Source organism: Pongo abelii, chromosome 8 (genome assembly GCF_028885655.2).
Source record: "Pongo abelii isolate AG06213 chromosome 8, NHGRI_mPonAbe1-v2.0_pri, whole genome shotgun sequence".
NCBI classification, from domain to species: Eukaryota; Metazoa; Chordata; class Mammalia; order Primates; family Hominidae; genus Pongo; species Pongo abelii.
In genome coordinates this window covers 47,499,248-47,643,426 of record NC_071993.2, presented here as the reverse complement: position 1 = coordinate 47,643,426, position 144,179 = coordinate 47,499,248, and the positions used below count along the sequence as shown (strand labels likewise).

Here is a 144,179-nt window from a genome sequence, read left to right as displayed (position 1 = left end):
TTTAGCTGCTAGAGAAAAAAGAAAAACTTGTGGCAGTTAGACCATAGTTAATGTTTAAGTTTAGAGTGCTTGACCTAACCCTTGCCTGGCATGGCCTTAGGTCTTGTTTATAATTTGGTATCTCATTGCCACAAAAATCCGCTCTGCCAGTCTTATGATCTCTATTTTAACATTAATGCTGGTCAGTTGCTGTGTCTAAACCACAAACATGAGAGGGTATAACGAGACATGTCTGACCTCCCATCTCATCATGGCCAGGAACTCAGTTGTAAGATTTTTCTGGGGTCCCCTTGGCTAAGGGGAGTGTCCTTCAGTTGGTGGGGGCTTAGGATTTCATTTTTAGTTTACAATTTCCACAAGGGAAAGGCTGCTGATAAACCTTAAACATCCTGCACTTGTGTTTCAAAGCAATAAATCAGACCTCTTAAGTACTAATGCAGTTGTATACCATTTGTATGGTGGCCAGTTTCCCTTCTAGCCTGAAAGACCTGTGAGGACAGAGGTCTTGGCTTTTTTATTCCTTAACAGTTTTCTTACCTCCAAATTAGCACGTAGCAGCAGCTACACAGATGAGAATCTCTCTCTTTGTTCCCCACAGTTTCTACCTTGAACAATTCTCCCTGCCAACATGCAGCGTCACCCTGTAGCCTTATAGTTTCCCCAACATCTAATATATGTTCTTCCAGTAACTGGAGACTGAGATGCTGCAGGGTCAGACAGCTGTGTTCTTAGCCAAGTGACAAGCAAGGCTTTGGTGGGCCCTTTTTACATTATTCACCTTAGAGTCCAAGCTGACCAACTCAAAACTATACACATGGGGCCAGAAAATCATCAGCTTCTGAGGGTCAGCTATATGATCTTACAAGAGCTCATTAGAGATGAAAAACTGCTTGGTAAATTCCAAAGCCTATCTCTAGCTCAAGATTGCCTCTCTTCATATTGTCTCCTTTTTTCCAGTGGCTCCAATAGGCAAAAACTATAGCAAAAATTGTTAATTTTGGGGACTTGTTCTATTTCCAGTATTGAGAATTTAAATTCCAAGCTGCCCACTAGCTGCAAAAAGCAAGGAAGTTGTGTCACACGCACTTTCCTCTGCAGCTATTCCTAATAAGTATGTTCCCTCTAGAATTTATGAAATTGTAAGCATTTAACATTTTATATCAATTTTATAATATTAATACATCTAGATGTAATAGCCACAAAACACAAAGCCATTAAACTTTTTTTTTTTCTTTTGCAAACTAAATCCACAGCAGTAAATCCAGCAGTTGCAGTTAGGTTAGCATTACTGCTGTGGGAAAGATTCAGGTTGGAAAGCAGATGGGGGATGGTACAGGGGGTGGCAAAGAAGGAGGCAGCTCTTGCAACAGGGCAGCAGCTGGGCTGAAGAAGAGACTGGATGAAGTCTTGGTGCCCTCCCCACCCTCCCACCCTCCCACCCCAGCTTTGCTCTAGCCCTGAGAACTTCTAACATTTTTGTGGTCACCTAACACTCACCTTTATAATTTGTCACTGTTGGTTTTTTTTTTCCTCCTACCTGGAGAAGAGAACAAAAAACAAAGCCAATCCCCAGATGTATATTTTCTCCCTCACTTCATCCAGCACAGCTCAAAGAAGCCAGGGTTGGATCCATTTCTAACCCCAAAGGTCACTGTGGCTTCTAATAGCAGGTGGCAGTTCAGCTGCTGCTCTCAAACCATGGAGGGATCGATAGACACCCAGTTATAAAAGGCTTATCACCGTTCCCCTTCATTCTTCCTTTTCCCAAACAGTGATGGAGCCAAATCTTAGTGAATCAGGGTTGTTCTAGCAAATTCCACCTCTGGGCGAGGTGCAATGACTCACACCTGTAATCTCAGCACATAGAGAGGCTGAGGCAGGAGGATCACTTGAGGCCAGGAGCTCAAGATAACCTGGGCAGCATAGCAAGACCCCATCTTTTCAGAAAAAAAAAAAAAGAGCCCGGGATGGTGGCACGTGCTTGTAGTCCCAGCTATTCAGGAGGATACATACCTGTAGTCCCAGCTGAGGCAGGAGGATCACTCGTGCCCAGGAGCTCAAGGCTGCAGTGAGCTATGATTGTGCCACTGCACTCCAGCCTGGGTGACAGAGTCAGAATTAAAAAAAATTTGCTTCTGATGCCAACTGTATTGGGGATTCCCAAGAACACTTCTGGGCTAAACAAATTGCTAGGAGGACTGACAGGACTTGGCATACAGTCACAGTATGGCTACAACTTATTACAGCAAGGTCAGCAAAGGAGAGAGGTCACAGGGCCATGTCCAGAGGAAACCTGGTACCAGCTTCCAAGCATCCTCTCCTAGTGGAGCCACATAGGATGTGCTGAATTCCTCCAGCAACATGCTGTGACAACAAATGCAAAATGTTGTCACAGAAGCTCCTTAGAGACTCGGTGCCTGGGCTTTTTATTGGGGGGCTGCTCATGTAGACACTGTCTATTGTGCACAAGTCAAGATCCAGATTCCCAGAAAAAAAGCAGGTGTTCCACAGAAACCATATTGTTTAGGTACAGTGAGCCATTTGATCAGTGAGGGTGGAGGGAACCCTTCTGAAATCCAGGTACCCAAACCTTCCCAAAATTCACATTCCCAGATACCAGCCAAGGATAGGATAGCCATCTCAGGCCACTTCAATGGCAACTCTACTTCAATTGATTTTTTTTTTTTTTGAGAAGGAATCTCACTCTGTCGCCAGGCTGGAGTGCAGTGGCGCAATTTTGGCTCACTGCAACCTCCAGCTCTCAGGTTCAAGTGATTCTCCTGCCTCAGCCTCCAGAGTAGCTAGGGTTACAAGCACGTGACACCACGTCCAGCTAATTTTTGTATTTTTTTTAGTACAGACAGAGTGTCACCGTGTTGGCCAGGATGGTCTCAATCTCCTGACCTTGTGATCCGCCAGCCTCAGCCTTCCAAAATGCTGGGATTACAGGTGTGAGCCACCATGCCCGGCCACTTCAATTGATTATTAGTTTGCAAGTTTGTAATGCTTTCAATGGTTCAACCCCTGTTTGATGTTAGTTCTGAGTTCAGACTTATGAGTGACAGACACACTAAGGCAGCTGTGAGATTATCAAATTCACTCAGCTCAATTTTTGTGATGGTTGCTATTATCTATTTTTATTTGTGTACATTTGAATGCCAAATACCAAATTTCAAGCATAAACTTTGTGATGAATTGTTTGAAAAGCAGAGATTTATTAAATGAGGAAAGATTCCTTTTGAAGCTTTTTGTGCAGTATGCAAAAATAGAGAAAGGCACCAGCACATAGTAACAGCTAAACATGGAAGATGTATGATTTCCTCAACTAATACTATATAAAGTGGTAAACAAATTTTTTTATTAAAAATAATTCAAGGCCAGGTGCGTTGACTCACACTTTTAATCCTTGCACTTTGGGAGGCCTAGGTGGGTGGATTGCCTGAGCTCAGTAGTTCAAGACCAGCCTAGGCATCATGGTGAAACCTTGTCTCTACTAAAATTACAAAAAATTAGCATGGCATGGTGGCGAGCACCTGTAATTCCAGCTACTCGGGAGGCTGAGGCAAGAGAATTGCTTGAACCTGGGAGGTGGAGGTTGCAGTGAACTGAGATTGCACCACTGCATGATGGTGTCACCTGGGCGACAGAGGGAGACTGTCTCAAAAAAAAAAAAAAATGAAAAGAATTCAGATTGAGATATAGTAATTGCAGTGGAAGTTGTAACTATCTGCCACACTATATAACAGCAGCAGTCTTTCAGCTCAAATGACAATTTGAAAGTACTACTGCTAGAAGTATTTTCTGATTCCAAAGATGCAATCAAATTTTGAAGAGCCAGAATGAAATCTACTGCAACAACAACAAAAGTAATAGCCTCACTATGATCACAGAGATTATCAATGATCTAAATGCCTCACCTATTTACAGCAGAGCCATGGATACAAGTAATCTCAAGGCAGAAGATATTTTCCCTTTGCTTCTGAACTGCTTTTGGTGGTGATAACACAAATACAAATTGTGGTTGATGTCTGCATAAAGGCACAGACATGCTTGGTCCAAGCTGAAGTACAGCATGAATGATTCCAAGTTGTGGGCCGTCCTGCCCACATTCTGCATCATGAGGTCCAAATAGCATCTGATGTTCTTTGCATTTTCATTGAAGTAACTGTCATAAAATTGTTCTCTTACTTCAGCATTTATACTATTAGAATTGAGTGATTAAAGGATTGTTTGTTTTTTTTTTGGCATTCGATATTCTTCATTTCCTTTGTAGTTAGAAACTCATTGGCTCCTGTAACTAACACAGTTGAGAAAGTTGTTAGTTTATGTAAAGTCTTGAAATAATATTTTAATTCTCAAGAAAAGATTCCAAAATTTTTGTTTACTTTAAAAATAATCCATTGATTGAAGTTTACTTGTTTTTTGTTCATGGTTTTTTTTCACTAGGAAACAAATATTTTATTCCTTTTTTCTGTTGTTCAGACAGATCATGATACAGAAAACAGCAGTCTGGCACAGAGGCTCGGTTGGTTGATTTCCACAGGCACATGGAGGACAGGAAGGGCGGGATCTCGTTTGAGCTCCCGCTGTCATTATGACCTTTGACCTCTTCCTGTACCCTCTGCAGCAGCACTGCATGGAGCCTACTGGGTCTCTAACCTACCTCATTCACCTCTCTGACCACTGACAGGCAGCACAAAGGATGCGGGAGTTTGCTGACCAAGGGGACATGGGCAGAGAAGCAAAGGCCCCTTACTCTCCCTCTGTCCGTTCCAGTGTGCTGGCGGCAACAGAATGGGAATCTTTCAGTCATCACCTGCTGGAGACTCAACTTCAAGGATGGAAGCCTGTGTCCATAAAAACTGGGCTGTAGGTTGAAGTATTGGAAGCAGGAAGGTTGGAGATGGGTGGGGTACCAGAGCCCCTGTGGTTATTGCTGATAAGATATGTAACGGCTACATTCCCCAAGGGCAGATTAGAAGCCCTGGGCCTGGGCTGGGCATGGTGGCTGACACCTGTAATCCCAGAATTTTGGGAGGCCAAGGTAGGTGGATTGCTTGAGGCCAGGGAAAACCCCATCTCTACTAAAAATACAAAAATTAGCTGGGTGTGGTGCTGCGTGCCTATAATCCCAGCTACTCGGGAGACCCAGGCATGAGAATCCCTTGAACCCAGGATGCAGTGAGCTGAGATCGTGCCACTGCATTCTGGTTTGGGTGACAGAGTGGGACTCTGAAAGAAAAAGAAAAAAAGCAGCAGCCCTGAGCCTGGAATCCCTGGGTGCTATGTGAAGGGCAGGGCAGACGGAGCTCCCTGGCGCTTCCCCAGGGAGAAAAATAACCATGGAAGGGTATAATAGCCTCCTGAAGGCAATTCTGGGCTCACAAACTCCTTGCTTTGCTTTGTATCTCTAATTGCTGATCTTCAGAACAGACTGGGGTTGGAGTGGGATAAGGAAGCGAGGTTCTTGTAAAAGGAGTGAAGAGACTCCATAAAGAAAGATGATGAAAGTGGTGCAAACCTTCCCAGGTCCCAAGACAACTGGAGACTCCTGCCCATGCTCTAAAGGGAAGGAGCTAGACTCTCCAGGGAAAAAAGCAGACTCCCAAGAGTGAGAGGTGATGGGGGGCAGAGAGGAGCAGATGGCCACATGGCTCAGCCTCTGCCCAGGAAAGTGAATCCACAGTTCACTAACAGTAATAACCATGAACAAGTAGCCATGAACACTACAGTCAGCAAACACACACACAGACACATCACAGGAGTTGGAGGAGCCTGCAGGCTGCAGTGGTGAGGCAGGAGATTAGTTGGATCATCAGGTGGAGGAATGGTGTTTAGAAGGGACAGGGAAGGGCGTGGGGGGACACACAAGTTATTGGCTTCTCTTGGGGAAAGATTTGTTGCTGAGGTGGCTGTTTTCTTAAGCATCAACATTTGCATCTAAAAGTTCAAGCAGCTGCCTTCAGGTTCCAGAGGCTTCCCACTGGAGGGCTGCACTTCATTCAGCTCTCTGCTTTCTGGAGCTTTGTTGCATTTGCAGTGATGAGGTTCTCCACCTGGGCTTCTTCCTCTCCTGGGGTCCCGGACTTCTGATTGAAACTGCACTTGCATCTGCAACCTAGGATAAGGAGGATCCCAATGGAGAAGAGGACCACAGCACATACCAACCCCCTAATCCTCAGGGTCTGGTAGTCATAACGAAAAGGGTCAATTTCCTTCTCCCTCTCAACTGCACCGGCCAGGACAATGTGGGCCAACAGGCTGCATAGAAAGATCAGCACTACCTCCATGGTGCCGGCACAGTCAGTCCCCTCTGAGGTGATCCCAGGAGGATGTGTCAAGTCCCAAGGAGCCTGGGAGTGGCATGTTCATAGTTTTCAATCTCTTTAGGGATAGGATTATGCAAATTGAAAGAGCAAACAATGTTACTGAAATAATCCATGACATAATGGAACCTGAATCATTAAACCAATAATGGAGGCCGGGTGAGGTGGCTCACACCTGTAATCCCAGCACTTTGGGAGGCTGAGGCGGGTAGATCACTTGAGGTCAGGAATTCGAGACCAGCCTGGTCAATATGGTGAAACCTTGTCTCTACTAAAAATATGAAAAATTACCCAGACGTGGTGACATGTGCCTGTAATCCCAGCTACTGGGGAGGCTGAGGCAGGAGAATCATTTGAATCTAGGAGGCAGAGGTTGCGGTGACCCGAGATCATGCCACTGCACTCCAGCCTGGGAGACAGAATGAGACCCAGTCTAAAAAAAAAAAAATGGAATATTCACAAGTGTCAAGACTGTTCTTAAAATGGAAAAACATTAGGCCGGGTGCCGTGGCTCATGCCTGTAATCCCAGCACTTTGGGAGGCCAAGGCAGGCAGATCACGAGGTCAGGAGTTCAAAACCAGCCTGGCCAACATAGTGAAGCCCCGTCTCTAGTAAACTTACAAAAATTAGCCGGGTGTGGTTGTACAAGCCTGTAGTACCAGCTACTTGGGACGCTGAGGCAGGAGAATCGCTTGAACCCAGGAGGTGGAGGTTGCAGTGAGCCAAGATCATGCTACTGCACTCCAGCCTGTGTGACAGCGAGACTCCCTCAAAAAAAAAAAGAAAAAGAAAAAAAAATTATGAGCAGGAAAATAAATTGTGACTTGAAGTGATACTTCAAGTATCTGTACTTGCCATGATGTCTTCTGAAATACATCTCATCCCTTGAATAATCTGATTCTTTTACGTGGATGGTACGGTACTAAATGCTTTTCCAGCATGGGAACAAGTGGGATTATCATCAGTGGTGGTAAAGAAGGGAATAGAAGTCGGGCACGGTGGCTCACGCCTGTAATCCCAGCACTTTGGGAGGCCAAGGCGGGCGGATCACGGGGTCAAGAGATCGAGACCATTCTGGCCAACATGGTGAAACCCCGTTTCTACTAAAAATACAAAAAAATTAGCAGGCTTGGTGGTGCACGTCTGTAGTCCCAGCTACTCGGGATACTGAGGCAGAAGATTCGCTTGAACCCAGGAGGCAGAGGTTGCAGGGAGTTGAGACTGTGCCACTGCACTCCAGCCTGGGTGACAGAGCGAGACTCCATCTCAAAAAAAAAAAAAAAGGAATAGAAATGGAGAAAAATGCTTCTGTTTTGGTCAGTGGACATTTATTTTATTTTTAACTTAAACTTCAATAGCTGTTGGAGTACAATTGGTTTTTGGTTATGGATGAATTATAAAATGGTGAATTTTGAGATCTTAGTGCACCTGTCACCTGAGTAGTGTACACTGTACCTAATGTGCAGTTTTCTGTTTTGTTTTGTTTTTTGAGACTGAGTTTCGCTCTTGTTGCCCAGGCTGGAGAGCAATGACACGATTTCGGCTCACTGCAACCTCCACCTCTCGGGTTCAAGCAATTCCCCTGCCTCAGCCTCCCAAATAGCTGGGACTGCAGGTGTGTGCCACCACGCCCAGCTAATTTTGTATTTTTAGTAGAGACGTGGTTTCACCGTGTTGGCTAGGCTGGTCTTGAACTCCTGACTCCCGCCTCCGCCTCCCGAAGTGCTGAGATTACAGGCGTGAGCCACCTCACCTGGCCATGTGTAGTTTTTTAAATCTCCCGCCTCCTTCCCACCAGCCCCCTTCTGAGTCTCTAAAGTCCATTTTATCACTCTGTAGGCCTCTGTGTACTCATAGCTTAGCTCCCACTTATAAGTGAGAACCTACGGTTTTTGGATTTCCACTCCTGTGTTACCTCTGTCAGTGAACATTTTAAAAAGTTATTGTGATCAAGAGATCCAACATACTCCTGAAGAATGGAAAATGCAGGTTTGCCATGAAAGATGGTATTATGTGGTTTAACAAATAAAATTTGAAGAGCAATTCCGAGTTACCTTTACAACAGTGTACAGGCTGGTAATGCTCATGTCCAGCGTGTTTTCTCACGGTGAGCGTCCGGTGGACCAGAACCAAGCAAGTGGAGCCACAGGCACAAGTGGAGGTAGTGCTGAGGCAGCGCAGCGGGGCCGCAGGAACCGACCATGTCTGGAGAAATTCCACTCCTGAATTCTGCCAAAAAAGGAAGTGTTGAGGACAGCCAAATCATCAGGGAGATGTAATTCATAAGAAACCTGTGTAATTTAAATACTCATAATTTATTTCAGCTAACGAATAAAACTGCAGTACTGCACTCTGTGCCTCTGGGAACTAACTACCCAATGTGGCTGAAATCTCATGCCATTTTTTAAAGGAGCGGCACGAGGGCCTTTGGGAAATGTAGTCTTCACTTTCTCAGGGAGTGGCACGAAGGCTTGTGGGAAATGTGGCTTGCACTTTCTAAGGGAGCGGCGCGAGGACTTGTGGGAAATGTAGTGTGCACTTTTTGGCCCCAGTCGCGGGAGCTGCTTCGGGCCTTCTGCGCATGTGCGCGGTGTGGCTCCAAGTTTGTTTTTCTCCGGTGCAGCCTGGAAGGGAGGGCTCCCGGCATCTCCCTGCCTGGGGGCAGAGGATGCGGAGGGTAGAGTACGGGAGGGCTGGAGCGAGGGTGGACTGGAGGTGCTGCTTGGCCTGGAGGTGGGAGAGAGGGAGCAGCTTTGCCGCCTGGCCTGGGTCCTAATCCTGCCCTGGTTCTTCTGCTCCAGAAGGAAACGCAGGTCCCGCGCCTGTGACAAGTGAGGTTGGATTTTCTCTTCCCTGAGATGAAGGATGCCCGGAGGCCTCGGCAGGACCGCGCGGAAACGGGCCTTCTGCCCAAAAGATGCGTGCTTCTCTCCTTATTCTTTCCCCTCAGAATCTCGCTGTCTCCTTCCAACCACCTGTAGTCGGCATCCCCGCATTGTCACTGCCACGCAGAGGCAAGCGGGGTGGCGGATAGCACCCGCGGGGCGGGGAGGGACCCTGCGGGTGCGGACTCCATACCCAGCCTCTGCCCAGCGTCACCCCGCTTGCTATGTCCTCGCAGGTCGCAGCTTCATGGCCTGACGCCTTCAGGAAGTATTTTGAAGTGATCATGGCTGTGGATTGGGGGATTTCTTGTTTCCACTGACCTGTGAGGCCGCGCACGTGGAGGGAGGCACCCCGGGCCCTCCCGCACTTTCCGGCCTCGCCTGTGTCCCTAGTAGCAGTGGGCATTTCCAGACGGTCCAGCTTGTGGCTCAAGTGACAGGAAGATGTAGGAGCTTTCAGTCTTGGATGAGGATTCGAACTGAAGGGCTTAGGCCCAGCTGTCTTGGAGCAAAACTTCTGTTGTGGGGTGAGAAGGGAAGGTGGGGGCGGTGAGGGTGCAGGGGCCCTCCGAGGAGGACACCAGACCAGTTGGGCCGAGACGTCATTAGAGATCTAGAGCATGGGTGGGAGGAGCAGAGGTTCGATTTGTGTCCTGTCCAGACTCCCACAGGCTGGGTGATGGTGGGAGCTTTGTGCCCATTCAGATGTGGCGGCAGAGGAGGGCAAGGCCGAAGGAGCAGACAGCACCGCTTCTTGGGGAGTTGTGAAGGCATCATGCGGAGGGCCGAGCTTAGCAGCCAAGTGGAGGACAGCACCCTCCATGCCTGGATTCGTTACTCGCTCGTTCTAGATGTTGAGCTGCTGGCGCATTGCAGCACAACTAGAGATGTACGGATGCCCCCATCTTGATCTTACAGAATCAGAGGTGCAGCCGCAAGAAAGGTCTGTAAGTTATCTATTTTGGCTTTATTTAAAAGGTGGGATGGGGTGGAGTGGACAGGAAACAAGCTTAACATGTTAAGTGACTGTTGACATTGACACATTTTGTTGTGGCAGAGTCAAGAACAGACACTGAGTCGCTTGAGGACTCAGGCGGGTGTTTGCTGCATTGACAACAGAGTAAGTAAAAATCCGTTTGCTTTTTAAAATCCAAAGATGGTTTTGAGAACCTGAAACCAAGTTAGAGCAAGTTCGTTTTCCTTCCAAAAAAACTGGGCTCTGCCTGGCGCAGTGGCTCACGCCTGTAATCCCAGCACTTTGGGAGGCTGAGGCCGGCAGATCATGAGGTCAGGAGTTCGAGACCAGCCTGGCCAACATGGTGAAACCCCGTCTTTACTAAAAATACAAAAAATTAGCCAGATGTGGTGGTGTGCACCTGTAGTCCCAGCTACTTGGGAGGCTGAGGCAGGAGAATCACCTGAACACAGGAGGCAAAGGTTGCAGTGAGCCAAGATCGTGCCATTGCACTCCAGCCTGGGTGACAGGGCAGGACTCTGTCTCAAAAAAGCAAACAAAAAAAACTGGGCTGAAAAATACCACATCACTTTTTTCAAAACCTTGTTGGGAGTCTCTGGTTTATAATAAAGATTAAAACCTGAGTATTTTTGTTTAGCATCAGTTTTAATGAAAGTATTATGTTCCATTCTTTGGCTTTTCCTAACTTGCTTAATTAGTTTAATATATTGGTTTGTATACTCGGTTAGAGTACAGCATAAGTTGTTTATAAGTCAGTAGAAAACCAAACGTTTTTACATTTGAAAACTAATGTGTCCAAGCAGTACATAACCATGCCAGAGTCATGCATGGACGTGTGAGTATCTCCCTTTTAGAGATGTTTTGCCAGCTGGGAAGTGGACATTTTTAGGCAAGTGACATTTCTCTTGATCTTTTCTTATTTCTCAGCTACCCCCTGTCGGCTTTCTCTGCTCTGCCAACACTAGTGGAAGATGATCACATCCCAGGTAAGTTGTTTATTTTTTCACAGTTTTGCTTAAAAGTAATTATTGAGGTTTAAAAAATGTCTATACATTCATATGAAAGTAGAAATAACATCCCGGAAAATATAGAGGAGAGGTCACATTACAGTTCATGGGTCAAATGCAGCCTACTGTCTGATTTTTTATGGTCCACAAATGAAGTTTGGTTTTTATATTTTTAGGTGGCTGAGGGAAAAAAACCAAGAGTATTATTTTGCTTGGAAATTATGTGAAATTCAGACTTCACTGTCTATGAAGTTTTATTGGGACTCAGCTATACTCACGTATTTAGGTATTGTCTGTTGGTACTTTCACACTACAAAGGCAGAGTTGACTGGTTGCAGCAGAGACTGTAATGGCCCACAAGCCTAAAATATTTACTGTGTGACCCTTTACAGAAAATGTTTGCTGATTTCTGATAGAGGGTTGATGAAGAGTAAGACAAAAATGTCATATAGGTGAATGCAGATCTTGTGATCTTACAGTTGTGAAACTGGAACATAAAACAGTTTATCAGTGGGCTTTATTAGGTAACATTGTGAAACTTCCGATGACAGTCTTGCAGTTACATAAAAAAGTAGTACAACAAAGTGAATAATTCATGTACAGTCCAGGGGAAAACTTAAGAGATCACAAAAGAAAGTATATGATTAAAAAATTCAAATAGGCTGGGCACATTGGCTCATGCCTGTAATCCCAGCACTTTGGAAGGCCGAGGCGGGTGGATCATGAGGTCAGGAGTTCGAGACCAGCCTGACCAACATGGTGAAACCCTGTCTCTACTAAAATTACAAAAATTAGCTGGGCATGGTGGCACGTGCCTGTAATCCCAGCTAGTCAGGAGGCTGAGGCAGGAGTATCACTTGAACCTGGGAGTTGGAGGTTGCAGTGAGCCAAGATCGTGCCACTGCACTCCAGCCTGGGCAACAGAGTGAGACTCCATCTCAAAAAAAAAAAAAAAAAAAAAAATCCAATGAATTGTGTAGCATTAGGACTCATGGTTTTTTAAAGAAACAGTCCTGGTAGGCTAGGGTGATCATGGGTTGTTAGGATGTGGCAGGCTTTGTGACAGCCTTAGAGACTGGGCAGAAATGGAATATTTGCAATAACTTTCGAGGGATTCTACCTAAAAAAAATAATTATGGTAAAACACACATCACATGAAATTCACAAGCCATTTTAAAGTATAGAATTCAATGACTTTAGTACATTCACAATGTTGTACAACCATAACCACCATTTATTTCTGGAATATTTTCATCACACCAAAAGGAAACAGCACCCTTAATAAGCAGTATTGTAACTTAATAAGGAGTTGCTCCCTTTTCCCCTCTCTGCTCCCAGCCGCTAGCAACCAATAATCTCCTTTCTGTCTTTATAGATTTGCCTATTTTGGATATGGCATATGAATGGAATCATACAATTTGTGTCTGATCTCTCACTTAGAATAATGTTTTCAAGACCCATTTATGTTGTAGCTGTATATCAGTACTTTGTCCCTTTTTATGATGGAACAATATTCTATTATATGGATATACCACCTTTTGTTTATCCATTCATCTGTTGATGGACATTGGGGGTCATCCTGTGTTTCGCTGTTGTGGATAGTGCTCCTACGAGCATTCATGTACAAATATTTGTTTGAATACATGCTTTCAATTGTTATGGGTATACATCTATGAGTGAAATTGCTGGGTGATATGGTAATTTTACATTTAATTTATTGTGAAACCGACAGTTTTCCACAGCAGGGTGCTTTGCAATCCATAGGAATTTTTAGTTAGCTTTTCTATTTCTGCAAAAAAGTATGTTGAGTTTTCGATAAGTATTGCATTGGGTATGTATTAGAGTGGGTGATAACACTTTGGGGAGTGTTATCTTAATATTAAATCTAATAATCAATGAACATAAGATTTTTTTCCCCTAGATCTTCTCTCCTTCATTAATGTTTTGTAGTTTTCAGTGTACAAGTGTTGCATATCCTTGCTTAAATTTATTAAATAGTTTTTCATTTAAATGCTATTGTAAATTATATGAAATTCAGACTTCAGTGTCTATAAAGTTTTATCGGGACTCAGCCATACTCATGTATTTATGTATAGCCTGTGGGTACTTTCACACTACAAGGGCAGAGTTGACTGGTTGCAGTAGAGACTGTGATGTCCCACAAGCCTAAAATTTCTTTTGTTTCAATGCTATTGTAAGTGGAATTGTTAATTTGCTTTTTGACTGCTCATTGTAATGAGTACACAACTAATTTTTGAGTGTTGATCTTGTATCTTGTAATTTTGCTGAATTTGTTTCCTACTTCTGGTAGTTTCTTTGTGGATTCTTTAGTATTTTCTGCATATAAGATCATGTCATCTGCAAACAAAACTATTTTCTTTCTTTCTTTCCAATTTGGGTTTATTTATTTATTTACTTAGCCTAATTGCTCTGGCTGGAATTTTTAGTACAATGTTGAATATATGTGGCCAAAGCAGGCATCTTTATTTATTGTTAGTTTTGTGTTTTAGCAATCTTAACTATTTTTGGATGTACAGTTCAGAAGCAGTGTTAAGTATATTCATATTGTACATCTAATCACCAGAACTTTTTCATTGTGGGAAATTGAAATTCTCTACCCATTAAACAATAACTCCCCATTTTCCCCTCCTCCTTGCCCCTGGCAACCACCATCCTACTTTCTGTTTCTATGAGTTTCACTATTTTTGCTATATCTCATATAAGTGAAATCATACAGTATTTGTCTTATTGTGACTGGCTTATTTCACCTAGCATAATGTCCTCAAGCTTCCTCAGTGTTGTAGCATGTGTCAGAATTTATCTCCTTTCTAATGTTGAATGATATTTCATTGTACCCATGTTTTGTTTATTCATTCATCTGTCAGTGGACATTTGGGTTCCTTCCTCCTTTTAACTGTTGTGTATAATGCTACTGTGAACATGGGGTACAACTATTCTTTGAGATCCTTCTTTCAGTTATTTTGGTTATATACTCAGAAGTGGTATGGATAGAACCTATGGTAATTCTATTTTTAATTTCTTGAGGAAACACCGACCTGTTTTCTACAGAAGGTGCACCATTTTACAGTCCCATCCTCAGTGTACAGGATTCTGATTTCTCCATATCCTTGCCAACACTCGTTATTTTCTTTTGTTGTTTTGATAGCAGCCATTGTAATGGGTGTATGGTAATTTTTCACTGTGGTTTTGATTTATATTTCCCTAATGATAAGTGATGTTGAGCATATTTTCATAAGCTTGCTGACCATTTATATATCTTTTATGGAGAAATGTCTCTTCAAGTCCTTTGTCCATCTTTGAATCAGGTTATTTTGTTTGTTTTGAGTTGTAGGGGTTCTTTATATATTTTTTATATTAATTCCTCATCAGATACATGAATTGCAAATATTTCCTCCTGTTGTGTTGGTTGTCTTTTCATTCAGTTAACTGTGTCCTTTGATGCACAATTTTTAAGTTTGATGTAGTCCAATTTATTTTTACTTTTGTTGCCTGTGGTTTTTGATATTATAGCCAAGAAAACATTGCCACACGAATCCATTCTCCTATGTGTTCTGCCATGAGTTTTGTAACTTTAGTTCTTAGATTTAGGTCTTTGATTCATTTTGAGTTAATTTTTTTGTTTTTGTTTTGTTTTGCTTGTGGCTATCCAGTTTTACCAACATTATTTGTTAGAAAAACTGTCCTTTCCCTATTGACTGTTCTTGACAACTTTGTTGAAAATCATTTTACCATACATGCATGGCTTTTCAAGATTATTTTGGCTAGTTGAGATCCCTTGAAATTCCATGTAAACTTCAGGATGATTTATTTCTCTTTCTGTTACTATGTCTCTTTTGTAGACTTGACTTTCTTTTTTAATTAATATGTAGTGTTTTTCTCTTGTAACAATTTTTGATTTAAACTCTCTTTTGTCTCAGTATAGCCATCCTGGCATTTTTTAGTTTACTATCCTCTTCTGTCACTTCAATTTCAACCTATTGTGTTGTGTGTTTGTATCTAAAGAGAGTGTCTTGTAGACAATATGTACCTGGATCATATATTTGTATTTATTTTGCCAATTTATTTTTATTTTTTTATTTTATTTTATTTTTGAGACAGAGTCTTACTGTGTCACCCAGGCTGGAGTGCAGTGGTGCGATCTTAACTCTCTGCAACCTCTGCCTCCAGTGTTCAGGCAGTTCTTCTGCCTCAGCCTCCTGAGTAGCTGGGATTACAGGTGCACACCACTACACCTGTCTAATTTTTGTATTTTTTTTTTTTTTTTTTTTTTTTTAGTAGAGACAGGGTTTCACCGTATTGGTCAGGCTGGTCTCAAACTCCTGACCTCGTGATCTGCCTGCCTTGGCCTCCCAAAGTGCTGGGATTACAGGTGTGAGCCACTGTGCCCAGCCTATTTTGCCAATTTCTGTCTTTTAGTTGGGAGTTTAGTTTATTTACATTTAGAGTAAATGATAAACTGAGAAAGGACTTATGCCATTTTGCTATTTGTTTTCCATACATATTACATCTTTTTTGTTTTCAGTTTTTCTGTGTATGCCTTCTTTTGTGTTCGTTTTTTTCTACTGTGTCATTTTAATTCCTTTTGTATTTCTTTGTAGTCATTATTTACCTGGTGTTAATACTTGGAATTGCAATTAGCATATTGAATTTATAACAGTCTAGCTTGCATTAATACTAACTAAGCCTTAATATTATATAAAAACTCTGCTCCTATACAGCTTTGTCCCTGTCCTTTGTCTTCTTATTGTCACATGTTATGCCTTCATAAATAGTGTGCACATTACCATAGATTTATAATTATTGTTTTATGTATTTGTCTTTTAAATCGTATAGAAAAAAGAGAGAACATAAAAGCCAAGAATACAATAAGACTGGCTTTTGCATTTACTTACAGTAGTTATTTTACCATTTGAATTTTTTTGTGTGTTTGGATTGGAGTTACTGTCTAATGTCCTTTTGTTTCAACCTTAAGGACTTCCTTTTGCATTTCTTGTAGGACAGATCTAGTACTAATAAATTCTCTCAGATTCTGTTGATCTAGGAATGTTTTCATTTCTCCTTCATTTTTGAAAGGCAGTTTTGCCAAATGTAGAATTTTTGATATTTTGTTTTCTTTTGGCACTTGAAAGGTGCCATTATCCTACTGCCTCTGGCCTTCATGGTTCCTAATAAAAGGCTGGCTGTTAATCTTATTTCAGATCCTTTGTACATGGTTAGTCCCTTATCTCTTGCTACTTTCGAGATTCTTTGTTTTGTGACAATTTATTATTTCTCTCAGTTTGAAGTTCTTTGAGCTTATCCTAATTATAGTTTCTGAGTGTCCTGGACATAGAAATTCATGTCTTTCATCAATTTGGAAGGTCTTCAGACATTATTTCTTCAGATATTTTTTGGTTCCCTTTTCTTCTCTTCATCAGCAACTCTTCTTATTAACTTGTTGGTATGCTTGATGTTGTCTCATGGATCTCTTAGGCACTGTCCATTTTTCACCATTCTTTTTCTCTGCTCCACAGAATGAGTAATCTCCATTAGTGTCTTCAATTTTGCTGATTCTTTGTTCTCTTTGAGCTCCATTCTGTTATTAAATCCTTTCACTGATTTTTAAAAAAATTATTTTTTGTACTTGTCAGCTCCAGACAGTCCTAATTACATTTTTGTAATTTTGTTCTGTATATTAATATTTCGTATTTGGCATGGCATCGTTCACCTGGTTTCTGTTAGTTCTTTGTCTGGTTTCATTTAGCTGTTTGCGCACATTTAGAACAGTTGATTTAAATTCTTTATCTAGTAAGACCAATAACAAAGGTGTCTTTGAGGACTGGTTTTATTCATTTCTTTTTTCTGTGTGTCCGTGGGTCATATTATCTTCTTTGCATTCCTCATAATTTTTCATTGAAAACTGAACATTTTGAATATTAAAATGTGTTAATTCTAGAAATCAGATTCTTTTCCCCAGAATTTGTTGTTGCTGTTTATTTTGCATTGTTTGTTTATTTTGTGACTTTTCAAAACTATTTTTGTAAAGTTCTTTGTTGTACGTGGTCACTGAAACCTCTGTTCTGTTAGTTTAGTGGTCAGTTTGTGATCTGACAGAGATTTCTTTAAATGCCCAAAGCCAAAACAAAACAAAAAACTCTTCTGGTCTTCGCATATTGGCCCTGTTTTAGGGTGCTCTTGTAATGGTTTGCCAGGCCATTTACATCTGTGTGTAAAACTTCACTTCCTGCTTACACTGAGCCTGAAGGTCAACCAGACTGAAAGCTTAGGTTCCTCTCAGGATTTTTTTGAGCGTGCATATTGCCCTGGCCTTGCACATGACCTCAATTGCCTGGTTTATGCAGGAGCTTTTCAGACCCCTTATCCCCACCCCGGCCCCCATGTATTTCCTTCCCAGTTTTTCCACTCCCAGTTTTATCATTCCATCTGCTGCTTTTCTCATCTGGCTGCTGAGGCCAGATAATTGCCTTTAAATGTTTTCAACTAGCACTTCCTGGAAGACTAGCCCTGAGAAAGTTCCAAGGCAGGCAAAACAAAGACAGGCCTGTGAGCCACTTCTTCAGAGAGCCCGCATAGACAGATCAAAATACACAACTACAGTTCTCTGAAAACAAAGTGCATACTGTCCACTTTGGCACAGGCATCAGCAAGCCACACCAGGAATGTTCTGGGTGTACTAGGTTTTTAATTAGATTGGAGAATTCTGAAAAGCTTGATGCTGAGAGGGTTTTTTTTGTTTTTCCAGCTTAATTGTTGCTTTAGTTTGGGATGGAGTTTTGGAGTTACCTATTCCATTTTCAGCCTGCTTCCCACATCAATTTTTGAGTAATTACTCTGTGGCACAACAGATATACCTGGCCCATCTTGTCCTTTTCCTGCACTACCTCTGCCATCAGCCATTTCTCCAAAGGACGTTGTTCTTTCTAGTGGAGGATGGAATTTAAAAACCAAGAACTGGGTGCTCATTGCTAGAGGCTGTCACTGCCTCAGACCCTCTCAATTGACAGAGTTAGGAAATATATGTATGTATGTGTACATACACACACACAGAAATACATGTGTACACTTATTTTTGTATTGGTCTGTCTATACGTATTTTTTAAACAATGAGTTTACATAGACATTTCCCAGTTTCAATCTTAACCCCATAGCCTTTCTGTTTTCCATCTTTATAACTTCTTTCTCCAACAGTGAGGAACCAGGCTATGTCATTATCCACAATATTTATTTGCTCCTTCCTGTTTGTATCCAATCTTTTTTTTTTTTTGAGATGGAGTTTCACTGTTGGTGCCCAGGCCAGAGTGCAATGGCACGATCTCAGCTCACTGCAACCTCCACCTTCTGGGTTCAAGTGATTCTCCTACCTCAGCCTCCGAAGTAGCTGGGATTAGAGGCATGTGCCACCATGCCTGGATACTTTTGTATTTTTCGTAGAGATGGGGTTTCTCCATGTTGGTCAGGCTGGTCTCGAACTCCCAACCTTAGGTGATCTGCCCGCCTTGGCCTCCCAAAGTTTTGGGATTACAGGCGTGAGCCACTGCGCCCGGCCTGTATCTAATCTCTTAAACCTGCCAGTGCTACCTGTCTCCTCAGCTCTGATTTGATCCCTTAGATCACCATCTTCCTGGAATTATCCATACTTGCTATATTAAATATTCAGATCAGATTTGATGTATTAAAACATTTTAGAAGTTAAAAGGGGCCATTTGACTAAGTCTTATTTTTGGAAAAACATTATTACTTTATGTAAGCTTATCAAAGATAAAATTTCTGCTTATTGGCAGCACAGTATCTAAACCTGTCTCTCCAGGTTGTCAAGCCACTACTTTGTCCATTAAGTTATAAGGACACTTATCTCATTCATGAAGGAAGGCAGAGCTTCCTAATCACCTCCTAAAGGCCATGCCTCTTCATACTATTGCAATGGTATTAGATTTCAACATGTGAAGTTGTGAAGGGCACAAACATTCAGACCATAACACTAAATATTTTATTCTACTGGATACTACCATAAATGGGATTATTTTCTGAATTTCCTTTTGGATGGTTCATTGTTGGAGTATTTTTTTTACAGAAAACCTAACTGTTATGTGTTGATTTTGTACTCTGCAACTTCGCAAAAACCATTTGTTAGCTCATAGATTTTTTGTGGATTATTTGCTAAATAATGTTATCTGCAAATAGAGTAGTTTTACTTCTGCCTTTCAATTTGAATGTCTTTTATTTCTTTTTCTTGCCTATTTGCTCTGGCTAGAACTTTTAATACAGTGTTGAATTGCAGTGGTGAAAGCACTATCCTTTGTCTGTTCATGATCTTAGTGGGGAATATTTCAGTCTCTCACTGTGGAGTATGTTACCTGTGAGTTTTTTATATATGTGCTTTATTATGTTGAGGAACTTTGCTTCCTTTCCTCTGTTTTCTGAGTTTTATTATCCTTGAATGGTATTGGGTTTTGTATTTTTTTCCTGCATCATTGATATGATCATGTATTTATTCATTTGTTTTATTAATGCGGTGTCTTACACTGATTAATTTTCTTATATCGAACCACTCTTGCATTCCTGGGATAGATCCAACTTGGTCATAGTATGTAATGTTTTTAATATGCTGCCAAATTTGGTTTGCTAGTATTTTATTGATAATTTTTTGCATCTGTATTCATAAGGGATATTAGCCTGTAATTTTATTTTCCTGTGAAGTCTTTTTTTGGCTTTGGTATCAAGATAATGCTGGCTGACATTATAAAACTCATGGGAATTAGTTAGGAAGTATTCTCTTCTAATTTTTGGAAATGTTTGAGGAAGATTAGTATTACTTCTTTAATTTGATAGAATTGACCAGTGAAGCCATCTTACCCTGGATTTTTTGCCCTTGGGCAGTTTTTAAAAAAATTACTGATATATCTCTTTACTTGTTATAAGTATGTTGAGATTTTCTGTTTCTTCTTGAGTCAGTTTTAGTAATGTGTGTGCTTTTAGGAAATGTGTCTATTTCATTGAGTTACTTAATTTATTAGTGTACAGTTGTTCATAGTATTCTCTTATAACCCATTTTTTTGTCATGTTACTTTCATTGCTGATTTTAGTTCTTTGTATTTTTTTTCTTTACTCAAACTAGCTAAAAGCTTATGAATTTTGTTCTATTTAAGGAATCAGCTTTTGGATTTTTTGGTTCTTTGTAGTTTTCTATTTTCTGTTCACTTATCTTTGCTCTAATATGTATTATATCCTTCCTTCTGCTAGCTTTGGGTTTAGTTTGATCCTTCTTTGCTAGTTGCTGAAGGTGTAAAGTTATTGATTTCTTTCTTTTTGAAAATAGGCATTTATTGCTATAAATCTCCCTATAGGCATACTCTTGGCTGCATCCCATAAGTTGTGATACAGTCTCTTTACTTTTTCACCCATTTCTAAGTATTTTTAAATTTCCTTTTTGCTTTCTCATTTGATCCATTAAACGTTAATATCCATGTTAAAAATTTTTTTTCTGTTACTGATTTCTAGCTTTATCCTATTATGGTCAGAATTTTTTTTTTATTATTTCAGTCTTTTTAAATTTACTGAGATTTATTTTGTGCCCTAATCTGTGGGCTTCCCTGTAGAATGTTTCTTCTGCACTTGAGAATAATGCATATTCTGCTATTGGTAGGTGGAGTAGTCCACATACTTCTCTTAGGCCTATTTGGCTTATACCATTATTCAAATACTCTGTTTTCTTACTGATCTTCTGTCTGGATATTCTATCCATTAATGAAAGCAGAGCAATGAAGTGTCCAACTATTATTACCGAACTCTGCATTTTTTCATTTAAATCTGTCAGTGTTTGCTTTATATATTTGGTTCTATTTTCTTTGATCCACATATGTTTGCAATTGATTTTTTTTATTAACACTTTTCCAGTTGTATAATGTCCTTCTTTGTCTCTTGTAACAGTTTTTTACGTAAAGTCTGTTTTTTTTGTTATTGTTGTTTTTTGTTTTTCTGGTATTAGTGTACCTACCCAGCAATCTTTTGGTTATTATTTGCATAAATATCTTTCTTCATCCTTTCACATTCAGCTTACTGGTTTTGGATCTACAGTGAGTTTCTTGGAGACAGCTTATGGTTAGATCTTCTTCTTTTGTTCCCCTTATTTTCTGTTTTTAATTTTTATGGATACATAGTGAGTATATATATTTATGTGATTTATATACATGAGATATTTTGATATAGGCCTACAATGTGTAAAATCACATCAGAGTGAGTGGGGTATCCATCACCTCCAGCACTTATCCTTTCTTTGTGTTACAATCAAATTATACTCAATTATTTTAAAATGTACAATAAATTATTGTTGGGATTTGCTGGCAAGATGGCCGAATAGGAACAGCTCTGGTCTGCAGCTCCCAGAGAGATTGACGCAGAATGTGGGTGATTTCTGCATTTTCAACTAAGGTACCTGGGTCATCTCACTGGGACTGGTGGGACAGTCAGTGCAGCCCATGGAGGGTGAGCTGAAGCAGGATGGGCATCGTCTCACCCAGAAAGTGCAACGGGTCTGGAAACTCCTTCTCCTAGCCAAGGGAAGCCATTAGGGACTGAGCCATGAGGAATGGTGCACTCTGGCCCAGATACTGCACTTTTCACACAGTCTTCACAACCTGCAGACCAGGAGATTCCCTCTGGTGCCTATGCCACCAGGGCCTGGGTTTCAAGCACAAAACTGAGTGGCCGTTTGGGCAGACACCAAGCTAGCTTCAGGAGTTTTTTTTTTTTCATACCCAAGTGGTGCCTTGGAAAACCAGTGAGACAGAACCATTCACTCCCCTGGAAAGGGGGCTGAAGCCAGGGAGGCAGTGGCCTGGCTCGGCATGTTCTACCCCCATGGAGCCCAGCAAGCTAAGATCCACTGGCTTGAAATTCTCACTGCCAGCCCAGCAGTCTGAGCTCAACGTGGGATACTCAAACCTGGTGGGAGGAGGGGCATCTGCCATTGCTGAGGCTTGAGTAGGCAGTTTTACCCTCACAGTGTAAACAAAGCTGCCTGGAAGATCATACTAGGTGGAACGCAACACAGCTCAGCAAGGCTGAGACTGCCTCTCTAGATTCCTCCTCTCTGGGCAGGGCATCTCTGACAAAAAAGGCAGCATCCCCCATCAGGGGCTTATAGATAAAACCCCCATCTCCCTGGGGTAGAGCACCTGGGGGAAGGGGTGGCTGTGGGCACAGTTTCAGCAGACTTAAAGGTTCCTTCCTGATGGGTCTGAAGAGAGCAGCAGATCTCCCAGCACAGCATTCAAGCTCTGCTAAAGGTCAGACTGCCTCCTCAAATGGGTCACTGACCCCCGTGTCTCCTGACTGGGAGACACCTTCCAGTAGGGGCCGACAGACACCTCATACAGGAGAGCTCCAGCTGGCCTCTGGCAGGTGACCCTCTGGGACAAAGCTTCCAGAGGAAGGAACAGGCAGCAATCTTTGCTGTTTGGCAGCCTCCGCTGGTGATACCCAGCAAACAGGGTCTGGAGTGGAACTCCAGCAAACTCCAGCAGACCTGCAGCAGAGGGGCCTGACTGTTAGAAGGAAAACTAACAAACAAAAAGGAATAACATCAACATCAACAAAAAGGACATCCACTCAGAGACTGCATCTGAAGGTCACCAACATCAAACACCAAAGGTAAGGAAATCCATGAAGATGGGGAGAAACCAGTGCAAAAGGCTGAAAATTCCAAAAACCAGAATGCCTCTTCTCTTCCAAAGGATGGCAACTCCTTGCCAGCAAGAGAAGAAAACTGGATGGAGAATGAGTTTGACAAATTGACAGAAGTAGGCTTCAGAAGGTGGGTAATAACTAACTACTCCAAGCTAAAGGAGCATGTTGTATCCCAATGCAAGGAAGCTAAGAACATTGAAAAAAGATTAGATGTATTGCTAACTGGAATAACCAGTTTAGAGAAGAACATAAATAACCTGATAGAGCTGAAAAACACAGCATGAGAACTTCGTGAAGCATACACAAGTATCAACAGCTGACTCGATCAAGCAGAAGAAAGGATATAAGAGATTGAAGATCAGATTAATGAAATAAAGTGAGAAGACAAGATTACAGAAGAAAGAACAAAAAGGAATGAACAAAGCTTCCAAGAAAAATGGAACTATGTGAAAAGACCAAATCTATGTTTGATTGGTGTACCTGAAAGTGACGGGGAGAATGGAACCAAGTTGGAAAACACCCTTCAGGATATTAGCGAGGAGAACTTTCCCAACCTAGCAAGAGAGGCCAACATTCAAATTCAGGAAATACAAAGAATACCACAAAGATACTCCTTGAAAAGAGCAACCCCAAGGCACATAATCGTCAGATTCAACAAGGTTGAAATGAAGGAAAAAATTTTAAGGGCAGCAAGAGAGAAAGGTCAGGTCACCCACAAAGGGAAGCCCAACAGACTAACAGCAGATCTCCCTGCAGAAACCCTACAAGCCAGAAAAGAGTGGGTGCCAATATTGAACATTCTTAAAGAAAAGAATTTTCAACCCAGAATTTCATATCCAGCCAAATTAAGCTTCAGAAGCGAAGGAGAAATAAAATCCTTTACAGACAAGCAAATTCTGAGAGATTTTGTCACCACCAGGCCTGCCTTACAAGAGTTCCTGAAGGAAGCACTAAACGTGGAAAGGAACAACCAGTGCCAGCCACTGCAACAACATACCAAATTGTAAAGACCATTGACACTATGAAAAAACTGCATCAATTAATGGGCAGAATAACCAGCTAGCATCATAATGACAGGATCAAATTCACATATAACAATATTAATCTTAAATGTAAACGGGCTAAATGCTTCAATTAAATGACACAGACTAGCAAATTGGATAAAGAGTCAACACCCATCAGTGTGCTGTATTCAGGAGACCCATCTCATGTGCAAAGACACACATCAAAATAAAGGGATGGAGGAATATTTACCAAGCAAATGGAAAGCAAAAAAAGCAGGGGTTACAATCTTAGTCTCTGATAAAACAGGCTTTAAATCAATGAAGATCAAAAGAGACAAAGAAGGGCATTACATAATGGTAAAGGGATCAATGCAACAAGAAGAGCTAACTATCCTATATATATATGCACTCAATACAGGAGCACCCAGATTCATAAAGCAAGGTCTTAGAGACCTACAAAGACACTTAGACTCCCACACAATAATAGTGAGAGACTTTAACATCCCACTGTCAATATTAGACAGTTCAACAAGACAGAAAATTAACAAGGATATTCAGAACGTTAACTCAGCTCTGGACCAAGCAGACCTAATAGACATCTACAGAACTCTCCCACCCAAATCAACAGAGTGTATATTATTCTCAGCACTACAACACATTTATTCTAAAATTGACCACATAATTGGAAGTAAAACACTCCTCAGCAAATACAAAAGAATGGAAATCATAACAGTCTCTCAGAACACAGTGCAATCAAATTAGAAATCAGGATTAAGAATCTCACTCAAAACTGCACAATTACATGAAAACTGAACTACCTGCTCCTGAATGACTGCTGGGTAAATAATGAAATTAAGGCAGAAATAAAGAAGTTATTTGAAACCAATGAGAACAAAGACACAACGTACCAGAATCTCTGGGACACATTTAAAGTAGTGTCTAGAGGAAAATTTGTAGCACTAAATGCCCACAACAGAAAGCAGGAAGGACGTAAAATAGATACCCTAACATCATAATTAAAAGAACTAGATAAAATAGATACCCTAACATCATAATTAAAAGAACTAGAGAAGCAAGAGCAAACAAATTCGAAAGCTAACAGAAGACAAGAAATAACTAAGATCAGAGCAGAACTGATGGAGATAGAGATATGAAAACCCTTCAAAAAATCAATGAATCCAGGAGCTGGTTTTTTGAAAAGAACAAAATAGAAGAGCCAGAAGAATAAAGAAAAGAGAGAAGAATCAAATAGATGCAATAAAAAATGATAAAGGGGCTGTCACTACTGATCCCACAGAAATACAAACTACCATCGGATAATACTGTAAACACCTCTATGCAAATAAACTAGAAAATCTAGAAGAAATGGATAGATTCCTGGACACATACACCCTCCCAAGTCTAAAGCAGGAAGAAGTCAAATCCCTGAATAGACCAATAACAAGTTCTGAAATTGAGGCAGTAATAGCCTACCAACCAAAAAAAGGTCTAGGACCAGATGGATTCACAGCCAGATACTACCAGAGGTACAAAGAGGAGCTGATACCATTCCCTCTGAAACTATTCCAAGTAATAGAAAAAGAGGGAATCCTCTCTAACTCATTTTATGAGGCCAGCATTGTCCTGATACCAAAACCTTGAAGGGGCACAACAAAAAAAGAAAATTTCAGGCCAATATCCCTGATGAACATCTATGCAAAAATCCTCAATAAAATACTGTCAAACCAAATCCAGCAGCACATCAAAAAGCTTATCCACCACAATCAAGTCGGCTTCATCCCTGGGATGCAAGGCTGGTTCAATATAGGCAAATCAATAAACATAATCCATCACATACACAGAACCAATGAAAAAAACCACATGATTATCTCAATAGGTGCAGAAAAGGCCTTTGACAAAATTCAACACCGCTTCATGCTAAAAACTCTCAAAAAACTAGGTATTGATGGAATGTATCTCAAAATAATAAGAGGTATTTATGACAACCCCACAGCCAATATACTGAATGGGCAAAAACTGGAAGCATTCCCTTTGAAAACCAGCACAAGACAAGGATGCTCTCTCTTACCACTCCTATTCAATGTAATATTGGAAGTTCTGGCCAGGGCATTCAGGCAAGAGAAAGAAATAAAGGGTATTCAGATAGGAAAAGAGAAGTCAAATTGTCTCTGTTTGCAGATGACATGATTGTATATTTAGAAAACTCCATTGTATCAGCCGAAAATCTCCTAAAGCTGATAAGCAACTTCAGAAAAGTCTCAGGATACAAAATCATTCTGCAAGAATCACAACCATTCCTATACACCAATAATAGACAAACAGAGAGCCAAATCATGAGTGAACTCCCATTCACAATTTCTACAAACAAAATTAAATACCTTGAAATACAACTTACATGGGATGTGAAGGACCTCTTCAAGGAGAACTACAAACCACTGCTTAAGGAAATAAGAGAGGACACAAACAAATGGAAAAACATTCCATGCTTATGGATAGGAAGAATCAGTATCATGAAAATGGGTATACTGCAAAGTAATGTATAGGTTCAATGCTATCCCCATCAAGTTACCATTAACATCCTTCACAGGATTAGAAAAAACTACTTTAAATTTCATATGGAACCAAAAAAGAGCCCAGATAGCCAAGACAATTCTAAGCAAAAAGAACAAAGCTGGAGGCATCACACTACCTGACTTCTATACTACAATGCTACAGTAACCAAAACAGCATGGTACTGGTACCAAAACAGATATATAGATCAATGGAACAGAACAGAGGCCTCAGAAATAACACCACACGTCTACAACCATTTGCTCTTTGACAGACCTGACAAAAACAAGCAATGGGAAATGGATTCCCTATTTAATAAATTGTGTTGGGAAAACTGGCTAGCCATATGCAGAAAACTGAAACTGGACCCTTTCCATACACTGGATACAAAAATTAACTCAAGATGGATTAAAGACTTAAATGTAAGACCTAAAACCATAAAAACCCTAGAAGAAAACCTAGGCAATACCATTCAGGACATAGGCGTGGGCAAAGACTTCATGACTAAAACACCAAAAGCAATGGCAACAAGAGCCAAAATTGACAAATGGGATCTAATTAAACTAAAGAGCTTCTGCACAGCAAAAGAAACAATCATCAGAGTGAACAGGCAACCTACAGAACGAGAGAAACTTTGTGCGATCTATCCATCTGACATAGGGTTAATACCCAGAATCTACAAAGAACTTAAACAAATTTACAAGAAGAAAACAACCCCATCAAAAAGTGGGTGAAGGATATGAACAAATACTTCACAAAAGAAGACATTTATGTGGCCAACAAACATATGAAAAAAAGCTCATTGTCACTGGTCATTAGAGAAAGTCAAATCAAAACCACAATGAGATACCACCTCACATCATTTAGAATGGTAAGCATTAAAAAGTCAGGAAACAACAGATGCTGGAGAGGATGTGGAGAAATAGGAACGATTTTATACTGTTGGTGGGAGTGTAAATTAGTTCAATCATTGTGGAAGACAGTGTGGTGATTCCTCAAGGATCTAGAACCAGAAATACCATTTGACCCAGCAATCCCATCACTAGGTATATACCCAAAGGATTATAAATCATTCTACTGTAAAGACACTTGCATATGTATGTTTTTTGTGGCACTATTCACAATAGCAAAGACTTGGAACAAACGTAAATGCCCAACAATGATAGACTGGATAAAGAAATGTGGTACATATACACCATGGAATACTATGCAGCCATAAAAAAGGATGAGTTCATGTCCTTTGCCAGGACATGGATGAAGGTGGAAACCGTCATTCTCAGCAAAATAACACAAGAACAGAAAACCAAACATGGCATGTCTCACTCATAAGTAGGAGTTGGACAATGAGAACACATGGACACAGGGAGGGGAACATCTCACACCAGGGCCTGTTGGAGGGTGGTGGCGTAGGGGAGAGATAACATTAGGAGAAATACCTTATGTAGGTGATGGGTTGATGGGTGCAGCAAACCACCATGGCACATGTATACCTATGTAACAAACCTGCATGGTCTGCAACTGTACCCCAGAACTTAAAATATAATAAAAAATATTGTTGACTATAGTCACCCTGTTGTACTATCAAATACTCGATCTTATTCATTCTAATTACATTTTTGTATGCATTATTTGAAGAAATTTATCCACTCTGCCAATCTCTGCCATTTTTCTTATTTATTTAATCCTAATTTCTCTTTTAACACCAAATCCAGATGAAAACTTGGCTTATAATCTTTTAACAGTTCCCTTGTTTGTCGTGAATCACATTTCAAACCAAAGCATTCCCGTCAGCATTCCTTGAAGAGTAGATCTAGTAAAAACATACTCCCTTAGTTTGTGTTCATCTGGGAATGTCCTCATTATTGACAGGCATGTTTGCCATGCATAGAATTCTCAGCTGACAGCTTTTTCTTTCAGCACTTTGAATATATCAATCCAGTGACTTCTAACCTCCAAGGTTTCTGCTGATGACCTTTTTGAGGTTCTTTTGCATATGACAAATTGCTTCTCCTTTGCATTTGATTCTCTGTCATTTTTTTTTTTTTTCTGACTGTTTGCTTATAACATGTCTTGGTGGATGTATTTGAGTTTATTTTGAGTTTACTGTGCTTCCTGGATGTGTAGATTTGTGTCTTTCACCAAATTTATGAAGTTTAATTTTGGCTTTTCTGCAAATACTCTATTTCCTTCTCTTTCTTCTATTCTTCTACATTTCCCATAATGTTTTTGCTGGTCAGCTTGATGGTGTCCCATAGGTCTTTTGGGTTCCGTTTATTTTTCTTAATTCTTTTTTGCTCTGATTCTCAAACTTGATAATTTCAATAGTCTTATACTTAAATTCACAGATTCTTTTTGGCATTCCCAAATCTGCTGTTGAACTCCTCTGGTGAATTCATTATTTCAATTATGGTACTTTTTAGTTTTAGAATGTCTATTTGGTGCTTTTTTATAATTTCAATCTCTTTATTGATATTTGGTTTGTAAGTTGTTTCATGGTTCTCTCTGGTACTCGTATGTTTTCTTTTAGCTTTTGAGCATATTTAAGACAGTTGATTTAAAGTCTTTGTTTAAGAAGTGTTATGTTTGGTTTGCCTCTGGGATATATCTGTCAATTTCTATTTTTCCTTTGATTGGAGAACACTTCCAGTTTCTTTGTATGCTTTGTGATTTTCTTGTTCCTGTTGAAACTGGGTATTATAATATTATAATTTGGTAACTTTAGAAATCACTTTCTCATTCTTCTCTAGACTTTGCTGTTCTTAATTACTGAAGTCTTCAGTATCCATTTGTTTTTATGAATTTTTCAAACTTTTTTTTGCAGTCTTATGTGTGGTCTCTCTCTTTAGCTTGTGTTCAGGTAGTGTTTTAACAGGCATTTTTCCTGGAAGGCCAGGTTTCAAACAACCACCACCAAACAAAAAAGAAAAAGAAAAAGAAAAACAAAAAACTAAAAAAAAAACAACAACAAAACCCCTTTCTTATTATTTGCAAATTGGCTCTGTCCTGGGGCACTTTTTAAACACATAGCCTGGTCCATTTAGAACTTCATCTTAGTCTTCACTGCTTGCTTGAACTGAGCATAGAGATTAGCCAGAAGTAAAACCTTATGGTCTTTTCAGGTCTTTGCCAAGCTTCTCCTGTCCTGAGTATGTGCTTGGCATTCTGAATTCCCTAACCTATTTATGGCTAGTGTGCCATTATTGGAACGCTAAGCATGCGGGAGTTATTTATATCCTACTGCTTAAGGTCATTTGAAGGTCTGATTGCAAAAATTAAAAAAAATTGTAACCTCAGGCATAAATGGGCTATAAAGTACACAGTGCTCTTGATTGCCCTCATTTCCCCCCGAAAAAAGTCTCTCTTTAGCTTTTTTTTCTTCTGGAATTCATTATAGAATGGAATTTATCTCCTAGATTTACAAACTATTCTTTTATTATCTCTTCTTCCAGTTTTTATTTTGTGATAATTTGTGCAATTTTATACATTTAGATTTGTACAATTCTGCATTTTACATCCATTTTGTTTTCTTTTTTTCTTTCTTTTTCTTTCTTTTTTTTTTTTTTTTTTTTGACAGAGTTTCACTCTTTTTGCCCAGGCTGGAGTACAGTGGTGCGATCTTGGCTCACTGCAACATCTGCCTCCTGGATTTTCAAGTGATTCTCCTGTCTCAGCCTCCTGAGTAGCTGGGATTACAGGCACCTGCCACCACGCCTGACTAATTTTTGTATTTTTAGTAAAGAAGGGGTTTCACCATGTTGACCAGGCTGGTCTTGAACTCCTGACCTCGTGATCCTCCCGCCTTGGCCTACCAAAGTACTGGGATTACAGGCATGAGCCACCACACCTGGCCTATTTTGTTTTGTAGTAGTGTTCACAGAGTATTTGTTGTGTTTTCACAGTTAGGCAAATATTAACATTTAATTTTGGAATGCTGTTTTTTTTTTCTCTGACATATATATTTTTTTGAGATGGAGTCTCACGCTGTTACCCAGGCTGGAGTTCAGTGGTACGATCTTGGCTCACTGCAACCTCCACCTCCCGGATTCAAGAGATTCTCCTGCCTCAGCCTCCTGAGTAGATGGGATTACAGGCATCCACTGCCACGCATGGCTATTTTTTGTATCTTTAGTAGAGATGGGGTTTCACCACGTTGGCCAGGCTGGTCTTGACCTCCAGACCTTAGGTCTCTCCCAAGCTTCAGAATCATCTCTGTAACCTTCCACTGGACATGCTCACTTGCATGACATGAAGACATTCCAAGAGCTGCATGGCCTGCATGTGTCTTATTGTCACTCTGCACCCTTACCTCCCCCAACACCCAACCTCCTGGTACTAATTTCCAGACCTTCTAAGGCCCCTATACAGGCCCTCTGGAAGTAGCCCTTCCTCTCTTCCTTTGCTTAGTGAATTCCCTCTTTCACATCTCCACTGCTGCCCCTTAATATAGACAACTTACCTCTAATGCTGCTCTCCAGCAGTCTCCACTCTACTTTGGTGGCATTGCTTCCTGAGTGAAAACTGAATTATGTTACAGGGATTCAGGTGTGTATTTTCAGTTCACCATCTTCTGCTATTTGCATCAATGACTTGGAGTCGGGGGAGCAGGGAGCCTATGGCCTAAAGGAAGTGTGCATGATAATTGTATTTATGTCATATACTGCCAGTCCTTTAGGGCATGGGAGGAAACTATCAGCATGCCTATTTATATATTTATCTAAAAAATAAGAACAAAATTAAGCTTTCCTTATATGTGGATTGTATTTTATTTACTTTATAAATAAATATAAACAAAACTATTAGTTGCTAAACATTTTTATGGATTAGATGAGTGATAAATATCTGGAGAACACTAACAGGATTAAAGCCAAAAGTATTTCCTAGTCTCCCTCATCTCCCGTGCCTCTGCAACCATTATCTCATCACAGGTAAGACATGCTCTTAACCTGTTAAGCAATTCCATTGACTTGCCACATATTTTTTCAGGTTTTTAACCTTTTCTTAAGTTTTTGTTATATGTTTGCAAAGGAACTAAAGTTTTATCATCTCAGTGAAGTCTAATATGTTGACACACTCTCACATGAATTTGCACAGGACACTTTTATGATCCATCTGTGTTGCACATATCTGTGGTGTGAGTCCTTTAAGTCCTGTGGTAGATATGTCTCTGTATGTATGTTTCCTTATGAGGAGATAATGTTCCTCTGTTACAAGGAAGACTCTTGTATTCAAATTGGAATACTCTGAAACTAAGAAAGCTCTAGGCACATGTGGGTACTAAATACTTTTGCATTAAGTAATTAATGCACCAACAGGATATTTCTGCTATGATTTCTTACCCACAGTGTGTAACATAAAACAACATATATCATAGAGGCCCTTTATAACATTTTCTATTTAATTTTCAACAACAAAAATGGTAAGAATTAGTCCCTAAACATCTTTTCTCACATCAGCTGATTCTTATCGTGTCAGACTGAGCAGAACTGTGATTTTCCAGGGATCAGTGTCATTTAGGGATGTGACTATGGGCTTCACTCAAGAGGAGTGGCAGCATCTGGACCCTGCTCAGAGGACCCTGTACAGGAATGTGATGCTGGAGAACTACAGCCACCTTGTCTCAGTAGGTAGGTAGGAATTGTTTCCCATGTAGGAGGCCAGAATGCATGTCCTTTCTTATCAATAGAAACTTGTGGAAATTTTGTAAAATATAATATTAGGTTTGAAATTTAGAGGTCAAGGACAATGTATCCCTTTTGGATAACAGAAAGAATATTTTCCTCTGCCTCATGACAGGATTAAATGAGGTGTGTGTGTGTGTGTGTGTGTGTGTGTATACTGTTTGGGATATACTGTCTTCCTCCTTCAGGGAAACCCACCCAGTTTGTCAGAGGTAATATAATTCTCATTCACAGGATATTGCATTTCTAAACCAGAAGTGATCCTCAAGTTGGAGAAAGGTAAGGAGCCATGGATATTAGAGGAAAAATTTTGAAGCCAGAGTCATCTGGCTGAGTTAGTGCCAGATGGAATTTAAAGGTAGGCAGATCACAAAGGGTAAGTTCAGATAATAAGACCATTGAAATGTTCTTCAGGAATCATATTTTAAAATGACCCAAATATCCAGTGGCTCTGAATCACCCAGCATCTCCCAGTATCACTTCCATACACATATCTTGTGTTTTTTTTTTAAATTGTGGTATAAATTATATAGTTAAGTCACAGCTAAATACAATTATATATATATATGTATATATATATGTATGAGAGACACTCATGTATCCATCATTGAGATGAATATATAGAGTGTTTTTCAGCACCCCTGGAAAGCTCCCTGGTGTAGTCTTCCCATTAAAGAGCATCCCTCCTTCTATAAAATATTAAATATATTTGTCTATACATGCTTTTTTGAGTTGCTCATTCATTAGCATTCTACCATATTCACATTTTTTTACAGAATTATTTTAAAATAGCCTGGGCCCAGTGGTGCATGCCTGCAATCCCAGCAACTTGGGAGGCTAAGGTGGAAGGATCACTTGAGCCCAGGAATTTGAAACCAGCTTGGGCAACACAGGGAGACCCTATCTCTATGAAAACTTAAAAAATTAGGCAGGCATGGTGGCACACACCTGCGGTCCCATGCCTGGCTAATTTTTGTGATCTCAGCTACTGGGGAGCTGAGCTGAGAGTCTTGCTTTAGCCTAGGAAGAGGCTGCAGTGAGCTGTGTTTGTGCCATTGCACTGCAGCCTGGGTGACAGAGCAAGATTCTGTCTCTAAAATATAAAAAGCAATTAAAATTAAAATTAAACATTCAAACACTAATGATTTCAGCATGAAGCCTGAAAAAATTTGTGTTTGAAAAAGCTCTCTGGGTAATTCTGATAAACATTATTTATTAGGTACCATTGATATAAATATCTATGTAGGGCACTGAGAGAAAATCATAGGTAGAGTAATGGCTGCCAGGAACATAGTTGGTGAACGAAAACAGAAATGCATGAAATATTTTAAAATTCAGTGTTTAACAAAGAATATTGTTATGGCAATCCAGCTGATGTCTGTGCTTAAATGAATTATACAAACGGTTCTTTCACATTTTTTAGTAAATGAACCTGGAAGTGGTGGGAAAATTTGGGAAGGCAACTTTTTAAAAACATTGTTAGACTGTAAGCTGACAATGAAAAAACAATCAGTATAAAATTATGATGGGAATGAGCAATTTATGAGGGACAAACAGATGAACTTACCTAGAGTGAAATATATTCATTCTAGACTTGTAAAACAATGGCTTGGTTCTAATCTGAATCTAAACATAAAGATATGTCTACTTCAGTGATACCTTGTTAAAAAAAATGTGTTTCTTCTTGGAACATTGGTCTCAGTATAATATAGTACAGTTGATGGAATAAAGGGCAAATCCCATAGCCAGAATAGAACCATAAGCCTGATCCTGTGGCAACGATGACTTGTTCACTCATTGATTTCACTCTTATTGTTGCATACTTTTATTCCTAGTGAATCAGAGCTAGAAAAACAAGCCAGATGCAGTGGCTCATGTCTGTAATCCTAGCCCTTTCGAAGGCCAATGTGGGTGAACTGCTTGAGGCCAGGAGTTTGAGACCAGTCTGGCTAACATGGCAAAATCCTGTCTCTACTAAAAACATAAAAACTAGCTGAGCATGTTGGTGCATGCCTGTAGTCCCAGCTACTTGGGAGGTTGAGGCATGAGAATTGCTTGAACCCAGGAAGCAGAGGTTGCAGTGAGCTGAGATCACGTCACTACACTCCAGCCTGGGTGACAGAGGAAGACTCTGTCTCAAAAACAACAACAACACACAGAATTGGAGCATGGATTATAGGACTATCTATGAATTAGAACTTTTAGAAATTTGATTTGTTGCTGCTGTGTTGAGTTGAAAAGAGGTATAAGACTGGAAGTTTGCACGTTATTGTCATAATGTAGATGTGAGGAGATAATGGCCTAAACTGAGCCTTCAAACATAAGGCCAGCTTTATTTCTCTTACATATCCTTGTCAACTAATCTTTCTTGTCACTCTATATTTCAGAATTAATTAATACCAGTAGAAACTATTCAAGAATGAAGTTCAATGAGTTTAACAAAGGTGGAAAATGTTTCTGTGATGAAAGCATGAAATAATTCATTTTGAAGAGGAACCTTCTAAATATAATAAAAATGGGAATGGCTTCTGGCTGAATGAAGACCTCATTTGGCATCAGAAGATTACAAATTGGGAGCAACCTTTTGAATACAATGAATGTGGGAAAGCTTTCCCTGAGAATTCACTCTTCCTTGTACATAGGAGAGCATACACAGGACAGAAAACATGCAAATATACTGAACATGGGAAAACCTGTGATATGTCGTTTTTTATTAGTCATCAGCAAACACATCCAAGAGAGAACCACTATGAATGTAATGAATGTGGAGAAAGTATCTTTGAGGAATCCATTCTCCTTGAACATCAGAGTGTTTACCCATTCAGCCAGAAGTTAAATCCCACTCCAATTCAGAGAACCCACTCAATTAACAATATTATTGAATATAATGAATGTGGAACCTTTTTCAGTGAAAAATTAGTCCTTATTTACAACAGAGAACACATCCAGGGGAAAAACCTTATGAATGTCAAGAATGTCGAAAAACCTTCACCCAGAAGTCAGCCCACACAAGACATCAGAGAACACACACAGGGAAAACCCTATGAATGTCATAGATGTGGGAAGACCTTCTATAAGAATTCAGACCTCATTAGAAATCAAAGAATTCACACAGCGGAGAGACCTTACAGATGTCATGAATGGAGAAATCTTTCAGTGAAAAGTCATCCCTTACTCAACATCAGAGAACACACATGGGGAGAAACCATATGTATGTCATGAATGTGGGAAAACCTCGTTTAAGTCAGTTCTTACTGTGCATCAGAAAACACACGGGAGAATCCCTATGAATGCTATGCATGTGGGAACACCTTTCTTGGAAAATCAGACCTCATTAAACATCAAAGAATTCACAGAGGAGAAAAACCTTATGAATGTAATGAGTGTGGGAAGTCATTCTCTGAGAAGTCAACCCTTAATAAACATCTAAGAACACACAGATGGGAAATCTTATGAATGTATTCAATGTGGAAAATTTTTCTGCTGCTACTACAGTTTCACAACATCTGAGAAGACACATGGGGAGAAACCTTTTGGATGTAATGAATGTGGGAAAACCTTCTGTCAGAAGTCGGCCCTAATTGTTTACCAGAGAACTCACAGAAGACAGAAATCCTATGGATGTAATGAATGTGAAAAATCATTCTGTGTGAAGTGAAAACTCATTGCACATCATAGAACATACACAGGGGAGAAACCCTGTGAATGTAATGTTTGTGGAAAATTATTATGAAGTCAAAACTAACTGTACATCAGAGAACACACTTGAGGTGAAATCCTATAAATGTAGTAAGTGAGGAAAATTACTCTGGGTGAAGTCAGAACTTTGTAGAACAGAGAACATAAAGGGTGAGAGAAATCTGTTAATATAATGATAATGAGAAAACCTTTGCCCTGAAGTCAGTTCTCACAGTATAGAAGAGAACTTAAAGAGGGAAAAAAACAATATGAAGATATGGAATGCAGGAAAACATTATTCTGGAATTTGGGCCATAGATTATGTTTAAAAACTAAAAGTGGAAAATACTTATTGGTGAATGACTATAGGAAACATTTTGCTCAATGCCACACCTCAGTAAACATCAGAGAGTTCACACAGGGTGAAACCTGACTCAGCATCCCTAGGTTGAGAAGGGATGCATTTTTCTGCTACTACTACAGTTTCACAGAATATCTGAGAAGACACAAAGGCGAGAAACTTTTTGGGTGTAGTGAATGTGGGAAAACCTTTCATCAGAAGTCAGCCCTACTTGTTCACTACAGAACTCATATAAGACAGAAACCCTATGGATGTAATGAATGTGGAAAATCATTCTGTGTGAAGTCAAGAGGCCACAGAAACTGCGCAAACTATAGGAAAGCATTTACTATGAGGTTATATTTTATAGAGTATATGTAATAGGAAGTACCTTCTCAGTGAACATCAGATAGTAGAGAAAGTATTTTTAACTGTATCCAATGTGTGGACGTTTTAGGTTAAAATCTAAATTTAATATAGACCAGAGGTGTTGAATTACAGGATATCTAGCAATTTAAGAAAACGCAGAGAAAAGGTTTTTTTGGTTTTTTGTTTTTTTTTTTTGAGACGGAGTCTCGCTCTGCCACCCAGGCTGGAGTGCAGTGGCATTATCTCGGCCCACTGCAAGCTCTGCCTCCTGGGTTCATGCCATTCTCCTGCCTCAGCCTCCTGAGTAGCTGGGACTACAGGCACCTGCCACCACACCTGGCTAATTTTTTGTATTTTTAGTGGAGACAGGGTTTCACCATGGTCTCGATCTCCTGATCTCGTGATCTGCCTGCCTTGGCCTCCTAAAGTGCTGGGATTACAGGTGTGAGCCACCATGCAAAAAAAAGGTTTTTATTGAGAAATAGCATTTTACTTTGCTAATATCCAGTTCAGTTCATTGTCAAGACTGCTGTTTTCTGAGACTTGAAAAGATGCCACTCTGGAGTCAATGACTATAACTAGTTCAAAGGTTTATTGCTTAGCCATATGTAAAATAAGGGAAGACTTTTTAGCAAAGGGAACCATAAGCGAGAGTGCTCTTGTATGTCCAGGAGGAAAGAGACCCTTAATCTGGGGCCATAGGACAGGAGCCCACCAGCAGGATTTTTGAGTAATCCTGGGGCAGACTAATTTCGGGCGACCCATCTCAGAATGGTGGATCAAAGGGGTAAGTCAGCTTGCCTTGTAAGCAGCTTATGAGGATTAGTAGAAGAGAGTGCATCCAGATTTCTGGTGGTTTCTGCTCTAGCAGACGTCCAACACATAAGCCAGGACATTCTGTTGTGAGTGACTTATTGTACCCAACTCTTATTTCTCTCCAAACTGAAACACGTTTTTCATAGGTGATATAACTTTTAAAAATGTATATAGTGATACAACTTAAATATGGGGCTTTGAAAAAGCACAAATAGGCTGGGCATGGTGGCTTGCACCTGTAATCCCAGTACTTTGGGAGGCTGAGGTGGGCAAGACCTGAGGTCAGGAGTTCCAGACCAGCCTGGCCAACATGATGAAACCCTGTCTCTACTAAAAATACAAAAATTAGCCAGGCATGATGGTGCACACCTGTAGTCCCGGCTACTAGAGAGGCTGAGGTGGGAGGATCACTTTAACCTGGGAGGTGGAGGTTTCAGTGAGCTGAGATCATGCCACTGCACTCCAGCCTGAGCGACAGACACTTTCAAAAAAAAAATAGATTTTGCTATTGGGTAAGGTATAGTAGTCAGCAGCAGAATACACTGATTGAGGACAACTATAAAATTACAAAAAATATTTAAATGCAACTCATTGCTATAGAAGCAAATAGAACTAAAGGGGCAAAATTCTAGAGAGTGGTAAATCCCAGAAAGCACATGCACAGAATGCAGCTCTTTGCTCTGGGGACCCTTTCCAATTCTGGCTATAGGAAAGAACCGGAATACTGAACTTGGTTCAGGCAGAGGGCCATACCCTGGGGGTCAGGGGAAGGCATGGGGGGACCAGAAACCAGGAGAACAATCAAGATTGCAATGAAAAGGAAAATGGATACATTAGGGGCTTCAAACACATATAATTTCTCAGGAAATTTCTAAATGTCTCATTCTTCATAGGGCAGGAGGCTGAAAAGCTAATTTAAGAAGAAAACAGGTAGGATTTTTGTTTTGTTTTGCATTTTGCAATATGCAGGAGAAATGATTAGAACTTAGGAAGTGCCAGCGAGTTGGTCCTTTCATGAACATGCCATCAGTAAAAGCCCTGGAAACAAGGTCATACCAGAGATTCATTGTGCCTTGTCACAACTGCAAACAATACCTGAGTGGAATATTCAAAAACGTGCTTAGAAAGAAAACTCTAGGACAGATGGCTTCACTGAAGTTATTCCAAATATTTAATAAATAAAGCATACCAGCCTTTTATAAACTCTTCTAGAAGAAAAAAGTTGGAGCTTTTCCAATTCAGTTTTTGAGGCCAGTGCAACCTTGATACCAAAACCAAAAAAACAAACAAACAAACAAAAAACATAAAACTATAGACCAAAGTCTCATAGATTTAGATGCAAAATCCTAAAATTGAAAAAAAAAAGTCTAGTCATATCCATAAACTGTATCATCACCAAGAGATGTTTATTAGGGCAATCAAAAGATGATTTATTATTTTTAAAAAATCAATGTGGCCTTCCATTCCTCTTTCTTTTGATTCCCCTCTTTGACTCTTTATGTGTCTCTTTTGCCTTCCCTCCCCAGAGTGGAGGAGTTAGACCTGCATGATGGGATGTGAGGAGTTGTGGCTATGTGTCTGCTGGCACCAAGAGGGCTGAGGGTGAGGTGTGGAAGGGACAGGGGGAGGAGATGGGTAGCATTGTTGAGAGATTGGTACCACTGAGCAAATAAATATGTTGAGAATGATGATGGCAACATTTCTCCCTGTTAGAGAAGGTTTTTATAAAAATAGGAATGAAGAGAACTAGAAAACCTGGAGTGTGGGATTAGAATAGAACTCATATCTTTTAAATATATAGGAACAATAGAGAAATTGTTGTGTGTGCCCATATACATATATTTTGTGATTCATTCTACTAAGAGAACATAAATGCAGTGACACCTCAGTAACAGTAAGCACACCAACTGCCAAGTTATTAGTTCCTAAATACTATCCACAAAAATGGGGACCAGGGATGATTCCTAGTCAGAGATTGGGAGAAAAAGAAGATGAGCCTGAATCATTTCATGTACCTAACAGTAAGAAAATACTCTGGCTGGGCTCAGTGGCTCATGCCTGTAATTCTAGCATGTTAGAAGGTCGAGGTGGGTGGGTTGCTTGAGCCCAGGAGTTTGAGACCAGCCCGGGCAACATGGCAAAACTGTCTCTACAAAAAATATGAAAATTAGCCAGGCATGATGGTGTGCACCTGTTGTCCAAGATACTCAGGAGGCAGCGAGGTGGAAGGATCACTTGAGCCTGGGATATTGAGACTGCATTGAGCTGTGGTCATGCCACTGCACTCCAGCCTGGAAGACAGAGTGAAACCCTGTCTCAGGAAAAAAGAAAAAAAAAAGATGTCACTCAGCAAGTTAATGGACAAACTGTGCAACATCCAGAAAACTTTAACGTTCTTCAAAGAAATAGAAAACACAATCCTAAAATTTATATGGAAACCACAAAAGACCTAGAATAGAGCTATCCTGAGCAAAAGGAATCAAACTGGAGGAATCATATTAACTGACTTCAAATTATTCTACAGAGCTACAGTAACCAAAAGAGCATGATACTGGCATAAAAACAGACACGTAGGAACAGAATAGACAACCCAGAAACAAATTCATACATCTACAGTGAACTCACTTTTGACAAAGGTATGAGGAACATACATTAGGGTAAAGATAGTGTCTTTAATAAATGGTGCTGGCAAAACTGGATATCCGTATGCAGAAGAATGAAACTAGACCCCTATCTCTTAGCATATACAAAAATCAAAATTAATTAAAAAGTTAAATCTAAGACCTCAAACTATGAAACAGCTAAAAGAAAACATTGGAGAATCTCCAGGACATTGGAGTGGGCAAAGATTTCTTGTGTAATACCTGACAAAGAGGCAACCAAAGCAAAAGTGGACAAGTGGGATCACATCAAGTTAAAAACCTTCTGTATTGCAAGGGAAAGAACAAAGTGAAGAGACAACCCATAGAATGGGAAAGAATATTTGCAAACTATCCACCTGTATTAGGCCATTCTTGAAGTACTATAAAGAAATACTTGAGACTGGGTAATTGATAAAGAAGGGGTTTAACTGGCTCACGGTTTTGCAGGCTGTACAGGAAGCATGGTGCTAACATCTGATCAGCTTGTAGGGAGGCGTCAGGAAGCTTCCAACCATGGTGAAAGGCAAAAGGGGAATAAGTATCTCACATGGCAGGAGCAAGGGCAAAGAGATGGGGAGGGAGGTGCCACACACTTAACCAGATCTTGTGAGTACTCAGGTCTTGTGAGGGTTGCTTGAAGTCATGGATACCCCATTTACCCTGATGTGTTTATACACATTTCATGACTATCAGAATATCTCATGTACCCCCATAAACATATACACCTATTTGTACCCACAAAAATTTAAAAATAAAGTTAATTTCAATGTTTAAAGACTCATTATTAAAATAATAGCAGTTTCTATAAATTTAATATTTCAATAAAACTCCCAATATTTATTCTTAATACTGGAAAAACTTTTCCAAAATGCATATGGCAGAAATATGGGCGTTGATGCGAGGACAGCATCAATTAATGAGGGATCCTCCCCCTTGACCAAAATACCTTCCACCAAGACCCACCTTTAATGCTGAGGATTACATCTCAAAATGAGATATGGGCAGGGACAAATATCCAAACTATATCACTAGCTATATCAGGAGCTGTAACTATAACTATATCAGGAGCTATAACAATTCTATAGGAAAAAAAATCTAATCTGAAAACTGGACAAAAATCTGAATAGACATTTCTCAAAAGAAGACATACAAATGGCAAACAGGCATATGAAAAGGTACTCAACATCATTGATCCATTAGAGAAATGCAAATCAAAACTACAATGAGATATCATCTCACCCCAGTTAAAATGTCTTCTGTCCAAAAGACAGGTAATAACAAATGCTGAAGAGGACGTGAAGAAAAGGGAACCCTCATGCACTGTGGAAATATATATTAGTACAACCACTATGGAGAACAGTTTGTAGGTACCTCAAAAAGTAAAAATAGAGCTACCATACAATCCAGCAATTCCACTGGTAGGTATATACCCCAAAGAAAGGAAATCAGTATATTCAAGATAAATCTGCACCATGTTTACTGTAGCACTACTCGCAATAGCCAAGATTTGGAAGCAACGTAAGTGTCCATCGGCAGATGAATGGATAAATAAAATATGGTACATATATACAATGGAGTACTATTCAGCCATAAAAAAGAATGAGATCCTGTCATTTGCAACATTATAGATGGAACTAGAGATCATTAAGTGAAATAAGTCAGGCACAGCAAGACAGACATCACATGTTCTGACTTATCTGTTGGAGCTAAAGATGAAAACAACTGAACTTATAGAGATAGAGAGTAGAAGGATGTTTACCAGAGGCTGGAAAAGGTAGTGGGGGCATGATGAGGGGAAGTGGGGAATGTTAATGGTCACAAAAAAGTAGAATGACTAAGACCTAGTATTCGATAGCACAACAAGGTTACTACAGTCAATAATAATTGTACATTTTTAAGGTATAATTGAATTGTTTGTAACACAAAGGATAAATGCATGAGGTTATGGATACCCCATTTACCCTGATGTGATTATTAGACATTGCATGCCTGTATAAATATATCATGTACCCCATAGATGTGTACACCTAGTATGTACCCAAAAAAACTAAAAGTAAAAATTTCAATGATTAGGAAGACCATTGTTAATATCAGTTTTCTTTAAATGTTTCTGTAAATTTAATACAATTTCAATAAAGCTTCCAATATTTATTCTTAGTACTGGAAAAATTTTTCCAAAAATGTGTATGGCAGAAATAGGGCCAAAATAGGCAAGAAAACTATTTTTGAGATGTCAGTTTTCCTCAAATTGTTCTATTAATTAAACACCACCTGAATTAAAGTTTGATAGTGGATTATAAATTTATGTGAATATTCAAAACAGTTGTGAATATATGAGTCCAGAATCACAGCCATACACCATGAGGTGCTTGGGACATTTTCAGCAAATGTGCCAATGAAATCCAAGGGGAAAGACACATCTTCAAAAAGTGGTGTTAACTTTGACTCCCCAAAGCATATATAAAGCCTCAACTCATCATAGATCTAAATACAAGAGCTCAAGGTTAAAACTTGTAGAAGGAAAACTGAGAAAATTTGTGTAGGTTTGAGTTAGGTGATGATTTCTATATGGACAATAAAAATATGGAATATACACAAATTTAATGCACTTAAAGTAATAAAAACGATGTACTCACTTTAAACTTTGATAAATTAGATTTTGTTAAATTCAAAAGCTTGTGTTCTTAAAGCACACAATTAAGGAAATAGAAAGGTGAGTTATGGACTGAAAAAAATACTTGTAAAACAGCTTTGGATAAGAATAGAAGAAAAATCCCAATAAGAAAATTGGTGAAAGATTGGTATGAAAAGTTCACTACAGAAAAAATATGAATGGCAAATAAGCCTGATTTGGGGGAGTGTATTCAATACCAATGCTAATTTTTGAAATGTCCTGTGTTTAATTTTTTGGGGTGTGTGATTTGCAACATGCCCCTGCTGCATGGAAGAAGAGGAGATGATAAAATGAACAGAAGTAATAATTGTAAACATAAAGTCTCAAGGGATCATAATTTTCCACAGAACAGAATAAAATCTATAGTTGTCAATTTACAACACCACTCAGTAAGAGCACAATACAATGATTCCACTATTAATATGGGCCAAATTTCTGATCTTGAAACCAGCTCAATTTTCCTATGCAATTGATGTTTATGGGGGCTTTTTTTGAGGGAAATAAACATAGAAATTTACTGTCAAACCATTCTTGCATTGCTGTAAGGAAATACCTGAGACTGGGTAATATAAAGGAAAGAGGTTATAAAGGAAAGAGGTTTAATTGGCTCAGGTTCTGCAGGCTTTGCAGGAAGCATGGTGCTGGCATCTACTCGGCTTCTGGTGAAGCCTCAACTTTCAGTCATAGCAGAAGGCAAAGCAGGAGCAAGAGAGAGGGAGTTGGGGGAAGTGCCACATTCTTTTAGATGACCAGATCTTGGGAGAATTCAGTATCAGGAAGACAGCACTAAGCCGTATGAGGGTTCCATCCCCATGATCACCTCCCACCAGGACCTGCCTCCAGCACTGGGAATTGCAATTCAACATCAGATTTAAGCAGTCAAAAATATCCAATATATAGGATTGACCTCCCAGTCTTAAAGGTTGAGAGATTTAACATTTGTCATCTGAGTTTCTTTCTCAATAAACTGATCATTAGGACTCCCACATAGTTTCATGGAACTGAAACTTTACAGATTACCACAACTGGACAAGGAGAGCTGTTGCCAGTTGACCCCTCTTCCTTCTCTCCCATTCCTGTTTTCCCACAGGTTGTTACAAAGAGATGCTAGACCTCTCATCTAACCACCTGCTGCCTGTTGATCATACTCCTTGCTCCCCTTAATTCCTGTCTATATAAACTCCTAAATTTAGTTGGGAGGGAGACGGATTTGACGGTTAGACTGACAGCATCCACAATAAATCTCTTCTTCCCTGGCAATACTCGTCTTAGTGACTGGCTTTCTGTGCGGTGAGCAACCACACCTAGGCCAAAGCCCTGGTGTTCAGCAACAATACATTTGTTCTACTTGATCCTCTGAGCTAATATCTTTGTCTTGTAAAAACTTGCCTCACAGCCTTTCAGATCGGGATGCTCAATGAGGAAGAAACCGTTAAGAACTATGTTATCCAGTTTTGTCTAAGGCTGCTGTGATCGGGCAGTTCACTGTGCAGTGAAAAGCCTCCAGAGCAACATGCAGCAGCCCTGTCATCATCCTGTGATCACCCAGATGACAGTTTGCACACCTGTGAAGCCAACTATAACCATAACTGGAGCCCAGGCCGAAGCTTTTTGCTGATAACGAATGAGCTGGAAAGGTGGGATTGGCCCATTTCTCTGTGCATTGTATCTAAGCAATGTAGTTTGGGCCCTAGAAAAGAGTTCTGCCTGACAATGAGCCATTCTGCCAAACAGTCAACTGGGGATTTCAAAACTTGGACTTGAAGGGACTTTCGGTATTCTCTAATAAAGATGCATTCTATGTCCATATCTACTTGTATTTTCAAGTGCAAAAAGTAAACATTTTTTCTCAAATATTCCAATTTCCAAATAATTCATATAACGGTATTGGATTGACCCCCAAATAAATTTAAGCTGAGAAATTGGGCAAGGCTGATATGTTCATCTCCTCCCATGTTCATGGAATAGGGGATGTACCTAGTGAGATTTATAGTTGTATGGGTCTTGCCATTGGCTTTTTTTGGACTAGTTTGAGACATTCAAGCCCTAGAATCCTTTAAAAATCAATAAGATCGATTGAGGACCCTCAGAATGTCTGCTCTTTTCATCTTTTCAATTACGCCAATCACTTTCTTCACTGATGACAAGCACTCAAATTGTATTTCTCTCTTTAATGCTAATATACAAATGTTAGAAATGAAAAATAGAAAACAAACTGTGTATATAATGTGTGTGGTACTTGGTTTTAAGTGAAACCAGTAATGTTCCAACTAAAGATGTGCTTTCCTAGTGTTACACAGCTCATTCAGGTGGTGCATTTCTCTAAGTCCACTGCTGGTATATGATGGGTGTTGGGAACAGGCCCCCCAAAATCTGGCCATAAACTGGCCCCCAAACTGGCCATAAACAAAATCTCTGCAGCACTGTGACATGTTCATGATGGCCATAATGCCCACGCTGGAAGTTTGTGGGTTTACTGGAATGAGGGCAAGGAACACCTGGCCTGCCCAGGGTGGAAAACTGCTTAAAGGCAGTCTTAAGCCAAAAACAACAGCATGAGCGATCTGTGCCTTAAGGACATGTTCCTGCTGTAGTTAACTAGCCCAACCTATTCCTTTAATTCAGCCCATCCCTTCATTTCCCATAAGGGATACATTTAGTTAATTTAATATCTATAGAAACAATGCTAATGGCTGGTTTGCTGTTAATAAATATGTGGGTAAATCTCTGTTCATGGCTCTCAGCTCTGAAGGCTGAGAAACCCCTGATTTCCCACTTGACACCTCTATATTTCTATGTGTGTGTCTTTAATTCCTCTAGTGCTGCTGGGTTAGGGTCTCCCCAACTGAGCTGGTCTTGGCAAGTGGTGTCCATCGTGGGGGCTCGAATCCAGGTCAAAGGGTGGTGGGAGCGATGGTTGGAGAATGTGGAATTAAGCAATCCCTGTGGTGAGTAAGAAGGGGAGTGCAGAAGCATCAAGGTACCAATGGGACAAGTGTGGGGTCTGGTTCATTCCACCTTGGAACTTTTTCACACTGATGATGAGGAAGGAGAGTATAACAAACTAACAGAAGAGGTTACAAAGCATGTTTATTTACCAGCTAAAGCTAAAGCGGCAAAGGAGGGAGAGGTTCATCCATACCATTCTGCACCTCCTAATTATTATTTTGAAGAAAATGACCCTCCAGATGTTTCTTTTCCGGAGGACACTGGCTGAAAAGTAGTTGCCGCAGTGGCTGTTTGAGCAGCACCTCGAGTGACCGCTTTTAGTTCTATTCAGGGAGGAATTCAGCAAGCTAGACGAGAGGGTGATTTACAGGCTTGGCAGTTCCCTGTTAGAATACACCCCCTAGATCAACAGGAAAATATTATAGCTACATTTGAGCTTTTTCTTTTTAAATTACTCAAAGAATTTAAACAAGCTATTCATACTAAAAAAGAATGTAGAAATAATCAGTGAATCAGGCCGCCAGATAGGGGAAAAAAGAAAACTGCTGAGTCTCAAATATGTCCAAAATGTAAAAAAGGAAAACATTGGGATAATCAGCATCACTCTAAGTTTGATAAAGATGGGAACACGATTTTGGGAAACGCCATGAGGGTCCCGTCCCGGGCCCCGTTCTAAACTGGGGCATTTCCAGCTCAGGCCATTCCCTCACCCTTGTGCAATGTCTGTCACCCACCACAGCCCATAGTGCCACAGTAGATTTATGCTGCACAAAAGCTGTGAGCCTTCTGCCTGGGGAATCCCCGCAAAAGGTCCCAACAGGAGTCTGTGTACCCTTGCCAGCAGGGACAATAGGATTTCTTTTAGGAAGGTCTAAGTTTAAAAGGGATACAAATACATACAGGAGCCATTGTCTCGGATTACAATGGTGAAATTCACATTGTTGTATCTACTTTTGTTCCCTAGAAAGCAGAGCCAGGAGAGCACATAGCACAGCTCCTGATTGTGCCATATGTGGGAATGGGAAAAAGTGAAATTAAATGACCAGGAGGATTTGGAAGCACAAATAAACAACGCAAAGCAGTTTATTGTGTAAATCAAATCACTGATAAATGAAATAACCATTCAGGGAAAGAAATTTAAAGGTTTGGTAGATACAAGAGTGGACATTTCAATCATTTCTCTATGGCACTGGCTGTCCATGTGACCAATTCAACCCACCAAATTTAACATAGTTGGAGTTGGTAAAGCCCCTGAAGTATGTCAAAGTAGTTATATTTTGCACTGTGAAGGGCCCAATGGACAACCTGGGACTATTCAACCAATTATAACTTCTGTACCTATAAATGTATGTGGGAGACATTTATTACAACAATGGGGAGCACAAGTTCTAATTCCAAAACAATTATATAGCCCTCAAAGTCAACATACAATGCATGAAATGGGGTATGTCCCTGGCATGGGACTAGAAAAAAATTTGCAAGATTTGAAAGAACTGCTTCAAGTGGAAAGACAAAGTTCCCACCAAAGATTTGGATATCATTTTTGCTGGTGGCCATTGTTAAGCCTCCGGGACCTAGACCTTTAAAATGGTTAACAGATAAGCCAATTTGGATAGAACAATGGCCACCAAGCTAAGAGAAACTGGAGGCTTTAGAGAAATTAGTTACTGAACAATTAGAAAATGGGCACATAGCTCCAAAATTTTCCCCTTGGAATTCCCCAGTTTTTGTAATTAAGAAAAAATAAGGTAAATGGAGAATGTTAACTGACTTAAGAGCTGTCAATTCAGTTCTTTACTATCCCTTTAGCTGAGCAAGACTGTAAATAGTTTGCATGTATAATTCCTACAGTAAACAATCTGCAGCCTGCTAAGTGTTTTCATTGTTCACAGATGGGTCTGGTAATGGTAAATCTTCTTATTCTGGCTCAAAAAGTAAAGTTATTCATATGCCTTATGAAAAGCAAAGCTTGTAGCTGTAATCGAGGTATTGACTGCTTTTGTTATGCCTATTAATGTGATTTCTGATTCTTCATACGTGGTTCATTCCACAGAGTTAATTGAAAATGCTCAGTTATGATATCATACAGATAAACAACTGATGACAAAAACAAAAAAGGGGGAGAAATAGGGATTACAGGACAGTCCATACACATTTGAATCTAGCATTATTAACTTTAAATTTCTCGAGCCTGCCCAAAGGCCAGATGTTATCAGGAGCTGAACAGCATCTACAGAAACCAGCTGCGAAGACAGGAGCAGAACAACTGATTTGGTGGAGAGATTCAATAACAAAAAGTTGGGAAACAGGTAAAATAATAACTTGGGGTAGAGGTTATCCTTCTGTTTCTCCAGGCCAAAATCAACAGCTGATTTGGGTACCATCAAAATACCTGAAACCTTGTCATAAGCCAGATGCCAAGGAAGATATTCCAGGAGGATCCCGAGGACCAACCCCCACATTGCAGCCAGGTTGATGCTGATGCTGAGGAGGACCCCAACTGTCATGGGCAACACCCGTCAAACACAGCCACCCTCCTGGGGAAAGATCAAGAAGCTGTCACTGATGATAAAAGAAAACCTGGGGAAAGTGGAACAACCAGTCACAATGAGTAATTTAATAGTAGCTGTGATAGTGATGATCACCACTGCCATGAGTATTCCTTCAGTAAGGGCTGACACAGGGAACAATCATACTTATTGGGCATATTTATCAATCTTGGCTGGCAATAATGCCTGGATATAATCACTCTATGACACAGTTACACATGCTTTCTGATCTCTGTATTTACCATAATAAATCTGCTCCTATAATTGAGGCATACCACCCTAAAAAACCTATTTGTAAACAAAATTGAACCTGGCCAGAAAAAAATGAATGTACTTGTTTAGGAAGATTGCATTGCAGAACAAGCAGAGGTGCTGCACAACGATTCCTATGGAATCATTACCAATTGGTCCCCTAAGGGGATGTTTAGCTTAAATTGCACCTCTCAGTCTGTGTGCCACGACCACACTATGTTCAGCTGATCTGAACAAAATGGTCAGATGGTAGATATAAGAAGCCACAGCAAGAGTTCTTATTATCTGGACCCATGGCAGTATAGTGGCACCTCAACCTCAAATGATATGGCCTGCTGTAGGAGCTAAACATTAAGGATTTGTGGAAACTATTAATAGCTCTTAATAAGATAAAAATTTGGGAAAGAATAAAAAAGCATCTAAAAGGACACTCTACAAACTTGTTTTTGGATATTGCAAAATTAAAAGAACAAATATTGAAAGCATCCCAGGCACACCTGACCTTAATGCCAAGAACTGAAGTGCTGAAAGGAGCTGCAGACAGATTAGCAGCTAGTAACCAATTAAAATGGATGAAAACACTTGGAAGCTCTGTAATTTTTATGATTGTGCTTTTAATCTGTGTCATTTGTCCTTGTATAGTCTGCAGATGTAGATCCTGACTCCTGCGAGAAGTAGCTCACCGTGACAAAGCTGCCTTTGCTTTTATTGATTTGCAAATCAAATAAGGGGGATATGTTGGGAACAGGCCCCTGCCCACAAAATCTGGCCATAAACTGGCCCCAAAACTGGCCATAAACAAAATCTCTGCAGCACTGTAACATGTTCATGATGGCCATAACACCCACACTGGAAGGTGGTGGGTTTACTGGAATGAGGGCAAGGAACACCTGGCCCACCCAGGGCAGAAAACCGCTTAAAGGCCTTCTTAAGTCACAAACAATAGCATGAGCGATCTCTGCCTTAAGGACATGCTCCTGCTGCAGTTAACTAGCCCAACATATTCCTTTAATGTGGCCCATCCCTTCGTTTCCCATAAGGGACTTTTAGTTAATTTAATATCTATAGAAACAATGCTAATAACTGGCTTGCTGTTAATAAATACCTGAGTAAAACTCTGTTCGGGGTTCTCAGCTCTGAAGGCTGTGAGACCCCTGATTTCCCACTTGGCACCCCTATATTTCTGTGTGCATGTCTTTAATTCCTCTAGTGCTGCTGGGTTAGGGTCTCCCCGACTGCTGGTCTCAGCAAGGTAATATTTTTTTTTTAATTCCAGTTTGGTTTATCTATACTGTTTTAGAATGTGTGGGTTTCTCTAGACCCTCCGTTACTTCAGGTGTGACATTTTATGCACGTCACTTGTTGCAGCCCACTGGTGTCCACATTCTGCCATGTGATGTGCAGGATCCTCACCTCCATGTAGGCCCATTTCTTCTTCTCACTTTACAACATAATTTACATGCATGAAGAACTATATCAGACCATGGAGAAATTTTTGCTTCAATCATCAAACACAGTTTAGAAAAACTCAAGAAGGCTAGCCTATCATATTCATCCAGCTTTTATTATTTCTATTTTTCTTCATCCCTGATGTTGTTTCTTTCTTTTATCATTTGGTTTCTGAATCAGGAATTTCCTTTACCCACATCTTTAAAAAGGTTGCTGTGTCCTTCCTTGAGTCCCAGGTCCCCCTGGCAGCCGGCAGTGTGGATCTAGGATACACAGGGTGGGCATGGGCTGTAGGAGGTCTTGAAATTGTGGCAGGGGGTCTGCACTTGACCTAAAAGATAAGGCACCAGCACTTCTGAAACCAGACAGAATTGGATGGAAGCCATTATTTCAAGGTGATGGTCTGTATTTATGAGGATTAAGCTTTTGGATAATCTGGAAGACCTGGGGGACTCACTGGAAAGATATGGTAATCATTTCAATAAATATTTAAGGTCTAAACCAACTTAAGGCTGGTAGGACCAGGGAGAAACAGCTCCATGCTACATATTGAGATCATCTAAAGACAGGAAATTGATGTTTTATATGAGGTTGATTTTGAAGAATAAGGAGGAATATCTGGTCCCCAGTCTCATCTCTTGAAAGAACTGCACCTGACCCAACCCACCCTAATTATCTGTTCTCTCCTGATTGTGAAGTCTATGAAAAGAAACACACAGGTCATTTTCAGAAAATGAAGACATGGTGTTAGTAGCAAAATCTCATTGTGGTTTGAAGGAGCATTTATGAACTGTCAGGAAGGAGCCCTTCATTGCTCTGTTGTCCAGTCAAGAATGGGAGACACTAAGAGCTTGGCCAGGGCTTCAACTTAAGCTCCATGTGAATAACCTTGGCCTATGCTCCCTGGACATGCAGTTTACCATCTGCAGAGTATGGCCAGTTTGCCTGATGGGAGGAATCACATGCACTGCGAGCCACCCCTTGCAGCAAGAAGTCCACAAACAGGGCCTTTCCCTGGCAACAGTAAGTGAGGTCAGCTGGGGTCTGGAGCTGCTCGAGACTGGCTGCATGCTCAAAGGATGGGAATTGTAGTGCCCTAGAGGGAGCTTCTACCTGTGACTGCTTTAGGGCTGCCATGAGAACCATGGTCCACATGGCGCCTGTGAGCAGAGATGGGGGAAAGAGGAGACACAGAGGTCAACGGGGATATGGAAGTGTCTTTTATTGCAATTGAGTTTTCTAGTCATCAAACCTCTTCGAGGTATAGAATCAGCTCTGAAATTGTCAAAGTGTTTTGATCATAGTATCCAGAGATTTATTTTTTAACTGAGATATACATTACTATGTATTTGCAGTAATGTTTTTGTTAAAAGTTGTATCGTAATGTATTTAGCCAGAACTCAGTGTCTGTGAGAAACAAACAATACTAGAACTTCTTACTACCTTCTGTGACATAAAGTTTAAAATTATATAATGTAACCAGTGACTTTCCCATTTTGAAAATATCACATAATCAAAAAAATAAACTTATAGTCTTTTTCTTATTGTTTTAATCAGTATATACTCATCCATGGGTACATTAATTTCTCTCACAGTCAAATACAATTATAAAATACATGTTTTGGAATAATGTGACCCACAGATTCATGACACAATATAGTATGCATTAATTCTTTTTCATTATAGTTGTCTAATGCTGTGTCAGCTTCTCAACCACGGGTCAAGCCCCAAAGGACCTAATGAATACACATGGCTTGAGTGTCCAGCACAGCCCACATGGGTGGCACCCCTGGACAACTGAATGTCTGCTGACCTAATTTCTGAAATGTTTCTGCACATCAATTACATATGTCTGCTTGGATGAAGTTGAAAAAGTTCAATAATCTCATAATAGAATCTTAAATTCTTTAATGTTTCCAACAGTGAACCCAATGCCATGGGTGTGGTTTAAAGCATCCCCCATGGTTTAAACCAAGTCTTGTATGCAGCACCACCCAGCTGCATACAACACTCAAGAATCAGAGGTAAGAAGGCTGCTGGAAGTTGTCCAGATTCTACAACATATGTAGTGCTGGGTCAGTTCAGTTCTAAAACAATGCATTTAGTAAAATGATGGATTTATACAGGAATTTTCCAAATGGGAGGTGTGGGAAATAGCATATGGAGATTTGACAGCAGATACATGGAAAGTTAAAAAGAAAGCAGAAATGCAAATCCCTTCTCACTCCTTCACACCTGGGGCAGTTTTGAGCGGCTTGGATGCTAAACGTACAGGAGACAAATTCAACAGCTTTATTGACTTTCACACACTCCCCATTTTCCAAAACAAAAAGAACAACAATAAAAGCAGATCCAGGGGAAAAAAGGATCGGAATGCCACAAATTTTACCGAAGGTATGGAAATAGTTCTGGCTCACACTGCCTGTGACTATTATAATAAAATCAGTCACTAATATCATTTGAAATTTAGGAAGGAAACAAATTGTTTGTTAGGGTATCTAGCTCACCGTACCTACTAAGAGAGGCTGTAAGTGCTCCAAGAGTAATTTGAATTCCACACGTGTCATTTCCCTTTAAACATTTTCTTGCCAGACATTTTATACTTTAAAATTTGTGTGGGAAATTTTTAACAATGAACCTGTTATTGTTTTTTTCACATTATCTCTACATTTTTCATATTATCTCTACATTCTCACTAGGGATATTTTCTATCACATGAATGGAGTATAAAGAAACTTCTGGAGTACTAGATCAGGCTTTCAAATTTGTCACTCAGGCACAATTTTCACCCTTTGGTTCATGGGTCACTGCACAGTGGAAAACAATGGATGTGCTTATACAGTTCATATTGGCTGGGGGCTCAGTCACTGTAGCAGATTTACTGTGGTAAAAACTAATACCAGAAATGTTCCTCGAGAAAAGAGAAAGGATCAGCTGAGTGAGAATATATCTATAAAACTGTTTTTCTTAAGGGGAGACTAAAGACTGTGAGCTGGGTGAGCGGTGGCTCATGCCTGTAATCTCAGCAATTTGGGAGGTTGAGGTGGGCAGATCACCTGAAGTCAGGAGCTCAAGACCAGCCTGGCCAACTATGGTGAAAACTCGTCTCTACTAAAAGTACAAAAATTAGGCAGGCATGGTGGTGGGCACCTGTAATCCCAGCTACTTGGCAGGCTAAGGCAGGAGAATCACTTGAACCTGGGAAGCAGAGGTTGCAGTGAGCCAAGATCATACCATTGCACTCCACCCTGGGTGACAGAGCGAGATTCCGTCTAAAAAAAAAAAAAAAAGAAAGAAACAAAATAGACTGTGAGATGTTTTTCTTTCATTGAAATCACTGCCTCTTTTCTTGGCATAATTTGAACAACCCAAGCAGGAGAAGCCAGAGCCAGGCACATTTCCCTAAGACTTCACAACAGGTGTTTGTTTGTTTGTTTGTTTGTTTGTTTGTTTGAAACAGAGTTCACTCTTGTTGCCCAGGCTGGAGTGCAGTGGCACAATCTCAACTCACCACCTCAGCCACCCAAAGTGCTGGGATTACAGGCATGCGCAACCCACAACATGACCACCATGCGCAACCCACAACAAGTGTTTTAGTAGTTTATGAGGATATAGATAAACAGGTAGATTGGACTTAAGGATAAATTCAAGCTCTTGCCAAGACCAGCTCGGTCAGGGAGACCCTAACCCAGTGGCACTAGAGGAATTAAAGACACACACACAGAAATATAGAGGTGCCAAGTGGGAAATCAGGGGTCTCACAGCCTTCAGAGCTAAGAGCCCTGAACAGAGAATTACCCATGTATTTATTAACAGCAAACCAGTCATTAGCATTGTTTCTATAGATATTAAATTAACTAAAAGTATCCCTTATGGGAAATGAAGGGATGGGCCAAATTAAAAGAATATGTTGGGCTAGTTAACTGCAGCAGGAACATGTCCTTAAGGCACAGATCACTCATGCTACTGTTAGTGGCTTAAGAATGCCTTTAAGCCGTTTTCTGCCCTCAGCAGGCCAGGTATTCCTTGCCCTCATTCCTATAAACCAACCACCTTCCAGCGTGGGTGTTATGGCCATTACGAACATGTTACAGTGCTGCAGAGATTTTGTTTATAGCCAGTTTTGGGGACAATTTATGGCCAGATTTTGGGGGGCCTGCTCCCAACATGTCCCCCTTCTGTGATTTGCAAATTGATAAAAGCAAGGGCAGCTTCGTCACAGTGAGCTACTTCTAGCAGTAGTCAGGATCCACATCTGCTGACCATACAAAGACTAACAACACTGATTAAAAGCACAATCATCATTGAAATCACAGCACTTCCAAGTGTTTTTATCCGTTTTAATGGGTTACTAGCTGCTAATTTGTCTGTAACTCCTTCAAGCACTCCAGTTCCTGTCATTAAGGTCAGGTGTGCCTGGGATGCTTTAAATATTTGTCTTTAATTTTGCAATATCCAAAGACAAGTTTGTAGAGTGTCTTTCTAGATGCTTTTTTCTTTCCCAAATTTTGATTTTATTAAGAGCTATTAATAGTTTCCACAAATCCTTACGTTTAGCTTCTAGAGCGGGCCATATCATTTGAGGTTGAGGTGCCACTATCCCACCATGGTTCCAGATAATAGGAACTTTTGCCATACTTATCATTTCTACCATCTGACTGTTTTTTTTTTTTTTGATCATCTGAGCATAGTGTGGCAGTGGCACACAGACTGAGAGGTGCAATTCAAGCTAAACATCCTCTTAGGAGACCAATCAATAATGATTCCATAGGAATCATTGTGCAGCACCTCTGCCTGTTCTGCAATGCTATCTTCCTTAACAAGTATGTTCATTAGTTCTGGTGAGGTTCCATTTTGTTTACAAATAGGTTTTTGAAGGTGGTATGCCTCATTTATAGGAGCAGATTTATTATAGTAAATTCTGAGATCAGAAAGCATGTGTAACTGTGTCAGAGTGATTGCATCCAGGCATTATTGCCAGCCAAGATTGATAAATATGCCCAGTAAGTATAACTGTTCTCTTTGTCAGCCCTTATTGAAAGAATACTCGTGGCAGTGGTGATCATCACTATCACAGCTACCATTAAATTACTCATTGTTACTGGTTGTCCTGCTTTCCTCAGGTTTTCTTCCACCATCTGTGACAGCTTCTTGATCTGTCCCCAGGTGGGTGGCTGTGTTCGACAGATGTTGCTCATAACAGCTGGGGTCCTCCTTAGCATCAGCCTCGACATGGCTGCAATGGGGGCGGTCCTCGGGATCCTCCTGGAATATCTTCCTTGGCATCTGGCTCATGAAAAGGTTTCAGGTGTCTTGATGGTATCCAAATCAGCTGTTGATTTTGGCCTGGAGAAATAAAAGCATAACCTCTACCCCAAGTTATTATTTTACCTATTTCCCAACTTTTTGTTATTGGATCTCTCCACCAAATCAGTTGTTCTGTTTCTGTGTTTGCAGCTGGCTTCTGTAGATGCTGTTCAGCTGCTGAGGACATCTGGCCTTTGGGCAGGTTCAAAAAATTTAAAGTTAATAATGCTAGGTTCAGTTGCATCTGTGGGGTTCCATATTGCCTGTCTCCCCCTTTCTGCTTTTGCAACTGCTGTTTTAGGGAGAGATTCATTCTTTCCACTATGGCTTGTCCTTGAGAATTGTATGGGATACCAGTAATGTGTTTAATATTCCACATAGAGAAAAATGTAGCTAGAGTTTGGCTAGAATAGCCTGGGGCATTATCTGTTTTAATGGAAGCTGGAATTCCCATCACCACAAAAGATGATGTTTAACACAGGCAGAAGACTCTCCTGTTTGGCATGTAGCCCAGTCAAAGTAAGAAAAGGTGTCCACACATACATGTACATCAGCTAGTCTCCCAAATGAAAGAACATGTGTGACATCCATTTGCCAAAAGAGTTAGGTTCCAGTCGTCTAGGATTAACTCCTCCTGTAAAAGATGAGGAATGTACCACTTGGCAAGTTGGGCATCGCTGGATAATAGCTTTAGCTTCCTTCCAGGTAATGCTGTATCTGCGTTTGAGACCAGAGGCAGTAACATGGGTTAAATTGCGAAAGTGTCTAGCATTAGATATTGCAGTAGCAACTAGGTGATCAGCCATTTGATTCCCTTCAGTCAAAGATCCTGGAAGATGTGTATGAGCCCTTATGTGAGTGATGTAAAAAGGGTGCATTCTACTTCTAACTGCTGTTTGCAACTGGGTAAATAAAGTCATCAGTTTTTCTTCTGTATGAAATCGTAACTGAGCGTTTTCAATTAACTGTGTGGAATGAACCACGTATGAAAAATCAGAAATCACATTAATAGGCATATCAAAAGCAGTCAATACCTCAATTATAGCTACAAGCTCCGCTTTTTGAGCTGAAGTATAGGGCGTCTGAAAAATTTTACATTTTGATCCAAAATAAGAAGCTTTACCATTACTAGACCCTTCTGTAAAAACATTCTCAGCACTTTTAATTGGTTTAAATTTAGTTATTTTGGGGAGAATCCAATTAGTTAATTTCAAAAACTGAAACAGCTTCATTTTAGGAAAATGATTATTGAGAATACCCACAAAGTCAGCTAAATGGGTTTGCCAAGTAAGACTATTTATAAAAGCTTGCTGTATTTGTGCCTTTGTGAGAGGGACAATAATTTTTCCAGGATCATATCCATGTAATTTAACAATCCAAGTTCTCCCAATCCCTATCATAGTAGTGATTTGATCTAAATAAGGAGTTAGATTACATGAATTAGTATGTGGAAGAAAAAGCCACTCTACTAAGTCCTGTTCTTGGAAAATAACACCAGTAGGTGAATGCAGAGTTGAAAAAATTAGCAAATCTAGAGTCTTCTCTGGATCTATTCTATTTATTTGAGCTTTATGGACTTGCTTCTCAATCAGTTGTAACTCTGCCTCAGCCTCCTTCGTTAATTGCTGAGGGCTAGTGAGACTAGGTTTCCTCTAAGGATAGAAAACAGGTTACTCACAGCATAGGTAGGAATGCCTAGGGGGAGTGGTATCCAATTAATGTCCCCTAGTAATTTTTGAAAGTCATTTAATGTTTTTAGTTGATCCGTATGAAGGGTTACTTTCTGTGACAAAGTGGTAGTGTCATTTACTAAGGTCCCCAAGTAGGAGTAAGGAGTAGTAGTCTGAATTTTGTCAGAAGCTATAATTAAACCAGTGCAAAAAATCAAATTTTGCAAGTGATCATGACATTGGAGTAATATTTCTCCAGTGGGGGCAGCACAAAGTGTACCATCCATATAGTGAATACTGTAACACTAAAAATTTTTTACGAGTAGGTTCAATTGCTTGCCCCACATACGTCAGGCAAATTGTGGGACTGTTTAACATGCCCTGTGACAACACTTTGCAATGATAACACTTAGCAGGCTGCAGGTTGTTTACTGCAGGAATTGTAAAGGCAAACCGTTCACAGTCTTGCTCAGCTAAAGGGATAGTAAAGAAACAGTCTTTTAAATCTATGACTATTAAAGGCCAATATTTTTGTAATTATAGCAGGAGAAGGCAATCCTGGCTGTAATGTTCCCGTAGGTTGTATAACTGAATTGATGGCTCTTAAGTCAGTTAACGTTATCCGTTTACCTGATTTTTTCTTAATTATGAAAACTGGTGAATTCCAATGGGAAAATGTTGGAGCTATGTGCCCATTTTCTAATTGTTCAGTAACTAATTTCTCTAAAGCCTCCAGTTACTCTTTACTTAGCAGCCATTGTTCTATCCAAATTGGCTTATCTGTTAACCATTTCAAAGTTATAGGTTCTGGAGGCTTAACAATGGCCACCAGCAAAAATGATATCCTAATCTTTGGTGGAAAGTTTTCAAACTTTGCAAATTTTTTTCTAGTCCCATACCAGGGACATACCCCATTTCATGCATCATATGTTGACTTTGAAGGCTATATAACTGTTCTGGAAGTAAAACTTGTGCTCCCCATTGTTGTAATAAATCTCTTCCCCATAAATTTATAGGTACAGAAGTTATAATTTGTTGAATAGTCCCAGATTGTCCATCGGGCCCTTCACAATGCGAAATATAACTACTCTGATATACTTCTGGGGCTTTACCATTTCCAACTATGTTAAATTTAGTGGGTTGAATTGGCCAAACAGATGGCCACTGCTGTAGAGAAATGATTGAAGTGTCTGCTCCTGTACCTGCCAAACCTTTAAATTTCTTTCCCTGAATAGTTATGTCACAGGTAGGATGTTTATCAGTAATTTGATTTACCCAATAAGCTGCTTTGCCTTGTTTATTTGTGCTTGCAAATCTTCCTGTTCATTTAATTTCACTTTTTCCCATTACCACATACAGCACAATCAGGAGCTCTACTATGTGCTCTCCTGGCTCTGCTTTCCACAGAACAGAAGTAGATATAACAATTTGTATTACCCCATTGTAATATGAATCAATGACTCCTGTATGTACTTGCACTCCTTTTAAATTTAAACTAGAACTACCTAGAAGTAATCCTACTATCCCTGCTGGCAAGGGTCCACAGACTCCTGTTGGCACTTTTTGTGGGCGTTCCCCAGGCAGAAGGCTCACAGCTTTTGTGCAGCATAAATCTACTGTGGCACTACTGGCTGTGGTGGGGGACAGGCATTGTACGGGGTGAGGGAGTGGCCTGAGCTGGAAATTCCCCGGTTTGGAATGGGGCCTGGGACAGGCACCTTATGGCATTTCCCAAAATCAGGTTCCCATCTGTCTCAAACTTAGACTGACACTGATTAGCCCAGTGTTTTCCTTTTTTGCATTTTTGACATATTTCAGGCTCAGCAGTTTTCTATTTTCCCCCAACTGGCAGTCTGATTCACTGATTTTTTTCTACATTCTTTCTTAGTATGACCATGCTTCCCACAAAAAGCTCCAGGAAATGGAGTATTTCCTTTACCTATTCTTATTCCTGCCATTGCCTGGGCCAGCAGAGTGGCTTTATGCAGATTATCTCCGATACCATCACAAGCTTTAATATAGTCAACCAAATGTGCTTTTCCTCTAATAGGTCACAGAGTGGCTTGGCACTCAGGATTGGCATTGTCAAAAGCTAATAACCACAACACTATATCCTTAGCAGGTGAATCTGCAATTACCTTTTTAAGAGACTTCTGTAACCTGGCTATAAAATCTGCATAAGGTTCTTTAGGCCCCTGCTTGACAGCACTAAAAGAAGGGTATTGTTCTCCTCCTGAAGTGATTTTTTTCCCAACCCCTACTGCACACTCCTCTAAGCTGCTCTATGGCATCATCCTGCATGATCACCTGTGCATCTATCTAAACCAGCCCAGCCGCAAACCCCCAAAAGTTGGTCTGCAGTTATATTAATTTGAGGTTGGGCCTTGGTGTTGCGAGCAGCCTGAATGGAAGCTTCGTCTGCCCACCAAGTTTTAAATTGTAAGAACTGAGCCAGAGTCAGACTAGCTCGAGTAAAAACATTCCACTCAGTACGAATCATCTGACTAGAGACAGCAACATTCCTTAACAGTCCCATTACAAAAGGAGAACCTGGTCCATATTGATTAATAGCATGTTTAAATTCTTTAAGTATTTTAAAAGGAAAAGCCTCAAACATAGCTATAATATTCCCCTGTTGATCAGGTGGGTGTATTCTAACAGGGAACTGCCAAGCATCCATATCACCCTCTCATCTAGCTTGCTGGATCCATACCTGAATAGAACTGAGAGTGGTCGCTTGAGGTGCTGCTCAAACAGTCACTGAGGCAACTAATTTTCACCCAGTGTCCTCCAGAAAAGAAAGATTTGGAGGGTCAGGCTACTCTTTTTCTTCAAAATGAGGGGGTACAGAGGGGGAGGGGCAAACCTCTCCCTCCTTTGCTGCTTTAGCTGGCAAGCAAAACTGCTCTGTCACCTCTTCTGTTACTTCATTATACTCTCCTTCTTCCTCTGATTCCTCCTCATCATCATCTGTGTGGAAAGTCTCCAAGGTGGGATGAACCAGAGCCCACACCTACCAGACAGCTATAGGAATATCCTCAGCACCATCCTTATATGCCTTTTTCAGTGTGCTGGCTACCTTTTCCCAGACCTCTATATTCATAGTTCCTTGGTCCAGAAACCAGGGGCAATATTTCTCTACCACACTACAAAGCTGCATAAGTCGGCTAGTACTAACCTTCATTCCCCCTTTTCTAAGGAGCTGCCAAAGCAGACTCAAATAAGACTCATGCCTGCTCGACCCTTGTCCCATTGTTACCCTGATGCTTCCAAGCTCCCCCTCTTACTTACCATGGGATTGCTTAAGAGTACTCTGGTGTCCTCCAGTGTAGTTCCACGTTCTCCGTCGCTCCAGCAACCCCTCAAACCGGGTTTGAGCCCCATGTTGGGCGCCACTTGCCAAGACCAGCTGGGTCATGTAGACCCCAACCCAGCAGTGCTAGAGGAATGAAGACAAACACACAGAAATAAAGTGCAAAGTGGGAATGCGGGGGATAACAGCCTTCAGAGTTGAGAGCCACGAACAGAGTTTGACCCACATATTTATTGACAGCAAGCCAGTGATAAGCATTGTTTCTATAGGTTATAAATTAGCTAAAAGCATTCCTTAGGGGAAACAAACATTCTTAGTGAGGAGCAGAGAAACAGTCTCTGGATGATTATCTGCAGCAAAAACATGTTGTTATGGCACAGGCCACTCATGCTGTTGTTTGTGTATGACTATTAAAGGACAATTTTTTGGAATCATAGCAGGAGAAGGCAACCTGGGCTGCAATGCCCCAGTAGGTTGTATAACTGAATTAATGGCTCTAAGATCTTTCAACATTCTCCATTTACGTGACTTTTTCTTAATAACAAGGACTGGAGAATTCCAGGGAGAAAATGTTGGAACTATGTGTCCTTTTTCTAATTGTTCAGTAACCATATCCTCTAAAGCCTCCAGTTTTTCTTTACTCAGAGGCCATTTTTCTAACCAAATTGGCTTATCTGTTAACCATTTTAAAGGTATAGGTTCTGAAGGCTTAACAATGGCCACCATCAAAAATGATATCCTAACTCTGATGAGAATTCAGTCCTTTCACTTGAAGTGGTTTCTTTAACCCTTGTAAATTTTTCCTTAATCCCATGCCAGGCACATACACCATCTCTTGCATCATATGCTGACTCTGAGAGCTATATAATTGTTCTGGAATTAACATTTGTGCTCCCCATTGCTGTAATAAATCTCTTCCCCATAAATTTACAGATACAGAAGTTACAATTGGTTGAATATTCCCAGATTGTACATCGAGTCCTTCACAATGCAAAATATAACTGCTTTGATATACTTTAGAGGCTTTACCAACTCCAACTGTGTTAAATTGAGTGGGTTAAATTGGCCATGTAGATGGCCAGTGCTGTAGAGAAATGATTGAAATGTCCACTCCTGTATCTAACAATCCTTTAAATTTTTTGCCCTGAGTAGTTATTTCACAGGCAGGATGTTTATCAGTAATTTGATTCACCCAATAAGCTGCTTTGGTTTATTTATTTGTGCTTTGAAATCCTCCTGTACATCTAGTTTCACTTTTCCCCATTTCCACATAAAGCACAAGCAGGAGCTGTGCTATATTCTCTCCTGGCTCTGCTTTCCAGAGAAAAGAAGTAGATATAACAATTTGTATTTCCCCATTGTAATCTGAATCAATGACTCCTGTATGTACTTGCATTCCTTTTAAATTTAAACTAGATCTACCTAGAAGTAATCCTACCATCCCTGTTGGCAAGGGTCCACAGACTCCTGTTGGCACTTTTTGTGGGGGTTCCCCAGGCAGAAGGCTCACAGCTTTTGTGCGGCATAAATCTACTGTGGCACTACTGGCTGTGGCAGGGGACAGGCATTGTACAGGGTTGAGGGAGTGGCCTGAGCCGGAAATTCCCTGGTTTGGAATGGGGCCCAGGACAGGCACCTCATGGCATTTCCCAAAATCAGGTTCCCATCTGTCTCAAACTTAGACTGACACTGATTAGCCCAGTGTTTTCCTTTTTTGCATTTTTGACATATTTCAGGCTCAGCAGTTTTCTATTTTCCCCCAACTGGCAGTCTGACTCACTGATTTTTTTCTACATTCTTTCTTAGTATGACCATGCTTCCCACAACAAGCTCCAGGAAATGGAGTATTTCCTTTACCCACTCTCATTCCTGCCATTGCCTGGGCCAGCAGAGTAGCTTTATGCAGATTACCTCCAATACCATCACAAGCTTTAATATAGTCAACCAAATGTGCTTTTCCTCTAATAGGTCACAGAGTGGCTTGGCACTCAGGATTGGCATTGTCAAAAGCTAATAACCACAACACTATATCCTTAGCAGGTGAATCTGCAATTACCTCTTTAAGAGACTTCTGTAACCTGGCTATAAAATCTGCATAACGTTCTTTGGGCCCCTGCTTGACAGCACTAAAAGAAGGGTATTTTTCTCCTGAAGTGATTTTTTTCCCAACCTCTAATGCACACTCCTCTAAGCTGCTCTATGGCATCATCCTGCATGACCACTTGTGCATCTATCTAAACGAGCCCAGCCGCAAACCCCCAAAAGTTGGTCTGCAGTTATATTGAGGTTGGGTCTTGCTGTTGTGAGCAGCCTGAATGGAAGCTTCATCTGCCCACCAAGTTTTAAACTGTAAGAACTGAGCCGGAGTCAGACTAGCTCGAGTAAGAGCATCCCACTCAGTAGTAATCATCTGACTAGAGACAGCAACATTCCTTAACAGTCCCATTACAAAAGGAGAACCTGGTCCACATTAATTAATAGCATGTTTAAATTCTTTAAGTATTTTAATAGGAAAAGCCTCAAATACAGCTATAATATTCCCCTGTTGATCAGGTGGGTGTATTCTAACAGAGAACTGCCAATCATCCATATCACCCTCTCATCTAGCTTGCTGGATCCATACCTGAATAGAACTGAGAGTGGTCGCTTGAGGTGCTGCTCGAACAGTCACTGAGGCAACTACCTTTCACCCAGTGTCCTCCAGAAAAGAAAGATTCGGAGGATCAGGCCACCCTTTTTCTACAAACTGATGAGGGGGTACAGAGGGGGAGGGACAAACCTCTCCCTCCTTTGCTGCTTTAGCTGGCAAGCAAAACTGCTCTGTCACCTCTTCTGTTACTTCATTATACTCTCCTTCTTCCTGATTCCTCCTCCTCATCATCTGTGTGGAAAGGTTCCAAGGTGGGATGAACCAGAGCCCACACTGACCAGAGAGTTATAGGAATATCCTCAGCACCATCCTTATATGCGTTTTTCAGTGCGCTGGCTACCTTTTCTCAGACCTCTATATTCATAGTTCCTTGGTCCAGAAACCAGGGGCAATATTTCTCTACCACACTACAAAGCTGAATAAGTTGGCTAGTACTAACCTTCATTCCCCCTTTTCTGAGGAGCTGCCAAAGCAGACTCAAATAAGACTCATGCCTGCTTGACCCTTGCCCCATTGTTACCCTGATGCTTCCAAGCTCCCTCTCTTACTTACCATGGGATTGCTTAAGAGTACTCTGGTATCCTCCAGTGTAGTTCCATGTTCTCCATTGCTCCAGCAACTCCTCAAACCGGGTTTGAGCCCCATGTTGGGTGCCACTTGCCGAGACCAGCTTGGTCGTGGAGACCCCAACCCAGCGGTGCTAGAGGAATGAAGACACACAGAAATAAAGTGCAAAGTGGGAATCAGGGGGATTAACAGCCTTCAGAGCTGAAAGCCACGAACAGAATGTGACCCACATATTTATTGACAGCAAGCCAGTGATAAGCATTGTTTCTATAGGTTATAGATTAGCTAAAAGAATTCCTTATGAAAAACAAAGCATTCTTAGTGAGGAGCAGAGAAACAGTCTCTGGCTGATTATCTGCAGCAAAAACATGTTGTTATGGCACAGGATGCTCATGATTTTGTTTGTGTTTTGAGCAGTTTTCTGCTCTGGGTGGGCCAGGTGTTCCTTTCCCTGCTCCAGTAAACCAACATCTTCTAGCAGTGTGCTTCACAGTCATCACGAGCATGTCACATTACTGCAGAAATCCTGTTTATGGCCAGTTTCTTTAAGGCCTGTTTATGACAAGCTTAGGGCCCGTTCCCAGCAGATTTGGGTGTCCAAAGTGGGTCCTGGAACCAATCCTCTGGATACCAAGGGACAACTGTGTTTGCACCATGGTTTGAGTTTGGAGAGATTAATGACAACAGTGGCTAAGCTTGGGAAGGATTTCTATGGTGGGACTGCATTGGACCACCTCTGAATGTGTGTATTATGACTCAATGGAGTCTGTTGTGTTAGCCCATAAGGAGGGTAATTATTGGTTGACACTTGCTTATCCTCTACAGTTCAGTCAATTGAATGTGCAGTGTAGTAAATTAAACAAATCTAAATTATTATTTGATTGGGGTTAGCGGGATGCAAATAATAAGATTTACTCAGAGTATCCTAAAAATTCCCCCAGTTTTATTTAGTTTTGTGGAATTATGTCCTCTTTCCAATTTTGCCACATTTCCTTGCATGTTAAAGCATTCTTCCCTGAACCCACAATGAGTCTTTTATAACTCATCTCTGATGCAAGAAAAAAAGATATTTCAATGAAAAACAGAGCTTGATTTTGTACATAAGCTAAAAACAAACAAAACAAACCCAGAGGCATACCTGCTCTGCTCATTCCCTTGTGCCCAAGAGAAAAAAAGAAACACACCATCATGCAAACTGATGCCTTAGGAAATCTTTTATTCATTATTTGTAAATTTATCACCAGCACACTGAGGGTAGTAGCCATTTCTCTCAGCTGCTTGTAGATAATTCACATCTTTGTCAAAAGACTCTCCTTCAAAAAATGTGGAAAATTGATTTCAATGAGTTAAGGAAATACAAGTCATGAGGAATGGAGAAAAAAAAACACATAGATAATCTGTCTTGTCACATTTTATGTCTAGATATTGAGTGTATCAAGGAGATGCATGCCTGGTGATGAATAAAGACAAACAGCTGATCTTGGAGGCATGGAATTGGGACTTGGAACTGCACTCCCCAGCTCAGATTTTCTGTTATTGACCTTCTGGAGAGACAGGCATATTGGCGTCCTTGGTTTACCTACACTAAACTTCTTGCATACAGATAAGCAAACTGAGAGCTAGCAAAATGAACTGGCCCAAATTTACAGAATTAAGTGACTTTGTCACATGAGTCAGTGAAGAGCCTCAAAGATCAGTGAAGTCTATAAGATTGTAGAAGAGTCATCAACTAAGTTATGCAAGGTGTCCAATTCCCTCCCAGATTTCACATGGAAAATTTCAGTGGGAACAGAGGCAAATGAAGGGAGTTGGGTACACACATGAGGGCTGGTGTGGCCATTGAGATGCCTGAGCATTTACCAGAGGAGTTTTTATTTTTAGAAGGAAATATCTGCAGCATCTTACCTAACACTTTGCCCGGGATCTCAGAGGCTCTGAGAACACTAAGCTCTGCCTGTGTTCCTACGTTATGAAAAACCAAGAGGGATGTAGCCTTTGTGCTTGTGTTTTACTGTGTGGGAGTCTCATGGCCCCATCCAGACAACCTCCACACCCCGCCTTTGATCCCAGAGGCTGATGGAGAATGTCTTAGCCAGCTGCAGCTCTAGGTATGGTTCTAACACATGGAGGCTCCTCTGAGAAATCTACAGGGCTTCATTAGGGCCATTAATAGGGTTGCTTGTCTTGCCACATTTTTGGGACTTTCAAATTCTTTTAATGGTTAGCTTTAATATTCTTTTTTTTTTTTTTATGGAGTCTTGCTCTGTCACCCAGGCTGGAGTGCAATGGCACAATCCTGGCTCACTGCAGCCTCTGCCTCCTGGGTTCAAGCAATTCTCTTGCCTCAGCCTCCGCAGTAGCTTGGATTACAGGCACTCACCAACACAACTGGCTAATTTTTGTACTTTTAGTAGAGATGGGATTCCACCATATTGACCAGGCTGATCTCGATCTCCTGACCTCAAGTGATCCACCCTCCTTGGCCTCCCAAAGTGCTGGGATTACAGGTGTGAGCCACCACACCAAGCCATATTTGCTTCAATATTCTAACACAAAATGATACTTTAACTTATCATCCAATGTTCCCACTACTCAATAGGATGCAACTGCTGTGCTTTTTTTGAAATAACTATTTTTGAAAATAATTATTTCAAAATGTAGTCCTCCCACAAAGTCCTATTTCTATTGGGATTTTAAAGGATTACACAAAATAGCCATCACATTTCACTTAATGTGCCCTATGTAATGCAGCACCCAGCCTGCTACAGCCACTTGGGCGGCTCTTGCCCACTCTCTCCTCCAGGATCTCTCACATGCATCAAGGCTGTGATCAAATGGAACATTCTCACTCCACCCCCTCCTAACCCCCAATTCAGATTGTAGCCCACCCCTCAGCAGTCCCTATCCCCTTTCCTTCATTTTGTTCCATAAATTTTGACACCTTCCAACATTGTATGGTTGTGCTTTTTTTTTTTTTTTTTTTTTTTGGACAAAGTCTCACTCTGTCACCCAGGCTGGAGTGCAGTGTCGTGATCTCAGCTCACTGCAAGCTCTGCCTCCAAGGTTCACACCATTCTCCTGCCTCGGCCTCCTGAGTAGCTGGGACTACATGTGCCCGCCACCACGACCAGCTAATTTTTTGGTATTTTTCAGTAGAGATGGGGTTTCACCATGTTAGCCAGGATGGTCTTGATCTCCTGACCTCATGATTCACCCACCTCAGCCTCCCAAAGTGCTAGGATTACAGGTGTGAGCCACAACACATGGCCGGTTGTGCTTTGTTCTTTAGTGAACTATTTGCTCTTCTGCACAAAATTGCAAGTTCCACGGGGACATAATTTTTTTACGGCTTTATTATTTGTGGTATGTCCAGTGCCTAGAAAAGTACCTGGCAAGTGTTGTGAAGTATTTCCTGAATAGAGGCTGAATGTTGTGGTAAGTTTCACTGTGATTCCTCATCTTGTGCCTGCACTTGCAAGTTTCTTCTTGTCTGCCTGGGGAGGTGCACTCAGCACCCTCAGCCTCCCACCACCAATGGTCCCTGTCTGCATCAGTGTAATTGCCATGGAGTGTCAACAGCACAATCCCTTCCCCCACTCTCATTCAGAAGCTCCTCATCTGCTCTGGGATGGGACAAACTCACTCTTGTGTCATCACTCTTCCAAGTTTATTAAAATTCAAAATGTGAGTGTCTACTCTTTTCTTTCTCTTTGTCCTTTTGTTAAAACTTCCTCTTTGAAAGAGGAGATGCCAAGGTTTAGACTAAATGGGAGAGAAATAGTGGGAAACTGGAGAACAAGGGAGGAAAACCACATTGGTTAATCTATCAAATCATTGCATTTCTATAAGATTAATCATAAAATAAAATGTCTTTGAAGAAGTTATGCATTACAAGGGGTCTGTAACTAATGAGCAGGTCCTGAAGGACATGGTAAAGCCCATATCAAAGCCGAGTTAATTACCATTATATCCTGATGAATCCATGGGGACAAGCAGTTCAGCTAAACTTTCATGAAACAAGGACAGCATTTGTGGGGTCTGTGTCTGACCTTGTCATAGGTGGGACATCCTTTGAGGGGGATCCGTGAGTCTTACCTAAGTCAATGGGGAGGGGGAATTCTTTGCAGTAAGGCAGGAACACAAGGTGGGGATTTCTTTAACCATCACCGTTTCCCAGTGCCTCAGGGCTCGAGTAGAATTCAACAGTGTCACTATCAGTACCTGAGCATATATCATGAAAGAAATAGCTTAAGACTCCAAATACATATTTACTGTGGAACTGCCAAACAACCATGTTCATAGATTTTGAAAATATCATGGCATGCTGCATCTTGCCATCTGGGACATGTTCCAGACTCAAATGAATCCCATGGACATAAGATTAGCCACAGACAGAATTGTGAAGAACAACAGAACTCCTTAAACTACATGGGTAATTTAGAACCTAAGTGAAAAAAAAGAAAACTGGAAGGCATGGGGCCACTCTGTGGAGTTATGAGGTGCATGATTCAGGCCATTCCTTTCAACCACAACCACAAATGCAAAAGATGGTGGAACTGAGTAACTTGCAGCCTTATGAGCACCAGAATCAAGAAGATTGATAAATACCTGTTTCTCTATGGAATCAATGATCCTTTTTTTTTTTCTTTTCCTTTTCTTTCTCTCTCTCTCTCTCCCTCTTTTTAATTTTGAGATAGAGTTTAGCTCTTGTCACCCAGGCTGGAGTGCAGTGGTGCAATCTCTGCTCTCTGCAACCTCCGCCTCCTGGGTTCAAGTGATTCTCCTGCCTCAGCCTCCTGAGTAGCTGGGATTACAGGGGCCTGCCACTACACCTGGCTAATTTTTTGTATTTTTAATAGAGACAGGGCTTCACCATGTTGGCCAGGCTGGTCTCGAACGCCTGACCGCGGGTGATCCACCCACCCTGGTCTCCCAAAATGCTGGGAATACAGGTGTGAGCCACCATGCCCGGCTCTCTATGTAATTTTCTAATCTTCAATTTTGTAATATTTAATTTTCTTCTATAGAAGACTGAAGATTTTCTATAGAAATTAAAGATTTTCTGTACAAAACTTTTTTTTCTTTTTAGATGGCATCTCACTCTGTTGCCCAGGCTGGAGTGTAGTGGCACAATCTCAACTCACTGCCACCTCTGCTCTTGGGTTCAAGCGATTCTCCCACCTCAGCCTCCTGAGTAGCTGGGATTATAGGTGTGCACCATGATGCTCAGCTAATTTTTGTATTTTTAGTAGAGATGGGTTTCACCATGTTGCCCAGGATGGTGTTGAGCTCCTCAGCTCAAGTGATCTGTCCCTCTTGACCTCCCAAAGTGTTGGGATTACAAGTGTGAGCCACCATGTCCCGCCTTATGTTGTTAGTTTTTAATCTAAAAGAATGCCTCTGTCTTCGTAGAGTTTTGCTCAGTGTTAATGACAAAATCCTTGCCAAAGTCCCACCAAGCGCCCCATGCACAGTGGCAATGCCCTGAGCTCCCGCATGTTGCAGGCTGCCTCACTGGATGCTGAGATTTGGTTATTGCAGAAATGCTGAGACTGCTTATTAAGGAAGGAGGAGATTATAAGTAAATAATCTTCCTGAGGATTTTTTTTTTTTTTTGAGATGGAGTTTCACTTTTGTTGCCCAGGCTGGAGTGCGGTAACGCGATCTCGGCTCACTGCAACCTCTGCCTCCCGGATTCAAGCGATTCTCGTGCCTCAGCCTCCTGAGTAGCTGGGATTACAGGCATGTGCCACCACGCCCAACTAATTGTATTTTTAGTAGAGACGGGGTTTCTCCACGTTGATCAGGCTGGTCTTGAACTCCCAACCTCAGGTGATCCGCCCACCTTGGCCTCCCAAAGTGCTGGGATTACAGGCATGAGTCATCATGCCCAGACCTTTTTTTTTTTTTTAAAGATAGAGTTTCGCTCTTGTTGCCCAGGCTTGTGTGCAATGGTGCGATCTCAGCTCACTGCAACCTCTGCCTCCCAGGTTCAAGCAAGTCTCCTGCCTCTGCCTCCCAAGCAGCTGGGATTCCAGGCATGTGCCACCATGGCTGTTTAATTTTTGTATTTTTAGTAGAGATGGGGTTTCTCCATGTTGGTCAAGCTGGTCTCGAACTCCTGACCTCAGGTGATCTGCCTGCCTCAGCCTCCCAAAGTGCTGGGAATCCAGGCATGAGCCACTGTGCCCGGGCTTCATAAGGATTTTTAAAGCTATTCACAAACTTCAATCACAAATCTACCCACGGAAGTTGTTTTCTCTGGGAAACTACATTCCCATTTGTGCGTAACACAGTGTGGACATGGTGGCTGCAGCTCTCCTAGGGCCTACTGTGGAAGCTTCTTCCTCAACAGAGCCTCAGGATTTATCAAAGTAAAAAAATAATAAAAAAATTCATATGCTAGCTGACTGCTGCCACTGCTGGAGGAATGTGTTTTTTCTCAACCACTAATAAAACACAGAAACAGTTTCATTAAAGCTGGGTTGTTGCTTTTCTTTCGAGTGAGACTATCATTATTCTAAGACTTCCATAGTTGTTGATCTGATCAAGTAAATATAGTGAAACTTTTTTTGTTTCAGGTTATGAAGCAAAGCATTTTATTAGATGCACCACAAAGGGCATATTAATAGTAAATGGCAACACAATTTTAGATTATTAGCACTAAACTATATTTTAAAGATAATGTATAATACTTCTACACAAGGCCTGGCATGGTGGCTCAAGCCCGGAATTCTAGCACTTTGGGAGGCCGAGGTGGAAGGATTGCTTGAGCCCAGGAAGTGGAGACTGTAATGAGCTGAGTTTGCACCACTGCACTCTAGCCTGGGCCACAAAGTGAGACCTTGTCTCAAACAAACAACAAAAACCAAAAACAAAAACTTGCCATGGTCCACGGGGAAAGTGGCCATGGCCATGTCAACAGGACACTTCAAACCCGTGGTGTTTGCAGGTTTGAGGCAGCCACAACATCAGATGTGTTTTCTGGGCTCTGCTGCAGGAACGGAGGAGATGTGCTGGGCCCCTCACCCCACTCTGAGGTTTGGCCATGGGCTGGATGTGCTTTTGCTTAGGGAAGATGCCACAGGCTCCTTTCTCCTTCCCAGAGACAGAAACAGGACCTCAAAGCCTCCCGTACCTGGCTGAGGAAGCCAGGCAGACATGTTCCCTGTCCAGAAGGAAGGCCCCAGAGCTCCTCAGGATCTGGAAGCTGAGGAGGAATGCGGGGCGGTGTCCCCGGTCACCCCCACTGATCTTGGGGTCATCTGATTTGCAGAGCTGATACCCTGGCTTGTGGGGGGAGAAAAGTTATGTGTATTTTGAGATTTGTGTTCATTAACACGTATTATTATCAAGGCCAAGGAAGTCTACTGAGAAGGAAGGAGGAGGACACTGAATACCAGCCCAGGCTGCAGTGAGGCCTCCAGCAGCCTGCTGTATGACTTAATAAATGCTGAGTCAATGCAGAGTTGTGCTTGAAATCATCTCCCAAATCATTCCATTTAAATGGATCTTCCTGAGTCTGAGCTTTCTGCTTTTGGGAGGATTGTTAATAATTTGTCCACATATATTCATAATGAATTTCTCTACACATGAATTCCAGAGTAATTATTCAAAGTCTAGAGTTAACATTTTTTCCATTGTTACTTACATACATGTGGTGTGTTACTCCCCTTCATGCCAAATATTTTCTTATGCCACCTACCAACCGCAGAGCTATCAGATTAATTTTGAAGACTTCAGTATGTTTCAAAGACAAGGTATCTGACCAATTCTTATGCAATTGTTTTTTTGTTTTTAGATCTCAAGTTATAGTGTTAAACGCATAACATTTTTTCACTACATTCAAATTACACAAAGCTTTTGGCTCAGAAAATGCTTAATCAGCATTTGATTACAGAAAGTTAATAAGCTAATATACAGAAAGTTAATAAGGTAACATACAGAAAGCTCAGTTGCTAACTTATCCCATTGCCAGGCCTTTAATTTGGATGGCCACAGTTGACACTCATGAAACTCACCACTGATGTGGTGCTGGCTGTGTCCTTCCTGCCGATGTTGTGTGGGTATCATCCACACGGAGACCTCGATCTTCGGTGGAGTGGCTCCTGGTTTTCTCCCCACTGGACATATCCAGCTCTCCTCCCTTCATCTCCTCTTCCAAGATAACAAGTGTGTTGTTTCACCTCTTTCTCCCTACAAAGCCAGACGGCTTACAAAGCAGGGGCTGTTTCATGTACATCTGACTTTCTGACTCAGGTCTGTGTGTGTGCATCTGCATGTGCCTGTGAATATGTGTGCGCATATGTGCATTCATGTGTATATGTGTGCCTGTATGTGTGTCTGTGCATGTGTGCCTGTGTACCAAGAACCCTGAGGTCAGTGGCTGAGTATGAGGAACTTGAAGCTCTTACAAGTACTTTGAATACGGAAAGACACATTTGTGCCACATAGGTGCGTTAGTCCTTTGCAGTTGCCTAACAGTCCATTTTATTTGAATGCTAATGTTTGTGATTGTGCAGTGGATTCACAGAATGACAGAGTCGGTGCCTCCCCAGCATCATTGCTCTACATGCATGACATTATCCAGTGTGCGCACATGTGGGCTGCTAGAGTATTTAGAGTAAACTGGGAGTTCATGGAAACCTGGCTGCTCCCAGAAGCACTCAGCACAGCCTAACATGACATAAAGTGTTACAATTAATAAAGAAATTAAGCAAAGCTACTGCATACAAGATCATTATCAACCAGATTACTATATACAATTATGAACACAAAGAAATGAAACAACAAAAATCAAACTAGACAACAAGAACCTAGGACAAAAATAAGCCAATAAAGAGCTAACTTCCTGATTTTAACAATAAGTCCTTCAATTTAATATAAGGAAAAAAATCCCTAAAGAAAAATTAACAAAATAAGAAGAGTACATGAAGAAAAGTAAGGCACAGAGGCCAATAAACATTTTCTAAACTCTACCTCACATGAAACAGGTTACAGCAAGAGGATCTCTACAGGGCAGGAGTCCAGAAACACTGAAAATCAATCACCTCAACTTCTTTCTTCTTTTTTTTTTTTTTGAGAAGAAGTTTCGTTCTGGTTGCTCAGGCTGGAGTGCAATGGGGCGATCTCGGCTCACTGCAACATCCACCTCCGGGTTCAAGCGATTCTCATGCCTCAGCCTCCCGAGTAGCTGGGATTACAGGTGTCTGCCACCACGCCCTGCTAATTTTTGTATTTTTAGTATAGATGGGGGTTTCACTATGTTGGCCAGGCTGGTCTGGAACTCCTGACCTTCAGGTGATCCACCCACCTTGGCATCCCAAAGTGTTGGGATTACAGGCATAAGCCAACGTGCCCGGCATCTCAACTTCTTTCTCAAGAATCAAGAAAGAAAAATCAAGTGCAAAGAATACAGGATGAAGGCAATAATAAAGATAACAAACATCAATGAAATGGAAAAAAAATACAACAGAAATAAACCAAGGCTAAAAGTTGTTTTTATAAACAACATAGTTAATAAACCACTAGCAAAACTGATTAAGGAAAAAAGATTAAAGAACACAAGAGACCAATATCAGAATCAAAACCACAGCCTACATAACAGTATTATAACAAGATAATCAGAGAATTTTGTGAAATTCTCTACGGAAGGCCGAGACTCCTGCCTGTCCTTCCTCTGCCGCCAGCACCCCAGACTCCCGGACTCACCGTCGGCTGGGTTGCCGTCTCCTCCTTTCAGAGCTGGACGCCACAGGTTCCGGGCTTCTTGGGCTCTGGGAGGACGCGCAGCGGAAGGCGAGGTCGCTGTATGAGGCCGCTCCAAAGTCGCCTCGCGCTGTTGCTGCCTCACTGCCTCCAGCCTCCAGCATCCAGGGAGAGTGCAGGCAAAACTGATTAAGGAAAAAAGATTAAAGAACACAAGTGACCAGTATCAGAATCAAAACAAAAACTCTACATAACAGTATTATAACAAGATAATCAGAGAATTTTGTGAAATACATATGATCCAAAGTCTGACAACAGAGATCGCAATACATGCTGAAAACCCAACTTACTAAAACTGGCACAAAAATAGCATAAAATAAGAACACTCCTATGTATATTAAACAAAATTAATTAACTATTTTAAAAAATCCAACAAATCAACAATAATTTTCCACAAGGAAAACACCAGGATCAGACTTTGAAAATGTTCCAAATATTTAAGGAAGAAAAAAATATTGACACTGCTCACTCTCTCTCAAAGAGAAAGAAGAAAGGGATGGTTTTTCAATTTGTTTCGTGAAGCCAGCATTACATTAATACACAATCTGATCAGACAATAAAAAACCCAGAAATAATAGATGTTGTTTCACAGACACAGATACAAATATTCTAAGAAAAATATTGTTACATGAACTAAACCAAGCAAGAAATTAAAAATGAAATTAAATAACAGAGACCAGAGTAGGAAACAACAACCTACAAAAGAAATGAACCAATAAAGGACTAATCTCTAAAGTGTCTTTAAAAATGCTTCACATCAATATAGGAAAAACACAAATGACCCAAGACAAAAAGAACACTATGAAGGAAAAAAAAGGGGGGTGCATGGGCGAGTAAATATTTGCTAAGCCGTACTTTGAAGAGGGTTATTTCCAGTTCCAGATGAGAGATACCCACAGGCAGCCCGGAGGGTGGGACCCCAGGGGACAGGACCCCCAGAAGGTGACAGAGGTCCTGGCAGTGGGGGACCTGGGGCCGAAGGTGACTCCCATCCTTTTCCCAGGCTGCCGCTCAAGGCTCCTGCCGCTCCCGGGCTCCAGCGCCCTCTCACTGGGTCCTGATCAGGGCTCCCTTTCTCACCCCGGGTCAGGCACAAGGCCCGGACCCCAGTCCCAAAAGAAACGGAGGCTCCAGGGCTTCCACGGAGGAGAGAAGGGGAGGGCTCCTCTCCGACCCAGGCTCCTCCAGCGCCCACCCCAGCGGGCTCTGAGAGGGCGAGGAGGAGGTCGGGGACTAGGTTCAAGACGCACTGGGCCCCGGATTCAAGAAGGAAACGGGCTCCTGAGACGCCTGTGCATCACAGGGGTCCTGGCTCGGCCTGGGATGGGGCTCGGGGAGGGTCAGATGGTCTGCCAGGCTCCCAGCCTGAGGCCGCCCTCCCGGGCGCGCAACCCCCGCCCCCGCCGCTGGGGCCCTCCTGCCTTTCCCCGCACGTCGCCCCCCGGGAGGCCGAGACTCCTGCCTGTCCTTCCTCTGCCGCCGGTATCCCAGACTCCCGGACTCACGCGCGGCTGGGTTGCTGTTTCCTCCTTTCAGCGCTGGACCCCACAGGTTCCAGGCTTCTTGGGCTCTGGGAGGAGGCGCAGCGGAAGGCGAGGTCGCTATATGAGGCAGCTCCAAAGTCGCCTCGCGCTGTTGCTGCCTCACTGCCTCCAGCCTCCAGCATCCGGAGAGAGTGCAGGCAGGCGGCACCCAGTTCTCTTCCTTCTCCTCCTGCCCACGGCGGAGCAGCCTCCAGCATCCAGGGAGAGTGCAGGCACGTGGTGCCTGGCCCTCTTCCTTCTCCTCCTGCCCAGGGCGGAGCAGTACAAACCACGCTGCCTGGAGCAGAGTGAAATGAGGAAAGTCCACGGAGAAACTATTTATAATGACTCTTATTTAACTAGATATCCTGTAAGGCATGTTCGGATTGGATGAGAGCCACTGTGCGAAACAACTCTGATTGGATAATATGACCCAATCAGGGCTTGCTGAAATGTTCCTTCTCGTCCTATCAGAACCAGGGTATAGATGCTGGGGTGGGGCAGGAGCCAGCACCCCCACCAGAATCGGGAGCTATGGGCGCACACGGGAGATGGCTTTGTGGCCACTTCGCCTTTGGCTTTGCCTCCTGCCATGCTCCGCAGGCCCGGAGAATGTGGCCCCAGACTGAAATGAGGAGAAGGTGGCCCCGCCGAGGGTGAGTCTGGGGAGGCTGGAGAGGGGGCTGTGAGGGGGCGCCCGGGCAGGAGTCTCGGCCACCGCTGGGAGCAGCATATTCAGTGTGTAATGTGAATAACAGGCAAAATAGGTCTTAATTTTTTGTATTATTAGTGACAAAGACTTCCGGTCAACCGCAGGCCGCTAGAAGTTATGCTCTGGGGGAGTCGACAGTTAAACTTGGTTTTTTGACTGTGGGGGGTTAGCATCCATATCCTCCACATTGTTCAAGGGTCAGGTGTATTTTAGAGCACTGGCGTGAATCACTTTGGGTCCCACTTGTTGAAAATAGGCATTGACATTTGGAGGCGCCTCCTTGTAGCGAGCAGGTACTACTTATCTCTCTCTTCCACGTACTGACCTTTCGCCAGCTTCTGTGGAACCCTGTTTCCTGGAGTTTACTTACATTCTTTAGTCAATTCTTCTCTAATTCTTCTGAAAGTGGATTTGGAGGAAGGGAAGAGAAACCTGCAGTCTTGGCTGTGTCCAGGTTTTGGTTCTGATTCTTGTGTGCGGTCCACATTCAGATTGCGGTCCTTAATGAAATCCGTGGCTTCAACTCTCCTTCCATGCCAGCGTCACCCAATCGTGTATAGTTAATCTCGAACTCTCTTTGCACCACAGACTCCCATCTCCAGGTGTTTAACAGGAATTGGATACTGAGCATGTGATATTTTTCCCTAAACCTGAATATATCTTCTTTTTTCCTGTTTCCCCGTGTGCTTGTCCCCTGCCCAACCACCAGCACCACAAACCTAGACGCCTAAAATTCATCCACCTCTTTTGTAATGGCACCCAACCACATACAGTCCTTTTAAATGTCTCAGTTCTGTATTTGGAAAATTACACATTTTAACTGTCGTTTCACTTCATTGCCTTTCCGTTACTCTAGGCCCTCGTGATTTCTTCATTGTTGGACTAATGAGCTATGAGTGTTTATCCTCCTAGTCCTGCGTACTCCTTAAAACCTCAGGCAGAATATGGAAATTAAACTCGTGGGCATTCAAGGACACCCCCACGATTTTCAGGATAAAGTCTGTATGGCTTAGCTTAATGCCCAGCGACTTTCACATTCCTCTGTTGATAATTTCAATCTCTTGAAATTCTCTCGAACAAAAATAACTAACACTTGTTAACAACTTGGTGTTTCCAGGAAATACTTTAAGCGATTAAAGTCATAATTAAAGTAACATATGCAAAAACCCTATCTGTACTCCTTTTATACTTAAAGTTTTGTTTAAACGTAACCCTGTTTACTTGTTTATGTGTTGTCTATGGCTGCTCTCATGCTGCAGAGGTCGAGTAGAATATGGAACAGATAATGTGGACCACAGCTCCAAACATGTTTACTATTTTGCCATTTTCAGGAAAAGTTTGCTGGATGACTCCTAATCTAGTTGAATGTCTGTGTTACTAGTACAGGGAGATCCTTGCCAGCCAATGTCAGATAAACAAGTTGATTTTTTGGACAATTTGTCATATACATACAAGCACATTTCCAGTTTTTGTAACTATTAACGATTTATTTTCCCAATTAGTTTGCTCCCTGTAACTTTGAGTGGCTCAACTATTCATCCTGTTTTGATTTCTTCATACCATTTACCCTCCTTCCAGATTATTTAATCAGGTGTTTTTATATTATACCTCAGCAGGGTTCTGAGCTTCTTGTTTGTTCACATGTCTCTATGACCCTCTTTGTTGTTTCATAAATGGGTTGATGATATGGAAAATGTACATATTCATGGAAATAGCATTTGCTCCAAGTGACAAAACTATTTATAAAATGAGGATCGTAATTATGTGTGCTATTTGAATTCTGTACATGTATATTTCTGTCCTTGGATTGGAGGTAGAAAAGGGGTGGATTTTGGCTTCAGGCATGGTTATTTCCTCAGAATCCTAAGATTAGTGGCTCTAGGCATGGGGCTGTAGGATGAATATCCCAAGGTGACAGTCATTGTTGATCCTTAGACCTTATTCTCATTGGGATTTTTAATAAGTGTACTAATATTTTAAGAGCTGTATTAGTTATAAGAAGAAATAGAATCAATTTTTATTTTAAAATGTTTCAATTTGAAATAATTATATACTTCAGAAAAATTGAAATAATATTAACAGTATTTCTGCATACCCTTCATCTATCCCTAATGTTAATGTTTAGCATAATCATAGAACAATTATTAAAGGTGAAAAACTCATAGCGAGTCAGTACAGTCAACTAAACTTCAGAGCGCATCTGAATTCTCCCTCCAGTACCCATTTTCTGTCCTCATTGCATGTAGTTCTCATTTTTCGTCAGCCTCCTCCAGTTTGCATAATTTTCTCATTATTTCTTTTGTATTCATGGCCTTGATACTTTTTAAGAATTATATTTATTCGAAATATTTTGTAGACTGCACCTCCATTTGGGTTTGTGGAATGTTTTGTCATGAAGTAACCTTCCATCTAATCATGAGGAAACATCAGACAAACCCAAATGAAGGTACAGTCTATGAAATAAATACGATTCATGTGGCAGGAATGTCACAGAAGTAATGTTACATACTTCTCAGGGCATTTTATCAGATGGTACGTGATGTTGCCATTACTGGTGATGTTAATCTTGGTACAGTGGTGGCTGCCAAGTATTTTTCCCTTTTTAGCTGAAATGTATCTTACGGGGAGACATTTAGAGATATACAAATATCCTGTTTGATATTGTATTCTCCCCCATTACTCCTAGGACCCATGAGTAGATTTTTACCTACAGCAGTTATTATGGTGGAGGTTGCCTAATGATTTCTTTCCATCATTCCTTCTGCATTTATTTGGAAGGTTCTAGTAAGAAACAGCTGTTGCTTCTACACCACTTATTTATTCAATTATTTATATTATTATGGACTCATGGCTGTTTAGTATATTCTTTGGATTATGATCCAATGCTAATATTATTTATTTTGTTTTCAGGTTGTCTCAACTGTTGGGGTGATCAGACCCAACACCAGGCCACGGGGGCTACTAAGTCTGGCGGAGTCAAAGGAATGAAAAAAGACAAGTTAAGAGAGAAACTGGGACCATGTGGCCAAAGCTAGTGTGGGGGCTGCAAAGGCCCTGAGCTCTGGGAGCCCACGCTATTTATTGATGATCAAACAAAGAAACAGGTAGTGAAGATGTGGGGGTTGAAAGCAAGTGGTATATCAAGTGAATGAGCTACAGCTGTGACGGTTTAGCATTTTCTTTGAAACATGGCTGCTTGAGATAAAGGGAGTGCTAGAAGCAAGGAGTCAGCAAGTCTAGACACATTCCAAAGGCCACGAGGGGTTTTAATCCTGGACCCCGGACATGTTCCAAGCCCTGCCTCAGCTTCTCTCCCAACACTCAGCTTTTCTCCCAACACTCAACATTGGCCATTGAGAGCCCCTTCAGGTTGGCACCTGTTTCCTTTTGATGTGCCTTCATCATTTTTGAGTTCTTCCTTATTTTTGGCACCACAAAGTGTTCCAGGCTTATCATGCGTCTTCCCTGACCTCAGCCCTGAAATTAACCCTATTTCTAGGGAGCCCTGGTTCATCATTAACTGGAGAACGGCAGTAGAAACCATGATCTGAGCACTAGGTGTGCTCATTAGCACTGGAATGTCATTTACTCTAGGATCTCTCCATTGACAGAGCTAAGAACTCTATGTTGGTGTACTCACACATGCATTGACATTTGTCTGTACCTGTCTGACTGTGTACCTACCTACCTACTTATAAAAACTATGAGTTCTTACTGTTGCCTTTGATTCCACTCTAACACCACTGAATTTATTCTAGCTTTTCCTTCTTTGTAACTTCTAACAGTGAGAAAATTGGCTTTTATTTTCCAAAATATGTTCACTTGTTTGTTTGTTTGTTCCTGGTGTGTGTGTGTGTGTGTGTGTGTGTGTGTGTGTAGTAGATTGAGAATTGTGAAACCATATGCTTGTTGAGAAATAAATTTACTAATTAGAAAATAGTATTTGTGGGACTTTTTTTTGTCTTTAGCTTTCAACAATGAAAATAGAGTTTTCCAAAGTTACTTAGGCTAGTTATGTTCTTCCCCACCTCTTTCTGTGTGCTCATATTATTAAATTTCCTTTTATTAGATTCCCATTTCATTAGGTTCCTTTTTATCCTTTTTAGATATTTTATGCACAAATGAGCAGATAACATGTATAATTTTCAATATCCCCATCTCATTATATGAAGTGTAGCTTATACCACGTGTGTATATATATATATATATACACACACATTCTCGCTCTGTGTTTTGCATTTTTTCTTTCCACTTAACAATATAGCCTATATTTTAGAACACATTTAAACTTACTTTCATCTTAGCATGCTGTGATAGCAGTTTCATTATTTTTCAGCCATAGAATTTTGTCTATAAAATATTCACTTCAGAAATGTAAAAGTAAAGCATCAACATTAACAGAAACATTGTCTTTTTAAGGTTTTTCTTTTTTTTTCTTTTCTTTTCTTTTTTTTTTTTTGAGATGGAGTCTCATGCTGTCGCCCAGACTGGAGTGCATTGGCATGATCTCCACTCACTGCAACCTCTGCCTCCTGGGTTCAAGCCGTTCTCCTGCCTCAGCTTCCCCGAGTAGCTGGGACTACAGGCATGTGCCACCACACCCGGCTAATTTTTGTATTTTTAGTAGAGACAGAATTTCACCATGTTGGCCAGGCTGGTCTCGAACTTCTGACCTCAGGTCATCCGCCCACCTTGCCCTCCCAAAGTGTTGGGATTACAGGCATGAGCCACCACGCCCGGCCGAGGTTTTGCTTCTTAAAACTTAACATTCTGGGGTCACTCAGGTATTTTCCCACTGTAGACTTCTGTTAAAGTAGTATAAATTTTTGGTAGTAATTTAAATGTCTTTATTTATAAATGCACATTTATGTTTCATTTCTAGCTGGTTGCACTGTTTGATGAGCAAGATCTACATCATGGAGGTGATGACACCAGTGCCAGCTCCATGCATACCCAGAGCCTAGAGAGATTTACTAGTGCTAGTGAGCTTGGCACCAACAATGTCTCAGCCTTTCAGTCTGATCAAGCAGCAAGTGAAATTGAGGTCACATCTTCAGTACTTCATGCAAGTAAGTGAAAGCTCTTTCTTCTCTGCATACTTCATCTTTTTTTTTTTTTTTTTTTTTTTGAGACGGAGTCTTGCTCTATTGCCCACACTGGAGTGTAGTGGTGCAATCTCAGCTCACTGCCACCTCTGCCTCCCAGGTTCAAGCGATTCTCCCTGCCACAGCCTCCTGAGTTGCTGGGCAGCTGCCCCCATGCCCAGCTATTTTTTGGATATTTTTAGTACAGATGGGGTTTCGCCGTGTTGGGTAGGCTGGTCTCGAACTCCTGACCTCAGATGATCTGCCCACCTTGGCCTCCCAAAGTGTTGGGATTACAGGCAGGAGCCACTGCACCTGACCACTTCATCTTCATTTGAAGGATACAAAGTTTTGTCATCCATTCTTGCTTCTGTGAATGCAAGGAATTCATTCCTTGAACAGAGAATAGAATTCATGACCTGTTTTTATCCAGAATTCAGTTTAGAACCTTGGCAAATGTCTTTCAAGAGAAGTAGGCATATTAAAATCACATTTTAATAAATTAAACTTACTTTAGTCAACTTTTCATGGCAGGGCAGGGTCCATCAAGGCAGGGGGATAGAGAAATATTTAAACACTGGTATGGCCCAAGTCCCAACCAGTTTTAGTATATGTGCTGCTGAAGTGAGCACCCAAGTCCCAACCAATCTGAATGAATCGTTCTACCATATCCAGCCAATATTAATATTATTCATAATAAAATCTTAATAAATGAAAGTACAGTAAATAAAAAATGAATATAAAATACCTAAACATAAATGTGTCTTAAAACACTAGTTGAGGGTTCTAAACATACCAAAAGTAACTGTTTCAAGACGCTTTAAAGCATTGCAATTTGTACAACCAAAAGGAAATACATCCTAAGGAAAAAAATGAATTGCCAAACAAGGACCCTAAAACTGTTTGTTGTTGGCATTGTTCATCTTCAATTTGTAGATCAGTATTATAGGATGAAGGAGATGAGGAGAAATAATACTTTAATTCTGTCATTCCTGTTGTCATTGAGGACCTAGGATTCTTAGTATAGGAGAAAGGGGATACAGATAGAAGTTACAGAGTAATAAACAACTACTTTATAGTCCTCAATTTGTATAGGACAAGTCATCATGGATTCATGATTTTTTTTTCTTTACAACCTACACTTTATTGATTTTATAGCACGAAATTAGAATGGAGAAGATTAAAAACTTAAAGACATTGAACTGTCCCAGAATGATAACTTTAGAACTTGAATGAATTCAGAAATCTGAAAATTTAATGAATTTAAGTTATATTGTGGAAATTTCAAATTGCTTTAGAACTGGACTTAGTCCACATCTTTCAATATATCAGTGTGTTGTGGTTTCACAGACCTACAATAATACACGGAAATATTTGATACTTACAGGTTGCTATTTGTAGATTTTCTTCTTGTTATTTGGTTTGAAAGTGCATATGTTACTGCACTTTCATGCAACTAATATGATGGTTATTGGTCATCAGTAATAATTTATTGAGCTCATGACTGATGCAAAGCATTGTGCTAGGAGTTATGGTGGATACACAGAGGTTTAGAACTATGATCCTGGCTATAAGGAGCTTGCTATCCAGTTAGGTAGGACTGATGGGAGTTCCCCCCTTGAACCTTTGCACATTTTTCACTGAGAATTTACTGATCACCTAAAGTATATCCCAAAAACCGCTATACATTTTCTGTGTACTAACTCATGTAATCATCAAAATAAATAGTCTGAAAAGGAAACTGAAACTCAGAGGCATAATTTAACTTGATTCATGTCATGATATGTTTTAACTCTCAGAAAAAAGAGAACCCAGAAGGAAGGAGAACTCCTGTATGTATTCACAGAAAAAAGCACGAATCAAGGACCAACTTAGTAAGGCAGCATTTCTCATATCCAGTCTATATGCTGGAAATAACAATTTTTTTATAAAAAGAGATCAGAGTTCCTTGGAGAAATGCCTGAATTTAGGTCTGGACAGAAGATGTATGAGATGATTCTGGATCATTCTGACATATCATAAAATAAGGATGCTATGAAACATAACTAGGGTATATCAGGGGGCCTAGGAGATGACACGATGCTCCTACTGTCCAAAAACAGGACAATTGGAACTTCAATTGGTATACTAACAGCAATAAATGCATGGATTTGTAATTATAATAAATAAGTTTACAAGCAAGAAAAAGGCTGCCAGTGATCCAATTTATTATTTGGAAAGCTGATAAGGGAATAATTCATCTATTCTGCATTTCCTGTGTGGGTGGTGTCACTGGATAACTAACAGATCAAGGGGAAGTTACTTTTTATGTAAGTATTTCAGCTAATAAATGAAGGTGTAATGATAGCATTAGAATATTACTATTTTGCAACTCCTGGTGAAATAATAGATCTAGCGATTGATCATTGTATGAAAGGACAATAAAAATTGGGGACCCAGTTTACTATGCCAAAAGAAAAAAGTTAACCTGAAAGCTGAGTCATGCAAGAAGCCACCTTTCCTTGGCTTTGTAAGCAGTTACAGATAAAAGTTTAAACATTTCCACAGGTAGCTACCCTGTTCATCTTATCTAATCAAGTGCTGATTTATTGAGCATAAGATCAGTACATAATTGACTATTTCCCTACCTGCTCCTTTTGTCTTGCAATGTGAGGATCACCACACACTTCCTATTTCCTCTCTAGGTCACTTTTCCTTTTTAAATATTGAAGCCCTCAAAATCATCTTTGGAGAAAATCACAGACCACAGACTGTGTCTGTGATTCTGTGTTTATTTCTTCTGGGCATGTTCTTAACCTTGGCAAAATAAACTACTACATTGATTGAGACCTGGCTCGGATACTCTTTGGTTTTAGAATTGCTATGGTCTTAATGTATCCCTCAAAATGTATCCGTTAGAACTCTAATCCCTAAGACCGCACTGTTGGGAGCTGCAGCCTAATGGAGGTGTTTAGGTAAAAAAGCTACGTATTATTTGGAAAACTGATAAAGGAGAGAATAAATTATTTATCTATTCTGCATTTCCCATATGTGGATGGTATCTACTATCCTCTAGTAGGTGAGGGGGATGTTACTTTTTATATACATACAAAATAGTTACATCTTATATAAGTATAAAAAGAGCTTGAAGGATTCAGTTTCCTTTTTGTCACTCTTCTGTCATGTGAGCACATCACATCCATCCTCTCTCCCTTTCACCTGCCTCCATGTGAGGATGTAGTAGGAATGCCCTCTCCACAGGCCTCTTGATTTTGGACTTCCCAGCCTGCAGAACTGTGAGAGAATAAATTTCTGTTCTTTATGAGTTACCTAGGTTCAGGAACTCAGTTATAGCAACAGAATACTCCCAACTGGAGTTCTTCAGCACTCCCCAGTCCATCCCCTCACTAACCGCCCACCTGTCCAGTCTTATCTGCCTTTATATCAAAAGCCCACAGCTAACCCAGAGGGCTTCAGCCCTGCCCTGCCTGACTTCCTAGGAAGCCCCCCTCTCCACCCAGAACACTGTCTGATCAGAACACTGTCTGAAGGTTCTCTCTCACCATTTTAAAAAGAAATTTGTCTGACAGAGAGGTTCTGGTGAGGAGGCCAGCTCCCACATCAGAGGGAGATCGCAGTTTGGGCTGGACCAGGATAAAACCGTGCTGTCCCGGGGCTGGCCATCTGATAAGGGGCTCCAGAAAGTGCAGTGATGGACCCCTGGGAGGCTTTCTGCTCTCCTGTCTGCAGGTTCCTGGTGAAAGGACCTATTGGCCACTAGGGTGTCTGCATATGTGTTTGTATGTGTGTGTGTGTGTCTTTGTGTGTGTGTGACAGAGTGATGTGTGTGTTCTTGGCTTGATTGCTTTCAGCATGAAGCCCACTTTTTTGCTGAATGTATCTCATTGTTTCCTGAAACTCAGTGCCGTCAGCTGGTTCAAGGGTCCTGGGGCCTCACCATGTCATATTTGCACAAGCCTAGTGTCTGTGCAGACTGTATGCTGGAGTTCAGTTGTAAGACCCTTTTGATCCCTTATCCTGATCCTGTAATAGAAAAGCCATTTCATTCAATGGAACAGAAACCCAGATCTAATGGAGAGATGGTCTAATCTGCCATACATTGGAGCACTATCCAGTGATTTGGATTTTGTGGCATTGATGGAAATTTCCAGGTTCTCTAGGTGGTGGGCAGAGACCTCACTTTTTTAAGAAACTCCCCCACACCACCCCTGCCAATGAGGGCACTGCTTGAGGACATTCCTGTTAATGTTAAGTAGAAGAGATGGTTTCTTTTCTTTTCTTTTCTTTCTTTCTTTTTTTTTTTTTTTTGGAGAAGGAATTTTGTTTGGTCTTGTTACCTAGGCTAGAGAGCAATGGCCCGGTCTTGGCTCACTGCAACCTCTGCCTCCCAGTTTCAAGTGATTCTCCTGCCTCAGCCTCCCAAGTAGCTGGGATTACAGGGGCACACTCCCACGCCCAGCTACTTTTTTAATTTTTAGTAGAGACAAGGTTTCACCATGTCGGTCAGGCTGGTCTCGAATTCCTGACCTCAGGCAATCCACCTGCCTCAGCCTCCCAAAGTGCTGGGATTATAGGCATGAGCCACCATGCCTGGCCAAGAAATCGTTCCTTGATGTTGAATTTCAGGTAAGGAAGCCAGCTCCTGCATATCAGGGTGGCGGTGCTTGGGCTGAGACGGGTCTAGACAGCACTGTCTGAAAACGGGCTCAAGGAAGTACCTGTGAAAGGCCCCTGGGATGTTTTCTGCTCCCCTCTCTGCAAATGTCCTGGAGGGACATCCTGTCACTTTGGGGTATGTGTGTGTGTGTGTGTGTGTGTGTGTGTGTGTGTGTGTGTGTTCATCACTTGGTTTTGTTTGTTTTTGCTTTTCTTCATGAAATCTGCAGAGTTGCTCCAAAGTACCTTGTTGTTTTCTGAAAGCAGAGCCAATGACCACACTCCAGGGACTGAGTCCTCAAATCTGTGGTATTTGCTAAGGATGGGTGTATACCTGCAGACAGTGTGATGGGGTTCAGGGCCAAAGAACACTAGTTTCTGTGCCCTGTTTCTATGTTAAAAAGACATTTCATTCAACTGGATAACAGGGCAATCTGGTGGAGAAAAGGTCTACTCTGCCATAGGATGGGGCAGCAGCCTGCAGTTCAGAACGCTGGTGTGTGTCTGGAAATTTCCAGAGCCTCCAGTTGCTGGTAGAGGCCCAGAAGGTAGGGGGCATTTGTCTGCAGATCAAAGGTGAGGGTTCTGCTCACCCCATTATCTGGGCCATGTGTGCACTCTTGAGTTTGCAAGGTTGGATGTCCTGACTGACTGTGCCATAGGAGGGTATGAGACTGAGGGTGACAAAGCTATAGGCTGTGGGGATGACGTACATAGGGAGCTTCCCTGCTGCCTGTGGCAAGAGTAAGGAGTGAAATGCTTGGGGCTGGGAAGAGACAACAAAAGTCTACAGAATCTATTGTCCCCAGATCATCTCCCATCGTAGTCCAATCATGGCCTAACATCCTTAGCTACCAATTGCAGAGGAGACTCTGTGCATTTGTGTTCATGTGGCCTTGGATGTTGGCAAATTCAGACTGGTGCCCCAGGCATCTGTGCCTGTAACTGCAGTTTCAACAGGCTCAGGACTAGGCTAAAGGGCCTCCAAGCTTCCTCCAGTTTTCTGGCGCATGCATGTGCAATATACTCCCCTGGCCTGGGTCTTTCCTGCCTCTTCTTGCCAGTTGGGTCAGAGCTAGCTTATTAACCAGTGTTTTCTGAGATTTAATAGAACTGGCTCAGAGCAGTTGGAGACTTGAAAAGGGCTACGTGATAGTAATAGATTTTTAAAGATACATTATTATTTTAGAGTAGATTTGAGTGTACAGCAAAATGGAGTGCAGAGTCCAGAGTTCCCATATGCCCTCGATTCCTGTACACTCTTGGGTCACTCCACCAACAACCTCCTACACCAGAGTAGAATATTTATTATAGTCAGTGAACTTACATTGACACATCATCATCACCCAGAGCAATACTCTTGGTGGCACACATTCTAAGGGCTTGGAGAAATGTATAATGAGAATGAAATGTATAATGAATGTATCATTATAGCTGTTATGATATCCTGCAGTGTATTTTCATTGCTGTAATAATCTTGTGCTCTATTTATTTATCCTTTCTTTTCCTAACCATTGGAAACCACCAATCTTTTCACTCTCCATAGTTTTGCATTTTTCTGAATGTTATATACTTGGAATCATAGAGTAGATAACTTTCCAGATTGGCTTCTTTCAGTTAGTAATATGCATTTAGTGTGTAATACACAGTTAGTAATAGCTCATTTCTTTTCAGAGGTGATTAATATTTCATTTTCTAAATATATCACATTTGTATTTATCATTAAGCTACTTAAGGACATCTTGGTTCCTCCTAACTTTTGGCAGATATTTTAATAGCTGCTATAAACATCTGTGTGCAGGTTTTCGTGTGGACATAAGCTTTCTGGTCATTTGGATAAAGACCTAGGGAGTGCAACTGCTGGATCACATAGTAAGATTGTGTATAGTTTTGTAAGAAACTGCCCATATTAGGAGAGTCTTTATGATGGTAGAAGAGAACGTGTTCACATACTGAGAATCAATCCCATGAAGGAGGTAGAACTTGAAAATCCAGAAACAATGACATAACCATGAGAGCTGTTAAAAGATACAATTAGGCTCTTTGGAACATTAGGAAGTATATTTGAGCATTCAGAAATGCATAAACCAGGCAGCCCGAGACTGCAAACATCCCAGAGCTCCAACAGAGAGGCTTAGGGAGGGTGGGGGAAGGCTTTTATATGGTGAATATGGAAGAAAAAGAAAATACTTGATTGGGTAAAGTGCAGCAGTGGCCTCATTTGGAACATTACAGTGGAAAGTCTCTGGTTAGATGGTAGTTAGTGGTTTCTGATTGGTTAAGCTTAAGTTTCCTTTTATTATTTAATTGAGTCAAGTTTTGGTTTGTTGAAGGAGGAACTGAGCGTACTGGAACCACCTCAGCCTCATAGCCATCTGTTTATTTGATCATTTTTAACAGAGAAGATCCTTTTAAAAATATGTGTTGCCCCACCTGGAGTGCAGTGGTGTGATCACGGCTCACTACAGCCTCAACCTTCCAGGCTCAGGTGATCCTCCCACCTCAGTGCTCCCCACCCTGAGTGGCTGGGACTACAGGCATGTGCCACCGCACCACCACGCTCAGCTACTTATTTGTTTGTATTTGTTTTAGAGATGGGTTTCCCTAAGGTGCTTAGGCTTGTTTCAAAATCGTAGGCTGAAGTAGTCTGCCTGCATTGGTCTCCCCAGGTGCTGGAATTACAGGCCATGTAAATCTTTTATCTCAGATTTGCCTTGTGAGAAAAGGAGAGGTACTTTTTCTGACATGATGAGGCAGAGAAAGATGAGGTGGGTGCATCCTGTGCATATTATTTTCTTAGGTGATGAGAGGATGATCGGCTCTTGCCTAACGGGATATATTTTCTCCTTGAATGATATGGCAAGATATTCAGGTGAAAGAAGTAGAATGAAAGTTAGAGGAACATAGAAAAGATTGGTTATACATGTTGGGTTTCTGAAGAAATGATGTCATTGGAGAAACAAAAGTTTTATTGATTTTTGGAAATATTTAGGGCCAATTTGTTGTGTAAGTAATTTGAATTTATGATGACACTCTGACCACTTTTTGATATTTTTCTGGTTCAGCTGAGTGGTGTCATTGAGCCAACACAAAGTGCTGCTCATCCAGGGATGAGATTTTGCCAGAGAAAAGACAAGCATTGAGTCAGGGAGCTTAAAGTAATTATGACAAAGTGACTATCTAAAATTGCTTAGGTAGGAAAGAGATTGGATTTTTGTGTATTTGGTATTTGGGAGAAGAGGGATGTGGGTATGTACATGAGATGTGTTGTTTATTCTCTTAAGAGAGAAAATGAGGGGATTAATGGACTGTAGTTCTGGACAAGGTGGAAAACTCTTAAAGTGGAAGTATTGGTGCAAGTGCTGTGACAGGCTGGAATGGTGCAGTCAGTCCCTTCATCCATAAATCAGTAGAATGTTAGCAGTTCAGACTCAAACCTTGTAAAAAATAGGTGGAGAAAAGGAAGTCCCTCGCAGTAACTGGCACCATAATCAAGACAGAATGTTTCTAGAATAAATGGAGTCATCTGCTTTCAGCCCCAGGTTGTAGCTATTGTCTGCCCTGATGACATGTGATAATAATTTGTGATCCCAATGTCTTAAAATGGGGTCACTCATCTCCAGTAGAATTCAGTCCACAATGAAGTTGTCCCCTCATCCCCAAAGAGATAAACATATATGATTGGACTGAGATGATAACAACTACTGCTCCCTGGGATCATGAGAGACCTAAAACGAACTGATAGGAAGTGAAAGGTGGTTGAGAAAATGAGAATGGACCCATCTGCAGAGGATCATGAAACCAGCAAAGACAAGGTCTTGTCCAAGATGCCTTCAGAAGCTTTGTCCATGAGAACTCTAAGGACTTCTCCATACCTGGTGGCTGCTGCTGTGATCTCTGCCCAAAAGGAGCCTCTGACCAGTATCCGAAGGGCTTCTGGACCCACTGGACTCTTCTGGAGGTACATTGGTCTCCCGAGTCATTGTTGTGGTTTTTTATTCCCTTTACTACTGCCTGTGTGTAGAATGATATTGCCTAATGGATTATGTGAATAACTCTTGATACATGGTACATCTGAGCATATGTAATTGGCTGCCATGTCATTGTGAAACCTCACAGCTTCAGTCAGTGTCAGCACAGCTAGGCAGCTTGCACCTAACACAAATATCAGTGGGCATAGTCCACAGGCACCTAATGACTCAGGAACTTTTAACAGTCACTAAGAGTGTATCTGCAAGGAATAGTCCAACAACACATGGCTGGCCTGACCCAAGGTAACTATATGTCCAATCCAGGGTCATACTGAGTGGACATCTGCCAAACACAGGTCATTCCCCCTGCCTCCCATTGAGCGTTCAAAAGTGACTGGTGTAAGCAGACATGAGTGAGCTTATTCAACTCAGTATTTGCTTCTTCCGACGGGATCATACTCAGGATCTAGGTCATTGTGCCTTATTGGAGTCCTATACATTTCACTTGTAAATGATATTGGAAAATTAAATTACCATGTTGCTAGTCGTTCACAAAACATTTTTAAAAATTACATTCTAGAACCCGTATTAACATCCTGTGACCTGTAGAAAACAATAGAGAAATGTATTAGGCAAAAAGTTCTGGCAAAGACCAGCCTGATACTGGCCTGATTACTCAACCTCAGGCATTGGTCACATTAACTCACAGAGCTAACAAAAATAAAAAGTACTAGTCTTGTTACTCAAGACATTAGGAACTATCGATTTAGATAGATAAAAGATTTTACCTAACAAAATATTATAATGTCATCCTGAAGAATATGTCCATCTTCCAGAGAACCTAGGAGGTTATCATCACATCTGGAAAGCCTGACCAGGAATAACAGTGAAAGTTACATAGCTGCCTGAGTGCAGAAATATAATCTCTACTGAAAATAAGTTTTATACTAGGCACAAATTTCAAGACATCCATAGAATTTTTGCTCACAAAGTCAAATCACATGTACAAATTCCATATGGTTTAGAAGTTAATGGTGGTAAATTCATTATGCTTAAGGGAAGCGAAGTAGGACAAATGATTGGAACAGCAAATAACTCCAGGATTCATGATGAATTAATTGATAGAGCACAAAATATCCAAGACCTTCATGACTTATGCTGTGGATGGGTAACAGAAGTTGGATGAGACAATACCCAAAAGTGATTCCCAGGTTTACCTAAACTAAACAATGGAAGACTGTAGAAGTTGCCATTAAGATATCTCATGAATATGGAGGATTATTATTCACTTCTGATGGGACAGGACGTTATAGGGCACCTGAAAAAATTCTCATAAAAAACGACTTTTACAAAATGTCAAGTTATGATATCCAAGATGAAACCAACGAGTCACAACATTCACATAATATACTGTACAACCCTGATCTCTTGACTGTCATAAAATCTTTCTTACCTCTAAACCAAAGTTTCATTTAATAATTTAATTTTTCTCATTTGTTCTGTCCTCTCAGCTTAAGAAAATATCATTACAACCTTTTTTTGTATGTTTTCATATATGCTTGCAAAGGATTGTAAAATTTTATTGTGATTATTCTTGCTTTAAGCCAAAACTTCCCTAATCTTTCTTTAGAGATTGTGGAATGGCATGCTAGTTTCCTTTCCATATCCAATAGTTTCTTCTGTATTCATTACCCTAGCTATATGGTCATGTCTTTTGAACCTCCCCTACAGCTAGGTATGGTCTTGTGACTAAGTTTTAAGCCAATAATTTGTAAGCACTGTGCTATAAGTACCTTCTAAAAAACCTTCCTTCTTCTTTACTCCCTCTACCCTGTTGTCCGGAATGAAGATCCAATAGCTGGAGATCAGTAGTCATCCTAGGTAAAGCAGGCAACATGGTCTGTTAACTCCCTTACTGGAAGATAAGTTTTACAAGAATAAGAACCTTGTTTATGTTGGTCCAAGCAATAGCCCCAGAACTTACATACAGTGTGCGGCATGTTTGCTAAGGGCTCAGGTACTAAATAGGTATTGAATGAATGGATGAATTAGTTTACTTTGGAGCCATAAAGAAACAAGGTCTCAGCTTATTTCACAGAATCAAGCTCCTGATTAATTCAAATCACAGCACTCTAACTTATTTCTCTTTGCTCTCTCAGACTTGCCAATGTCATGGTAGGATAGGATTTTTCTTAATGTACTTCAATATTGTCTTCAACCAAAATGTTTTAAAATCTATTTTCATAACAATGCTTCCCAATATTTTCCTGTTTAGAGAGTTTAAAATTCTTCCATTTTTAAAGTCATGGATATCTGTGGGCTGGGTGCGGTGGCTCACGCCTGAAATCCCAGTACTTTGGGAGGTCGAGGCGGGCAGATCACGAGGTCAGGAGTTCAAGACCAGCCTGACCAACATGGTGAAACCCCGTCTCTACGAAAAATACAAAGATTAGCTGGACTTGGTGATGTGCACCTGTAATCCCAGCTACTCAGGAGGCTGAGGGCAGGAGAATCGCTTGAACCCAGGAGGCAGAGGTTGCAGTGAGCCGAGATTGTGCCACTGCACTCCAGCCTAGGGGACAGAGTGAGACTGTCTCAAAAAAATAAAAAGTAAAGTAAAGTCATGCAGAGTGTGTCTGTTGTTAAGTGCAGACACTATTTTGTAACTTTGAATAGACATCATCTCAAGTCTACAAAAATTATCCAAAATGGTATCTAATGATATTTCTAGGTCTTCAGATGCTATTAATGCAGATTGTAGCCACTAGGTCCTGAGGGTTTTACTAGATATTGGTTACTGAAACTGAACTTTCTTGAATTCTTTTTTTTTCCCACTGTGTTTTCCCACATTTCAACATATCACCTATTTTTGTCCTCGAACTTAAATATTTTCAACAAAATTAAATTACATATGAATCATCCCTTCTTCCCTGATTTTTAAAATTACCCATTGCTTCCTATGATGATGATTCTTCTGGTCCTTTTTGTACTGAACTTATGTTAGAGTTTGTAAATACTCACACATTTCGGAATTGCATATAATTTTCTTCTTCTTTTTTCCTCTTCCCCGAAAGTTGTCGTTACTATTTTTAACTCTTTGTGGGAAAAATTAAACCCATGTTTCACTTTTTTGATATACTTATTGGTAATTGAACTCCTTGGTTTACGCTCAAATTGCTTTTTCAGTTATCCACTTTTAGGGAAGACATTATTTGGGTTTTGTTTAGTATATCAAGCTTTTTTGTTGTTGTTGTTAGATGTATCAGGAACTGTAGACTTTTCTATACATAGTATCCTTTTTCCCACAGTAGTTTTTTGAAGTCTATTAAAATAAAGGTCATCAAAAGATCTCTTCCTAAACCTTTCCTCTACCAGAAATACCTCTGGAATGACGTGGTCCTTTCTCCTATCTTGCTTTTGTAGAAGTTCAAAGCTAATCTGCCCTGATCCGGATTGCATGCACTTGTGCCTTTTGGGGGCCCTTCTGCATTCGTTCTTCCTTCTCTTCTAAACTCAAAAATGTATTTTCTCGGTGGGCTCTTTCCCTTTAACATAGAAGTATACTCATCCTTTTTGTTGAATCTTGGAATAAAAGGCTTTCTTTACCATATTTACCCTTTAACTAATACCTACATCTCTCTTCTCAGCCAAATACTTGGAAAGAGAAGCCCTCAGTTTGTGTCATTGTTTTCTCACCTCCAGTTCAATACTTTACCCATTACCTGACATCCAGCTCACTCACACACACACAAGCCCAATAACTAAGTTACCATAGCCAATTTGTAGCTTTCCTGCCCTCCTGGCAACATTTGACTCTGTGCATTGAGATAATATATGTTGAGTACCTATTGACCAGGCACTGTGTTAGGTGCTGCTGTTATAGAAATGAAAAGCAGACATCATCTCCTTTCTAATGACTTACAGAGGCAGCCATTCCTGATTTATATGCAAGTCTCTTGACTCCCAGTGCTCACTTTGCCAAGCTTCACTTAATGCCGTGGAAATCACCCTATTCTCCAGGGTTTTTTTTCCTCCCAATTCTTCTTACTGTACACAACTTCTCAAGGTAATCACTTCCATGCCCACGGCTTCAGTTGCATTCTCTATTCTCTGAGGACAATAGAATTTTAAATGTTTTGTTTCATGTAGTAGCTTTATTTTATACAAGGTGCCTCATTTGCTATAGCCATAGATTCAGAATTGCTCCATGAAAGTAATAAATGAAAAATGGTGATATTATTAGCATGCAAATTTTAGAAAATTTCCCCAGTTATTCTTAATGGTTTGATTTAGTATGTGTGTTATTTTTGAAAACATATGTTGGGATGTCACAAATGGACTTAGCCTACAGAGATTTATATTCAACTTTTGACCATAGAATTCCATTTTATGTGACACTGAGAGTAAAAAACTATCTTTTCCTCCTTACCTATTTCACTTCCTACATTCTCTGCCAGGAGGAAGGCACTGCTACATACCCAGTCTTCCCCAGCAGAGCCTGAGCAGCTCTCTTTTCCCTCTACTTCCCCTCTTCTTTCACATCTCTTGACCACGCACTTCCTATTCCATCTCTGAAATGATCGGAAAACTTTTTCCTCCACTTTTGTCACTGCCACTGCCTTTATCATTATTCTTCTTTTAGAGAAAGTCTCTTAATTGGTCTTGTTACTTCCTTCAGTCTTTCCTTATTATACAGACCACTATACACACATCTGACAGAGACTCTTCACCTTTGTATGGTTCAATGACTCAAATTTTTGGAATAAAATTAAAGCCATCCCAGCATCAAATTTGGGGTCAAATAGAGGTGGGTCTGTATCCCAGGTTTATACCCTGTCCAGTAGTGTGGTCTCAGAAAACTGAACTCCTTAAGCCTTTATTTTTGTATCTGCCTATGAGCATTAAGGGTTAGGACTGTTTTGGCCTGCCATGGTGGCTCACGCCTGTAATCCCAGCACTTTGGGAGGCTGAGGCAGGTGGATCACGAGGTCAGGAGATCGAGACCCTCCTGGCTAACACGGTGAAACCCCATCTCTACTAAAAATAGAAAAAATAACCCGGTGTGGTGGCGGGCACCTGTAGTCCCGGCTACTCGGGAGGCTGAGAAAGGAGAATGGCGTGAACCTGGGAGGCGGAGCTTGCAGTGAGCCTAGATCGCGCCACTGCACTCCAGCCTGGGTGACAGAGCAAGACTCCGTCTAAAAAAAAAAAAAAATAAAAGTGAAAGGACTGTTTCACACATACAGTTACTGGCATGTAGAAGGGACTTAATCAATGTTGAATGAAGCGGAGGCATTTTAAAATCCACATCAAAAAAATGTTTTTCTTTTAAAAATGTGCTAATCTACTATGTCACTTTCCCTCCAAGCTTGACTTCTACCTTTACTTTCTGATATTGTTTGGGCATGTCCCCACTCGAATCTCATCTTGAATTGTAATCCCATAATACCCACTTGTTGAGGGAGGGACCCAGTGGGAGATGACTGGATCATGGGGACAGTTTTCCCCACGCTGTTCTCATGATAGTGAGTGAGTTCTCATGAGATCTGATGGTTTTATACGTGTTTGACAGTTGCTCCTTCACACGCTCACGCTGTCTGGCCTGCCACCATGTAAGAAGTGCCTGCTTCCTTTTCCACTGTGATTGTAGGTTTCCTGAGGCCTCCCCAGCCATGTAGAACATGAGTAAATTAAGCCTTTTTCCTTTATAAATTACTCAACCTTAGGTATTTCTTTATAGCAGTGTGAAAATGGACCAATACACTTTCTGACAATCACGCTTGAGTAATTGGGGAATTCATACTACCTGGGATCAAATCGTGGCCCCAGCCTGCACAGTCGTGTGACCTTGGGGAGATAACTTACCTCTCCATTTCAATGTCGTCTGTAAAACCTGTAAAATGAGATTGTTCTGAGGGTTAAATGAGCATAGCATAGTTAGAACACTGTCAGGCACATACTGATTGCCAGATGTTGAATATTCATCTTTACTGAATTAGGACTGTGGTACCCCACTTTACGGCTCTCTATTTTGTATGACAAAATCATGCTTAATGCTTTGTTAGTAAAAGAGAGAAAATCTGAAAGTCCTTGCCATGGAAGGAAGAAACAGGGGAGAAAAGGGAGTTGGTAAGTCTCAGCATTTCAGAACTTGGAGGGACAAGTTAGGTTTCTATTTTATGGAGAAGGAGGTGGAGGCAGGATGGGTCCTAAGGTGTGATTCAAGACACACAGCCATAACTCTTTATTGAGAGTAGAGCTAGGGCCCCAGGGACTGCTATGGTCAAGCTGCAGACAAAAACTCCACTCACTGGAAGACAGGAGAGGAGTATTTAGTTACAAAAGCAGTCAACAATTCAGGTGTATCTACATTGAGTCAGCAAATAAAAGTTGTTCAACTTGGTTGCTAATGGGACCCACTCTACTAACCGAGGGTTTGTATAGAACTCATAGAGGAAGATGGCTTCAAGTAAGGAAACACCTTATGCTTTTCTTAGGACTAAAAAGCTCAGGAAGCTGGTGATGAATGAAAATCTTAGTCCCACTGGCACTGCACGAGGGGCCAGGAGAGCAGCAGCAGCATAAGTCACAGGGTGGGGCAGGCCAGGCAGGGGCATTCTGAGCTGTAGGGGAGCGGTGGCAGCCAGAGTGGGGCATTGTGAGCTGTCAGGGAGGGCATTGTGAAGTGTAGGGCAGGGCATTGTGAGCCACAAGCCTGGGCTCCCACCTGGGCCAGTGGGCTTCCGTCTGTAGGTGACTACAGAAGGAGGAGGAGCTCCATCTGTTCTCTCTTCAGGCAGTTGTTGTGTCTCTCAGCGCTTGTTGGGTTCACAACCTATTAAATAAGCTCGCTGGTCTTCACCCTCCCAGACAAGTCAACTCAGGGGAGGCGGCAGGGCACGGGCCTTGGCCTGCAGCCCCAGCCGGGGCTGGGGCTGGGCTGTGAGGTGGGCAGGCGAGCAGCGGGCAAGACCATCTCTGCATGTGCAGCATAGCCTCGGCCTAGGGCAGCGGGAGTGTGTGGCCAAAGCTGTGAGCAGAGGCACAGGTGGTGACAGGAGTAGAGGCACCCCATGGGAAACATACTGACCTGTTGTGTGTGTCCCAAGGCCAGCCCCGAGTTGCACCAGCACGAGGGGTCGGTGTGTCACTGTGAGTCTGAGACCTATGAGGCAGCAGCTGGGGACCTGATAGCAGGAGTGCCTGTGGCTGCGGCTGTAGAGCCTGGTGAGGTGACTTTTGAAGCTGGTGAGGGCCTCCACATGTACCACATCTGTGAACGGGAGATGCCTGAAGGTAAGGAGGTGACAGGTGCCTTCTGCCCTCGGCACACTTCTGGCTGCTGCTATCCCCAGGGTCCTCTGGGAGGCATCCCCCACCTCAGGCTCCCTTCTGCCTGTAGCCAGCTATCCTAGGGCTCTCCAGGAACAAAACCTGGCTTGCCTTGCATTCCCACCCCTTAGTCTTTCCCCACAGAGTCCAGTTAGTTTATTGTTTCCTTCTCTCCAAAACTCCCAATTCTTGCTCCCTCATCTCATTCTCCCTTTCTGTCATGGGACCATTTATTTATGGCTGTTCTTGTCTGTAGCTCTGTTTAGTATCCTGTGGGACTTTGTTGAGGCTTCTTTGGAATATTCTCTTCCTTTTCTCAATAAAAACTCAAATATCCCAACTTTCCAGTACCCATCCCATTCTCTTTATACTTATCCAGATGGTACCTAAGTGAAGGGACCAGGTAAGTGCCTAATTGTTTCTTTTGTTAAAGTAGCCATATCTCAGGACAATTCATACTGAAATACTTGGGGATTTCTTATTTAAAATCAGAATGCAGGTTGCCATAGGAGAGACTATATGGGTTGCTTTAAGTCACCTTGATAGAAGCTGCTTAGTTTCTTCTAACTAATTTGAACACAGAAGGAAAGAAAATGCAGGGTGCTTAAAATAATTGGGAAAGGTGTGAAATGTCATGGCCAGGGCTGCAGAAAAATGGGTGTGGGGGGGGGGTTGCCCCAAAGGAGTTTACCTATGAGGCTCTGATTACTTTAAAATTCTTACTTTAACACAAAATGTGTCTCCAGATTTATTCTGGCTTCTTAACAGACATTATTTACCTCTTCGTTCTAAAAGAGACGTGCGGATGATTTGTGGTCAAAACTTTCGAAAGACATAAAACGTAAATGTAGACTTTGAATGTGTAATATAAAGATTGAAGGTTAAAATGTCAGACCTTGCCTGTGTAAGAGTGTTTGTTGCCATGGCTTCCCCTTTGTCATTCCCCCTCCTGACAGTAGCATCTTGTTCAAAGATAAGAAATTTAGGGTTTTTCAGTCTCTACACTACTGGGAGAGGCGGGGTATGGGAGGGGGTAGAAAAGAGAAAACAGTTGATTTGCCTCTAAAATTTTGCAAAGAGATGAATCTAAGTAAAAAGAATTCTGGGTAACAATATGGTTCTTGAATAAAAACTAAATTTTTCCAAATAGAAAACATTGTATCATAAAGATATTAAATCCACTGGCTCTTTGGTTTCATTTAAATGTCAGAGATTTATTACTGTAGAGGAAATGTCTTATAGCTCTTCTATTTAAACTTTGATTGGGCTTCGTATAGCCAAGACAATCCTAAGCAAAAAGAACAATGAGAACACATGGACACAGGGAAAAGAACATCACACACTGGGGCCCATCAGGGAGTGGGGGAAAAAGGGAGGGAGAGCATTAGGACAAATACCTCATGCATGTGAGGCTTAAAACCTCGATTGTGGGTTAATAGCTGCAGCAAACCACCATGGGACATGTATACTTATGTAACAAACCTGCATGTTCTGCACATGTATCCCAGAACTTAAAGTGAAAAAAAACAAAAAAAAAAACAAAAAACACTTTGGTTGGGCTTTTATTTTTTTCAGAGGTAGAATAATTAAGACTCATGATGAGTGTGACTTTGTAACTTGGAGTATTATACTCACTTTCCAAGATATTTAAGAATTTAGAATAAACAAATATGTGAATTAATTCATTATACCTTTATACCCAAAGCATGTAAGTACTTGTGTAAACATACTCCGCTTGGTGGTGTAAGGAAAGCCTCTGAGTGATTTTACACACCAGTTAATAGATGGGTAGTGTTGGATGAGAGCTCAAAAAAGGCTCTTTATTGTCATTCTTTAGGATTACAGCACAGTTTATGTATGTCTCATTTGGTTCTTTGCAATACAAATAAGGCCTATATATGTTCTCCCTACATTTTGCTAATGAAGAAATGAAGACTTAGAGATCTCATGTGACTATGGAAGACAGCTACTCAACAGAACTAAGGTTCTGTGTCCTCAGAATGACATAGAAGAGACAGATATGCTGAATTTACTTTTTTAAAATTTTAAAAACTCCAGATTACATCTTATATTTTGCCTATAAAATAGACCTGTCTTTTAAAACATACTGCCATCTTGTTTTATTCTATGCAGTTGATTTTACACAACTTAAAGGCAAATTTACCTTTTTTTAAAAAAAAAAATAAAGGAGAGTCTCACCATGTTACTCATGCTGGCCTCAAATTCCTGACCGGGGCTCAAGTGATTTTCCCATCTCAGCCTCCTGAGTAGCTGGGACTACAGGCATGTACCATCTTGCCTGGCTCTATCTTCTGTCTATACATTCATTTCAATGGATAAGAATAAAAGTAGAGGTAGTGAAACAGCCTAAATGCAGCAGTCAAATAAATGACTTGATAAATTTTTATAAATGATCACATCTTTTTTTCTTCTCTCCCTCCATAGATATACCTTTGGAGCCCAACCCTTCTGACCATCCAAAGGCAAGCACAATATTCCTGAGAAAATCTCAAACAGATGGTGAGACAACATTGTTTTTTCTGCCAAGAAAAAGATTGAAAACTCTTGTTGTTTGATCAGATGTATTATAGAAAGTATTTACAAAAACTCATATTGGTTTAATCTTTTCAACTTTTCACATATTCACTTGTCTTATTTTAATACGTGATATACTTTTTTTAGTTGTTACTGTGTTAGTGAAATCATGTAAATTTTTTAGTTATACATTTTTCCATCTTTTTATCAACACAATTTGTCGTGTGATGGAGGAGTCATAGATTTATCTTTATTTATAATTCTTTGCCCCTTTTCCCTTGCTCCTAAGAGTACATTTTAAAGATAGAACTTAGGCTTCAGCTTGGTTTCCATTTAAACAAAAAAAAAACATAGTTGTTCATCAACAGAGATTGAATCTGTGATTTTGGCCTCCTCTTGCACAGTCCTCTGATCACATGCATTTATCACATCCAAGTTTATGCTTCTTGAAACTTTTAAGTTATTAACCTTTTCATCTGATGTAAATTTAAACATGCCCTACTTCTGCTTATTTTCCTTGTTTGTTTGCTAAAAAGCCATACACGGCCAAGTTTTCCAGTTGATTTAAGCAGCAAGAATACAAGTGAGGATCTATAATAATATGGGAAGTAATGCAGCACAGTAAAATATGAGAGTTTGTAACCTTTCTTTTTGTAGTTTTGAGTAGACTTTGCCTGTCTTGAGTAAGTTTGCCTGTCTTGAGTAAGTTAGAATTTGTGTTCATTTTTGCGTTACTATAAAGAGGTACCTAAGGCTGGGTAATTTATAACAATAAGAGGTTTAATTGGCTCATAGATCTTCAGGCTGTACAAACATGGCTTCAACATCCGCTTCTAGTGAGAGCCTCAGCAAGCTTACAATCATGATGGAAGGCAAAGGGGAAGCAGGTGGTTCCACACAGTGAGAAGGGAGGGAGAGGGAGGTAGAGGGAAGGTGTCACACTCTTTTAAACTACCAGAATGAGAATTTGCTTCTTACCGTGGGGATGGCACCAAGCTATTCATAAGGAATCCACCACCATTACCCAAACACCTCCCACTAGGCCCTGTCTCCAACATTAAGGGTCATATTTTAACATGAGATTTGGAGGGAGGAAAATATCCAAACCATGTCAGAGTTGTTTTTCCCAGTTCCTTCCAGAGCTATGGGCTTCTCACACATAGAGAGCATGGAAGAGGTAAAACAAAAGCTACTCCATGTCCCTCACTCTTCAGTGGTAGGAATGTTTGCCTGCAAGGTCCTTCCAGCATGAAAAGTGGAGGCGGTGTAGGAAACAAAGCATGGCCCAAGTCCTCTTGGAGCTTTTATTATGCTGGCCTTTTTTTTTTTTTAAGAAAAAAATGATTTTTTGTGCTGCAGACACCATGTCCAATCAGGTTTGTATAGTCATTTTAAAATTTAAATTGAAGATAAGTTACTTTCCAGTTGTTTTGTTTTTAGTGATGTATTAGTAGATGATCACTAAGTATGGTTCGAGAAGCTTACAGGGATTCTGGTGCATCCAGAGATAGGTGCCTGGCCAGAAAGTAGTTCTTAGAGCTGTTAACTCTTAGATTCTGGCAAATAAAGTAAGCTATGTGTAAATGCAGAATGAGAAAATACTCACAGCTCATATATGCAACAGTTAAAGTTTTTTATTAGCTAACTTTTTCATCTGTCCTCATTTTTTTTTTTTTTTGCCCTTTTGTGCACAAGGATTCTTTCATTTGTATGTAAAAGAAACAAAAAGTAAACTAGATCAAAAAGTAAAACTAAGTTATTAGATTTTACTTTATGAGATTTACCATGCCAGATAATTTAAATATAAATTGTTGAAAGTAATTTTTTTAAATGGAATTTTTTCCCATTTAGGAGTAATTAGTAAGACATTAACTACTACTCTTATTTTATGGTATTTGTATCAGAAGTGACCATTTTCTTTTTCATTCTTAGTACAAGAAAAAAGAAAAAGCAACTATACAAAGCATGTACGTAAACAGTCAAAAAGTTAAGAAATTGATAGTTTGATATAAAAATATGTCTCTCTTGATTCCTTTAGATTATAACGGGGACCCAGTGGTGATAACATGGACCTCTTTTTGTATTTTCCTAAGTATAAAATTTATTCAGAGAAGTCTTCAGCTTAAAAATTTTAAGAATTTCTGACATTTAAGTTAAATTTCAATATTCTGGTTGTGGTATAAAGATCTGCCTTAAATATTTAATCATATTCTTAATCAAATAACAAAAACAGAATAGCTAAGAATTAACAAATAACAAAATAACAAATACAGAATAACAAATAACAAAAATAGAATAGCTATCAGCACTGTCTATTGACTTTGTCATAGCAGGTGAAAGCATACCTTCCTCACTATACCATGACCTTATTTTTCTCCCTCTGTTTCTTCCAATTGTAGCACACTTTTAATTAAATCAGTAATATTTACATGATTATGACTATGCAAATTCTATTCACTGCTAAGTCATATGATGTTTTCACTGTACCTCTGCATTATATGTCCTTCATTCTTTCTCTGAAACAGTTCTGAAATCTGAGCATTTCTGCACTTTTTCTGGATCATCTCTTTTTCCCTAGCCTATGTTACTTTACCCAGCCAAATGCAATAAGTAGCCCCTGGCTGGTCTGTTTGCTTTCACATCCATTTTTTTTTTCAGCCTGAAGCTAATTTTCTGACTATATTCATTTGCCTGTTTTCTAACAGCTGTTTTCCCCTAAGTGCTGCAGCATTTATCACATGCCTTTCAAAGATACTTTCCATCTGCTAAAACACATATGTTCCTTTTTTTTTTTTTTTTTTTTTGCCTGGGGTGGGGGGTAACTTTCTTTGGCATTTTGTCATCCTAGTTCAATACAGAGTGGCTTTCCCTAGATATGCTCGATGTCTGCTTTTCTGTGCTAGCTCCTTGAAGTCTTTTGGGATCTCACATAACTGCCATCTTGTGTGGGATCACCTGAGTCCTAGATTCTGTTTCCTTCTGTCCTGTTATCCTCACTAGTTGTACTTGAGCACATTTTCCTGGGCAGAGATGTTTAGGGATCTGGCCAGTCTTAAAATCCCTCCTTTTAGATACAGAGTAAACTTCTAGGTTGAATCTAAACTTTATGGTTCTAAAGATATTTCGCAATTGTGCTCTCATTACAGTGTTGTTCTTGACTCTATTGCCATTGTGAGATACATTATTTATAACCAGGTTTTATGTCTCTGTGGAAGCTTTTTAGAAGCTTCTCTCTCACTGAGATTCTGAAATTTCATAACAGCTTGGTGGGAATCTTTTCATTTTATTGGGGCTACTAAGTCTGAAGACTATCTCTTCTTGAGAATTTTTTTATTTTCTCTGTTCCTTTTTTTCTGATAGTCTTGTTATTCAGACACTCAGCTGCTTAGACCAGTATACCTGCATTGGTTTTTAATTTTTCCCCTTCGATTTTTCAGTTTCTGTGACTTTTTACTCTAATATTTCTATTGAATTTTATATGTTTTTCAGAGTGTTTTCAGATTTTTTTTTTTAAGTTTTGCTCCTGATTTTGACTAGTCCCATGAATCCCTTTTTTCAATTGTTTTGATGTCTCTTGTTGGAGGCTTCCCTCCAATGTGTGGTGGTCCCTGGCTTTATTTGGAAGCAGGACTTCTGTTAACTGGTGGCACTCAGTGTGAGGTGTTGGAAGCCAAACTAGCTGTTCATTTGTGGGACTTCAGTATATTATCTGGGGATCCTTATTCGAGCCAGTTCAGTTTCTTCTGAGAAAGGATCTCCCAATTTTCTGCCTGGGAAGTAAAAGAATGGCTACTTGCTTTCCAAAAGCAGAATTAGGGAAGCAAGTTGGAGTTCTATTTTTGGTGTACAGTTTTCTTTATATCTCAGGTTTAAGCCGTGGTATTTCTGAACCTAGAAATTCTCAGGTTTGGTATATCCAGAGAACACACATCTAAGTTTCTTATCAGATGGGTGGACAGGTGGACTTGGGGCTCTAACCACAGATTTTCTGACCTTGCTGGCTTTTGTTTTACATTTTACCCTACTTTCCAAACTTCCATTTGCCTGTAAGTTCACAGCCTGCCTTTAGTTCTACAAGACAAACTGGCTTGCTTCTCTTCCAGTCACTCTCCGTAGGGGCCAAAGTTGTGCTTCTGTGTTATTTACCACTCCTTTATCTACATTTTATGTCCCAGCATTTATTAAAAATCATCTCTGTCAACCTTCTCTCTTGATCCTGTGTGTAACCTGTATTTTATGTATGACTAATGAGACTTCCAGAGGCAGAGGAAATAAATTTGTGTTCTATCTATTATATTTAATCCAAATTTAGGACCTATATTTACATGTGAATCAAAGTTTAATTTCAATATAATTAGTGGTATTAACCTAGACAATTTTTTTAGTGATGTATCTATAATAAGCATATTATACTTTTCTAAGGCCTTGTTTAATATTTTTATTCAAACTTTCACTGCTGTGTTATCCTATTACCTCACAACATAGATGGAGCTGTTTTCATGAATGCCCAAAGTGTTAGAAATATTTAAGTTAATTAAAATTTGTTTATTTTTAGCCTGGTCAACATAGCAAGAGCTCATCTCTACAAAAACATGTACCCTAAAACTTAAAGTATAATATTAATAAAATTAAAAGAAAAAAACGTTAAGGAACAAATTAGCCAGGCTTGGTAGCATGTGCCTTTAGTTTTACCTACTCACAAGGCTGAGGCAGAGGATCGCTTGAGCTCAGGAGTTTGAGGCTGCAGTTAACTATAATTGCACCACTGCACTCCAACCTAGGCAACAAGGGGAGACCCTGTCTCAGAAAAAGAAAAAAGTTATTATTTAAAAACATTTCTAAAATTTGTCCTGCCGAAAAGGAGAGAGGAAAACGTAAACTTGGGTTTTCATTTTATTTTATATTTGCTGGGAAGAATGCCGTAGTTTATTTATTTATATATTTTTATTTCCATAGGTTTTGGGGGAAACAGGTGGTATTTGGTTACATGAGTAAATTCTTTAGTGGTGATTTGTGAGATTTTGGTGTACCTGTCACTTGAGCAGTGTCCAGTGAACCCAATTTGTAGTTTTTTATCCCTCACCCCCGTCCCACCCTTTTCCTTGTGTCCCCAAAGTCCATTGTATCATTCTATGCATTTACATCCTTATAGCTTAGCTCCCCCATATGAATGAAAACATATGATCTTTAGTTTTTCATTCCTGAGTTACTTCACTTAGAATAGTAGTCTCCAATTCCATCTAGCTTGCTGGGAATGCCATTAATTTATTCCTTATTATGGCTGAATGGTATTTCTTAATCCATTTGTTGATTGATGGGCATTTGGGCTGATTCCATATTTTTATAATTGCAAATTGTGCTGCTGCAAACATACATGTGCAACTATCTTTTTTGTATAAATATTTCTTTTCCTCTGGGTAGATACCCAGTAGTGGGATTGCTGGATTGAATGGTGGGTCTACTTTTAGTTTTCTAAGGAATCTCCACACTGCTTTCTATAGTGGTTGTACTAGTTTCCATTTTTACCAGCATTGTAGAGAAGTGTTTTAACCACATCCACACCAACATCTATTATTTTTTGATTTTTTGATTATGGCCATTCTTGCAGGAGTAAGGTGGTATGGCATTGTGGTTTTGATTTTCATTTTCCTGATCATTAGTGATGTTGAGCATTTTTTCATATGTTTGTTGCCCAGTGATGTATCTTCTTTTGAGAATTTTGTATTTATCTCCTTAGCCCACTTTTTGATGGGATTGTTTGTTTTTTCTCTTGCCCATTTGTTTGAGTTCCTTGTAGATTCTGTATATTAGTCCTTTGTCAGATGTATAGATTTTGAAGATTTTCTCCCATTCTGTGGGTTGTCTGTTTACTCTGCTGATTGTTCCTTTTCCTGTGCAGAAGCTCTTTAGTTAAGTCTCAACTGTTTATCTTTGTTTTCATTGCATTTGCTTTTGGATTCTTGGTTATGAAGTCTTTGCCTAAGTCAATGTGTAGAAGGTTTTTCTGATATTATCTTCTACAGTTTTTTTGGTTTCAGGTTGTAGATTTATGTCCTTGATCCATCTTGAGTTGATTTTTGTATAAGGTGAGAGTTGAGGATCCAGTTTCATTCTCCTGCACATGGCTTTGCCAATTATCCTGGCACCATTTGTTGAATAGGGTTTACCTTCTTCACTTTATGTTTTAGTTGGCTTTGTTGAAGATAAGTTGGCTGTAGGTATTTGGGTTTATTTCTGGGTTTTCTATTCTGTTCCATTGGTGTATGTGCCTATTTTTATACCAGTACCATGCTGTTTTGGTGACAATGCCTTATTGTATAGTTCGAAGTCAGATAATGTGATGGCTCCAGTTTTGTTGTTTTTGCTTAGTTTTGTTTTGGCTATGGGGGGTCTTGTTTGGTACCATATTTTAGAATTGCTTTTTCTAGTTCTGTGAAAACTGATGATGGTATTTTGATAGGAATTGCATTGAATTTGTAGATTGCTTTTGGCAGTATGATCATTTTCACAATATTGATTCTACCCATTCATGAGCATGGGATATCTTTCCATTTGTTTGTGTCATCCATACTTTCATTCAGCAATGTTTTGTAGTTCCCAATGGCATATCAAAAAGAGAATCTGCCGTGATCAAGTGGGTTTCATACCAGGGGCAGGGATTGTTTAACATAAGCAAGTCAATAAATGTGATACATCACAGAAACAGAATTCAAAACAAAAATCACATGATCATCTCAATAGATGCAGAAAAAGTATTTGACAAAATCCAGCATCCTTTTATGATTAAAACCCTCAGCAAAATTAGCATACAAGGGACATACCTCAATGTAATAAAAGCCATCCATTTCAAACCCACAGCCAACATAATATTGAATGGCAAAAGTTGAAAGCATTCCCCCTGAGAACTGGAACAAGACAAGGATGCCCACTCTCACCACTCCTATTCAGTGTAGTACTGGAAGACCTAGCCAGCCAGAGCAATCACACAAGAGAAAGAAATAAAGGGCATCCAGATCAGTAAATAGGAAGTCAAACTGTCGCTGTTTGCTGATGATATGATCGTATACCTAGAAAACCCCAAAGACTCCTCCAAAAAACTCCTAGAACTGATAAATGAATACAGAAAAGTTTCAGGATATAAAATTAATGTACACAAATCAGTAGCTCTGTTATACCCCAACAGCGACAAAGCTGAGAATCAAACCAAGAACTCAACCCCTTTACAACAGCTGCAAAAAAAAAAAAAAAAAGCTTAGGAATATAACTAAGCAAGGAGGTGAAAGACCTCTACAAGGAAAACAGCTTTAGTGTTTTTAATGGGTTAAAATTAGAGGCAGCAGGTACAGTGGAAGAAGTCAGTGGTTGGGCATCGGCGTCCAACGGGTACTGGACCTTTGATGGTAAGGCTTTGGTTTTGACTTACTAAAATATGAGGTATGATTATTGTCTAGTTTTTGTCATTAAACCTTAAAACCACTAAGTAAACCCTTCCATTTCTTGTTAAAGATTGTAAAATTTCATACTCTGTGATTTATGCTGACTGAAGTTAGATTTGTTTCTATTTTGTGACTACCTTAAATAATACCTATAAACAGTAAACGGTTAGTAGTATTTTTGCTGTAATTAAATGTAGTAAGACTTACCTTCCAAATTGTAACTGAATTAATTTGTCAAACACTTGAACTTTTTGATTTATTCAAAATTTTATGCTGAGCAGCTGGAGGTAGGAACAGTTAGGGCTCTCCCTTACTCTTATGGAGAGGCGTACTTTCTCATGAGGTGAATACTCTGCTAGAATTAGTATCTTGTAATCAGTTAGTGTACAAAAAATCATGTTTTGGTGAGGCTACTGGCAAAGAGATCCAAGAGGGTAGATGGAGTCAAGCTTGTTGAAACAAGGAAGGAGAAAAGCATTATTCCAGACAGAGAATGGGGTAGAGCAGGAAAATGCCTAGGTGCGGGTCAAATGATTTATAGAATAAAATTAATCAAGTTTTGAAATGAATGGAAAGTATTCTATGAGGGTCTCATTTGAGTCATGTCATGGCAATCTCATTTAAACATGAAGTGAAAGTTAAATTTTTTAAGTTGTCATCTGTTTTCAGGGTGTGAGAGAATATTTAGGTGATACTCTTTTTATCCTCCACATAAGAAAACAGGACTAGAGAAACCTATGTCTTCCTCACTTGTTGGTGGCCTAGCAGCCTTGGTACATGAGCCTCTGAATCTGAAACACTTGTTTTGTCACAATATCGCCTGAAATAATACATTTAGGATTAGTAACTTAGTAAATGAGTTAGTCTTAGTCTTGTATTCATTGCAGTAAAATGGTCTTATACCAATATTATTCAATACATTACATTTTACTGTAGTAAATAAATAACAGAAATAGAAATTCTCAGCTGTTTTATGTCACTATAAAAAATAAAATCTTATTTTAAACTTTTCTCATTATTTATAAAGGAAATTCATAAAATCCTTGTTAGTTTTGATGATAGGTACCACATTAAGGGCAGCCTTTTATAACCCGTATCTCAAACATCCTCTGTGGAAGTTAAGAGCCTCCGATGGGTTTTCTATAGAGTGCACATGATACCACACTCAGGTAGTTCATGGAGTGTAAGAAATATCCTAGTGCTTTGAAAAATTTGACATTTTAATCAATGAAAAAATATACTTTGATAAGTTTATCTTATACTTCACTTCCCTTTCAGGTATCTACTGAGCATTTTACTCAACAATACAGTTCATGTTTGACAATATTCCTTGATGACAGCACAGTCAGCCAGCCTCATCTTACAATGACACTAAAATCGTGAGTACAACTGTAATGCCAAGGGATAGACTCCCTTATTCAAAAATTATTTCAGCCATTTGGTTGTCCTCTTCAGCAATCGTTTTAAGAAATTGGAGTCAAGTATATATTGATATCCAGATTCTAAATATTAAGTATCAATTTCTCTTTTAATCTTAGACGTCATGGTGGAAGGAAAAATCAGCACATAAGCAATCCCAGAAAAAGTGCAGCTATTTATTTGATGCCTTTATGCCTTAAGACAATGTTGAATGCAATGAGAAGGATAGGTTCCCTTTATTGAATGATTTTTGTGAAATATTAGTTTTTCAGTGCATTGCGGGCCTAAATCAATGTGTACTACTTTGGACATTAGTCTTGGAAGAAGAAAAAGCTTTTTCTCTTCTGGCACCACAGTGTATCTGCATTTGATTTTCTCCCATTGTGCATGAGAACCTCATGGGTCACAAAGATGCACTTTGAGAGCACCCTGAGATGAAGTTTATTTTAAAAGGAAAAACAACCAACACCACCACAAGCTCCACTGGGTTTGTCCAGTGTACATCATTATCACCTCCTTGGATTATGAGTATTGATTTTTAGAACACAGTTTGGAAAGTCCTAATTTAGAATATTAATGTCTTCTGACAAAGGCCTAATATCCAGAGTCTACAAGGAACTTAAACAAATTTACAAGAAAAAAACAAACCCATCAAAAAGTGGGTGAAGGATATGAACAGACACTTCTCAAAAGAAGACATTTATGTGGCCAACAAACATATGAAAAAAAGCTCATTATCACTGGTCATTAGAGAAATGCAAATCAAAACCACAATGAGATACCATCTCATGCCAGTTAGAATGGTGAGCATTAAAAAGTCAGGAAACAACAGATGCTGGAGAGGATGTGGAGAAATAGAAATGCTTTTACACTGCTGGTGGGAATGTAAATTAGTTCAACCATTGTGGAGACAGTGTGGCGATTCCTCAAGGATCTAGAACCAGAAATACCATTTGACCCGGCAATCCCATTACTGGCTATATACCCAAAGGATTTTAAGTCATTCTGCTATAAAGGTGCATGCACATGTATGTTTTTTGTTGCACTATTTACAATAGCAAAGACTTGGAACCAACCCAAATGCCCATCAATGATAGACTGGATAAAGAAAATGTGCCACATATACACAATGGAATACTATGCAGCCATAAGAAAGAATGAGTTCATGTCCTTTACAGGGACATGGATGAAGCTGGAAACCATCACTCTCAGCAAACTAACACAGGAACAGAAAACCAAACACCGCATGTTCTCGCTCATATGTGGGTGTTGAACAATGAGAGCACATGGACACAGGAGGGGGAATATCAAACCCCAGGGCCTGTCGGGGAGTGGGAGGCAAGGGGAGGGATAGCATTAGGAGAAATACCGGGTTGATGGGTGCAGCAAACCACCAGGGCACATGTATACATATATAACAAACCTTCACGTTCTGCACATGTATCCCAGAACTTAAAGTATAATTTAAAAAAACATGGCAGCCAGGCATGGTGGCTCATGCCTGTAATCCCAGCACTTCGGGAGGCCAAGGCAGGCCAATCACCTGAGATCAGGAGTTCGAGACCAGCCTGGCTAACACGGCAAAACCCTGTCTCTACTAAAAATACAAAAATTAGCTGGGCGTGATGGCAGGCATCTGTAATTCCAGCTACTTGGGAGGCTGAGGCAGGAAAATGGCTTGAACCCAGGAGGCAGAGGTTGCAGTGAGCCGAGATTGTGCCATTGCACTCCAGCCTGGGCAACGAGAGCAAAACTCCATTTCTAAAACCAATAACTACAACAACAAAGAGGCAAGTTTACACTTATAATAATGTCACTTCCTCTCTCCCTTATCACAGTAGTAGAGATGAAATTGTGTTTTAGTGAAAACTGGATTCAAACTCTGTCTCAAGTCCTGAGCTTTGGGACCTATTGAGTAATCACTAAATGTCTGTATTCAGCCAAGCCTCTAAATCCTTGAGGAAAAAAAAAAAAAAAAAAATCTCTCTGGTATGTATCCCTGGCTTCTTGAATTCAAAAGTTTTGATGTGTTAGCATACAATTTAAAAGTAGTTTTAAACATTAATCTTGCTCAAACAAATTTCACGCTTTTTTCGTCATTATTCTAATTTTTAGAAGTCTACTTTTGAAAGTAAAGTAAGTTTTAATTTCCCATCAACAAGTTTGAGAAATTATCATTTGGTATATTCACTATTAGTGAAATAAAGGTTTATTGAGCAAATTAATAGGGCAAATTGACTTCAAGAAAAGATTTTGAAAAATGTTTATTATGGGTTAATAGTGCACTGTTGTCAATGGGGTAGATGGAACTCATTGGGATCACTTTTGCAAGGTTTTTTTTTCAAAATACATGTCTGCAAACATTTGTATCTTCTCACCTCAACCTTCCCTCTGTCTCTAGGCACTGAGAAGCCCTTTAGGAAAATAGAAATGGATGTGAGGCATCTTCTTGTGAAGAAAAGCATCCCAGAAGATTCTGATTTTCACCCCAACTCAATCACTCCAAACTTTGCTGCACTTTGAAGTCACCAGGGAAATTTTTAACAACAACCCTAATGCCTAAAGTCCTACCCAATGCTAATTAATTAAATTAAAAAGTCTCATGTTGAAAATGAGGCAGTTATTAAAGCTCCTCAGTTGATTTTAATGTACAGCAAAGTTTGAGAGCACTGCTTAATTTGAGTTTAGGACGAGAAACTGCTCCTATTTGGTGGGACCTTGGGCAAGTCAGTTTTAAGGTTTGTTTCCCTGATCTGTAAAATGAGTGTTGGATTAAATGTCATGTAAGGTCATTGGTCCTTTCCAGCATGTAACTTCAAATTCTGTGATTTTAAAATGATTTTAGAGATGAAAACTACTTGAAGCACTATAGACATATCCATCTTAAATGCTAATGTTATAGGCTTTTTAAAAAGTGCTAATATTGTATAGACCTATTATTAAAATTCAGATTTTCCTTCCCTCAGTTATTTTGAGTCTCATTCTAGATGCTGAGGGCAAATGGAAGCACATAACTTATGTAAGAGAACCTCTTGTGATACACGGCATCTGTGAGTAACTTAGGAATATAGTTACATGTATCTGAAGAGGTGTATCTGTTCATAAATATTTCAGTTAAACTAATTGAAGGTAACTGCCATTCATATTACACTGTGTCATGGTATACTGCCTTGTCAGCACTGCATATTTTAGGATCACTGTACCTATCATTGATTTCCTGTGTGCTTATGTTTACTAATATATTTTTTAATAATTATACAAAAGTGATTTCAAATAATTTTGTTATAAAGCACTTTCATTATGTATTTTTAGGGAAATAATTAAAAATGGGTGGTAGGAGATAGTGAACTAAACTAAAATGCATGGCCTAACATCTTAAAAAGAAAACACTACTGTATGGCTTAAACATATGGACACATAGATGGAAACTGCATGAAGCTGTGTGTGGTGGCTCATGCCTGTAATCCCAGCACTTTGGGAGTTCTGAGGCAGGGGGATCACTTGAGGCCAGGAGTTTGAGACCAACCTGGCCATCATGGTGAGACCCTGTCCCTGCTAAAAATAGAAAAATTAGCTGGACATAGTGGTGCAAACCTGTAGTTCCAGCTACTTGGGAGGCTGAGGCATGAGGATCCCTTGTACCTGGGAAGTGGAAGTTTTGGTGAGCCAAGATCGCACCACTGCACTCCAGTCTGGGCGACAGAGTGAGACTCTGGGTCAAAAAATAGATAAATGCATAAAATAAATTGCATGGCATGAAAGGTTTTGTGGGTAGAAGAGCATATAACAGGGAAATATGTTGTTATTTATATATTATAATCATCAACAGAAACATGTCTTCTAAAAGCATACTGCCTTGCATTTTGGTTCTCATATTTTTGCTAAAAGCCAAGAAATGAAAATAAGAAAGTGCCCTTATGGTACTGTTCTGAACTATAAGATTTGAATTTCAGAGCCGCTAGGAGAGTTTCCTCTGCCCCCCTCTTAAAAGATGTCTTCAAGCCTAACAAATGATAACATTTATTCTTATGAATATTTTTTCCTTCCACAGTGTGACCTTGGCGATATATTATCATATCAAGAAAAGGTGAGCTTTTTTAGTCTTGTTATTCTGGCTAATTACTTTGCATGATATTAAGCACAGCGTTAGATCACAGCTCTAGACATCATAAGCTGTATTGTGCCTACTAAAATATTGAAGCAAATTATTTGTGTTTTCTTTGGTCCTTGAGACTTTTTTAATTCTTAAATGATTGAGTATCCCAATGAGTATGATTTTATATTGATTATATTGATATTTACTCTGATAGAAATATAAACGAGTTTTTTCAAAATCTATTTTTAGTTTAGATTTCACAGTCTTAACACTATTGATATTATGAGCTAGATAATGCTTTGTTGTGAAGACTGTCCTGTGCATTACGGAAAATTTAGCAACATTCATGGCCTTTACCAACTAGATGTCGGTAGTAACCCATGACCCAGGTTGTGACAATAGAAAATATTCCTTGAGAACAATATTGTTAACATAAAATTTTAAATGAAAATATAACTTTTCTATGATAAAAAGTTGAGTAAAAAGTGTGTCATGTATTTTATTGATAGTCTGTAGTGTTGAGCTTAACAGAAGACAGCTGGATTCTCTAGCTCTTTCTTTGCAATTTGCTTTAAAGAAGCAATAAGATGACCTAGCCTCATGCAAATATGTAGTTGGTAAAAGGTGTATTTTTCAAGCTTTAAGACAGTTGTGGGTATTCTTTAATACTAAATCAAAACTTCACAAGTGCTAGTTTCTTAAATTAGTTACAGTGGCATTTTACATATTAGCAAATGTATTCTCAGTACTCACCAATCTTTCTTGAACAATAAATGGTTCTTTCCCCACATACTTGCATTTACAATATTATGCATTAGTTATTTGGAAAATATTGGTTTATGTTTTATTGTATCAAAAATCACTTTTTTAATTTAACCACCAGTCTTATTTTAAAACGTCCTTAAGTATTGAGAAGCGGTCAAGCTTACAGTGGAAGGAACAAGTTTTTCAAAGTCCTTGGGGAAGCTTAAATTCTATCATTGGAAACAAATACTTATTTTCCTTGTGACATGAGTGACACATTTCCTTGTGAATGAGTGACAGCTTCATTTACTTTTGAGAATGATAGTTGTGCCTTTTTTTTAGACCGAGTTTCACTCTGTCACTTGGCTAGAGTCCATTGGCATGATCTCAGCTCAAGCAATCCTCTCACCTCAGGCTCCTGAGTAGCTGGGACCACAGATGTGTGTCAGCATGCCTGGATAATTTTTTTGTATTTTTGGTAGAGACAGGGTTTTGTCATGTTGCCCAGGCTGGTCTTGAACTCCTAAAGGAGCTCAAGTGATCTGCCTGTTTTGGCCTCCCAAAGTGCTGGGATTTTACAGGTGTGAGCCACTGCACTGGCCCAGTTGTATTTTTAAATGAAACTGATGGTTCTCTTTAGTTCTCTGTAGTATATTCTCATGATGTATTTATTATTTTTAGTAGTTTAAATTAAAGGAAGCTAGAAAATCTGAATCACATTTACATTTATTAAAGTTCTAAAGAGAGTATTGCCCACCACTACTGCTTTGTAAAACGTTCTTGTGTTTTACTGTGTGGTTAGAGGAGTGAAAATGTGTTTGGTTTATTGCCATTGCCTGTTAGGGAGGGTCAATACTTACAGGCAGTTCTGACTGGTTATGGTATAAAAGACTTCACAGTACAGGACATGCTATGCTGAGGAAGAAGAGGTCAGGAAACCCTCTGCAAGTCAGTATCAAGGAGAATTTGTAAAAACTGTTTGTTTTGGTGAAGTAAACACCAAAGCACATAGGCACATAGGAGGCATTATTTTACTAAGCAGATATTATACTAAGATATTAACAGTTTTTGAAATAATACACATTCTTATTTTATAGAGATGCAGATAGATCTTTGGGCATATTTGATGAACGGTTACACCCACTTACAGTAAGTGTCACTTTTTTTTTTTTTTTTTGAGATGCAGTTTCACTCTTGTTGCCCAGGCTGGAGTGCAATGGTGCCATCTTGGCTCACTGGAAACTCTGCTTCCCAAGTTGAAGCGATTCTCCTGCCTCAGCCTCCCAGGTAGCTTGGATTACAGGTGCCCACCACGCCCGGCTGATTTTGTATTTTTAGTAGAGATGGGGTTTCACCATGTTAGCCACACTGGTTTTGAATTCCTGACCTCGGCCTCCCAAAGTGCTGGGATTACAGGCGTGAGCCACCACACCCAGCCCAGTAAGTGTCACTTTTATTGAGTTTGTATTTTCTTTCTTTTTTTTTTTTTTTGAGACGGAGTCTCACTCTGTTGCCCAGGCTGGAGTGCAGTGGCGTGATCTCGGCTCACTGCAAGCTCTGCCTTCTGGGTTCATGCCATTCTCCTGCCTCAGCCTCCTGAGTAACTGGGACTACAGGTGCCTGCCACAACGCCCAGCAAATTTTTTGTATTTTTAGTAGAGACAGGGTTTCACCATGTTAGCCAGGATGGTCTCAATCTCCTGACTTCATGATCCGCCCACCTTGGCCTCCCAAAATGCTGAGATTACAGGGGTGAGCCACCACGCCCAGCCTGAGTCTGTATTTTCATCATAGATTTGTATCTGTTTCATGCCCGCAGTCAAAGGCATCTTTCTTTAAGTCTTGTTCCCCATTTCATGTGGCATCTAGTCATCTTATTTTAAAAGTGTTGTAAAAAGAACATGCTGGAATAAGAACTGATCTGCAGGTATGTTTAATTAGTGAGCTAATGTGAGTAAATATACTATCCAAATAACAGAAAACGTATCTTTTTAAAAGATAATTGTTAATAGTATCAAGCAATATAAGTATATGTAAATACTTTTAACAAAGAAGCATGATTTTTATGAAGAGGGTTAAAAATAATTTAAGTTCGCTGGTTGTGGTGGCTCACAACTTTATAATCACAGCACTTTGGGAGGCTGAGGCGGGCGGATCACCGGAGGTCAGGAGTTTGAGACCAGCCTGACCAATATGATGAAACCCTGTCTCTACTAAAAATATAAAAATTAGCCGGGTATGGTGGCATGTGCCTGTAATCCCAGCTACTCGGGAGGCTGAGATAGAAGAATCGCCTGAACCCAGGAGGCGGAGGTTGCAGTGCGGCAAGATCACATCATTGCATTCCAGCCTGGGCAACAAGAGCGAAAATCTGTCTCAAAAAATCAAACAAACAAACAAAAAAAAGAATTTTAAGTTTATATCAACTTACATGGTGTAAAAATTTAAAAATGTACTTCCTTAGGTACATAATAGCCACATGTGGCTAGTAACTATTGTATTTATCAGCACAAGCTTAGAGCCTCATGGTTACAGGAAACTATATTTTTTCAAAGTTTATTGCAGAGAAGAATGACATACAGTCAGTAAGACATTAAAGCCTACTAGTAGCTTACATTTGGATGGAATTATGTGAGGGAAAGGGTAAAAAAGAATATAAACATTTTCTGAGCTTAAGCTCATATAATTTTTAAGTGAATGTGGATGAGTATTAAATCATTATGGTATTTCAGGATCCTACTGTTCATATTGTAAAAAACTAAAAGACATCTCACCAATCAAAATTATCGTAAGTGACACATGGGCACAAATGTGAACACTGCTGTCTTAAGAGCACCTCAGGTTTTTTCTTCAATGGATACTTACATTGCATCCTTTCTTCTTTCAGCGAAAAGAGGTTTTGGAGGAATATTTTAAGTATGATCCCGAACACAAATTGATTTTCAGATTTGTTCATGCTCTGTTTAAAGCCATGAGGCTAACAGCTGAATTTGCAATCATAAGTTTGGTAAGATATTTTCTATTTATAAAGCAGCTTTAGAAATTCTTCTTATAAACAGGGTGGTATTGTCCTGTTTTTTAATACAGTAGGTTTCTGAAGTTACCTCAGAATTTTAAGAGAAACTTTTGAAAGCAAATACATTTTAGTTGAATCATCATTATGGCTTAAAATGTCACAATTGCTTTTCTCATCACAGAACAATTGCTATTAAAGGCAGCAGAAGGGATTTCTGATTTCTCCCCCAACACATCAGTAAACACATGCACACACAGTGCACACACATCCAGGGCATGTGGAGGGCTTGGAATGGGGAGCAGTAACAGAACCATCTGGCTGATGGGCAGGAAAGGATGCCAGTGTAGGTCTAAGCTGAGTCCCAGGGTATATCCCCAGGCAATTCTGATGCATGTTGTCATTGACAGCTGCTGCCCTCAATTCTTTGTTCCTTCGATGATGTGTGTTTATCTATCCCTGCTGATCACCTGTGCCTGCTCATGAAGTTGCCCAGGAATGTGGTTCCAGTTGGTCTACCAAACCATAGCTGTGTCATTACATTTACATTATTCCTACAAATTCCTTTTGTAAACCTATCATTTTAAATAATAAATTCTGTTCAAATTGTTGAAAATAATCTTACTCCTCCCCACAACAAACCTATAGAGGAAAGTCAACTGCATGGCCAGGAATGAAAAAATACTTAGGTCAATACTTCTTTAGCAACCAGTTAGAGTCTAGGGGAGAAGGCTCCTGCTGTGCACTTGAATCAAAGCCCTCAAAGGGCACTGGACCAGATACAGGCCTTCTCGAGGAGCTGCAAGTCATTTGCAACTCTTAAGCTCATGCTAGAGGGAAGCAGGAGTGGTGCTTCCAGATGTAGAGACAGGTGATGCAGGAGGGAAAGCTGGATTGGAAAAGGGAGAGTTTTGTACATAGGCTAAGCTTGGTGTGCCTTTGAGAGAGCAGAGTAGCAGAGTCTAGTCGTCATTTGGATATACAGGACTAGAGCATGAATCTGATGTAGAGCTACAGAATGAAGAGAAACAGCAGCTGTTTAAATACCAAGAAAGTGTGTAGAATGAAATTGGACAAGCCAGGCATGGTGGTTTCATGCCTTTAGTCGTAGGTACTTGGGAGGCTGAGGTGGGGGAATTACTTGAGCCCAGCAGTTTAAGTCCAGCCTGGGCCAGATGATGAGACCCTGTATTTTTTTTTTTTTTTTTTTTGAGAGGGACCCTCGCTCTGTCACCCAGGCTGGAGTGTGCAGTGGCGCAATCTCGGCTCACTGCAAGCTCCACCTCCCAGGTTTACGCCATTCTCCTGCCTCAGCCTCCCGAGTAGCTGGGACTAGAGGCACCCGCCACAACACCTGGCTAATTTTTTGTATTTTTAGTAGAGACAGGGTTTCACCATGTTAGCCAGGATGGTCTCGATCTCCTAACCTCGTGATCCACCCACCTCAGCCTCCCAAAGTGCTGGGATTACAGGTGTAAGCCACCGCACCCAGCCGAGACCCTGCATCTTAAGAAAACAAAAAGTAAGGCCAGGTACGGTTTCTCATGCCTGTAATGCCAGCACTTTGGGAGGCCAAGTTGAGAGGATTGCTCAAGTGTAGGAGTTCAAGACCAGACTGGTCAATAAAGTGAGACCCATTTCTACTAAAAAAAAAAAAAAATAAGAAATTAGCTGGACATGATGGCACATGCCTGTGGCACCAGGCACATGGCAGGCTGAGGCAGGAAGATCACTTGAGCCCAGGAGGTGGAGGCTGCACTCTAGCCTGAGCAACTGAGTGAGACCCTGTCTCAAAAACAGATAAAATGGACAGAAAATAGGTCGGTAAAGACTATTATCACTTAATGGACAAGCCCCCAGAGGAGTGGCTACTAGAGTGGGAAGAGGAAAAGCAGAAGAGGATAATAAAAGAAGAAAGAGTTCAAGATAGGAGAAGCTGTAGTCACAGTGCTGAATGCTGCCAAGCAGTGACTGATTTGTGAACACTCACTGGATGCTGACCCTGTGCCGCTCTTCTAAGTGCTGGGGTAGAGGAGAGGACAGGTGGAACACAGTTCTTGCTTTTATGAGCTTATTATATTCTAGGAAGATGGAACTTAAGTGTATGAAACAGCAGGAAGAGGAAGCAGGATAAAGGGATACAGAGTGATTGGGGGCTATTTTAGGTAGACAGACGAGGAAGAGCCTCTCTAGAGAGCTGACATTAGAACAGTGACCTGACTGAAGGAGTGACGGGAAAGAGTGCTGACATTACAGGCAGCAGGATGATTGCCAGGACAGACAGAAATGCGTTTCGTGTGTGTTTGAGGAACAAACAGCAAGGTGACGAGCATAGTCAGAGTGAAGAATGAGGGGAACAGTGGAGATGAGGCCCCTCAGGCAGTACCATAGCTCACAGGGCCTTTTGGCTTGTAGGCCGTAGGAAGAAGTTGAGGTTTTACTCCAGTTTGATGGGAAGCTCGTGGGGAGATCTTGAGCAGAGGAGTGCCATGTTCTAAATGAAGAGGTTATGCTGGCTGCTTTGGGGACAGTAATCCATAGTTGGGAGGCAGAGTGGAGGCAGCGAAGAGGGTTAAGAAGCAACTAGGGTAATGCAGGTGAGCAGTGATAGACTGTGGGTCATCATCAAACCATGCAGACCACCAGTGAAGGTAGATGTAAGAGGCATTGCACACAGATTGGAGCAGGGGAACTGAAATGTAGCTATTTGGCCCCAACACCTAGGCAAATGGCAAATGGCAGAGCTTTAGTTTGTCAGCGTGAAGACACAAGAGACAAGTGCCTGTTGGCAAGAGGAGCCTCAAAAGGGGCAGGCAGTGTAGCTGAAGGAGAGATGGAAGATGAGGAGCTGGTATGAGGGTATGGTGCGGTGAGCACCAGTGAGAGGACACAGTTGGAGAGGAGTGGGGAGTGGGATGGGGACAAAGGAAACACAATTTGGAGGAAATTTCTGGTAGAGAGGAAGAAAATCTTCAGAAAGAGGTGATTGTGGGAACAGTGTGCTGCAAAAGTGAGATGGGATCAACTGCACTGAGGGAAGAGTTGGCATCGGTGGGAATAAAGAATTCTCAAAGTCACCCAGAAGGGCACGTGGCATGGATGAGTGTCAGCAGGTCAGCAGCTTAGCAGGAAAGGGGACAGGAAGTAGAGGGCTTGCCATGTTGTTTCAAAGGTCTCTGATTCCTATGCAGTTGAACCCTGGGAGGGAGTTTCACTCTTGAAATACTTGAGAGTGCAGAGTTTGGGAGAAAGGGAGCGGAATCTGTAAAATGTCATGTTCAATAGCCATTTGTTTTTGAAAACATACTTGAGTTTGGCAGTGTTCAGATCAGTATCAGATCTGGCAGTGTTCTGCAATCTGATACCCTTCAGACAAGAAATAAACTTGCTTATTTATATAAAGTTTTTTCCTTTTGTTTCGATGTAAACAGTTCAAGTAGCTCACAGACATACTGTTCTGCAGAGCACCCTCTGAAGTCACAACACCTCACAGCTCACCTTTAATCTTTACTCAGCTATTCACTTTGCCCAATTCTTTGTAGGACAGATGTTTGATAGATGTAAAGTAATTCATAGGATTGTCTCACCAACTGCCTGGCAGGTGTAGAGGAATCCCAGGGATACAGAGACTGGCAGCTGTTTCCACCTTAAAACCAACAGAATTGTCTAAGTTGCAGATGGTGTAAGACAGAATAAATTTTTATGAAGGGATCATGAAGATGTGCAAAATAGGGGCTGTGAGAAGGACCATCCTTTATACACATGTGTTTCTTACCAAGTGGGCAACTGAATATGGGGAATGTTTTACAACCCCACAGACCTGCTCCTGCCATGCTGCTCTACACAGCAGCTGCTGGGAGGCTCTCTTGACCAGCAGTTTTTAAAGCTAGTGCCACAGAAGGGTGAGCTTTTGTGAAAAGGAGGTTAACATTTGCTCGCTATTACATGGGTTTTACATATTTAAGCTTGACGTACTTGTAAAATTCCCATCTACCTACCAGCTCTGTGTGAGACATTACATATGTAGGCACTTAAGGATTTATTGAATGACTTTAATCCACACTGGGCTTGTATGTCTGCTATCTTTTATGAGTGTGAAGGTGACAACACTGCCTGTCTTCGTGATGCCCTTGGCTGAGATATACGGTCATTCTTGTAACCAAAATTGGGCTGTGAACTTCTATGGGCAGAGTAGGTAGCAGAAGTATCTGACCTACAATTGTGATATGGGCCCTTGTCTGGCCTGATCAAGCAAATCTCTGTAGAACATAAACACTTACTTTCTGGTCAAAACCAGAAGAAATCTGTCATTCATAAGAATTCTTATCACAGCACTGAAACTGAGCTAAATCAAAGGCCAGTGCTCTGTTTTGCAGATTTATATAGAAAGACTTGTAAGTTATGCTAATATCGACATTTGTCCAACTAACTGGAAGAGGATTGTCTTGGGAGCCATTCTTCTTGCCTCCAAGGTTTGGAGTGATATGGCTGTGTGGAATGAGGACTACTGCAAGCTCTTTGAGAACACTACAGTTGAAGAAATGTGAGTTTGTATGGTTTTTGTGAACTTTCTAACCATTTTTCAGTACTTTATGTGCTCCCATAAACTTAAACACTCTAAGAAATATTTTTAAAGGTTACGTTGTGCAGATAATGAAAATGGACATAAACACCACATACTTTTTCCATCCAGCTTTAGAACGATAGTTCATATTTTTCATTGTTTGCTGGTAGGTCTTGGTAAATTGATGTTTTAATAATCTGCTCATAAATTGAAAAGTATTTTTCTGGTGAATATTTTTGGCATTATCTTACCAGTGTACTACCAGAACATAATAGTACAGTAAATATCTTCATGGCTTTTTCAAAGCTGTGTGCAAGTTCAGTCTCTTTGTAAGGAGCACATGTGTGGCCTTTGAAATAATTATTTGGCCAGTGACAGGTCTAAGGCGTCTGGGCTGTGAAAACTGTGTAGTTTCACCCTGAGTTACACATTGTGAATTTGCCTTTGCTGGTGTTCCCCCTGCTTTTATCTGAAGTTCTGTTTTATAGAAACCTTGAGATACAGAATATCCACAGATCCCTGTGCCCCTGTCCCATCCCAGTGGAGTGTTACATATGTTTGGAAATTGCGCTGATGAGTTAGAAGTTCCAGTGTTCCCCTCAGGCAGTCTGAGAAACATTGCTGGAGCATCACCCAGTGCTCACCACACTCAAGAGGTTCCCTGGGCACTCATAAAACCACAGCAGCACTTTGGGGGCCCCGAGTTACCTGTGAGAGTGCAATAAATCTTGCTGAGTCATGGGGTTGCTCACAGATGGCACCAACATGATGCTGAAACAGAAGCTTCATGGGGTCTTTCTTCCAGTCTGGCCTCATGATTGTTGTAAAGGGAAGGGCCTTGGAGCTGGTAGGCAAAGTGAGCCAGGGAGGCATTTCCAGCAGAGGCTGTCACAGTGTCCACTAGACAGCAAAAATGGCTTTGTGGGTGACATTTAGGGAAATCTGAAGGAATACCTCTTGATGACATTGAGCACCATATGAAGATCAAGATCATGACAGGCAGTGGCAAGAGGTTTTGGGTTTTTGTTTTTCTTTTCTTTTCTTTTTTTTTTACATTTGCCTGTTATTCCAGTTAAGACTGTCTTTCAGAATGTATGCCGTCACAGAGGTGGAGCCTGATGGCTGAATAGCAGTCTCTGCCAATTGTGCTCCCCACAGGAATAACAAATTTAGGAACTATCTAAATAAAAAAAGCACCTGCATAGGAACTAAAAATCAGGTAAGCATTCGTAGTACCTGGTTTTAACTTCATATCACTGAAGGAAGCACTGAATAGTGTAGAAAAGACAGTCTTGAATTGCTGATGCCATTCCTCCCCCATGTCCCAGCAGTGGACCTGTGGTGAGAAGAGGGGCTACATGCTTGGGGGAGGGAGAGCACAGCAACTGTGGGACTTTGCGCTAAATTCAGCACTGCCTTGTCATAGCAGAAAGCAAAACAAGGCTGCACTCATCCAATGCCCACCCATGGAGGAAACATTTAGACTCGCCCTAGCCAGGGAGGAATTGTTCATGCCAGTGTTTGGAACTTGAGTTATGAAAGGCTACTGGCTACTGTGGGATAAAATACTCTGGGGTCCTTAATAAACCTGAAAGTCTGTCTAGGCCACAAGGACTGCTGTGCTGCCCTTGAAGCCAGTGTATTTAGGGGCATGTGACCTACAGAGACAGCAGCTGGGGCAGCTAGGGAGTGCTTGCCCACCCCGCCTCCAGCCCTAGACAGTGCAGCTCACAGGTCTGACAGAGACCTCTTTCTTCTGCTTGAGGGGAGGAAAGAGGACTTTGTCTTGCAACTTGGATACTAGCTCAGCCACAGTAGGAGAGGGCACTGGTCAGAGTCATGAGACCCCCATTTCAGGTCCCAGCTTCAGGATAACATCTCTAGACAAACCTTGGGCCAGAAGGGAACTTGCTGCCTTAAAGGGACTCAGTAATGGCAGGATTCATCACTTTCTGATGAAAGAGCCCTTGGGCCCTGAAGAATCATCAGTGGTGACCAGGTAGTATATACCATGGGCCTCGAGTGAGACTCAGAGATGTGCTGGCTGCAGGTGTGACCCAGCACATTCCCAGTTGTGGTGGCTGTGAGGAGAGACTCTCTCTGCTTGAGAAAAGCTGAGGGAAGAGTTAAGAGGATTTTTCTTGAGCTTAGATACCAGCTCAGCTACAGTGGAGAAGAGCACCAAGTGGACTGTTGGAGTCCCCGATTCAGGCCTTGGCTCTTGGATGGCATCTCTGGACCTACCCTGGGCCAGAGGGGAGCCCACTTCCCTGAAAAGTGAGTTTCAGGCCAGGCAGCATTCACCACAAGTTGACTGAGAGCACTTGGGCATTGAGTGAGAATCAGTGGTGACCTGACAGTAATCCCCATGGGACTGTGTTGAGGATATACGTGGGGACAGACTACTCTGCCTGGGGAAAGGGGAGGGAACAGTGGGAATGGATTTGCCTGGTGGATTCAGTGCCAGCTCAGCCATGGTAGAGCAGAACACCAGGTAGATGTCTAAGGTTTATGACTCCAGCCCTGGCTCCCAGACAGCACCTCTGAACCCATCCAGGGACCAGGAGAACTTACTGCACTTAAGGGAAGGACAGAAGCCTGGCTGGCTTCACTACCTGCTAATTGTAGAGCCCCAGGGCCTTGAGTGAAATAGGTGGCAGCAGGTAGGTGTTACAGTGGGCCTTGGCCTGCCACAGTGCTGTGCCAGCTTCAGACCTACTGCTGTCCCAGAGGTGGTGACCACAGGGGTACTTGCATTGCTCCTCTCTGAGCCCCAGGCAGCCTAGCACAGAGAGAGAGAGACTTCATTTGTGGGAAAGTAAGAGAAGAAGTGAGTCCCTGTCTGCTAACCCAGAGAATTCCTTCAGGTCTGATCTCAGACCACCAATGTGGTACCTCCACAAGTCTGCAAAAAAAAAAAAAAAAAATGACATTCTTTACGGAAATAGAAATAAAAAATGAATTCTAAAATTTATATGTAACTACAAAAGACTCAGAGTATCCGAAGCTACCCTGAGCAAAAAACAAACAAAACTGGAGGAATCACATTATCTGATTTCAAATTATACTCTATAGCTATAGTAACCAGAACAGCATGACACTGGCATAAAAACAGACACATCAACCAATGGAACAGAATAGAAAACCCAGAAACCAGTTTATACATCTACAGTGAACTCATTGTCAACGAAGGTACCAAGCACATACAATGGGGAAATGACAGTCTTGTCAATAAGTGGTGCTGGGAAAACTGGATATTCATATGCAGAGGAATGAAACTAGACCTCTATTTCTCACCTTATACAAAAATCAAATCAAAATGGATTAAAGATTTAAATCTCAACTGGGTGCGGTGGCTTATGCCTGTAATCCCAGCACTTTGGAAGGCCGAGATAGAAGAATTGCTTGAGCCCAGTAGTTCAATACCAGCCTGGGCAAACCAGTGAGATTCTGTCTCTATTTTTTAAAACATTAAAAATTAAAAAAATTTAAATCTAAGTCCTGAAATATGAAACAAATAAAACATTGGGAAAACTCTCTGGGATACTGGACTCAGCAAATATTTCTTGAATATTTCATAAGCACAGGCAGCCAAAGCAAAAATGGGCAAATTAGGTCACATCAAGTTAAAAAGCTTCTGCACAACAAAGGAAACAATCAACTAAGTGAAGAGACAACACACAGAATGGGGGAAGATATTTGAAAACTATCTGACAAGGGATTAATTACCAGAATATTTAAGAAGCTCAAAGAACTCCATAGAAAAAAATCTAATATGATTTCTAAACTGGGCAAAATATCTGAATAGGCATTTCTCAAAAGAGGACACATTAGCCAGGCATGATGACACGTGCCTGTGGTTTCAGCTGTCGGGGAGGCTTAGGTGCAAAAGTTACCTGAGCCTGGGAGGTTGAGGCTGCAGTGAGCTGTGATTGTGCCACTGCACTCCAACCTGAGTGACAAAGTGAGACCCTGTTTCAAAACTAAGAAAGGCATACAAATAGCAGATAGGTATATGAAAAGACACTCAACATCAATATCATTGATCTTCAGAGAAATGCAAATCAAAATTACAATGAGAGATCATCTCACGCCACTTAAAATGGCTTTTATTCTAAAGATAGCCAATAACAAACGCTGGTGAGGATACAGAGAAAAGGTAACCCTCATACATGGTCAGTGGAAGTGTAATTTAAGTACAGCCACTATGGAGAAACGTTTGGAGTTCCTCAAAACTAAAAATAGAGCTACCGTATGATCCAGCAATCCTACTGCTGGGTATATACCCAAAAGAAAGGAAATCAGTATATCAGAGAGATACCTACACTCTCATGTATACTGCAGCACTATTCACAGCAGCCAAGATTTGGAAGCATTCCGAGTGTCCATCAACAGAAGAGTGGCTAAAGAAAATGTGGTACATATACACAATGAAGTACTATTCAACCGTAAAAGAGAATGAGATCTTATTATTTGCAAGAACATGGATGGAAATGTTGAATGAAATAAGCCAGGCACGGAAAAACAAACTTCACGTGTTCTCACTTACTTGTGGGAACTAAAAATTAAGACCGTTTTCTTTTGTTTGTTTTGTTTTTTGAGATGGAGTCTTGCTCTGTCACCCAGGCTGGAGTGCAGCGGTGCTATGTCGGCTCACTGCAACCTCCACCTCCTGGGGTCAAGCGATTCTTCTACCTCTGCCTCCCGAGTAGCTGGGATTACAGGCTCATGCCACCATGCCTGGATAATTTTTGTAGTTTTAGTGGTGATGGGGTTTCACCATGCTGGCCAGGCTGATCTCAAACTCCTGACCTCGTGATCCACCCGCCTCAGCCTCCCAAAGTGCTGGGATTACAGGTGTGAGCCACTGTGCCTGGCCTCAAACAATTTAACTCATGAAGATATAGAGTAGGAGAACTGTTAGCAGAGGCTGGTAAAAGTAGTATGGGGGATGAGGAGTAGGGGGTAATGGTTAATAGGTACACACATATAGTTAGAAAGAATAAACAAAATCTAGTATTTGATAGCACAACAGGGTGACAACACTCAAGAATTATTTAATTGTACATTTTACAGTAACTAAAAGAGTGTAATTTGAATTATTTGTACAACAAAGGTATGCTTGAGGAATGATGGATACTTCATTTACCCTGATGTGATTATTACACATTGTAGTCATCAAAATATTTTATATACCACACAAATATATACACCTATAATATACCCCAAAAACATTTTAAAAGACTTTCATTCAGAATTACTACACTGTATATTTACCAGTGAATTGAGGATTCTTGTGACTAAGAAGAGACTCACTAGTGATGGTCGGTTGGTTTTGAAATGGCTGCTAAATTACTGCTTTGCTAAATAGTAGAAACTGAGTTGTCACGGTGATATTGCTAGTAGCCATTTTAGCAAAGGATGTAACAGAAAATGAATTTGAAACAAATAGAAGTACTTTGAAAGTTGCAGAAGCTAAAGTGCTCTTAATCACTACTGTCATCAGTCTGTAAACTGGTTTCTTGAAGGGAGCAAAATTTGTAATTATGAACACTTGGCTCCACTATAATGGCAGCTAAATTGTTCTAAAACCTGCAGCTAATCCAGTGGGGCTCTAGTTCTAATTACAAGGTCAGAGAATACACAGAGAAATGTTCAGGTTTCCACAGATGTGAGCTCCAGAAGCAGTGGTGGCAGAAGCCAGCTGCAGTTCTACACAATGCTGTTTGTGAACGCAAAAGCACCCTGATCTGTGCTCTGAACAGGAGCTATGTTGCAGATTTTTAGAAAATGTAAAACATTGCAACAAAGTGTGTAATGTACATTTATCTTGTCCCTCTGCTGTTGATTGTAAAGATCTCTTTTGGACTGTAAATTGAACCATTTAAAAGTTAGTGTTTATCAGATTTTTCTTAAAACTTTTCAACATCTGTTTGTCTTGTTAGAATATATTTTCCTTCAGAAACATCACTAATTATCAGGGAAATGCAAATGAAAACCACAGTGTGATACCACCTTACTCCTGCAAGAATGGCCATAATTTAAAAATTGAAAAATCGTACATGGTGGTATGGATTTGGTGAAAAGGGAACACTTACGCTGCTGATAGGAATGTAAACTAGTACAACCACTATGGAAAACAGTATTGCCATTCAATCCAGCAATCTCACACTAGGTATCTACCCGAAGCAAAAGAAGTCGTATGAAAAAGACACATGCACATGCATGTTGATAGCAGCACAGTTTGCAATTGCAAAAATATGGAATGCCCATCAACGAATGGGCAGATAAAGAAAGTGTGGAATATATACACCATGGAATACTGCTGAGTCATAAAACAGAATGAAATAATGGCCTTTACAGCAACTTGGTTGGAGCTGGATGCCATTATTCTAAGTGAAGTAACTCAAGAATGGAAAACCAAATATCATATGTTCTCACTTTTAGGTGGGAGCTAAGCTATGAGGATTTTATATGTGTATATATATATATGTACACACACACACACACATACATACATATATACATACATACATATAAGTTAAACTGTGCAGCTCCTATTCAGAAAATTTGCTATGCCTGTAAAGGGTATGCTATTAGCCATTTAAAAAACAACAAAAAACTAAGAAGATACATATCCTGTAGGCATAATGGTTTTCCTCAATAACTAAGCCTTTATTAATAAACATGTTAATTATATAAAATACTATATTTTACACATTTAAAATATGCTTGTGGAAAAACATAAGAGATTATGAAGTGCATATATTCCTATAGTAAATTAACTCCTGATTAGCTGATTATTAAAGCATTATCTGATTTACATTCCTATAGTCTTATGGTTATATGAATAGGAAACTAATGTTAGAAGTAGTTTCAGTGGGGTTTTCAGTTAAACAAATGAGAAAACCACCTATCTGCTTATATCCTAACTGCTTTCCATACCAGAGAACATCAAGCATTTGTTGACTTAGCCAATGGATAAAATTTTAAAACCAAGAAACCAAATATGTTGTTGAGGTATTAATTGTTTTTATACAGTTAAGTCTTTATGGGGATTACTATGAAAGTGGTAAGATTACTCTAGTTTTATATTTATTTAAACATTTGACAAAGTGCTGGACACAGTGGCTCATGTCTGTAATCCCAGCACTTTGGGAGGCCAAGGTGGGAGTATCACTTAATCACAGGAGTTTAACACCAGCCTGGGCAACAGGTGAGACCCTGTCTCTACAAAGAGTATTTAAAAAAGATAGCCCAGCTAGGTGGCATGAACCTGTAGTCCCAGCTACTTGAAAGGCTAGGATCATGCCACTGAACTGTAGCCTGAGTGACAGAGCAAGACCCTGTCTCAAAACAAACAAACAAACAAAAATCTTCTGCCGGGACAGCTGAATAATCACTTGGCAGAGGGCTGCTCCCAGCCTGTTCCCCTCTCACTGCATTCTACTCATCCCCACACTCTGTTCTGGCCAGGAGTGACAGGTGCTGAGCACCTTGGGGTTTCATTTCCAACTTAGGAGAAACACTGTGTAAGGCCAGCGCCCTACCAAAAGGCTTGTCATAAAATGGGTTTAGTCTAGTCAAGGTGTTTCTCTTTGATCCTTCTACTGCCTGAAGTGTAAAGAGTATTCCTGCCCCATAATAGTGACAGCTAATAAATGGCATCCATCATTTCTGTCATCTGATCACTATTGCGGTGCCTTGGGAGTGAGCATGGAGTCTGAGTTGTGCAATGGAACCCTCAAGAATGAGACCTGAGTCAGCTGCATGAGTGCAGAGAAGGCTGTCCCCTTTCTCCTCATCCCAAACTTGGGGTGCTGGATCCAGAATGGACTGCAAGCAGCTGTGCCCTGTTTGGACATTAGTGTAGGAATCCACCTGCATAGCCTGTATTTGTTTCAAAAAAGAATTTGGAGCTATTCTAGTAGCTCAGTGTGATATTTTTAAATAAACAGAGAAAAATTTTATTAACTGACTTAACAGAAAAACACTGCCTATTAAATTCATTTAATATTGTTTAAGGAGTATCTACAAAATTTTGACCTCAGTGTTCTCTTGCAAAAGAAGTGGAAGTAAGGACAGAGACCCTTTCAAATGAAGAATCACTGAGAAACAAAATATTTATAAGTAGTATAACATTTACTTATGCACATTTTTGAAGATTATGCCATAATCAGTTTGCATCAGGCTCTCCAATTTTGGAACACTGAGAGGATTTTCCTGTAGGGGAAATTTTCATATAAATGTTGAAGAAATTGTTAAAACTGAAAACTTTTCTGAATTTGGTAATCTACTAGGGTTCAAATCTAGTGTGCTTTCTTATATTTGTAAGGTCTGTCTACAGTGTATGTTATCATGGGTCTTGGAGTAAATATCACATAAATGAAGGCATTTCCACATTCTATACATTCACAGGTTTTATTTCAGAAATGAGTTCTGTTCTTCATGTGGAACTGGAACAACCGAAGGCCTTACCATGGATGTTTGTATTTACAAGGGTTTTCTCCATTGAATCCTTTCATGTTTTCAAAGAAATGAAAAAGCTGAAGGCTTTACTTGTTTCTTAAGATTATGTCGTTTTTCTCCATATTAAATTCAAATATGTCTTTGAAAGCACGTGAGAAAATCAAGTTATTAACCCAGTTTTTACATTCATGTTGTTTTTGTTTTTCTAAGTTTTCAAAGAGAACTGGGAAAGTTGCATGCTTTCTTGTATTTCTTAGATCAATAGGGTTCTGTACAGTGTGAGTTCTTGCATGTGTTCTAATAAACTAGAGCACATGATGCCTTTACCACATTTCTTACACAAGAATAATGTTTTTGAACTAACATTGTCCTGTGTTGGTTTTGTTGTGTTTCTCCTTCCCCAGGAATGAGTTGGAAAGGAAATTCTTGAAGCTAATTAATTATAATATCAACATTACTAGCAGTGTTTATAGCAGATTCTACTTCGATCTTCACACCTTGGCACACAACAACGGCCTGTATTCACCAGTTTATCTTCTTGACAGAGAAAGAGCAGGGAAGCTGGAGGTAAGGCTACGAAGTTACTAAGGTGGGTTTTCAGTCAAACACCAATGCCAACATCTGTGACTAGGTCATATTAAGTAGTGATTAGAAAAATGGAAAGCTTCAAAATTAACTAACATACTGAAGAGCTTATTACATTTTTGGCATTCTACTTCCTGCATCTTTTGTGGTTTCTACAAGGATCCACATCATTTGAAAATTATAGATATTATCTTCTCTTTTGTGAGAATAATTCAGAATATTTTAATCAAATTTAATTCATTTATAATCTTTCCCTTTTGAACCTTTACCCTTTCAAATAATCATATATAAATGATTTCTTGTTATTGTATTCTGAGCAATGTCTACATATATAATGCACTTACCACTCTTGACTATTTTTTATTACTTAGTTTGCGAATTTATGTCATTTTCTACTGTATATACCACAGTGCAGTCAGTCCCATGGGTTTGTTAGACACAGCATTAGTGCCTAAGCCAAGAGACCTGCACTTACACTGTATAAGTTGTGCGTGTCTCAAATACTGGATGCGGGAAGTACATGGGATTTTACTGTAAATGATAACTTTTATGAGACAAAGTAATATTTATGGTTTGTGACTTTTGGTAAGTACACAGCAGACTTACAGCTGACAAGGATGAACATTTAAAATAGGCACATTCTGTGGTACCTTGGAAGTATTTTAAAATAATACATTTTCTATCATAATTAATGTACAAGTGAAGTAGTGCCTTTTGATGCTTGAGTCATTAGACTTCTTTGATGTTCCAATACAATCCAGCACATGCCTGCATCGTTAAAATTTGCTTTGAGTGTATAATAACTACTGTAGATTGGGTAGAGTTTGAATAGATTAATAAACTAACTTTTTGCAAAAGTGTACATTCATTATGTTTAAGGAACAAGTGCACAGGTAACATGATACTGCTCTTAGAAGCCTGTCACAATACTGTGACATCTTTGGGAGCCCAATTTTTAAGTAACTTAATAAAACAAGTTCCCCTTTGCTCCAGCAATCTAATTCTAGCCCTGAGATTACCTTAATGAGTTGACTGAACTTGGCAGTGTAAACCTCAGCCAAAGTAGCTATAACTGGGCCGGGCGTGGTGGCTCATGTCTGTAATTCCAGAACTTTGGGGGGCTGAGGTGGATGGATCACGAGGTCAGGAGTTCAAGATCAGCCTGGTTAAGATGGTGAAACCCCATCACTACTAAAAATATGAAAGGTCAGGAGTTCAAGATCAGCCTGGTCAAGATGGTTAAACCCCGTCACTACTAAAAATATGAAAATTAGCTGGGCATGTTAGCAGGTGCCTGTAATCCCAGCTACTTGGGAGGCTGAGGCAGAGAATTGCTTGAACCTGGGAGGCGGAGGTTGCAGTGAGCCGAGATTGTGCCATTGCACTCCAGCCTGGGACTCCTTCTCAAAAAAAAAAAACAAAAACAAAAAGTAGCTGTAACTGAACTATCTAAAGGAGTTTGCATGTGTGGCTTATCATCAGTGGTGATTGTTAAAAGGTTGGAAACCTTTTTAAAATTGTACTTCTTTTCTATTTGACATTCTTAGGCTTTTTCAAGGATGGAACAAGACAAAGTTTTCTATAATGCTGCCAAGAACGGGTCTTTGAGTGCTGATGATTTAATTCATCTTCAGCGTGCTAAGGCCATCCTCTTCTGAAGGAAGAAATGAGGAGTAATGTAATACCTGAACCCCTCATCAAAAAAGACAGGAAAATATCACCTCTCCTGCTAAAGAACTAGAAAAGTTGGTATTGTCAAAAGAAGAAACACCTCAATTCAAGTTAACTCAAGGACAACTAAGATTGCACTTCATAGTAAAGAATGGGATTATGTGTGACTTTAGCACACTGTTTTCAAGTTTACGTTTTAGTTAAAAATAAATCACTGTTGGTTTTTTTTTAGAATTAAAATTCTAGCCACTCAGCTTCAGTGATCCTCACTAAATCCTGATAATATTGGTGTATTTTTATCCATTTTAATTATTTAGTACCTAAGGTAAAATCTTCAACTTATCACCTTATCTTGATGAATTGCAAACTAGAATCAATGATCTCTATTAAACTTAGAAGAAAAAGTGTATGATGAATCCTTGCTTATAAGATGGTTTGCACCTCATAATATGCCATTAACTAAGTAGAAATCCTGACATATATGAGTGGTCAAAGATTTAAAAACCAGTTTGACAGAGGGACACTGGACTGAAATTCGTGACTTCAAGAGTAAGTCAGGGCTGAGCACACTGGCTCATGCCTGTAATACCAGCAGTTTAGGAAGCTGAGGCAGGCAGATCACTTGAACTCAGCAGTTGAAGACCAGCCTGGCCAACATGGCAAAACCCCCTCTCTACTAAAAATATAAAAATTGGCCAAGCATGGTGCCAACCGCTTATGGTCCTAGCTCCTTGGGAGACTGAGGCATGAGAATTGCTTGAACCTGGGAGGCTGAGGTTGCAGTGAGCCACGATCATGCCTGCACTCCAGCCTGGGGTGACACAGCAAGACTTTGTCTCAAAAAAAAGAGTAAATCAATAGAATAAGGAACACTAACATTGTTCTGTCCTTTGGCTTGAATTCTAGAAGGGAATGCAATCATTTAGATAAATGAAAAATTGGGTCAACTTAGAATAAGAATATAAATGTCACTGAAACTGGGCAGGTTCTCCAACAAATGTTATGGGGCAAGGAAACTAAGTTGCTAGTAGGTGGTAACTATGGCAGTTTTCTTAGAGTTTGATACCTGGGAAAGATAAGTTCTTTAACATAAGACTATGAAAAGGATTATCTGAGTACCAAAGCTCAAATTTACTTTGACTTTTTGGGTTATTTTAACGTTTGTAATACAGACCCCCAGTGAAATTTTACTCTAGTAGAGTGTGAACTAAAACTTTTACATCTTCATTACAAAGAAAAGACAAAGATCTGAAATATGTATTTAAGCCAAGTGAAATGGCCATTTTTGTAGCACAAAAGCAGTTGCCTATTGGCAGTTTTATATAGTTTATTCCAAGATGAGCTATCTAATCTTAGGGCTCAATGTTTCTAGAGAAATTTTATTCTGGTCTTTTATTCACATTTCTTTTTATGTAACCTAGATGCCCATACATTACTGAAATCAAGCAACACTAAATCCCGATTTTATTACAACTAAAGGTTCAGTTTTTTGATGTAGTTTTCCAACATTTCCAGATACACTATTCCTTTGTTTAAAAAAAAACATGCCGGCCAGGCGTGGTGGCTCACATCTGTAATCCCAGCACTTTAGGAGGCCGAGGCAGGTGGATCACCTGAAGTCAGGAGTTTAAGACCAGCCTCAGCATAAAGAAACCCCCCCTTCTCTACTAAAAATTTAAAATTAGCCAGGCGTGGTGGTGCATGCCGGTAATCCCAGTACTCAGGAAGCTGAGGCAGGAGAATTGCTTGAACCTGGGAGGTGGAGGCTGTGGTGAGCCAAGTTTGCATCATTGCACTCCAGCCTGGGCAACAAGAGAAAAACTCTGTCTCGAAAAAAAAAAAATGCCAAAGCCCATCTTAACCAAAAGCCAAATTACTCTTGATTCAGTATTCAGGTTATGCAGTGTTTCTGGAAACTAATTTTGCTGCAGTGTGCTGGTTAGCTAGAATCTTTCATCACCCAGCCCTTTCCCTAGCCACATTTAAGATTTCTGTGGCTTCATTATTTCCTCACACTGCGCCCTTGAATATGGAACTACATCTTTGACAGCTGGCAGAGAAATCTCCCAGGTAAGTGCTAGTTTCTATGCAAATTTGTAGAGAACACCCAGGATCTATTAAGTTAAGGATTAGATGACCTTAAGTCTAATGGCCAGACACTTATTACCCAGTTGGGCCCAACATTGTGCCAGCAAGTAGTGCAAAAGATCTAGGAGCCCTTCATTGAAGCCTGCCCCCTAGGACACAGGTTTCTAAGGCAATTTCTACTGAAGTCTATCTTTTTTTTTTTTTTTTTTTTTTGGGACGGAGTCTAGCTCTGTTGCCCAGGCTTGAGTGCAGTGGTGCAATCTCAGCTCAATACAACCTCTGTCTCCCGGGTTCAAGCAATTCTCCTGTCTCAGTCTCCTGAGTAGCTGGGACTACAGGTGCCCACTACAGGCTGGTCTCGAACTCCTGACCCTGTGATCTGCCCACCTTGGCCTCCCAAAGTGCTGGAATTACAGGCGTGAGCCACTGTGCCTCACGTCTATTGAACTCTTAAATGCATTTGGCAAGTGACAGAACATGTACTTAATGTGAAATTTAAAGAATATCAGCTTGTGGTTTAGGATTTCTAGGGTACAGAAAGAACAACTAACTGGGAAAGAAAAATGGTATAGACATAAGAATCTTGAGTCCATTGGAAAATGGTTAACATTCTTTAAAAAAGAACAGGTTAGGTGACTCTTATATCTGGTGTTAGGAAGCTGAGCAATTGGACTGTGATTAGGAAAACTCAGTGATAGTCCCAGAACCTAAGGTCTTTAGTAAAATATGAGTAGTATCTACTTTAAAAGACCTCCATGGATTCCCAAAATAGGCTGCTTGTTTCTTAAAAAAAATATATTGCTTCATCTTCACCTTCTCAATTCTACAAACCTTTACCTGTCACCTCAAGCTGGTGACTCCTGTGTCTCCTCAGTGTGACAACTGACTCACAAGCAGAGCTTCAAGTGTTTTATCCACCTCTTCTTCCAGCCCCTGTTTCACCCAAGACCCTTAGAACCCTCCTTAAACAAAATCGATTATCCCAGCCTCACCCTTACCTTTTCTGCTACTTTCCAATGTGGCAGTGCTTGATGTTTGTCGTCATGACCCACTGCCAAAGCATTAGCACCAGGTTCTGGAACATGCAGGTTGTATGTAGCTCACAAGCTAACTGACCCCTTGTAATTCCCTTATGTGAGCCCTCTGTGTGCGGTCTTTGAAACACCTGTTCCCAATTTGCTGCACTTGCTGATTCTGACCTACTCACAACCCTACTCATGTATTCTCAATCTAGCCTGAGTATGAGGTTGTACCCCTTCCTTCCAAAACCTATTTTCTCTGGCATTAATGCCTTGTTCTGAAGGTAACACCCTCTCATCTAATGGAGAGGGTTCCATCTCTACCTCTAAAATTAGCCTTCTATACTCATCTCCTCCACCAATTCTCCTCTTCAAAATTACATTTCACCTCCCCAACTTGGGGCTGCAGCAATTTTGTTTCATTCCTCTAAAGGTCCCAGTGTTTTTCAAGATGTGATCCCCACCCACCTCCCTCTTATCAGCTGAAAGAGCTTGTGAAAAATACAGCTTCTCTAAATGCAGTATGGTATCCTGGATTTGATCCTGGGACAGGTAAAGAACATGAGTGGAAAACCTGATGAAGTCTGGAGTTAGTAGTAATGTGTCAACCTTGACTTTTAGTTTTAACAAATGTACCATGTCAACACGAGATGTTCACATTAGTGGGGAACTGGTAAGGGCATACAGAAACTGAGTTATTTTGGTGACTTTTTGTAAGTTTCTTTTTATAAAACAGCCTTTTGGGCCCCAGAACTAATGAATCTCAATTCCTGGGAATCTAAAATTGTAACAGGTATCCTAAATGATTAGTAGATTCAAATGGAAATCCTTGTCTTGTCAATTTCCTTTTATTTCTTGTCTGAACAGTTGCTTCTGCCTTGTTTCACTTATCTTAACCTGAGTTAATCCTTGAACTCTTCTGAATCCTAGGATTTAAGTACTGTTATCTGTTTTTCCCAGATGAGAAAACTGAATAGTAAGAGGTGGAGTGTCCAGGATCACAGAGCTCATAAAAGGTGAAGCTGGGACTTATATTCCCAATCAGCCTGGCTCCCAAGTCTATGCTTATAGCCACTCTGCATTAACCCTATTTCTATTCATGATGAGCTCAAGAGCTTTGTAACTAAATCAACCAAAAGCAGCATTCTCACCAATATTATCCTGGGCCCACCTATTTCTCCACCTTTCTAAGTCCAGCAGTCCCTCTTGCTTCAGCATGTGAACTTTGCCCTTTCCTTTCTGTCTTTCTTTGTTTATTTGTTTTGTTTTTTTGTTTTTGCTTTTTTTAAGATTGAGTCTCACTCTGTTGCCCAGGCTGAAATGAAGTGGTGCAATGTGGGCTCACTTCAAGCCCTGCCTCCCACGTTCACACCATTCTCCCGCCTCAGCTTCCCGGGTAGCTAGGACTACAGGCACCCGCCACCATGCCCAGCTATTTTTTTTTTTTTTTGCATTTTTAGTAAAGACGGGGTTTCACCGTATTAGCCAGGATGGTCTCGATCTCCTGACCTCATGATCCGCCTGCCTCGGCCTCCCAAAGTGCTGAGATTATAGGTGTGAGCCACCACGCTGGGATTACAGGCATGAGCCACTGTGCCCGGCCCCCTTTTTTTCCACTGGAGGAATATGAGCAATGGGAAAGCATGGGGAAGATGTGCTGATAACAGTCCTGCATGCAGAAGGTGGGAGGTGCAGTTGCCCTTCCCTCAGGACTCAGCTCAACAACTATATTTTCTGGTCTGCTTCTCCCAGCTGCTTTAACTTACATACTAATGTAATCAAGTTCACAGTGCCCACCTTGACATGAAATTACATGCTCTCATACATTGCTAATTCACTTCTCACTAGATTTATGTGGTCTCCCTGAAACACTTTAAGCTCCTAATTACTGAGTCATGTCTCCCACATACTATGTCTCAGAGTATGATGCAGAATGCTGACATACCAGGCCTTAAAGTGAGGTGGTGTTAGTAGATTCGTGGCCAATCTTTATTTTGCCAAAGCAGCAGTCAGCAGAAAGTGGTGGGAAAATAGCATTTCAGGCTCAGTAAGCATCTGTTTAGATTACCAGGGAGAAGCCAACTCTCAGTTTGTACCTGGGCTTCCTGATGTGGATTTACAGCTCAACAGCAAGTTGTGGATCCAACAGCTGAATAGAAAAGTTTTGGGAGTTTCTGTCCTCCAACCAGATGCACAAAAAGCACCGCATCTATTCAGATTGTTTCAGCATAAATGGAGCATTTATAAAATGGAGGGCAATCTCAGGCAATGACTGTTCCCACGTATCTTCATTTCTTCAAGTGGATCATGAAACAATAACAGGATTGCTAGGAGAAACCTAGGAAGTATATTCAATTAAAACTTGTTTTAATTAGTTCTGCTTCTGTGATTGGAATTTGCTTGAGTTTAAGATTAATAAAATTTTTGCTGCTTATATTTTAAGTACATTTGAAAAATCTGATTCTAAAATTAAAATCCACATCTCTCCTTACATATCCTTAGGAAGCCGTGTATCTCTGCATGCAAACATGAAGAGAAAGAGACTTCTATGGCATCTCTTTATTTTCTTTGCTATTGCTTTAGTGCATTTTAAAATTAATGTACATTAATTGGGAATAAAGAAACAAAAGCACATTTCTTTTATCATACATAACTAATCTCCATATTTAACAAAAAATCATTATTTTACCTTTCTACAAATACAAGCAAAACTTTTTTTGCAAGTAATAAAGTTAACAGAAATATATGGGACTAACATAACAAAATACAGCTGCCATTCTACTGACTCTCAGGAAGAAAATAAAAACAAGACTTACCAAGATGCTCTGGGTTTTCTTTTGTTAGTGTTACAACTTCAGATTTATAATCTCATCTATATTATATAGATTTTAGCCATGATAATGTCCATCTGTGGTACATTGTCAAAAACAATGGGACTTCATGTTGATTCAAACTGTTTGTACAGGATGTACATTTTGTAGTTGTGTATCTACAGAATATATATAATGTAGATGAGAGATTTAGTGGCTTTTGATATGAGTTTGGTGCAGGTGGACTACTGAGCCAAGTGAGGTACATACTAATTCAGTAGTTTAAATGCAGGCATTCAATACTCTTTATGGTGTCCAGATACGTATAGTACCCGTCCCATGCAATGTATGCACTGTCATGTTAAATCCAGAACTTACACATCAGCCAGTGATATTTTATTTGTAGACAATCAACTTGAATCTTTAAATTATTACTGGTAGGTGATTATAAATCTGCTTTACCCTTTATCTAAAAAGCTAAATCACTGTGTCATAAAAATTTTCTTTTTCCAACCCCAGTTTCCATTACTTGGAGACATATTGCTGGTCAGCCAATTGAGTGGTGATACTTAGGGGAAAGACAGAAATAATTCCTGCCATCTGGATTTTTTCAGAATTGGGAAGGAAGAAAAACTATCCCCAAAGACAATGAAAATCCATTCTAGCAAGATGATGCAATGACCTGCAAAGAAAAATGCACTCCAGGCACACTCAGGGCCACAGTGAAGAGGCTCTCCAGAGGGTGGTCACTGAGTACTTCAATGAGCAGAATAGGGGTGAGAGGATCCATATGATAGGATATCATGACTTGACGCTAGAGTCAGGCATATTAACATTCCAGCCAGTACTGCCACACCCTGAGTGTGTCATCCTGAAAAGATTTGTTTTCTTATTTCAACTTGCATTTTTATTAAGTATTCAATGCATTTTATTGACAGATCTTGAAAGATAGGAAAATATTCTCAAAAAAAGTGACTATCACAAAAAATCTAATGATATATTTAATTTGTTGAAAATTCTTATTTTTATTTGTTCTTCTCCTGAGAATGTGTAATAAGTATCTGAGGTCTGTACCTTCCGGGGGTGGTTTCAAGCAGAATCTCAGGGCTTAGTTTTAGGGATCTTACTAGGTGAGAAGGAAAAATTCTTTTCCTTTATACCTGCAGAGAAATTAATATAGTTCCACAAGAAATTGTGGTAGGTCAATTGCTGATTTACAAAAAAAAAAAAAAAAAATCAGTTTCTCTTTTTGTAGGGTGGAGTATTTGTGATAGTGGATAAATCTATTCTGTAGGTGGGTGCGGTGGCTCATGCCTGTAATCCCAGCACTTTGGGAGGCTGAGGCGGGTGAATCACCTGGGGTTGAGAGTTTGAGACTAGCCTGACCAACGTGGAGAAACCCCGTCTATACTAAAAATACAATATTAGCCAGGCGTGATGGTACACACCTGTAATCCCAGCTACTCAGGAGTCTGAGGCAGGAGAATAGCTTGAACCCGGGAGGCGGAGGGTGTGGTGAGCCGAGATCACACCATTGCACTCCAGCCTGGGCAACAATAGTGAAACTCTATCTCAAAAAACAGAACAAATAAAGAAAAACTAAATGAATAACCTTGACTGGAAATCAGAGACCTGAGCCCATTGACTGCAGGCTAAGGCCAATCTTGACCTGTCAAAGGAGTTCATGAATAGCACAGTCATTTCTTCCTGGGGAGCTTCCCCTGGAGCTGTCCCAGCCTGCTCAGAGCAGCCATTGAAGGAGCCTTTATACTGAGTGAAGCTACAGAGCCCTGGAAAGCTGGGAATCCACAGGAAGACATGGTGAGAGTTGAGATGGGAGGCAGGTTGTGATGTCCTCTGTGAGTGTGTAATTGTTATTATCCTGAGGCTGTTTCTTGATACTGTCAAATAAATTCAGATGTAGGTAAGAAGTGACTTTATTCGAAAAGAGTATTGCAATGGGGAAAGCACCAAGCATCAGATCTACAATCATCTCAAGAGAGAAAAGGGCTGTGTTTCATATGGAGGAGCAAACAAGATTAGAAGGAAGGTGGGAGAAAAAGAGGAGAATGGAGAATGGCAAAATCAGATTGAAGGGTAGAGAATGTTCCACCCTAAAGTCAGCCTTTTCTTAGGAGAGGCATAAAGGTGGAGTATATGTTAGCTCAGACTGAAGGTGGACCAGAGTCTGGGAGCCTGAGGAAAAGAGAGAAACATAAGCAAAGTTTATTTAACAAGTATTTAACAAGTATTTTGTTCTGAACACTGAAGACAAAATTATTTGTTTATGAGGGAAAAATGAGAATTTAGAGAGTCTGTGAATTTGTGATATCTAAAAGAGGAAGCATCATCTAAGTCATAATGAAAAGGGTATTTATTTGCAGTAAGCTGTTCCTACAGAATACAAAGGATGGAGGGTTCTTAATCATGGCTGTTTATCAAGATTTACTACCCACCTCATTTTTCCCCGCCTTATTTTGTCCTATACATTTTTATTCCATTTGGTTTTCCTGAGTTGTATCCTACATAATAACATGATAAACGTAGGTAAAGTTTCTCTGCTAAGTTCTGTGAGTAGTTTTATCGAATTATTAAACTTGAGCAAGGGGGTTATGGAAGTCCATGATTTATGGACAGTAGCTCAGAAGTATAGACGGAATCGTTGGAACCCAGGAGGCAAAGGTTGCCTCCTGAGATCACACCATTGCACTCCAGGGTGACAGAGTGAGATTCTGTCTCATAAAAAATAAATATTTTAAATAAAATCTTGTTTTAACCAATTATTTTTTGTATTCATGTAATTTTGTTAATATCAAAGACCCACCACTAGAAAGACCATTATAATTCTTAATCACACCCAACTAAAGTATACAACCTCATTTTCTAAAAGAAACACAAAGTTTCTGTTAACTAACCTTTCTACAACCTATGTAGATGATGCGCAACGTGCTTAAACTTTCTGTTTTGCCTAAATAGTTCTCTTTCTTGAACAACCTAGTCATTTTAGGAGAAAAAATTTACCACACAAAATGTCTTCTTATGTAAAATTGTTTCCTTTTCACCTTTACCAAAAATACCTCTTTATATCTTTAACTTTCTTACATCTCTTATTTCCTAGTTTCTTTTACCTTGTTTTATACATAACTTTTAAAGAAGCTTTGAATTAAACAGAGATATTTACCTTTAAATAAGAACATTTAAAAAATGTTTTCCTGTGTTAAGTTGGAAATTACCTACTTAATATCTATTAATAATCTTAGATCCCTAATCATATGGCAAGTCTCTTTACAAGCATTTATTCCATTACACTTACCAGATTATTTAATATTTTACCTTTTTTTTGAGATAGTTTCACTCTTGATGCCCAGGCCAGAGTGCAATGGCATGATCTTGGCTCACTGCAACCTCCGCCACCCCGGTTCAAGCAATTCTCCTGCTCCAGCCTCCTGAGTAGCTGGGGTTACAGGTGCCCGCCACCGTGCCCAGCTAATTTTGGTATTTTTAGTAGAGATGGGGTTTCACCATTTTGGCCAGCCTGGTCTCAAACTCCTGACCTCAGGTGATCTGCCTGCCTCAGCCTCCCATAGTGCTGGGATTACAGACATTAGCCACTTTGCCCCCCCTTTACCTAGATTATTTATGAAAACTTTGATAGTCATTATTTAAATTGAATTCCCTGTTAATCATTTTTATAGTTGTGAATTTCAGATGTTTATTTGAGACTCTTAAGGTTAAATATAAGGGTATTTTTACCAATAATTTAGAATTTAGCTGTTTTCATTAAACCAAGATATTCCATGTCCTATTTATCAAAAATTACACAAGCAAAGATCATTCTGTCTTGGGCTGGGTTTTATACTTTTATAACCCTTATGGCAAATCTTCCAGTATTCTGCAGGAATAATCATGAAGTCACTTAATCAACAAATGCAAACAAAAATGCTAATAATTCTTACAACATTTCTAATATTATTTTGCCAATAACTTGAAAGCCAGCTTATTTATAAAAAAATTTACTTAAGTCACATGAACTTGAAAAACCATTTGACTAGTCTTTTTTATTGATAAAATGGTTGATTTATGCACTTGTATTTTTCTTTAAGACAACGAATTAGAGCTCTTTATTTATAGTAGAGAAACATTGTGTGCACAACACATAAATACGTAAACCTATTAGGCATGCTGACAGAAGTATGTCTTATAGATTCATAAGATCTCTTTTCTTTCCTATCCTAGACTTTTAAATTTTTTTGTCTTTTTATTTTTGTTTTTTATTTAAATGGGTTTTTGGGGAACAGGTGGTGTTTGGTTACATGGATAAGTTCTTTAGTAGTGATTTCTGAGATTTTGGTGTACCCATCATCTGAGCACTGTACATTGACCAATGTGTTGTATTTTGTCTTTCACCCACTTCCTACCATTTCCCCCAAGTCCCCAAAGTCCATTGTATCATTCTTATGCCTTCGCATCCTCATAGCTTACCTCCCACTTATCAGTGAGAACATATGATGTTTGATTTTCTGTTCCTCAGTTTCTTCACTTAGAATAATGGTCTCCAGTTTCATCCACATTGCTATGAATGCCATTATTTTGTTCCTTTTTATGGGTGAGTAGTATCCATGGCATAAATGAGGTCTATGGAATGCCAAGGCTACTGAAATTAGGTGGGTTAGAGACATGGGAGAGAGTAGATAATTCTTATTCTCTAGGTCCTCCCTGCTTCATGGGTGCAAGCTGCTTTGGCACTTATGGGTGGCACCTGCCAAGGTTGCCAGGACTCAGGGATCCAAGGATGGAAGTGGGAAAGAGGACACTCTTCCTTCTCTCACTCACATACCATGGGTATATCTGCTAGGAAGAGAAGGGAACCAGGCATGCCTGCTCCCTTCTTTCTAAATGGGTAGCCATTCATCTTCAGTCTGTGACCCTTTTGAATGCATCCTGAAACACTGGGACTCCTTTGATAAAAACATCTTTTCCTTTCTCCTCCTCTGTCCTCTCTTCACAGATAGGTAGTTGTGTCTCCATACTACGGGATGCTTTCCTCAGATGCATTCTCCATACTGGAAAAAGTTAATTTCCCAAACCTTCAACTGGTTGGCTTAGCACTGGGCTCAGGGAAAGGGAACCCAGAAGCCCAATATGCTGGCAAAAGGATCAAGTTTTGTTGTGGTTGTTGTCATTGTTGTTTTACCAGTTGGGCTTTTGTTCCCTCTCCCTGTGCAAACTGGTGAAAGGCCTTGGGACTTTTGAGCTGTCCTTACCCCTCCTCTTGTTTCCTTTTGATACATGTTTTCTAATAACCTGCTGTGTCTCTTCTCACCTTCGGCCATCAAACTTTGAATGGTCAGGTAGCTGGAGCCTCAGACATTGGCCCCTTCTGCCAGGGACCCTTAGATAGGCCTCTGAGGGTACAGTTGAGTCCCCAAACTGCTCCTGATAGCAGGAAGCAGTATCCTTATTCTAACGGTAGTTAGATGTACTTCTTTAGAGGGAGGAATGAGGCAGCTGAGTAAAAAGGGGCCATCAGAGAACCTCCCACCAGCCTGCACACTGGGAGGAGTGTGCACTGGGGTGGAGCCTTGGGAAGTTTGTGATGGGGGGAGCCTGGCCCCTTCCCTTCCTGGGTGGAACCTGGAATTCAATCTGTGAAGCAGGATGCCTATGCTAGCAGGACTTGTACTGCTGAGGGGCCCTGGTTCCCCTTTATCCTTAATAAATTCCATTTTTCTCACCCTTCAAAGTGTCTGTGAGCCTAATATTTCATGACCGTGTGACAAGGACCCCGTCTTTAGCTGAACTAAGGAAAAGTCCTACAACATCTTTAAAAGGAAAAAAATGTTTCCCTTAACTGAATTTTTCCAGTCTGGAATGTTTTATGTTGGTCATTTATGCCTCATCATGCATTACCTGATAAAGAATCACCACAGCAAAAAAGTGTTTTTTTGTTTTTTTGTTTGTTTGTTTGTTTGGTTTTGGTTTTTATTTATTTATTTTTTTTTGAGATGGAGTCTTGCTCTGTCACCCAGGCTGGAGTGCAGTGGTGAGATCTCAGCTCACTACAACCTCTACCTTCCAGTTTCAAGCTATTCTCCTGCCTCAGCCTCCCAAGTAGCTGGGATTACAGGTATGTGCCACCACGCCCAGCTAATTTTAGTATTTTTAGTAGAAACAGGGTTTCACCATGTTGGCCAGAGTGGTCTCAGACTCCTGACCTCAGGTGATCTGCCTGCCTCGGCCTCCCAAAAGTGCTGGGATTACAGCTATGAGCTACCATGCACAGCCAAAAAACATAGTTCTTTAAATTTTATTTCAAAATGATTCATTGAAATAATTTTAATGTTGTTTTTATTTCTAACACTTGATACTAATGCTGGCTTTTTATTGAAGAAATATTGATTGAGCATTTAATAGCACTTATTATTTGGAACATATGTAGAAAATGGTTCCTGCTTTCTTGTTATTTATAGTCTAAAGAAAACCTGTGTAACCTCCTTTACAAAAACAAATATTTTATTTGTTTATATCTACCTTATAAAAATAATTTCAAAAAGATCTGACATTCTTGAATAAATTCTATATTTATTTTTGGTTTGATTCTCCATGATTGTGAGGGAATAAAAATCAAAAAAACCATTTTATATTCTGGTCTGAAAAATGTTGTCTCGACAGTTTTTTTAACTTACAAGTTTCAAGTTTCATGTCTTCGTTGTATTTTTAAAGATGCTATTTTTTTGAACTTACAATTTTTATTGAAATTGCCCCTTTAGAAGTCACTACTAGCTAGGGATAAAATTTTTGTAATTTACTAATTCATTATTAGGCTTATTACAGAGTCAATTATTCAATACTTTGTGTTGGCATACTTTCTGAAACATATTTTGATTTTAAATAATTTTGATGTCTTTCTAAGGGAAGGATTTTGAAACATGAGATACACTTAATAAATTGCAATTGTGTTGAGATATTTTGTAAACCAATTTAATAACTTAATAGTTTTAAAAGTTAAATAGACTGGGCTCAGTGGCTCATGCCTGTAATCCCAGCACCTTGGGAGGCCAAGGCAGGCGGATGACGAGGTCAGGAGTTCAAGACCAGCTTGCCCAACATGGCGAAACGCTGTCTCTACTAACAATACAAAAAATTAGCCAGGAGTGGTGGCAGGCACCTAATAATCCCATCTACTTGGGAGACTGAGGCAGGAGAATCACTTGAACCCAGGAGGTGGACATTGCAGTGAGCCAAGACCATGCCACAGCATTCCAGCCTGGGTGACAAGAGCGAAACTCTGTCTCAAAACAAAAAAAGTTTTAAATAAAATTTAAG

The 144,179-nt window shown here is 40.4% G+C and overlaps 3 protein-coding genes, 1 long non-coding RNA gene and 1 pseudogene across 5 annotated transcripts; 2 read left to right on the top strand and 3 right to left on the bottom strand.

Moving 5' to 3' along the window:
* Nucleotides 1-4,322: 4,322 nt before the first annotated feature.
* Nucleotides 4,323-6,290, bottom strand: LOC129048438 (FXYD domain-containing ion transport regulator 6-like). Its single transcript, XM_054523242.2, has one exon. It carries the CDS (start codon nucleotides 6,288-6,290, stop codon nucleotides 6,003-6,005), a length of 288 nt encoding a protein of 95 aa, XP_054379217.1. The 3' UTR covers nucleotides 4,323-6,002.
* LOC129048437 (zinc finger protein 37A-like) lies at nucleotides 4,468-42,129 on the top strand (annotated as a pseudogene).
* An 18,061-nt stretch (nucleotides 42,130-60,190) lies between these two features.
* LOC129047412 (uncharacterized) lies at nucleotides 60,191-89,084 on the bottom strand. Its single transcript, XM_054523476.2, has 4 exons — nucleotides 88,977-89,084; nucleotides 74,632-74,984; nucleotides 73,070-73,251; nucleotides 60,191-60,267 (listed from the first exon to the last, which is right to left on the bottom strand). The coding sequence occupies exons 1-4, from the start codon at nucleotides 89,082-89,084 to the stop codon at nucleotides 60,191-60,193; spliced, it is 720 nt and encodes a 239-aa protein (XP_054379451.2).
* Nucleotides 89,085-89,601: 517 nt separating this feature from the next.
* Nucleotides 89,602-90,956, bottom strand: LOC129048434 (uncharacterized). The gene is made up of 3 exons (XR_008510776.2): nucleotides 90,866-90,956; nucleotides 89,861-89,942; nucleotides 89,602-89,675 (listed from the first exon to the last, which is right to left on the bottom strand). It is a non-coding gene; the product is annotated as an uncharacterized LOC129048434 (long non-coding RNA).
* A 4,850-nt stretch (nucleotides 90,957-95,806) lies between these two features.
* Nucleotides 95,807-131,195, top strand: LOC129048433 (cyclin-Y-like protein 2). Of its 2 annotated transcripts, none has more exons than XM_054523238.2 (10): nucleotides 95,807-96,368; nucleotides 98,850-98,924; nucleotides 100,872-100,906; nucleotides 107,654-107,754; nucleotides 111,846-111,881; nucleotides 113,732-113,783; nucleotides 115,522-115,641; nucleotides 120,024-120,190; nucleotides 129,085-129,247; nucleotides 130,813-131,195. In XM_054523238.2, exons 1-10 carry the CDS (start codon nucleotides 96,146-96,148, stop codon nucleotides 130,921-130,923), a joined length of 1,083 nt encoding a protein of 360 aa, XP_054379213.1. In that variant the 5' UTR covers nucleotides 95,807-96,145; the 3' UTR covers nucleotides 130,924-131,195. The 2 variants fall into 2 exon arrangements, with proteins under 2 accessions (XP_054379213.1, XP_063583607.1); XM_063727537.1 differs by having other exon boundaries at nucleotides 95,821-96,368; nucleotides 129,145-129,247.
* Nucleotides 131,196-144,179: the final 12,984 nt, after the last annotated feature.

Coding starts and splice junctions, on each gene's coding strand:
- LOC129047412 (XM_054523476.2), bottom strand. CDS start 89,084: ATGACTCGGGAGACCAATGTACCTCCAGAAGAGTCCAGTGGGTCCAGA. Junction 73,252..74,631: donor AAACAGCAACCCAGCCGCGC/GTGAGTCCGGGA, acceptor TTCCTTAATCAG/TTTTGCCTGCACTCTCCCTG. Junction 60,268..73,069: donor AGACGGCAACCCAGCCGACG/GTGAGTCCGGGA, acceptor TCATTCCTCTAG/CACTGCTGGGTTGGGGTCTA.
- LOC129048433 (XM_054523238.2), top strand. CDS start 96,146: ATGGGAAACATACTGACCTGTTGTGTGTGTCCCAAGGCCAGCCCCGAG. Junction 107,755..111,845: donor CTTACAATGACACTAAAATC/GTGAGTACAACT, acceptor TTCCTTCCACAG/TGTGACCTTGGCGATATATT. Junction 113,784..115,521: donor AACGGTTACACCCACTTACA/GTAAGTGTCACT, acceptor TTCTTCTTTCAG/CGAAAAGAGGTTTTGGAGGA.
- LOC129048438 (XM_054523242.2), bottom strand. CDS start 6,290: ATGGAGGTAGTGCTGATCTTTCTATGCAGCCTGTTGGCCCACATTGTC.